The sequence below is a fragment of the Aptenodytes patagonicus genome, chromosome 2 (genome assembly GCF_965638725.1).
Source record: "Aptenodytes patagonicus chromosome 2, bAptPat1.pri.cur, whole genome shotgun sequence".
Taxonomy (NCBI): domain Eukaryota; kingdom Metazoa; phylum Chordata; class Aves; order Sphenisciformes; family Spheniscidae; genus Aptenodytes; species Aptenodytes patagonicus.
Window position 1 is genome coordinate 3,496,709 of NC_134950.1, and position 121,896 is coordinate 3,618,604.

The following is a 121,896-nucleotide window of genomic DNA, read 5'->3' on the forward strand; positions in this document are numbered from 1 at the left end:
AGGGTGTCCCCCTGAGGCTGTGGGTTTGTTGGTACGTCTCAGGCCATGGCGGTTGAAAAGAGAAGAACAATGCTAACAGCTCAGACAGCAATAGTGTAGGACATCCTAGCTCAGACTTCATTCGAAACTCTTAGCCCATCATTTGTACACACAGAAATGCGGTGGGAGGGGGTCCTCCTTCGCTCCCAGAGGACGCAACACCGAAGTCAACCTCATCAGCAGAGGATGACCCCAGCCAAAGACAAGGAAGAGGAAAAGGCACTAGTGGCTTTTGTGAAGAGGCCCAGCTGCTTTCCAAATAATCTTGCTTGCTGACAGTACAGGAGCCAGCAAAGCTTGGCTGTGTTGCATGCAGATCACTACCAAAACAGAGAACATGATGGATGTCTTCAGGAGGACTATCAAGCATGTGAAGGGAAGCTCCAGTAAGAGGAAAGGAGCTACTGTATTTTTTTAAGTGTAAATTATGCCTCTGCTTGTACGTATAAATCAGATCTCCCATGGATTGGAAACTTTGCATTCTCAGGAACGTCCAAGCTGATCTGTATCTCCATAAAAGCCTAGTCTTCATTAAACCAAGCAAATGCTTCATCATTTGAAGGAAGTCTTTGTGCACTCAAGACACAAACTTCTCCGAAATCCCCCCAGCTGGGACAATTTTCTTGGAGAGTTCACCCTTCTGCTGCAGTACAGACAGCCACTATGTTCCAGCTGACATTCTGGTTCTGGGAGAAGGTTCAAGTCTGCCCAAGGTTATAACCAATAAGTGAAATTAGCAGTGGCTTCATCTCAGTTAACCTCAAATTGCCTATGTCTACACAGACGCGCCTTGAAGCAATTGAACTCGAGCTTTCCCTTGGCACTGGATCAAGCACCATGAATTTGCATTTGAGTTTTAGCTCATACTGCACATTAAATTTATCCAAACAACAGGCATATATGAGCATTTATGATCAGTTTCCCTTCCTTCATCCTATCTCCACAGCAAATTGCTGAGGAGTGTTTCTGACAGCCTTTTAAAGCACAAATGGTCAAAATATATAGATACAGTATTTATAGACTACTATGGCTATAGGAATAAAAATAAGAGTCTGCTACTTTGCTGCAAAGCTCAGATTCAGTCTATATTAAATCATGCTGTTTGCAAGCCCCTCCACGCACAGCACAAGACTTTATCTGTGCATAGAGATTGTATTCACGTGACACATGGTCACTATAGGTGAAGAGTTACAATACTTGCAAATTATCCCCTTCACTGTCACCATTCCCAGCATTTTGAGGAACAGAGGTCACTGGGGCTGCGTTCCTGGATCTAGCTTCAGCCACTGAGTCCCATTGCCTTCCCCACTGGGAGAAAGAGGCAGATGGAAAAACCAGTGGTGCTAAGCAGAACCTGGGAGTTTGGCTCATTGCAACCGGGTGCAGGGCAGGAGCTGGCAATGCAGTTTGTTTATACAAACTTTGCTTCTGGGATTGTCCCACATTGCACCATGATGTTGAGGAGAGCCTGATGACCCATGTGGACTGCTATATCAAATCTCAAACACTGAGGTTTTCAAAGACCTTGAGTTTATTGCAGATCAACACAAGCCATTTTAAGATAACTTTTGGTGCTTGAGAGTGTGTTAGGCTCTATGGGGAGCATAGCCATTGTATTAGGAGGTGCAAACCCCACTTTGCGTTGCACAGCCTGACCCGGCAACAGATCCACAGAGACAGCTAAGACTAGCCAAAGCACAGAATAATTCTTGTTCTATGCTGCAAAGGATGGAGGTCTGCTGAAGGTCACCAGATCACTAGAGTTTGCTCTGTGGACCCTGCCCTCATTAAAGCAAAAAGAGGTCTCTTCTAAGTGCCTATTTCCAGTGCTAAAGACCATGAATTAAATCTTTGCCATTGTTGTCACTGTGGCTGTTACCAGTGTGCATTAGGAGCATCCCTTCTCAGGGGAAATGGGGAATGGAGTGAGAACCCATCCAGCAGGTCATCCATCCTTTTACTCATTACTTGACTATGGTGAGGCCTTTTATGTTCCACAGCCCATAAACCATCCTGTTATCATGAGCCATAAAGCAGCCTGATCCAGCACCACAAGCACTGGCCTGACTGTGTTTCTGGCTTTGGTTGCATTGGGGAGGGCAGATCATGCAAAGAAATGAATTAATGGTTAATGTTTGGGGGGAGGGGGTGTAAATAGCAATGTCAACAACTCTTTATCCTTGCAAAACATAGCTATGGGTGTATCATGGCCAAATCTCTTCCACAGTGCCCTAAAACTGGCAGCAATACTTTGCTGAGATGCGCAGATGTGCACACGTAAGAAAACACACAGAGAAAATCACAGAGCCGTAATGCAGCCAGAGACAGACATGTGCCCTGTGCCTTCCCATACCTCCAGGACTTTGCTTTGTCGTTCTACACAACACACTGTGCTTCACCTTATGAAGCTCTGCAGAAGGACAGCCTTGCTATCAGTAGTGATGTGTTACAAAACTTCAAAAAGTGACAAGGCTCCTTGGGATCTGGCTAGAGGAACTCAGAGACAGGCCAAAAGTGGAAGGTTATTTACATGGGGAACAAGTTCTGCTGAGAGATACTAGCCTTCATTCTCTTCTTTTGAGGATAACACCCACTGTGCAAATTTGAGTAGTCCATGAAACTAATACAAACTGAATGAAGGCTGGAGGAGGTGGCAGAAATCTGGCTTGGAGGAGAGCACGGGCTGAGCTGTAGCAGATGCCTGCTCAGACACCAGCCAGACAAAATCCTCTTTTGTCTCTCACTTTACAAAACAGCAGTCAGATCCACCTCAAGATCTTGTGATGTTTGTGAAATACTGTGGGGTCTTGGCAAAAGACACAGTGAGATGCCTGGGATTTGCTTACCTGGTCCAGGCATCTGGTAGTTGAACTGCATTTCTCAGGTCAAAAGGAGAGGCTAGGGGGTTTTTTTCGAGTGCGCGAGGCCCGAAATCCCCATTTCCCTTCATCATTTCTGTTTCTTTAGCACTTTGGAAAAATCTTCCTCTGTGCTCTCATTTCCATCTGAAAGTCTTGACTCTTGGATCCAGGTGCTGTGCTGTGAATCAGGTACTGTCAAGGAATAACAATCTGTCCTGTTAAAATGACAATGGGTCCCTTGCTTTTAAAACAAGACTCTTTGCTATTGATACATTTGACAATAATGATATTACTGCCTGCTGGTCCCAGCCCCCTTTAATCTGTCCCCTTTCCCACTGCCCTTCTGGACACACAGACACTTGCAGTTTGTAATGCGGCTTTCCCATCTTCTGACAAATCCTCCCACAGACAGTTAGTTATCATTGCAAGGTATGTTTTCTGTCGTCTTCTTTTCAAACCGTTATGACCTGGAACAATTTCTACATCCATTGCTACTGCTAAATTTCAGACAATCTTCCTCAGCTGTCTCTAGAGACCGGAGGCTGCCACCAGCCCAGGCCTGTTCCCTTAGCCTGATGTACGGCCCCACAGCCAGTGGCAGTCCTTGTTGTTTCAAAGATGATTTCACAGCAGGGACAAAACAGGAGGATGGAAGAAAAGGATGCACTCATAGAAACTTCCAGAGACTCTTTTCTCTAACCTTCCCAGACCACAGCACTTATGACCAGCATAAGAGTCAGGCAGAGGCATCTGGAAGACATCCACGTCTCCAAGCCCTTCGGAAGCCCTCTGCAACATCTCCACCTGGCCAAGCTCTCCCATCGTACCTTGGCTGGGCTGTTCAGCACAGGGAAAACGCAGGCACAGGGAAATCGCAGGTTTTGTGCCGTTACTCATACAGGCTGGTTGTTTTACCCCTACAAAACCAGTATGATCGAATCAGCTGAAATAATATCTGTAGCGTTTAAACCCCTGGTGCATGGAAACTGGGCCAGACTCTGACATGGTATAAATGGGTATAGCACCACCAAAGTTGTTTAAGCTGCTGTAAATCAGGAAGGATCTGGATCCTTTGCCTCTAGTGCATCCCTGCATGTGTTGTGACTTAGTAAGCAATAACTAAGAACAACATTTAGTCTCCCAGCCTGAGTGTTGTGCAGAATATCAAAATATTTCACCAGGAGTGCAATGACATGACTTTCTCTGCCCTTCACAATCATAAAAATGTCCTCACTTCCCACATCCAGGGAAACAGTGAAGTCACTTATCCTCTAAATTATACTGAAGTCAACAGAAGCGGCAGAGTCCTTGTTTTACCTGACGTTCCACTTGAAAAGGAGCAACGCCCGAGCCTCTGTCATGGCAACTGCTCGTCCCTAGCAGATGAGCTGTCTCCAGGCCTCTCCGATTACATCTTTGCCATTATAATTCACATCCTGCACTTATTAGCGATAAGGTCATTGGGAGCAAATACAATGGGAGCTGCTGAAAACTCTGTTGTTGCACATGCTCCCAATGACACTCACTGTGCTACAGAAACCAAAAATAACTTCCTGGTCTCCCAGAGTGGCATGGAAAATATTTCCCTGTATTTTCTGCATTATGGATAACTTCCCTCCTTTAGGTTTATGGTGGCTATTTCTCCAGGAGAGCCAAACACAAACATCCCTTGGGGGCACGTGTCGTTTTCCTCTGAGCTCTGCAGAAGTGCTCTCACCCTGGAGATGTCTATGCCCTCCTTACAAGGATGGAAAATCACTCTCCCTCACTTTCTCTGACTCCTACTTACGCATACACAGCTTTAACTCAATATTTCTCCCTTTCTTTGTTTTTTCCAACATCCTCAGCCTTATCTTCTTACTTATGGGCTCTTAATACTTGTAGGAGAGTGTGAGCTCTCAGTGCATGCCCATAGCAGAGAGCAGCAACATTGCTTGTGTCCTCTGTGGTTTCTCTAAACGAAATACACACACTCCCTGAAAATCCCGGAGGCTCTTTCCTACTTGCTTTTAGGGCAAGAGAAGGAGAAAGTGCTCCAGGAGCTTCATTTCTTCCCTAAGAACGACCACATCTGCAACTGCTAAACAGCATGACGGCAATGGACCAGGAAAACTACTTCTGCTCAAGCAATCTAGATTGTTTTGCTTCTTCCTACCACTTTTCCCATTTCTTCCCGTGCTGTCTCTCACTGCCTTTGCCTGGCTCTGAGTGGCACATGCAGAGACTGTCTCTCTGCACTGCCAGGGTCTGCTCTGCTTAAAAGCTCATGAATTATCTTTGATGCTCTGTAAAAACAATTTTTTTTGACACACAGTATTAAACTCCAGAACTGCCATGAGTGTCAGAGGAGATAGGAATGGGATGTGAGAATCCAGCCAGGTCAAGAGTGAGCAAGAAGCGTATCCAGGGACCTCTGTGAAGGTCAAGTCCTGCAGATAAGCCACCATATCATAAAAGCCGTTACCACAAGTTGTTTTTCTAGTGAGAACCCCAGCCCCTTTCCCCCCCATGTATTTGAAAATACAATTCACACACACAAGGGGTGAACCAGAACCGCTATTGCAGTGACACCTGGAGACCTCAGAAGCCAGCAAGGCCCCATTGTGCTGTCATATGGAGACACATGGTAAGTCCTTGACCCCGAGTAGGATAAACAGGCAGGGCAGAGAGGGCAGAGCAGGGACAGGCAAAGTGTTCCCCTGTTGGGCAGGGGAAGAAGGGATTCAAAGCCCCTTCACTATAAATTTATTATTGCACTGGCCACAGAGAGGGATTCCTTTGCTGGGACTGATCGGTCTGGCTAACCCCAGACTCCCAAAAAAGCTCATGAACAACTGTGTTTTTAAGTATGCTAAAGGCTTTGACTTTCCCTGATCCAGCTGCAAAAAACACCAGCTTTCTTGACAGCTACAACTGTGGTAATGACTCATTGTCAGAGCAAACATCTGTGTCTCATCTAACATATGGTGCAGCACAAAAAGGGACAAAGTTATTCTGTAAAGAAACCAACAATGACCTGCTGATCAGGCCAAGAGGAGGAAGGCTTCAAGCTGGTTTGCACTGCCCTGCAGTCTCTAGAGTACTATTAAAATGTACAAGGATATGCAAGACCTGGAACGGGGATCACATGCCCTTTTGTGACCTCATATGCTGCATCCAAGTTAGAGATACTGAGCACCACAACTTGTGAGCAGCCAGCTGCTTGGGAAGCAAGCCTGGATTCAGTAGGAAGGATTGAATCCTGCAGGGCAGGAGTAGGATCTCCTCTGAAAGGTTAAGTCCCGACAATCACTGTACCGAGACTGCAAGGAGTCCAGGAAGCTCTACGCCCCTAATTCTGCCAGCAAGAAGGGCTTCTACTTTAAACCAACCAGTAGACATAGCAGCAACACATGTTGGATGTGTGCAGAGTGGTGTGTTTGCTCTCTCAGATGGAGAAAGCAGGACGAGCAGGCAGAGTTACCATAGCCCACTGAGATCCTGCTCCATGTCCTTAGAGCTAAGTGACACCGTGGGTCACACTGGGACACAGTGGCTGTCCTCAAAAAGCCACTGTGGTAGTGGGGACTCCATCTACCCTGGGACATGGTTTGAACAATTGCACCATGGGGTGCAATTCAGAAGGACCTTGTACACAATCCAGCAGTTCCATGCTGGCCATGAACCCCCAGCCTCCAACATGGCTCCAGTCACACCAGCTTTGGGGATGAGCCTGGAAACTGGACTCAGTTATGGCCCAGCTAGCTGCAAAATGCCATGCTGGGGGACAGTTGAGCCACTTTGGAGTCTGGAAGCCTGGATATCATGCTAAACATGGTTAATTAGCCTTTGGGTACCTCTGGTCAGGGCCCTGGCTTTGCAGCAGGCAAGGAGGCCAGCCGGCTTCAGGTCACCAATGTTGCCAGAGTCATTGATGGGCATCTGTTGGGAAGACTGAGCCCAGAAGTATCCTGCTGCATTGTCACCAGCATGTTACCTCCGAGGTCATGTCTAGCCCAACCTCCTACACAAAGCATGGTCTGATATGGGAGTCAGACCAGAGTCTTCAGGGCTTTACACAGCCTGGTCTTGAAAACATCAAAGGACAGAGACCACACAACTTTGCCCTGTCCTGTCCATCCAGGCAAAAAGCTGATCTGGGGGTCACACTGAGCAAACCCCCACCTCCTTCCCCACATCAGCCCAAGTAATGAAGCCGTGGGTAGCCCTACTCTGTTGAACATGGGGCCTACACATCCACTGGATCTGAGCCTGTAACACCTCCAGGACCAAGGAAGGCTGACAGATCCCTGTGTACATGGGGAAAAGCTCTAGAGACATCAAACCATGCACAATGCTAAAAGTTCAGCGTTGAACCTGCTAAAAGAGTCCAGAGTTGTACTTGCTGCCTCTGCTCATTGCCAGCCTGTCCCCTGCCTTTCCAAGACTTCTAATACCCTGCTTGGCTCCCGGCTCTTACTAGCAGAGGGTCTACCTGCTCTTTGAGTCAGCCGGAGCCACAACACTGCAGATGAAATGAGTGCCATCCCAAAGGATGTCATCTCTTGGTGGCTTGGCCTCATGATCCAGGCCTTGAGGGAAGGATAATGCAGGAGCAGAAACTCCTGCTTCAAAAGGTGCCTCCACACTGGCAGCAGAAGGATCTTGGTGGCAGTGAATTGCCACAGCCTTCAAAGGGACCTGGGAGGCTGTCTCAGATACTGCTGCTGGGAAAAGACAGCCTGGACTAAAGGGAAAACCACTTTCTGGTTGCAGTGTTGGAGTCTGTGTGGGGCTGGACACTTCTGCTTTCACACAGGGGTGTCACATGATGGCTTGTGTCCTTCACTTGCAGGTCAACATGGATACACGCAGGCAAAACATAGCCAAGGGTCTCCCTCAGGCAGTTTGATGGACACTGAGGGGAAAGGAACATCTTTCCAGCGAACTGCGTGATGTTCACTTCTCCAGCACTAGCAAGGCCAAATTTATGTGGGGTGCTCCAAGTGAAAAAAGCAGAAAGCTCCCCAGCCTGCTGGAGGTTGGGTTGGGTTTGGTATTGAGACTCGTGGCACCGGGGAACCTAAGAACTTCCAAAAACCCAGCAGAGCATCTCAGCCTCGACACCCAGCTGCTGCTGCTGAAAGCCTTGCTTTGGAGTCTTTAGTCTGGGATGTCCAAACACCTGGCCACATGTACTGAAAGTGTATTCTTAAAGTGGGAAAATTACCCAAACATCTCAGATAACACTGCAAAATCCCTCGTTCAGTTTCAGATCCATTGAGGAGGGGAACAGTTATGAAATCTGGGTGTTCGAATGCTCCCCTGACATCAAAACCAAGGTAAAAGAGCTTGAACAAAAATCAGGGACATGGAGAAATCTCCTGCCCTCCTTCCCTCCCTCCCAGCCAGCCACACAACCACTGCCCAAAGTCTCAGGCAGTCTTCTTGGACCTTGCACCACTGTCTCTCCCAACACACACCCTCTCACCTGCATCACTACAGGCTGACACCCTTTGCCTCCTTAAGTCCAACCCCATCTGCTGTCTGGACCAGACTCATAACAGGGCACACGGTCTGTGGCCACTTCTCACCCCCATGTGTTGCCCACCAATACTGAGATGCAGCTGACTTCACACCAAACTCCTCCTGTGGTCTTGTCCTCCATCCCAAGCCAGATCCCCTCCAAGCCTATGGCATCCTACCTTCTTCTCCTTCCTGCTCACCTCAAACCAAGACCCCAACCCTTAGCCTCTGCTCTCCACCTCCTTGACCCTGTTCTCCCTGATTACCTGTCCTCCTCAAGAGGAGTCTTTCCTACATCCAACCCATAAACCTCACCAGCCTCCTTTTTCTCTTCCATGCCTTCCACATCCTCCATGGCCCAAACCATAGGTGTTTTAGACCCAGCCCACCCCAGTGTAGGGAACCATCTGGTTTACTGCTGCTTTCTTATGGGATCAGATGTGACAGCAATGAACACAACAGAAAAGCTCTCACTAGAGGCAATATACGGAGACTGGACTTCAGATCTAATGACTGGGAACCATTTCAAGTGTTAATCATTCCTCTTTGTTGTTCTTTATCCAAGTTGAAGCTAAATCTTAATCTCCTTAATCCCACTATTTCCATGTGAAAGGTCTCTGGGCAATGTCGGAGATAAACTCATTTATTTCTCTTAGAAGTTATGTCAAGGAGCACCACGGGAAGATCCGCATAGGCAGGAATTTGTAGATACAGTCCCCCAGGGTGCGAGATCCGTGTTCTTTTTTCAAACCTGATTAATTCTGCATCAGTTGGGCACATTACAGACACCATTTTCCTGAAGTCTACAGTGTATTCCCTGGGTCACAGCTGCTGCTTCTGCCACTGCTTGCTATTTGTGGAGTGATTGCGTCTGACAAATAGCAATGGGAGAGATTTCAGGAATGACTCAGAGGCAAAGGCAATTTCACATCCAATTTTACATCCAAGGACAGCTTTTCACTGGTTACAGACATATGAACAAATGAGGCTTATTCCTGCCCCAGCACCCTCTTGGGATCTTGTTTAATGTTACATCTTAAGTCACGGGCAGTCCATCACCCTTCAGCTTTTCTCTGCTCCAGGCACAAGGGACAATGACTATCAAGTCCTCAGCACATTTCTTGGGTTTCTCGCAGGTTGGTGACAGTGTGCTGGGTTTGATGTACCCTTTTTTCCCCTGGAGGAGCTGCCAGTGATGGGTCTCTCCATCCTGTCCTACCTTTGTGAGTCACCAGGATTTACTCACTGGCTTTTGTCTCCCAGCTTGGCTGCCCTGAGACAGTGCACATAGATGTGCTGGGATCTTGCTGATTTGTTCATCCAGGGGCCATTTACACCTGCCATTTGTGCAACCCTTCTGCTGTTTTCCGTCCTGGTGCTTCTACACCAATCTTCATCCATTCTCCATTCTTGCCAGTCTCAACATTTCCATTGTAACTCCCAAAACATGCAAAATCCCTTCTCCTGACAGCATAACACCACCTTCACAATGGGGAAAGACGTTGCCACACAGGAATCTGCACACACAGACCGCAGCTGAACCAACCTGGTCTGAACCTTGTCCCTCGTCCTTTCAGGCCCACAAAGAGCAAAACTGGGACCAACACACACTCTTGTGCCTCGCACCAACCAACTAAAATGTGGGAAAACATAGGAGAATGGCATGGCCCAGAAGCAGTGCTATGCAGCTATCTGGACAGGCAAAGATTTGCTGACTGCTTGACGGTAGCTTAGAAAGGCATGTCCATATATGCTCAGCAGCAAAGTAGATCTGAGACATTTCAAACACAGTCCCAAGCTCCTGTGGGAAATATTGCAGGATCAGCAAATTCAGGCTATTGCTCTTCAAATCCCTTCGCTTGAAACAGCTGTAAATTAGCCACTATGGTGTAATCAGCCAAGCAACATACCCTGAGCCAGGGTTATATGTTCACACCGAGCTGACCCTAGGGGATCATTTCTCTTTGCTGGTAGTGCATTGGTGTGAATTTATCTCAGGGAGGACTAAAACAACAGCAACCCTTCCTCCCTCCCCTCCAGCACCATTCAGCAGAGCACAAGCTCTCTCTGCCCCATCCTGGGGAGGTCTGTAACATGCTGTCTCCTCCTGTCAGCTCTGCAGCCACATGCAGCCCTGGCATGGTACCATCTCTTCCACTCCTCAAAAGCCCAACCAGCCTGTGTTCCCTTTGGAAACAAGTTTCTGTGTTTCATCAACAGAGACAGATGTTGGCCTCCTGTGTGCCACCTTGGAGGAGACAGCATGTCCACCAGTTTCACAGCACGTGGCACCGCTGGTGCAACCTGCCAAGGTCAGCATGTGCAGCAGGGGCATGGTAAGAGCATCCTCAGGCTCTAGTGATGAATTAGCGATAGCAAGCAGCCAACCTGGCAATAATGAGTGCTCAAGCACCATCAGGGTAAGCAGAATTGAGACTGTTCCCCTTCACATCTAGCCCTTCCCACAGCGCTAGCCAAAGCCCATTCAGGAAATAAAGCGGCAAGCGGCAGATGTCAGTAGAGTAGCTTGCAAGCGGCAACGTTGCCGAGTTTCTGATACAATCCCAGAGCTGGCATAATCCCCAAACAAGTACAAATGGATCTTGAGTGCTCAGTTTCCAAAGCACCCAGGATATTAACTACTGGTGACAGAACATCAAGCAGGGTGGTATATAGCCACAGTAGTGACTTCCCTGCACCTGCAGGACCCACCTGCTAATGGAGACCTGGAGAGCCCTTGTCCTCCACTGTGGTGGGTAAAGTTGCCCCTGTTACCACGTCCCTGCTAGCTCTCCACCTCTGTCTCTGCTTCTGCAAAACACCATACTGCATACCATGGGAACACAAAGACCTGGGCCAGACTGTGCCTACCATCTCAGAAAACCATCTGGACAGGAGCTGCTCTTGCTTCCAGGTTTTAGTTTTCAGAATCTGTCCTTGTTGCACATCGCAACAATATTCCAAAAGTTTTTGGGTTTGGGGGTTTTTCCACAGAAGAAAATTACGTGACAGGTGATACAGAGGAGGATGGAAGGGGAATTTCTTTTTTTCTAATTGGGGTTCAGTTTTGATGTGCTAACTTCGTGTTAAAACACCATTATTTCACAAGTTGGAAACAGTCTTCTCAAAAAACAGATTCAAAAAATATCTTTCAGAAATACTAAAACTCAGCTTTTCTCTATCATTAGAAAGTGGGTGAAATCCCCCCTGTTCCAGGAACCCCCCACTCTGCAATGGAGGTGCATTGACCTCCCAGGGGAACATCCTCCAACCTGTACATCTATCGCTGCGTGATCAGGATGATCTGTGGCTATAGGCAGCAATGCACACAAAGCTGTCATCCAAACACAGGCTTGGGAATTCGGGTGGGAAACCTTCAGGGTGAACATGACAAGTGCCACCATTGCAGTTCTGAGCAGCGTCCCTCTGATGTACTGCCAGAAGCCAACCCTTGACCACCACCAGCTCTTCTGGTCTCCAAATATTCCCTATATTCTTCCTATAATTCCCAACCCTGGAAATTACACATTTGTGCATCTCTTCCACTTCTAGAATTTGCCCATTCTGTGATTTTTTTTTTTCTCCTCTCAGGAACAGCCTTGAGCACCTTCACAGACAGATGTGCAGCAGGTCACTTCTACCTCTTTTTCTATGGTCTGACCCAGGCCGAGCCTTTTCTTTGTGGCCTTTTGAAAGGAATGTGTCCCACACTGCCGAATCACTGCCCTTCAATTTCAGAAGGACTAATAGCAGAGATGATAATTAATATGATGGAGGAGTAACAGTAATTACCAGTAGATATTAACACCTATTTTTACTGCCATTGTTATTAATATTAATAATAGTAATTATTGTTATTCCTCTGGCAATTAGAAGAGTAATAGTGTTATTGCTGTTATTATATGCTGTTGTCATTGACCTGTAACCCTGAAGCACCTCAGAGTGCTGGTCATGGATGAGGACACCCCTGTTCCAGGCTTTCTATGAGCTGAGCCAGCCATGGTGGCCTGCACCTCAAAGCACAAGCCAAAAGGCAGCCTGGGGAGATGCTGAAATGGAGATGAAGGAGGTGGGGACATGAGACATTGGTGTCAGCACCCTGGCACAAGCGAATGGGTGCTAGCATGCAGGTCGGGGAGTCAGGAGATCCAGAGGTGTTCCCCGTCTCCACCACAACCTTCCCACATGACCTCCAAGCAGGCATTTGGAAAGCCATCAGGGACAGGAGGCAGCTGCAGGTTACAATGCTTAATTGTAGGTGTCTCCATGGGCGTTAGGTGCCTGATCTCACATTACAGCCACCAAGGAGCTAACCAGCACCGTCAGTGAAGACAGCAATTTAACTGACTGGATGTACAGCTAACCCACTTGCCTAAACAAAAGCACCACACGTTATTTGAGATGCTCGGACGTACCTCTGACTGAAACCCACTGAGTCTCTTCATGGCGCAGTTCCTTATCAGTTTTGTGGAGATGTTATGGCTCACTCCTCTACAACTGCGTGTTTTGACACGCTATCCTGCATGATAAGAGGAGTCCAGAGCTCTGCGCTTGATGGACAGACGTCAATTATATCACTAACAACATAAGAGTTTTGTTTTGTGGTAAAGCCACGATGATTTAACTCACAGTGCTGGGCTTCTATATGAATTTCATGTCTGGATGTAAGATCTCAAGATGAGCCAAACACTACATATATATTTTGCATATATTTGCACACTTCAACCCATCCTGGAAGCCTACGACATCTGTGGATGAGAAGACAGTCCAGCTCCATGTGCTGACCACATCTCTAACAGTAATTCACCACCTACCAGTCAGGAACTTTGCAGAAACCAGTTTTGGTCCTGCAGGCCACCCTCTGCTCTCCAGGAGTGACACATGAGAAAAGGGACTCCTTGTCTTCCCCCCAGGTATGCAGCAGGTTGTACCAGAGACCTCCTAGGGTCCACTCCCACCTGAATTATCCTGCAGTCGTAGGCTCCTGCAACAAAGCATGGATGCCCTCATGTGAACATTGTGCCCAGCGGTGTGGCCTCATGTCAGGAAGGGCACTTTAAGGGGCAGGTTTCCGTCGATTCCAGAATAACTTTATTTGTGCCATCTGTCCTTCGCTCACATCTCCTCTGCGGCAGGAGGCCTCTGCCCTGACAGCAATGCCCAGGTTGGCCTGGGCAGACCTGGCCGTGGAAAGCCTGCCAAGGCAGGGTGGCTGGGGCACACCACCACCTCAGTCCAACTCTGGGCAACAGCACAGCAGGGCCAGAGCGTTATCTTTGGCCCCTCTCCAGCAGGTGACTGACCTTCCCGCTTCTGAACAGGGCTTTTGCCAACAAAACACATGATCAGTATTTATTTGCGAGCCAGGCAGATAATAGCAGTTAACCCGCTGCTATTACCGTCGCCTTTCCTTATGTGCTTTGTGAGGGTGACAACCTTGAGCCCTGGACTATGGCTACACAACCGGACTGGCTCCCCATCCCAGGATGCTTTTTCTTTTTCTGCATCCAGGTCCTCCATTCATTGTATCTCATAGGACAACTTCCCTCTGCCCAGCTGGTCTGCCCACACCACAGACAGACACATCTTTCCACAGGACCATGAGTGGTGCAGGAGAGGTATAAAAACCAAAGCTCCTCCCTGTTAGCCTTGGTGATGCTTGTTACATGGAGTCGATGATTTCCTCCTCTTGGCCCAGGGCCACGGGAAGGACTCTTTGTTACTCAGTGCCCTGTTTAATCATTTATGCCAGGGCAAAGTCAAGGTGGGACAGACACCGTGTTCCCAGGACCTCGGTGTTTGGGGCGGTGTCACATTGCCAGGACCCCCGGCCTGCCCATCCTGCTTCTGCAACCCCACACCACGCTGACCCGGGGGCTCACCCCCTGCTGCGGCAGAGTCTTCCTGAAAGGCTGGGTTATTTGGAGGGGATTTCAAACCGCTGTTAAGGCCCATATCCAGCCACAGATCTCCCAGGTAATGCCACGCCTGTGCTTCACACTATGTGCCTACTTGACCCACACCCAGTTCCTTGCCCTCCCCACCCAAGGAGAAATTAACTCCTTCCTACCCACAGCGAGATTCCCTGTCACAGCCAGGGAGCCCTGGCCGTTACCTGGTGACTCGCTAACAAACACAATCTCCATGCCACGATGCTGACGCTCTCTCTGAGCCCCAAAAGGTGCCAATGGGCATCCTGGTCCCTCCCCTGGGGTCAGGAGCACCTCTGCACTCCCCATCCCCAGTGCCATGCATTGGGAGTATTCACATTTCTGGTGGGTGAACCCCTGGCCTTCTGCTCTTAGGAGAGCTTTGCAGGAGGACAGATAGTATCTGGTATAACAAAGAGTTAGCACGGTGTGCAGAGCAAACACCTGATGTGGCAGAGAGCTGATACAACATTAACCCATCAGTATTTTGTGCAGAAGCAACAACCAGCAGTGGGGCTTGATCTAGGGATCTCTTTGCAACATGTACCATTGACGCACTTCAAGGAGCTCTGTGCATGTCATTCACTGAATCGTCTGCTCACAGCCCCAGAGCCCTGAGCACTGTAAACACTGTGGGAACAAGAGAATTGGTAAGAGATAAACAGGAAGACTAAGAGAAGTTTGTGTGTCACTGATGGGAGGGCCTTGTTTCCAAAGTAACTGGGTGGATCTAACCACTGAGAGCAGGATTGGGAAGGACATGAAGAGGTGACCTCGTCCTTCCCTCTGCCCCAAGGCAAGATCAAGCATGCCTGAACCAGTCCTGAGAGCTTTCAGTTTAACCTGCCCTTGAAAAATCTAGGTCCACAACATTTGTTGCCCCCAACTCTGCCAAGTCCCTGCCTCAGTTTCCCTACCTGTAAAGGAGGAATGACCAGAACAAGTGGATCAATTGCTGGGTTATTGGAGAGGAAAGAAGTGGGAAGGGGAATCTTTGGCTGATGGTTGATGATTTGCAAACGTCTGGTGAAAAGCAAGAAATAAGCACGGAGCATTGTGTACGTATGGGTGTTTACACCTGCTGATACAGGTTTGATACAGCTACAAAGCGCTGTCAGTGTCTTATGCAAGAAGGTCCAGGTGTGCACACATGTGAACATTTGGTTCTTCTTGTGCCTCTCCGAGCATAAGATGGACATTTGCCTTGCAGATGAGTTCCCAGTGCAGGGATTGTGATCAGATTTTCAAAGGATACCAGGTATCTCCTTTTAACTGTAGTTTGTAGCAAACTTTGCTTTTGTATTTTATTGGTCATGGAAAAGGGTGGGAATCACAGGGCTGGACTTCCTGTAAAAGGTCAACATCTGGTAGATTGGGTCAGCATCCTACTTCAGCAAGGAGAGTGGCAAGAAGATTATTATTTGTGTCCAATACTGCATATGTCTGATGCCCGTGTGAGCACACGATTGCAAGTACACTCAAAAGTGTTTTAAAAAGGGCAACATTTTTATGGCATTAATTGTGATACCCTCAAGGTTTGAACTCTACTGCTTTGGAAGACATCCTGAGCCTCCAAAGCTGGTTAATGTGGGTCCAGGTCTCTAGTCAAGACCAAATCAACATTTTGCCTGAATTGATAACTCTCAATCCTGTGTAAAATCATGCCATCAGTGTGGGCTTGAATATTCATATTGCACTAAAGCACGCCTCAGACAGGCTCTGCGTGCAGCAGACATCTCAGAGAGCCTCACAGATGTCTACCAGCCCCTGCTGATCACTGCAGAGAGACATTGCAGGATCTGCCCAGGATCTACAGGTTCTTGGTGTGATTCTCCAGTGCCCCATATCAAAAATATGGCTTATCCCTGTGCAAGCAAGCATTTACCTTGCTTCCCACAGGTATCATCTCCTACCCAGCCATGTGAGAGACAGGGAAATGGACACTGTCTCTCCAGTAGGACCTGTCAGCTTAAGCCAGTGCCTCAATGACTATGTTAGATGTAACTAAAAGCAAGAAGAGAGCCTGTTCGGAGACAGGAGGTGGTGAAGGCTACAACACAGGCTGTGGTTCATAAAGTCCTTTGGGTGCCGGGTCTCATTCAGAGGCAGAAGCCTATTTCAGCTGGCTGAAATCACTATCCGATGGGCTGCACCTCTGCTGGAAAATGTGGGGAGCCACAAACAAAGCGAGGCTGAAAACCAGGCTTTTAAGCCCAGATGCTCTCCTGCACTGTAACAAGCATTCAAACATACGTCCCAGAAACCTCCAGTGACTCCAATTCGCCAAAGGATTGGGGGAAAAAGCAAAGACAAGTAGGATTTTTTTTGCTCCGATTTGGACAATAGTTTTGGTACCTGCCAGAAGACCAGAGCAAACTTAGGTGAAGTTGGTTTGGTGTCCTATACCTTATTATGTTCCTAATTGAGCTCTTAAGTCACTGCTCCAGTCGCTACTTAGAACACTAAACCTGTGTCATTAAATCATCTCACAGCCCTCCAAGGAACAGTTAAGACTCAGGATGGCCTCTCAGCATTACTGTGCAATTTATCTCTTGTTTAATTCCCGTTAGCTGAGAAAGATGATGAAAATGTATCTAGGAGACCAGTGATCAGCAATACAGCTTCTATTCTTGACAGATGCACAAGTCCAACTTTCCATTGATAGTAACTGCTGAAAACTAGGACCTCATGATTTATCCGAGGCTCTTAAGAGCTTGATATCTGCTGTTCTTCCGGCACGGAAATGCAAAGTTTAAATATAAAACCTGCCTTGAAAAGTTCTGTGCAATCCAATCAGCCAGTAAATTTCTTACAGATGATAGCACACTGATCCTGGCATAATCCAATGTTTCAGAAATGTCTTAAAAGATTAAGGCATCATTTTCTGCCCAAATGACAGAGGAGATTCACATCTCTGCAGAGTAAACACTGGCAACAGTCTTGCATAAGAGCCAGCAATATTGCTAAAATTGTCCTCTGCGCTTCCTTACAAGGGCAATTACATAATCAGAAGCCTTCATCTATCAAAAGCAATCCTTTTCATTAAACAAGATGCTCTGGTGTAAGTGCACAAGCACACATCAAATGGGAAGGAAAGGAAGGTAGCTGGATTGCATTGCCTGACAGATCGGGAAAGAGGATTTTTAACCGTTTAGTGACTCATCCCTGCTTGCTATTTTCTTTTGTTAATTTCTAGCTCCAGTTTTAAGAGTATGTTTGAAGGAGTGCACCAAGACCCTTTGACTCATGAATCATGGTCCCCAACATGCAAGGCTCTGTGCTTACAGAGTCACACGTGCCCCATCCTTCTTTGTAAGACAAGGATTGTACCTACAAAGGAGAAGGGCTCAGAGCAAGACTCTGGCTGAAACACCTGTGGGTACAGAACTGCCAAAGAATCCTCACTTGATCCTTGCCAAAACTTTGAAGAACTAAAGACACCGTCCTGCTTAGCCAAGCTCCTTTAGGGACAATAGTTCTGCTGCGCCCTCTGCCAAAGGGTCCCTTAGTTCCTAGTTTATCCTGAGCCCCAATGAGATTTGCAAACTAGGGCAATTACTGCTTGAATCTTAAGGTCAGCGCAGACAGGAGCGGGTGTCTGCACGTGAGCTTGTCATCTAGACTCCGTAGCATCCATGGGGAGACAATGCCTAACAGGAGATGTCCTAGCCATGCCTGTTTCTCTCAAAGGGTGAATCTGCCACAATCTGCAACATTCCTACTATTTCTCTGCATCAACTCTGCAAACAGACACAGCAATGGGCACCATTGACACCACCTCCTGATCAGTAGAGGGCTACGGACAGCAGCTGTCTCGGGACAAAAGGCATCAAAAGCCATATAAGTGTCCCAAAGGACCATGTCCAGTTATAAAACCATCAAATATGCTAACTAACCTGTTACAAAAGATCTCTGCTGTGTCGGTAACAAGAGCTGCTGGGAGAGCCTGGACTCTAACACAGGTTGCTACCTCACAGGAAAGCCATGGGACCTCTTGCCCTCACCGGGGCTTCCTCTTGAGTTGGTGGCTCAGATTAGGATGCAAATATTGTCCTCAAGGAAGATAAGGCCAAATTGTGCAGGGGCCCTGAGGATGCCTATCTGGGTTTGGGATGGGCCTCACATCTCTGTGCTTATTGCCTCTTCATGGTGCATCTGCAAGGGGAAAATAAAGGACTGAAAGGACCGGATTTAACACACGCGATCTCCTCTAAGGCAGCTGAGCGAGGGATGTAATTCAGTGAAGTGCCTTCCCTCAGCAGGAGAGACCTTCCTGACTGCTGCTAATGAAATAGCAGGAAACAGTATTTTCCTGCTCAGACCTAGCAAGCAAACAGCACAGAGGGGGGGATTTTTGGCAGAGTTCCTCTAAAAGAGCAGAAGGTAACACGGTAATCGGATGAAGGCAAATGGGAAGCAAAGAGAAGGAGGTCACGACAGCAAGGTCACTAGGGAGGAGTTCAGAGTCTGTGAGACAGCTTGGGACAGAGTCATGAGCTAGAAAGGGAAGGAAAGCGAGCACAAGGAGGAAGAGATGGAGCAAGGAAGAAATGGGACAGGGACAGAGGGGCAGGAGGTGGGTATCCCCAGAGAGTTTCAACCTGGGGCAGAACTGGAAGAGTCCTGACGTACAACACTGCTATGACCTGCTAATGTTTCTGGGCCTCCTAAAGGGACCATCTCTTCTACAGAGCAAAAACGTGAAACCAGATGGATTTTGTTCAGGTTTTTATTTCTGAAAAGATCCCACCTTATATTCAGGCTGATCCAGTTGTGATCTAAAAGTCCCAAGTTATCTTTCACTGCCGTTTCTTTGGCTTCAATTCAGGCCTCTTAGGTGTCAAGGCTAAAATGATGCAACGTCGTCCCCCCCCCACGACCCACGCAACCTCAATACCTTCCTCCAGCAAATAAAATAAATTCCTGCCTCTGAAGCTGCAGCTCATTCTCATGGTGGCAAAAGGAGTTGATATAACTAGCATAGAAAGGCTGGAGGATACTGCTGTGGTTCTCCCTCCTATCACCAGTATGACCCAGGCCACAAAGCCATCCTCCTGCAATGGCACAGTTTCGGTGCTGTATCAGCTCATCCAATCCAGGACTTACAGGGTGGGGAACTACAAGGCCAAGAAGATATGGGAGAGGACCTAGTAAACTTGAGGACCTAGCAAACCCTTGCAAATCATTCACTGCAATGCACAAGCTGTCCTTGGAGGAGTGGAACAATGAAAGTTGTTTTTTTAGAGATCAGAGGGGGTTTTAGAGAGAGATTTTGGAGATTTTTTTAGAGACTTCTGCTCTGGGGTTATATGTAGTGTACTCATAGCATTGTATTTGCATTAGTGGAGGCACTGAAAGAGACTTTTCCTCTATCCAGCAACCAATATTTGCAAAAATGGTAGGAATTTTGATATTTAAGATCCTTGGCGCTTCACCAGACTTGGCTGAAATGGGTAAAGGGTTCAAAGGTATGGAAGAGTGAAGGGGAAAAAACACATCCAGAGAAAGCAAGGCAATATTAGCTTTTTATCTCTAGTATACCAGAAATCAACATCCTTAGCTATTGACTGTCATATTCATTAGCTATTATTGCAGGATTTGGTCTTGAAAAGCTCTGAAAAGATGTCTCAGCCATTTCAGAGGTTCAAGATGATTTTGCCACTTCCAGTTAGCATTTTCAGGAAAACTGGGCACACGCTGAGAGGAGGAGAGTAAACACAAGGCGATTGTCTAATTTTTGACATACGTTCACGCGGGCGGTTGTGCAGTGAATAAACTCATTCAAAGTGTGTTTCAAAGCCAAGCACGAGATCAGTTGCAGAAAACAAAGTTTTTGTTGGAAAGCATTAGCACTGGAACTAAATACCTGTTGTGCTCTGCCCATGGGAAGGCTGCAGCTTATCTCCCCAGCAGCGAGAAAGCAACCCAACCCCGCCAGCAAAACAGAAGACATCAGCGGGATTAATCAATAGCGCTCAAAGAAGAGAAAGTGCAGGAACAAGCTGTTAATACTGTACTCAGAGGACAGATCTGCCCTAGGAAGCCATTTTCCAATACTCTAGGATGAGACGAAAAAAGGCTTTTAAGATCAATTAGTCTTTGCAAATGATCCCCTGCGATAGAGTTTCCATGGATCCAGGGAAGGTAACACGCAGGTTGTGGTGGGAACTGGGGGCACCTCTCCATCCTTTGGAGTCTCAGCAGGGTAAACATGATACTGGGACAGTAGAAATATCAGAGCCTGCACCAGGCAGAAGAAAAAATACAAGGAAAACTGCTGATGTTGCAGCCAAGGGGATTGAAAAGCTGAACTGACTTAAAGCAGGTCACTTCCACAGAGCTTGCAAACTGCCTTCAAATTATCCGGTCAAATGAGCGTTAGATAAGCAGAGAGTCTTTCTGGGCCTTCAGGGGAATTCAGACAAGAGGGTTATTCAGCAGCTGGGTGATGACTAAAACTTTCTGAGGCAGGTGGGGGATAAATCACTGCTGCAAACTGAAGACTCAGCTGGGGCTGCGGGGCAGGCTGGGAGGGCATCTGAGGAAACCTGGGTGGCTGAGCTGGGGCAGGGGCAAGGTCCGTCCTGCCCAGCTACCACATCCCTGAGCTCTTTGAGGAAGCTGATTTCAAGAAGGTTTTTTTTTGCTTGGGTTTGTTTTTCAGCCAGGTTTCCTAAGTGGCTAGGAAATCCCCTTACGCAATCACTATGCATGTCTGTAACTCTCCCCTTGCCCAACAATTTTTACCCCACCAACCCAGGGCTTTCAGAAGTCCAAAGAAAGGTTTTTCCTACACATGCTGTGAAAATGGGTGGGTGAGGAGAGCAAGGTGTTTGGGATCAAAGGGTTTGAGCAAACCATCATGGGGTCACAGTCCCTCTGTCCCCTCCATAACACCAGGGGAGAGGACCAGTCTCTGTAGAAAAGGTGGAAGATACCCACCCTCAAACACACATCAGACTGTGGAGATGGACAGGAGATGGAGAGCAGTCCCGTCTGCTGGGGACCCTCTCTGCCCGCCTGCAGCCAGGACTGGACCTGCTCTGAGACCCTGGTGAACACACTGAGGCTGTGTGCAGAGGAGGGACCTGGAGAATACCACATCTGTGGTCTAGCAGAGGACTATCATAGGAGATAGCATGGCTGGGGACGAAGAGGGCTGGGAGACAGGAGTCTGGCTTCTGCCAGTGCGTCACTGCAGAGCCGGGCAAGCTGCCCATTCTCTTATGCCTCCAGTTCTGGCAAAAACTAGGATGCAGATCTGTCTCCACATTGGGCTCTGAAATCCTCTGAAGGAGGCAAGGTATGTGTGTTAGCCATCACGAGCTTATCCTTGTGACCCTTGAAAAGGGAAAGCGTATGGTTTCTCCTGCAGCCAGCAGTTAGCAGTGCCATGTAAATCGGCTGCTGATGATTCAAAGTATATCAGTAAGGTTAATGAAGGACACTGAAGTCATCACTTCCCCCTTCTCTTTCCTTTCCTCTCCTTGTCAAAACAAAGATCTTCTCCTTCCTGTGCTATCTGAGAACCACACAACAATTTAGGCCAGAAAGGACCTCTGGGCATCTCCAGTCCAATCTCCTGCTCTAAGAAGAGTTATCTTCAAAGTTTGATCAGGATCTTACCCAGGTGACTTCTGAGTATCTCCAGATGTGGAGATAGCACAGCGTCCCTGTGCACCTGTCCCAGCGCTGACCCATTCTCAGGTGAAAAATGTTTCCTTTGCTGTGCAGGGCACCATAACAGAAATGTTCAGACTGGTGTGAATGGGATGTTTTGTGTGGACGCACCAGAAGGAACAAATGGCAGGGGAAGGGCTACGCAAATGGCACGGGCTGATGGCACCTAGCAGAACAAGTCAGCAAGATGCCAGCACATCTCCGTGCACCATCTCAGGACATCCAAGCTGGGTGACAAAGGCCAGTGAGTAAATCCTGGTGATTCACAGACATGGGACAGGATGGAGAGATTCAACAGATGGCATCCCTTGTCCTCCGTGGCATTGCAGGGAATCCTGGACAGACAACTTGGACACAAGTGGTTTGGTGCCGAACTGGTGGGTGCACACGTCTTGGTGCTTGTGGGCATGAGGGTCTGCACGCAATGAGTGGCAACATTTTTTGTTTCAGTTTTGTTTAAAAATTAAATCACCTTCCCCCCCTACAAGGTCTCACATCAGGCATTACTACATTGTCACAACGTCATTTCCTATAGCCGCAACTTGTGTTTGTTGCCTCATCCTTTCACAGTGCACCTCAGAGAAGAGACTGTCTTCTCTATAGCCTTCTCTTAAGTAGCAGAAGACAACAATTGCATTCCCCTGAGCATCTTCTTTCCCAGGCTGGTCAAAGCCAGCTCCCGCAGCCTTTCCTCATGTGTCTTGCGCTCTTCACTGGACCTGGCCCAGTTTGTTGGTTTCTCCCTTGTACTGGGGGACCCAAAATTGAACACAGTGCTTCAAACAGAGGGGAATCATCACTTCCCTCAACCTGCTGGCTATGCAAGGAACCTGCAAGGCACAAGTATGGGCCTTGCAGGAGGACACCAACTCCCACTAAATTCAGCAATGGGTGAACCAAAGTCATCTCAGAAGAGCCTGATAGTCTTGCTATCCCTCCCTGCACCATGTCTTCGGAAATCTCATCTGAGCATGAGATGACAGATACCTCTTGTTACTTGCCAAATATCTTGCTGTGTGAGCAGCAAGAACAAGCTCTTGCATCTTTGATGGCAAAGCTTTAAGTATTTGCTGATGTGAACTAACATTCCCTGCTCCACTCTGTGTGTCTACTCCGCTCTGCCTGATAAATTGGCTCCCATGTCTTTATGTCTGCTAAGCAAAATCTGATTAGCAGCAAACCTTAGAGAAATGAACAATAGAAGATTCCTGCTGGTTTGGAGATGAAAGGGTGCTTTCAAGTCATTAAGAAAATATGATTTTTTTTTTCTTGTTCCAAAGCAGGAGCCCAGATCAGCTCTTAATTATTTCCTCACCCCTACAGCCTCCATTGGCAAGTTATTCTCCTGGCTGATTGAGCTCGTCGTGGTCCAGAAGCAAGAGTAGGAGGCTGCAAGACAGGATGTCTGGGTTCCCTTCTGAAGTCTGTCCCTGACCTGCTGTGGGAAACACAGCTCGGCCCTGCTCCTGACGGGCCACGTTTGCAGATGTCGAGACCAAGTCTGCCTGAGCGATGGTTTTATGCAGCATGCGTCACTGCAGCTGTGGTTTCCACTGCACTTACCATTATGGCACTGTCTTATGGAAGTGTCAGGAAGATTAGTTGATGTTTGCTCAGCGCTGGACAGATGCGAGGAGAGGGGAAAGGTCCCCTGCCAGCTCTTCCTTCTCAATGAGCAAATGTAATTCTCTCTCATGATGTTTTCAAGCCCCGGCAGGATCCCTGTGCTTGCCTTTGCCTCCTCCCCTCTGGTGGCCCTTGCAGACCAAGGTCCCAGAGCACAGCCTCTCCACCCAGCCCAGCAGGAACCTTCTCATGGGAAAAATCAGAGCTCTTAAAAAGCCCTTCTTTCTCACACCTTGCTTTTGTGTCCCTGAGCTCCACTCTGGACAAGCTGAGAAACATCCTTGTCCATGAAGCTGACTTGGCCATCATCCCTGGGGCATGAAAAGTGCCCCCCACCCCCAAGCTCTTGCTGCCTTCCTCAGACTGCACTTGGGCTAAAGCAAGCAACACAATGTCCCTTTGTCTGAGATGGGGGGGGGAATTGAAAGTGGTGACATACCACCGCAGAGGTGACACACACCACAGTGCCACTGCAACAGGGTGCAGTTCAGCCTGGCTGCCACTCGCTCTCTGCACGCTCTGCAATGAGGCAGCCTTTCTTCTGTGGGTGGCCAGCCAAGAGCTACACTAGTTCAAAAGCACAAAGCCAAGCCAGGACCTGCCTCTGGCAGGGACATCCCATTTGTTTCAGCTATGGTCCCACTGGGTTTTTCATTCTCTACGCTGAGGATTGCCTGCATTCGTTGAGCATCTCCTGATGCCTCGAAGTCCAGTCTGAGCTGCCAGACAGTCTGCAGCTGGGTTGCTGTGTCCCGCAGGTCCCTTCTGCTGTCTGGGCACAGGTCAGGGTACACCACACGCACAGCTTGTAGGAAGCACCGGACAGACCAAGTGTGGCCAAGCTGGTCACTCCTGCAGCTCCATGAGGCTGGCTATGTCAGGAGCTCTGGTTTTGCGGCCATGCCCTATACTATGTGGCCCTTCACTTCTTCCCACCATGTCCTGATCTTCTCCCCAGCTGACACCCCTTCATGTTTCTCTTTGCTCTAGCCCTTTCTCTAGCCACGGCCTAAAGAGAGCACATGCTGCTCTGCTCCACACTGCCTCTCAAGAGAGCTGTGGCCATTTTTCCAAGCCAACATTGCCACAGTGGCAAAAACTGTGGTTTTAATGAGCCCCATGGGCAATAGCCACCGTGAGTGCAGAAAAGCAGCAGCCAAGCAGCATCACGGGTCTGCACAGCTGAACTACTATTTAAGGAATGAAGAAAGAAATCCCATTTTATGTGACCCTGCATTTGCCCTGCTCCACTCCCTTTTCGCTGCCTGGAGTGTAGGCGTTGCAATGGATTCGTCCCCAGGAACGAGAGGCAGGTTAGCTCTGAACTAGTTCTGCTCTCTCACACAGCCTGGTGCCTGCAAAAATCCACATTGCTACCAGCTGAACCAGCTGATGCTGAGTGCTGAGCCCGTCTCTGAGGCTCTTCTGGGTCGCAGACCAGCAGAGCTTTGGGGCAGGGGTGCCCCAAGAGCAGAGGGGGAGCAGGGATACGAAACCAGCAGCATCGCTTCGGGAGAGCAACACACATCTGGCTGCAGCGGGGAAAAGGGGATGAATAAATGCACTCGCTTCCAGCTAAAGGCTGACTTCAGTGAACAGCGTTTGACTCAATGCCAACCCAGAACCAGCAGATGTTGAGGAAAAAAAAATAACCCAACAACAAAGGCCCAAAGTGAAGCATTCCCATAGTCGCAGGGGGAAGTTTCATGAGGCCTTGACCCAAGGGATTTTTTCAAACCTTATCCTTTAACATAATCAAAAAGAGGGCAGCCAGGAGATAGGAATCTCAGCAGTTGAGAGGACCTTCGTCCGGCCAAGCTTTCAAACAGAACTGAAACCTTTCCCACGAGGTACCTGCTAGGCTGCCCCAGCCGTGAACAGCCTCTCTCCATCCTGGAGCCTCTGCTGAGGCAAGGCTCCTGCTGTTGCCAAGCTTCCCAGCTTCGACGGAGGACGGCAGTATGAGGCATCAAGAATTTATGCAGAATGCATCCACCTCTCATGAATAGAGAGCTACCTCTCAGCATCACGGCTCAAGTTCATCCACCAGGCACGGCAGCACAGCCTGGTCGTGCTGCCGAGCCGAGCAGTAAATCAGGCTCCTGCTTTTAAGAGGGAAAGAGCTTCTGCAATGCACCGTGGTGCCTGGCCACAGCTTGCTAGTTAGCATGGGAGTGGTTGTCATGGCACTGCAAAGTAGGAAAATTTCTGGGCTGATTAGGATTAAACATCGGCTTCCCAAAGACCAGGCTCCCCTCACCAAGCACCTCTCTGGCATTTCTGCCGGGCCCTGCTCTGCTTTGCATAGGCACACCCAAGTGCCAAGGGAGCAGCTCGGGAAGGGGTCCAGAAAACACGGGGTTGGCCGAGCGCAGGACCCCTGCAAGATTTTCTTGCAGGGAAACAGGTGTGTTGCAGACAGAGACATTGCACATCTACCGGTCTCCCTCCTTTCAAGCATCTCTTTTGCTCAGTGGTTTGTGGCCAGCTCAAAGTCAAGGCATAAGGATGGTCCCCTCATCTCAGTATCAAATTCTCCCCACATTTATTTGCATGAGAAGCAGAGATTTTGTAAGCAATGCTGCAGAGCACCTCCCTCTCCATGTAATTGACCCACATGGCTTCTCAAATGACTCTGGCTAAGAGGGACTGGTGGTGACCAGCTGCTGTTTCACAAGAGTCACAGAATTTAAGGCACATGGGGTGTACAGTGCTAAGCCATCTGCCCTCTTGCAAAACCCAGCACTGACCACCTCTGCCAAGCCATCAACCTCCTCCTGCGCAATAATTTTGCTGTCTTGATTTAGAGATTTCCAGCAATGGAGAACCTACTGTCCACCAACTACCCCAGGTGGCTGGTCACAGTGGTTCATAGCCTCCACCGGTTAAAAACAGGAGGGCATTTGACTGAGTCTGAACTCAGCTCCAGATCACTGGACGCAGTTCGGTTTTCTCAGTGTGGCTGGAGTGCTGTTCACCCCTTAGCACTTCTTTGCATCGACCTCATCCAGGTCAGCTCCTTTGCTTCTGCACTTGCCCACTGCTTCGGGCACAGCTGTGTCTGGTCATCCCCAGTGGCTAAGAAGAGCCATGCTCTGCTCCCTGCTCTGATCCCCTTGATTTCCCTCAAGGCCATATGTTACACAAGATCTCAGATCTTCAAACAACAGAAGAGCCACCCCAGGGCTGGGAAAGGCCAAATCAGCATCCTGCCTCTGCCAGGCAGGTTTCTCTAAAAGAAATCATACTGGGGGTGCAGGACAGACACACAGGTCCTGTGGATGGTAATATCTGGGTGTATTTTTATTAGAACTTAACATCACGTGCTGTCAGGGTCTCCAGTGACCCCCAGCACACACATTTTCGGTGATCCTGGTAGTGCCAGCAGCCTGGGACCTCAGTTCCAGCCATCCTGCCTTCTTGCTGCCCCATGGGTAGAGGCAGGTAATCTGTCCCCGGAGCATCTCATCCTTCCAGTGAGAGACTGCTTTCAGCCTGGAGACAGACATTTTCATTGCATTCAGGTCCAGCGTGCAGCTTGTTCTCCCCAGGAGCATCAGATCCCTGGGGACACTCTGGGCATCTGCAACTCCCCGTGCCGGAGGTGCGTGGGGGGGGGGAAAGTCTGCATCTGCCTTGTCCTCGAGTCCAAACCCCAGGCAAGCAGGTTGTTTAATCCCTGTGATAACCCCCCACAAGCACAGATAAACCCAAACCCCATTAAGAGCCTTTTGCATGACCTCAGTGACCTACCAGCTGGAGACCTTACCCCCAGTTTCCATCTCGACATCTCCATGGCCATTTCATCTCTGCTCTGGTTATCTCACCAATGCTGTTTTCTGATCTAAGTCAAACCTCCTCCCCAGTGTTCAGTGCCATCAGAGAAGCCACTTTGCCTTTCAGCCGCCAATTTTGTGGACCTTTTTGATATACCAGCTCCTGCCAGGTGGGCCACCGCAGGATCCCTGAGCAATGGAAGAGCCGCAGGGATGATCCACGTAATGCCTGAGCTGCAGCCGGATCTCAAGAGGAGCAAGAGAGGGAAAGCTAGTGTGTGAGATCTGACAGGCTCATAACAAACCCAGCTGGCTGGCACACACACCAAGCCCAAAACACCCCAGGCCACCCCCCTCCCACCCTCCTGATACCATCACACCCCTCCACATTTAATTAAAAAAGGATTAAAGCAGGCTGTAAGGACGTGGGCGACGGCTGAGGTCAGGGGGTGCCTTGCAAACCTATGCCAAGCCCCGCAGCTGGTGCTGGGACAGTGGGCTGTCTGCTGGTGACGCCAGCTTCTCCAAGACTAAGGCAGGTCTAATCTGAGACCCAGGCAACTTACCCAGGCTGCTTGCCTCTCATAGTGCTGCTCTGAAAGGAGAGCTGCAGGGCAAGGATGGGATCAGGGGTATAGGAGCCTACAGGGAAATGCTTATGCTGCTGGTATAACCACTGCCGAGAGCAAGCAATGGTTATGGCATTCCTCTGAGGCCTCCACACTGTCCCACTGGCCCTTCCCGGGGCTTGTGTTTGGCTGTGTCTCCTTCCAGAGCTCACACCCTTATCCCATGCGAGCCACCTGCAACCATCCCAGCCCTGGCAGTGAGGTTTGGCTCGGGCAAGCAGCTCTGTTGCAACAGTGCAGGCCGTTCCAGCCTGCTCCCCGTTTCCCAAAAATATGAATGTTTCACCAAGGCAAAGCTCAGAGGCTTTTTCCAGCCAGACAGATGCCAAGCAGGTAGGTCCTTCCCAGATCCAGCCTCACAGAAAGCCCTGAGAACGTGTCTGTGGATGAGGCACAGAGCCAAGGAGTCCCCCATCTTACCTGGCTGGAGCAGCCATGGCCATAGATGGCTGGAAGTTACCTCCGCACAGGAGTTAACCCTGGGATTAAAGCCTCAGTATCAGTGAGTTTCACCTTTGAGGGGGACACTTATTCACAAGAAGGTGGAGAAAACCCTAGCTGATTCTGAGGCCATTCCTCCCCTGTGCAGAGGTCTCCGGGAGCAGAGTCTATGGCATACGTGGGTAGCTCCAACATGGAGAGGAGCAGAGGGCAAAGCTCCGTAGGAAGGGTAGGGGCAAATGGAGAGACTGTGAAAGCTGGAATTTGCTAGCACAGAAATGAGGACATGGGTCTGGGTCTGAAACCCACCCCTGAGTGATGGGACACACTGTGTGGTGGCAGGAGAAGAGACGTCAGACTGGTGGATGGACCATACTGCACCAGCGTTCCCGTTGGGAGCCCTTGGCCTCTTGGCTTGTATCGCTGCATGGAGAACTGACCTGCAGGATGCATGTTTGGTCCCTCGTCAGCGGCTTGATGGCCCACCCAAGCCTATAACGTGGGGCCAGTCCCTGCAGGGAGGACAGGTGACTCCATGGCATGTAAGTGCTCCCCATTTTACCCAACTCAGTCTCACATCCCCTAAAACATTTCAGTTCAGCCCCAAACCCACCTCTTTCACAGTGGCTTGGCCATAACAAGCCTGAAGAGCTCAAAGAAGTTCCTCGTGGCCTTTTTAGCTCTTTCTGCTATGAATTCATTGCCTTCCCCTTCTTCTCTCACCTCCATAGCCTAAGAGATCCCTGCTTCCCTCAGAGCAGCCTGCTCTGCACAGGATCTGAACTCTCTTTTACGTATTTCTAAATGCTCTGAGTCCCAGCGACCTCAGTAATTGCTGCTGTCCCCTAACCAACCCATTGTCCTGTCACCCAGCCTTGGAAAGTTTTCTCCCTCCTTACCTTGCACTTGCCAGACACCAGCTGATTCATCCACTATCTGCCTCAGGCAACCCACGCAGCCACTGATGATTGAGTTACTTAACAATTAAGCAGAGCCTTAAATCTTTGCAGCACTTAATATATATTGACTAATTAATCCAAGCACCTATCTGAGGTAGGTTAGTTCAGTCTTGCGTGTAGCTTCCAAACATGCCCATGGCTGCCTTGTGGGTCAAAGGCAGAGGCAGTTCCGCAGAGGTGATTGATAGGAGGTCCACCATTCCGATTGCCCACACCTCCAAGGGACCCATGCAGCACTGCCCCTCTGCGTCGTAGGACCCACTGCGACTTCAGTGATCACTGGGCCCAGGGGACCACGTCCCCAGCCCAGGACTCTTGCAAAGCTTGCCCTTGAATGGGCTTTTCTTCTGCATCTTCTCTGGCCCTGCATGGTTGCTTCGTCCCCCAGCTCTCCCCATCTCCCACCACCAGCGGGGCACCCTGCACATCCAACAGCTGAAGCCAACTTGCTCGGACAAGCAACGAGCTGCCTGAGGCTCTGCCAGACCTCGAGCGCAGGTGGAGAAAACCTTTCCCTGGGGTCCCGCTGGCAGCCAGCCACGAGCCCTGCCAATGCAGGAGAACAAACCTGGCCTTCAGGACGGTGACAGGAGAGCACAGCATGCTGCCCTGCTGCATCCTGCTGCAAGTGCCATCCAGAGGGAGCCAGGCTTTCCCCGCAGCCCACCGTATTGAGCCTATTCACACGGGCTGTCTCAGCCACATCAAAACCCACGTCCCAGTCTCGGCTGTCAGCGGGGAACGAGGCCAGGCGTGGGAAGCAGGGAACCCGCTCCCCGTGTGGGTGAGCTGCAAAGCAGCTTTGTGCAGATGCACAGGCTGGGGAGATGCAGGGACGCACCCAAGGTTACGCAGAGAGTCCATGGCAGAAGTCAGTACCTAGGTGACTCCCAGCCCTGGGATTCAGGAGAGGGAAAGGTTTGCCATAGCTAAAGCTATGGGTAGAGACTCGGAGAGCTGAGCTGGGTTCCCAGCCACACAAGCCTTCGAGCCTGATGCTGTGCAAATTATCTAACTTTTTCCTTTTTCCTCCAATGCAATCACTTTTCACCTAACCAAGGGTAAAAGAAAATGCCACATCCTTGTGCCATGCAGGTTCCCAACTGTTAGCTAAGGCCAAGGCAGACATTAAAACTCCTGGCTATGCCATGGTCCTCTTGCACTAAAGAGTACAGGATCTCCCCAGCACAAGGACAGAGACCCCAGAGGTACATGACACTGTTTGACTCGCTGCCACCAGAAGGTTTCAGCCCATCTGAGTCCTCCGAGCAGCTCACGCCCTTTCCCTGCCTCCCTGTCACCCTGGGGCTTCAGCAGAGTGACAACCCCTCTCCCCAACAGGCAGGTGATGAGGCTTGAGGAATGCTTGATGCAAAGGACCTGGCAGCAGAAAGGCACTCTGCTGACCTGCGGAGTTGCGAAGCACCCAGCCGGAAGAGAGCTTAATCTGAACAACCTTGCTCAGAAAAGCCAGGACCAGCAGAGTCAGGATCTGCTCAAGCCATGTGGTGTCTGTAACAGCAAGGTACTGGCTTGAGTCAAAAAGCATCAGCGTGCACATTATAAAGGCATCTCTGCTGCTCGTAACAGTACCCTTCATGTGCCCTCCATCTCATGCTGCTGAGGACGGGGTTCCTGCCTACCCTGTGGATATACCATTTGCTTGCTTTTTAACATGCGTCTAACAACACCAAAGGGAGAAGAGAAACTTCCTCTCCCTGTGGAATTCACCCCAGAAAATCCTGAGGTGTAAAGCAGAGGAACTTGTAGACCAACACTTCACCTCTGGGTCATAAACCATCACATATATTAGGAGTGATTTTTTATTTTTTTTTCCTTGCCTGAATATGTGCTGATCTCATTCATCTTGGGAAAAGCACGGGGTGTTCTCATCCAGGCTATACCTGGCAAGCTGCATACACTGTGACAGAGGGAGCGAACTTCTGAGCAAGCTCTGCAGTGGCTGCTGCCGGGCTTCTTGTGGTTTATTTCTTAAGCGAGAGGCCGGCTTCTTCACCTGGCATTCTTGGGAGAGATGAAGGGTAAGTCAGCAAATCAGCTTCATGCACTGCAAACATCCTCTGCTTTCAGCCATGGCAGAATTAGCTCAGGTCAGGATTTGCTGGTAGCTAGGCGAGAAACGTCTGCAGGTCTTTCTCCCCGCCACCTCCCCTGGAGGGAGAAAGCAAGCAAATGTTTTTAACGTGCTGCATGGAGGCAGGTTGCAGGAGCTGCGGTACCCAGCATGGCTCAGCAAGCACTGCCGGGGAAATCAACAGGGAACGTTCCTGATGCTATTTTAAACATCGGCAGAAAACGCTAGCTAGCAACACTGAATTTGACGGGGTTGCATAAAGCCAAGAGCAGCAACAGAGGCATGAGCTGCCTGCCCGTGTAGCAGGGATCCCACACACCGCAGAGTGAGCTGTTCACACCAATGTGTGGGCTGCTTGGTCAGTCGGTCAGTTTGTTGATGTATTTGCTAACTACGACATTGCTTTGACATGTCAACTGGCAAGCCGGCGTCTGGATGCCTCAGTGTCACGCAGGCACCTCCGTTTCATCCCTGGGGAGAGCAGCTTAGATCCGCTGGCTGGGGTTAAAAATGAATCGCAGCTAAGCTGTTCAAAGGGATCCGCGCTGCCACCAACGTGAGTGCTCCGCGCCCGCCAGTGCAGGTGAAAGTTGCATGCCTGTCTCCAAGGGGGGATGCAGCTCTTGCCGGGTGACTGCCAAAAAACACCCCTGCTCTGCCGGCTCTCTCTGGAGCCTCTTGCCTTGCTTGCCTGGGAGAGGATGGAAAGAGGGCATGTTGCGGGATTGCTGCAGCCTGTGGGTGCTGCTAAAGGCAGTATGTGAGATTAAAGGTGGTATCTGAGAATAAAGATACCACAGCAACCCCTAGCTTAAGAATAATGAATATTGCAGGTCTGGCTACTGCAGGAAAAGTCCCCTTTGTAAATCGTGCTGTTTGGAGCAAGAAGCGCAATTATGTGGATTCTGCTGCAGCTCATTTTGGTCGGGTTAATTTGGGAAGAGCATGTTTGCTGGCAGCTAAAGGAGGCAGCCTGGGAGACTGGTTAAGAAGCAGAATTACCAGATCAGGCTCGTGTTTCAAAATGGTATAATAATCTCAAGGCAGGGGAACATGGTTCGGTATGATTTACCTTCTGAGACAGTCAGGAGGGGAGAGACCTTAGCTTAGAGGGCTCCTCTTGTCTTAATAAAAAAAAAAAAAAAAAGATTTTCAAAGACAGAGCCTGTTTTGCAAAGCCCAGACACCACGATGATGGGCATTGCTGAAACCAGCTGTCTTGCCTGCCATCTGAATGCCAGGCCTTTCCAGAAACCCTGTTTGTGCAAGCAGAACGGCTCTCAGAGAAAACACTCAGTCGCAGGGGAGTTTTTTCACGCCCTGGTTTTGTGCGTGGGTACATGTGTGTGTGTGTGTGTTTGGGGGGAGGAGGCGTGAACTGCTTGTTGTACCCCGAGTATGACTTTGCAGCCATGGTATTACCGTAGCTGTGACAACGGGCATTACACAGGGCTGTGCTTTTAACAGGAAAGCCCCGACTGGATTTAACATGACGATCGTTCGTGGTGCTTTCAGTGCTCCCAGTCTTGGGCATCTCATAGCTAAAACTGGTGCCTGTTTCTCAATAGCTGGTGTCAAATGCCCAGTGCTACCAGGGGACCTCCTGCGTGGATGCAGCAACGACGCGAGGTCTGAGCTGATAGGCAGCTCCAGCTGGGGTGACGTAGCGAAAATTCCGAGGAGGGCGAGTTGGCAGTGTTGATCTGGACAGACTGGAGATCGGAAAGGAGGGCAAATAGCAGCAAATCTTCCCGGAGAGGAGGCGACCGGGGATCAAAAGGGAGAGATGGCGTTTGTGTGTGCTGGGACGGTTCCTGGGGTGTGGAAGGGGCAAGGAGTATGTAAGTACACACACACAGACATGGGCATGTGACAGCAGGGACCGCTCCCCACGCTTACTCATCAGTGTCTGTGCTCGCCAGCGAGCGCACAAAGCCACAAATGAGAGATTTTGTGCCCTTGCAAGGAAAGGGACCTTTGCTCCTTCCCCACTTCTCTATTAAAGTTCGTATTGCAAACTCTGCTTTAGCTCTTCTTCCAGAGGGAAAAGAACAGTCGCTGTGAAGGCTGATTTTTTAAAAGCAGTAGCACAAGGAACCTAAAGCACAACCTTCCTCCTACATAACTTAACTTTGTTCTAAATTCCCAGTGGCTGCTTCAGGACTGATCATAACCGATCTATTCGGCAGCATAAGGGCACTTCCTCCGCAGAAGTAGCAGTCTGCCATGGATTGCTACTTCATTTTCTTTCACTACAGTTTTTGCACTAAATTTATGGTCTGTATTATTTTGTTTAATGCTGTTGAGGACAAAGGGCCCTCTGTACTGAGCAACCATATTAAAACATGCCTATTAAACCTCACCCTGTGAAACCACAGGGGCTGACTGCTGCAGGCTTTGGTGGCAGTCGGGCTGATGTTTCTGGTCTTGAAGATTACAGGAGCCGAGTGTAGAACAACGTCGCTATTGTCAGAAAGGCGGGAGGTTTGGTGGTAGGAGAACAAGAACAGTGCGTGAGAAAAGGCTTGCAGATCTCTGGCTTGCAGGAGACCATCCAGTTGCCTTCACCTAAGGTGGAAAAGGAGACAGAGTGAGGGCTGTCCTTCCATGACTGGTTGATAGTTTGTCAAGCAGGGGTTGGAAGGAGGCTCCAGTGAAGAACTGGGCATTCCTGTCATTTCTTTCCTCCAGCACCTAACGCTGATTCATAATCTGGATCTCCAGGAATCCCTTCATCCATCTATGAAGCATGGTCACTGCTTTGCCTTGCAGGGATCGGAAACCTAGTTACAATCTGCTATAGAAGTGGGTGTAGCATTTTAGCCCTCCCACCTTCCCACCATGGAGGGACTAAGCACCACTAGCAAACTGATCTTGGCTGAGCTTCTCTCCTAGACTGACATCCACAGTGTGCCTCTCTCTGCCATGAAGTCGTGTGTCAGTGCCAGCTGCTCTGAGAAGATAGATCCAGACCCCAAACTAGATGAGGGCAAAGATCTCCAACAACCCAGAGCAAGAGGGATTAGATCACATGCAAAGCAAACACCTTGCCAGCGGCTGCACGCATACGCTGAAGCAACCACATAGCCCACAGCTCCAATACAAAAACACTGAGCTGAACGGCAGCCAGATCGTTTTTTATGAGAATGCACCATTCTTGAGCAATTTTTCCAGCACATCCACGCAAACAGCTTTTCCTTGAACACCGCACGGCAGCATTTACCATCTCATGCCAGCTTTTTTTTTCCAGTTGTAAGGGGTGGGAGGGCTCTCACGTATCACTTAGTGTCTCTGTACTGGTGAGCACAGTGTGAGCGGTGTATCCTCACGGACACAAAATCCAGCGCTAAACCGTTTCATGAGACCAGTTCTGCCGAAGTCAGAAAAGATCCCACTTTTTCGCAGAAGTCTGAGGCCTTCGACTTGGCACATATATACCGGTCTAATAACATGTCCTTCCTCTTCTCATCACCACAACAGCCTTCCCAGGAAGGGCACATTGACTCTTCCCAGTTTGCATGCAGTGGGTTGCACTGCAGAAGCAGCATTGATCCTTCAACACTGGCACTAGCTATTGGTGTCCGTGATACTTTGCTAAATTAGCTAAATTCTTGGTGGAAAAAAAGGGACGTGAGAGAAAATGGATAGTGTCTGCAAAGTCATGGGCATAGCTAACATCCCACACATTTCTGGCCCAACATAGCCTGTGCCCACTCTGACCTGGAGTTTGAGCTACTGTGAGAACAGGGAGGTTTTAAGGCCTTATTTGGCCCAATTCATCAACTTCCACCACACAACAGTACCTCGGGGCTGTATCACCAGATACATTAATTGTACTTCTTGGTTAGTGGTAAGTGATGGACACATGCTATTTGTTCCTAATTAAAAGAAGGAAATGGCTGGAGTCTCTCCGTTCCCACATGGGAGAGCTGGAGGGATGTTTCTAGGGGAGCAGCTCTGCTTCCCGGCAGACAACCCTCTTTGATCCAAGCTTGCAATCTCATCAGGTCCCTCATTTCTGCATGCAGGAGGGACGGGGAAGCGAAAGCAGCGCTGCCTCTCCTGCTAGTCTGCCCCTTCAAACCCTGTACATTGGCCTGATTTGAAGAGCAGCAGAAAAATTGTATTTATCCCAGACAATCTAACAAAAATTTCCCATGCTGCCTCATTCAGTAGAGAACTGATATTCTAGTTCTTCCTTGATCAAATCTGATCACCCTGAAAAGTCCATTAATTTTAACCAGCCAAAAAAGGACTGGAGGATATTAAAATACAGCCCCAAACAAACAAACAAAAATTCAGTAGAAATTGAGTATTTTCCTTTATTTGCAATGCGACACACTAAGTAATACTCGGAAGTGGCAAATGCCTAGGGAAAACTGTTTCATCACACAGTTTTACAATGGAGAGAAGCAGCAAATCCTATAGTCATGCAAAGGTGGACTGAGCCCTGTCCCTGTGCCTCAGTCTGGAGGCAGATTGAGTAACCTGCTGGGTGTCCTGTACTTGTCCCATCAGACCTATTTCAGGGTATTTGACATAATTCTTAGCTAACTGTCAGGCACAGGAGCAGCTTCTGGCTGGGATCACGACTGTGTCATTAGCTGGGACTCCTGTGTTCGACTGCTGTATTCATGAACATCGAGCAAATACCTGTTAGGAGAGAGAGAGGATGAGCCAGGTTCTTCTCAGTTTGTAGTCCACGGGCAACTCATCACTGCCAGAGGATTCACTGTGCTTTGGCAGGGAGAAGAGGGAGTTTCAGATAACAATTCTCACACACACAAGCCAACAGAGAAAACAATGATAAACACACAATGAAAAACACAGCTTAACTTTGCTTTAGCAACCTATGAAAGCCACAGCAGCGGTGCTGCACAAGGGGGGATTTGCACACTTAAGTCCAAAGATTAAGTGGCTACAGGAGTGAAAAAACATTGACAACTGCTAATATATTATGCAGTTCTTGTCTGAACATCCTGAGCATCTGAATTTCCCCCTTAGTGAGATGCATTAGGCTGCAGAGCAGCCTGCTATCAGGAAGCTTTGGCAGTAACGGCGGAGAGGCTGGATGCTCTTGGCATCCATTTTGACAAGTCTATTGTGCAGATGGGTTCGCAGAGCCGCCGCGCTGGGTACCAAGGAGAACAGTGGCCTCTTCTGCGACCGGGCAAGAGCTGTGGCTCTCCACACGTTGTGCAGTATCCGCTTCGGCCTGCAGCACAAAGCCCTGTGAGCAACGGAGCCGGGACCACGTTGCCTCTTTGTATGAAGTCTGGGCAGACACATCCAGGTCACTCGCTCCAGACAGCATTCACGACCTGCGTTTTTGCCATCTTCCAGTTGCCCGGAGGGGAGCTCGGTGACTTGGCAGCAGCCCTGCCTCTGTCCCCAGGGTCCCTGGGCTGCGCTGCCTGCTGGAGCACGGCCGGAGCGTGTGGCAGCTCAGGCACTTGGGAAGAGGCCACCACGTCCTGCTTGGATGTGATGTGCCTCACGCCACGGTGCCTTTTGGGTTCATTTAGGCACACAGCTCATTTTTCACTGCCTGAAAGGAGATCCAAGAACAGGATTTTGCTGTAGCTCACCCTCCCCTTCTTCTCCTCCTTGATCATCTAGGAGGAATAAATGCAAAAGAGAATGACGGTCATCCATGGCCAAGGCAAGTCCATGCTAATCTCTCTCTGGAGTCTTGGTGGAGTCCAGCATTCAAGCTCTGGAAAATATTGGGAAATGGATAATTGAGCAGGAAAGGCCAGATTTTGGTAGCTGTGAAAAGGAGAGGCACACTTTACCCATGCCATAGAGAAAAAGGTGAGGATTTCCCTCTGCTCCCAGGCTTTGGACACTAAGGTACATGGGTTGGCAGACTGGAAGACAAAAGACTGTGCCACACTTCTTGTCAGGCTAACCGGGAGGGACCGCACTGGAGAAAACACAATGGCTCGAGGATGACTTTCACACTCACGGGGCAGCTCACTTCTGTGCTTGCTCCTGCGGCATTTTTAGTAGATGCCCTTGTATACATTTGAGAGGGAAAGAAAATCTGCCTGCTAGCCCATTCTTCTAGCAGATCTTCCCTTTTGTTTCTGAGGCCAGCTGTCCATCTCAAAAAAGACTTTTCTCTGCCATCCCGGAGAGAGAACTGAAAGTGCAGGATCAGCTGAAAAAGATGAACTTGCTGCAAGCAAACCCGACACCCTCTGCAACCTCCAAGAGACTGGAAACTTTGTTTGCTTTGTTTCTACACAACTGATCAATTGAAACCAATCAATGAAACACTGTGGGTTAGCATGGTCCTGCCTCCACCCCGCAGGCTTCTGGTGCTGCCTGATCTGAACAGCAAATCGGAGTTAGCACACATGCTAACACTCACACAAGCACGCTCTCCTCCAGTGAGATCCCAAGTCCTCCTGCAGGCTTGTTTTGGTTCTCAGCGAGGAAAGGCCAGTTCAAAGCACTCATCCCAGGTGACGGGACGTCTCATGGATGTCTAATTATTATCTAAAGCTCAGCCTGACAAAACAGAGTTTTTGACATCCCTTTCCTCCCAAGCCTTCTCCCTAAAATTTCTAAAAATTCAGTGGGCAACACGATGTGTTATCTGCCATGCAGACACGGCTCCTGAATGCCGCCTCACACCTCTCTTTCAAGGTCCATGAATTTAGGCTACAGTTAAACGGCGTGGATTTTTTCAAGCCCAGCTTCTCCAGCCCTGCAGGTAAATCTCTTGCATACCTCCTCCTTCCTCTGTTACTAAAGTACCTTCCATGGGCCCTGTTCATGCTTCACTCTTACCCGTTCAGGATACTACCATGGAGATTTTTCTCCTAACCTCTCCCTTTTGTCTTGCTTCCCAGTCTGTATCCCTCCGCTGGCTCCTCCTTTCCTGTAACATCAAACTCGGGTCTTCACTCTCAAAGCCCTGTGACTCCTCCTGACCATGGTGACTCCAACAACGAGCCCACGATGGCAACCTCTGTGGCCAACCTCCTCGTGCCTTCTACCATGTGTCTTCGGAAGGGCTCCTCAGAAACATCCACAAATCAACCCCATGACGGGCCCCCCAGTCCTTGATAGAAACCCACCTTGGCCCCTAGTACAATGCTCAGGTTGCCACACAACATACTGACAAATATTGCCTTCCTTCCCCTTGTTCCCCTGTTTGGCTGAGCCCACCCATTTTCCTATGTCTCAATCTTGGAATAGCAAACGTAAGGGTTTGTTGCGTAGCACAGCTTAGACCAGCTGCAGCTTCTCGTCCTATGGCAACAGAAACCGGGAATAATAATAGCAAGGTGGTGACTCATTAAAACCAATAACCTCAATAATTAGGCTTACTTAAGATTTTCCAATTGTATAAACAACTGAAAAAAAAAAAGACCGTAAGCTTTTCCAATATTTTTTACTTTTCCAGTTTCTCACACAGAAATTGTTGGTATTGGGCACTTGTCTCAGTCAAATTTCCTCTCTACATAACAGTAAATTCACAGAGTGAGGTGAAATGTTTGCTTTGCCCATATCCTGTTAGTGCTAAAGACTCTCCAGCACCTCTTTGCTTCTGAGCAAGGAGGAGCCCAGCTGCAGCCCTGCGTTGGTGCTGACACTGTTCCAGCTGCCGTTGCTATAGGAAAAAAAGACCAAAGGCAGAACTGTCCAAGTTTTGAGTTCCTGAAAAATCTGTTTAAACCAGCAGGGATAGAGTCTGGATGCAAATTTCTCTCCAGATCTGATGCTCGGTGGGGTCATCTCTGCCATCCACCGCTGCATTCAGCTGCTGCTGGTTGAAGTTGTACCCTGGGTACAGCCTCTTCTCTGCTACCCCTGCTACCTGCCCCTCTCTAAATAACCCTTACCTGCCCATTGCCTCTTGCCAGAGGCAGAGAAGGAGGCATGGACCAAGACAAGAGCTGCCTGTGGGATTAGGAGAGGGTGTTTGTGGGACAAGGAGCCATCAGAAGGAGGAGAGCACTTGGGAGAAGGCACCTGAGGGACAGATGGGCAGGCAGCCTGGGGGCAAGTGGGTCAAAGAGACTGGGACAAGGTGGCTGGTGAGATAAGGAGCAGTCCTGATGGAAGAGGGTGGAACAAAGGAGACAAGGAGCCAGGGAAGAGGATATGAGAGAACTGGGCTGAAAAGGGGACAAAAGGACCAGACTGGGAAGAGAGGTGGGCATCAGATCCCTCAGCAGAGCCTCACGTTCCACTCTCCTTCTCTGTCCTTCCCCCTGCATTTTGGGCACACCAGGACCTTGTGTTCAACTTTGTCTTTTTTTTAATTGCAAAAGATCTCAGTACCCTGCAGCTCCCAGGCAGACTGGCAGCAGGAGTGGCTACTGAACCAGCGCTGCCCTGGAAATGGCTGCTTAGACGCCAGCAGGGCATCTGCCCTGATGCAGCATTGAGGAAGCCTTAGTGTAGACAAGACCTCAAGAACTTGACCTCCAGGCTGTCAAACCTGCCCCATAGCCCTCACCCCCCAAAAAAAACCCCAATGAGTACAATAACATGGTGTTAAAAATGGAAAGTGCTTATGGAGAGAGATCAGCTTGCTTTGTTATGCAGTTTTATGTCCTGGAGTTCCTTTTGATGTAAATGTATGAAATTACACATTTTTTGCAAGATTCAAATGTAGCCATGGCAACATCATTATCAAACAGTTGCATATGGAAGTGTAAATCCATACAGGTTTCTGGCTGGCGAGATTAAACTGCCCAGGGACAGGACTCAATGTATGTCAAGCCCAGGCCCTCCATGTCCAAAAGGAATCAGCTCTGGCTTCTGTGCCAGAGAAAATTCCATTTCTTTGCATCCAAATTGTCTCCATTCAGCTGGGCTCACCACCAAGCAGATGCAGAAGGGCAGCTAAAGAAGCCGGTACCCCCAGCAGAGACGCAGCATCGTGCACCTCCCTGCACACCACTATACGGGGCAACGCTGCCTTCAAGGCTGGTTTAAACAAACTCCTTTGCTCAGCCTTGCAAGGGACAAGGAGAGTTCAGCCAGGAGCTGTGTCTCCGAAGAGCAGGTTTAAGTTACACCTCAAGCAACCGTCAGGCTGTATTCATAGATTTACCATGCAAGAAAACAGGCTGGGCAGCCAATGGCACTGTGCTCAGAGCAGCCAGGGCATTCCCCCACCCACGGTTCTCTCATGTGACAGCGATCTGATGACATCTGAAGAGGGGATGAGCAAAGCTGGCACGCGTACTGGCTGCAAGTAGGAAAAGGCTGTGCCCTTACAGCCTCAAAATCGTGACCTTGCCAGCCATTCCTCGGAAACAGAGCCCATCAATTAATTTTCCACAGCCACCAGTTACAGGCTAAGCCACAGTATCGCAGCCAGGGAAAGTCTGTCACAGCCTTCTGCCGTCTCCCCTGGACATGAGGCAGGCTCCAAAACCTCATGTAGTGGTGTTTGCACGTGGACTGTGCTCAGCTTAGAGTCCTGTTGTCTCCAGACAGGTGGACTGTGAAACAATCGCAAAACTGTTATTAAAAGAAAAAAAAAAAGAGGAACATGCACCCCAGCACGGAAACAGGCCAGTGGGGAGGAAATAAAAGTTTTCAAGAGACATGCAAAGTTTGGCTGAACTTGGCTGTAAATGAAAACAGAGTAGTGGAAGTGCACAAATTCGTCCTTGTTTTGCTTTTTTCCAGAGACTTGAGGTGGCTTTTTCACTGAGAAACACAAAAGTAGGGCACAGTCCTCCAGCAGGCACCCGGGAGGTATTCACAGCCCTGAGGTTTGGGTACCTAAGGCAGGAGCCCTGGCATCCTTCTGTAATCAGCAGAAAAGCAGGTTATCTCCACGACAACGTGGTGAGCAGCTTAGTCGGACACCTAAAACATCTGATGGCAATGCCCCTGAGCTGTCATACAGGGATGGCTTCCTCAGTAGGATGTTACTATAGTTAATTAACCTCTGATCCTTATTTCCAGCAGGAACATCTCTTGTTTCTGTCTCCCGCAAATGGCTCTTGCAGGGCTTTGCCTAATAGATTAGACAGCCTGCTCAAACCTGGCACCTTCTTCTGCCACAGGTATTTCTGGGGACTGATCAAATCCCTTTTAACCTTCCCTCCTGCAAGGCAAACATACCGGAGCTCCACCACGCTCTTGTTTCCAAACCTTCCCAGTATATGAAGTCCCAGACCAACTGTCCTCCTCAGTTTCTCTGCATCATGAGGTTTTATAACAGAACCTCTTTACTTTTTCTTAGAGAGTACTTTAAATAGTACTGTTTTACAGGAAATTTTTGGCTTGAATAAAATATAGGCTCTCATCACTAAAGACAGCCCTTTCTCAGTAAACACGAGGCTTTTGATTTTAAAAGTGGTGAACATTAAGTATTGTTTCCTAATTTAAAAAAAGATTAATTTCCCCAAGCCATTTTAGAAAATTAATAAAAACTATTGCTGTGCTAATTGCTATTACCCAAACAATTTTCACATCAGCTCCTGCCTGTGGCCATGCAGATATGGGTCATTCTGCATACGGACCTGCCATTCCAGGCTGCAGCAGATTAAGTATCTGATTTTTGGTTAACCATGAATTATCTCTAAAATAAAGGCACTACAGCCCTGCCTTTAACACTGCCTGATGCAATGCCCAGACTCCCGCAACGTGGGAGTGCCGGTGTGCTGCCGAACCGTCCAAGCCATGCTGCCACGACATCTGCTCCCCAAACTTGGTCTCTGCTGCTTGACAAAATGGACCAAACCCCTCCAAGAGGGGAGGCGAAGCTGCTCCCTGCATCTCCTCATTCCCCTCGCTGCACTGCCCTTTGTAGTCCTTTGATCTCCATAACTGGAGAATACTAATGGGAGTGCTAGAGTCTGAAGTGGCTTAAAGCCATTTTTGTTATTGCTGGATTAGTGCTGGGAGGATATGAAATCTGCCGGCACTCGGCTCAGATCAAGTCAAGAGCTTTCTGCTGCTCGCAGACATGAGTATGCTAAGCGTACCGGCCTGCCTCGCTACAGCACGGCTAACTGCTTTTATGAATGGAGTTAAAAACAACAGATGCTGTGAAGCTGTTGCTAAGAAGCTTTTTTTTTTCCTGGTGTCCTGACTGCTCCGGCCAACGTAAGCCACAGCGGTCCCGAGCACTGCACAGTCCTGAAATCAAGGAAGTGGGCAGGAAAAGAAAGGCACAGGTTCCCTATCTGTTCTCAGCCTGCGTTTAGTTGAGCAATTATACAATTCCTGATCTGCGATTATTCCTGGCAAGGTTTATTCATCTCATGGGAGACTTCTGGAATAACATGGTGCTTTTGTAGGGAGTGTCAACCACCAGGCGAACGTGCCTTCCAGATCTGATTTTCTTTTTTTTGAAATATGTAAGTAATTGTTTCTTTACAGTTTGGTCTTTGCCTTTTAATGACTCACATTTCTACCTTGTCAGCTTTCAACACAGGCCCTGCCCTCCCTCCCAGTACTACAATCCTCCCAGATCTCACCCACTGTGCCAGGTCACCCAGGGTGAAATCGTGAAAGACGAGAATCCATTTTGTCGGCACCCTGTCCAGATGTTCTGCTTACGGGGGCTGCTTTTAGGGGGCTGCAGAGACTACGGGCATGGCAGTCAGAAGGCATAAAAAACGAGGTGCAAGCCTGCCTCTAATACATTCAAGTAGAAATTTGTCTGTAGTTTATTATTTGGACAAATCCAGATGCATTTTCACGGAGACAGTGACAGACTCTGATCCCCAGCACTGCTTCTGTGCCAAGTGTCTCATTCCTGTTCCAGCCTCCTGCAGTGCAAAAGTCCTCTTCAAAATAAAGAGGGAGAAAGCTTAAACAGTCATAAAACTAATTCTTTAGCCTCAATCTCAGTGAAATATGACTGCACCTTTTTAAGAGGGTTTTTTTTGCGTAACTTTTCCCCTTTCACTCCTCTCCGAAAAATGTATTCAACTTGAGGCAGGGAACAATTATGGAAAATTTCAGGCTGAATGGTTAAAGCATGGCCAACTCGTAAAGTAATTGGAAACAGAAAGGAAAGTGTTTGGCAACATGGGATAAAAGGTGCTATGTAAGTGGAGGATTCTTTTTTATTGCAAGCTCTCCTCTCTCTGATATGTTAATTGTGTTTTGCCTGATCCCTTGACAGTTCATTAATTTTTTGTGCAATTGCAGGCTGTTGAGTGCAGATAAATTTCAGGCTATTATGGGAACACCCTAGAAGTTCGTATAGAAAGGAAACTCTCTGTTTCCTGTATCATCCTTCTGGGGATCTTAAAAGAGTTCACAAAAGCCACTTAAGCAAACTTTCTTTGCTGGATAACGGAAGGAAAGGAAACTGTGAACAAGCAAACAACACTCAATTCCATGAGACAAGAGATACTCACAGGTCATTAGAGAGAAAGTAAAGTCAATGAATGCAACACACACACACACACACACAGAAACTATCTTGTACTCTGAAAATAATGGGAATTTCTGCACCTGCACACTAGTTCTGATCTATAAAAAGGTAAATCATGCAAACCGCCAGTGAGACGGGTGGTGGAATATCCATCCCTGCAATGCGTGAAATCTTTTTGAAGTTTTTTGCGGTTCAAATTATATATCACAGGCTGAGTTGGAAATGGTCATGGATCAGCTGAACAGCTTCACTTTCTTCCTGTCATTAACAGCACGGTTGCCAGAGGTCTGCTACAACCAGCTCTGATTTTTTTGTCACGTACAGATCGAAAGCACAGGTCTGAACAGCTGTAAGTTTTCCTGGGCCTGGCTTCAAGCGCAGAATTCAGACAGAGCTCAGAGGGCTGGGACAAAACACAGCTTCAGGTGTGCAAATGCAGCCTCTGCCTCCAAGCCCTGGAAATACTGGGGACTCCAATTTACAGGCTTGAACCTCTCTGAATTTTACGCCAGTTTTCCAAGGATGTGAGGTTGGTCCAACAGTATGGCCCCTTTCCTGACAACTTTTAAACCTTTTGGCTTCAGCTGCATTTCAGAGGGAGATCAAAATCACAGAGTGGATGAAATGCTGCAAGTTTGTTAAAATAAGAGCTTAGAGGAGGAGATTTGCAAGTGGCTCATCTGGAATATGGATTTTGTGGTATTTGATATGAGTAAATCCACATGGTGGAGAGACCTTGTATCTGCTTAAACCACAGGAAAACCGGTGGAAGTTTGCAGTCAACAGCAAGGCACAGACCTGTAAGAAATGGTTTACGGGAATACTTGGTTAGCAGTAAGCAGAGCAGGGAGGGGAGAAGGGAGTGAAAGAGAAACGGTACAGCAGCATCTCTCATTTCTGGGAAGTGAAGTTCAAAACAAGCCAGAAGGGATGACATAAAGCTGACATCCCCTACAAAATACACTCGCCCCTCTCAGAAGAGGAAGAGTGTGCACAGCAGGGTGATTGAAGATCAATATGAAAGGACCAGGCCATCTGACAGGTCATTTTCAGGACTATTGGGAGAAAACAATCTAAATTTCAGCTCAGTTCAGTGCCCCATAGTCCCTGAATAGTCCTCTGAACTTCTCCAGCCACACTCCAACCACAGCCTCACCCCTCACCAGACCACACTGAGAGGTCACGGGGAACAGTGCTGCTCGTCAGGGGTCGAAAAATAAACCTTTAAAGGCAATGTCATGGGCTTGCTGGGCATCCCAGGATTGAGGAGAAAGACAGAGTGAACTATGGAGCCAGAACCAGCAGGCCTCCACTTCTGGTCTGACAGATGGTAAGAAAAAACGGGAGGTGGCTGGTGTCTGCTCTGTACCTGTTGCATCATTGAAGAGAGGATTTCTGTCTCCAAGGGAGCTGACTGGCAATTTTTGAAAGGTATTTAAGAAAATATCAATTGTGAAAACATTTTTTCTGGCAGATTCTGCAACATATGCTTCTAGTCTGACCAAAACCACTAACGGGAAAAAAACAGAGCGAGGAAAATACATGAAACTTTTGCCAGCTAGAAAAAAATTATTTCATTCAAATTTGGAGCAATCCATTCAGGCCAGTTCTTGTTTAATTGGGACTGGGGAGGGCCTTTTTTTTTGCAGAAATACAACTGATTACTCGACAGGAAAAATCCAAACTCCTCAAAAACATTTCTCCTGGTCTCTTCTCAAAGTTCTCCACAGCAACAGTGCTTCCCTAGGAAGCTTGTTAAACCTCCCAAATAACCTCAATGCTAGGAAATTTCTCTCGTCTCAGTTTTATTAACTTCTTTATCTTGAGCCATGACCTCTTGAGTCTGCTCTCAAGGTTGCAAATAATCTCCATTCAAATAGTCACCTTCTGAGCTTCTGTTGTCTTTCTGGGCTCTGGCCCAGGTGAGTGCTAAGACGTCCTTATGGAGAGCATCTGTCTGCACACAGCATAAATGCATTGCCAGTCCAGAAAAATGGGCTGAGACCCATTCAAGGAGAAAGGATCTTTATTTCTATTCTGACATATTCAGAAAATATTCCCTGTTGCATTTTATTCACTGATAATAGGAGAAAAAAAAACAGTAATACAAAACTTTTGGTCCCACCAAAGCAGCCCTGAGACTTTGAGGTATTTAAGTTAAGAGCTTAGTCGCCAGGCTCCCTTTAAAAATAAGAAAAGAAGCTGCTGAACTGACAGGATTGCCCAAGTAAGAAGAGCAGCAGGAAAGCACGCCTCTATTACCTTCCTGGTTTCTTTGCTATTGGCACAGTGTTCCCACACACAGCTCTACAAAAGAGCAGTGCTACCTCCGGGTCCCCCTCCAGCAGGTTATGTCATAGCCTTGGGAAGATCTAGGAAGCATTTGAGGAAGATGATGAAATTGCTTGAGAAGGAACCAGAAAGTGCAGCTGTTTTTATAGGGGTCAGTGAGAACTGGAGGGTGACTTACTCTTGAGTACTGCGTCCAGCTCTGGAGCCCTCAGCACAGGAAAGACACGGACCTGTTGGAGCGGGTCCAGAGGAGGGCCATGAAAATGATCAGGAGGATGGAACACCTCTCCTATGAAGAAAGGCTGAGAGAGTTGGGGTTGTTCAGCCTGGAGAAGAGAAGGCTTCGGGGAGACCTTATTGCAGCCTGTCAGTACTTCAAGGGGGATTATAAGAAAGATGGGGACAAACTTTTTAGTGGGGCCTGTAGCGATAGGACAAGGGGTAATGGTTTTAAACTAAAAGAGGGTAGATTCAGGCTAGGTATAAGGAAGAAATTTTTTACGCTGAGGGTGGTGAAGCACTGGCACAGGTTGCCCAGAGAGGTGATGGATGCCCCATCCCTGGAAACATTCCAGGTCAGGTTGGACGGGGCTCTGAGCAACCTGATGTAGTTGAAGATGTCCCTGCCCACGGCAGGGGGGTTGGACTAGATGACCTTTAGAGGTCCCTTCCAACCCAAACCATTCTATGATTCTATGATACCCTGGGAGAGACAATATTACGTGAAAGGGCCTGACCATTACCTGCCAGCCTCTGCAAGCTGAAACAAGGTTTAGGACTGTCACATGAGTCAATGTGCGTGGTTTATCCAGAAGAAAACTATTCCTTTTTTTATGTAGGGTTTCCCACCAAATCAACTTGATAAACTGACTCATCCTGAGCATATACAATCAGCGGATGAAAAGGAAAGGAAAAGTTTCTCCTTTTGGGGGAAACTAGCTTTTAAATCATTTTAGCTGTAAAGTGAAACTAGACCCCAAGAACAGCAGTGTGCAGTATCCACACTGTGCTTCAGGTAGAGGGACTTCCCAAATCAAACACTGCATGAAAATTGATGACTAGGGTGATATTCAGTTCTAGGAAAAGGGAAAAATTGTTGAACACAACTGTTTTGAGTTAATTCCAAAAACTGTGAATTTATCAGTTTTCACCCAACTTTTAGGGGGGGAGCGATTAAAAGAACCCTAAAAAACCCTCAGTATTTTGCTGGGGATTTTAATTTCCACTCCAATCAACTTTGGACTTTGGAAATGCATTTTATTTTTTCCTCAAAGTTTAAAATTACTTTCATATGAAACACTTTGGGGTCTGCAGTTGTTTGGCTGTTTTTGGAAATTCAAGCAATTAGAATAAAAACTATTCACCCAATTCATTTCAGTTTCTCAGTCACAACTACAACAACAGTCTGTTCAGGGTTATTCTTGAAACTTGGGTTGCTTAAGTCATTTAAATAGATTTCTATTTCAGAAACAAAATGAGAGCCAACAATTTCACAATTAAAAGCTCGAGGGCTATAAAACTTGGCTTCACCTAAGACTCTTAACATAGTTTTTATTATCTTAATCACTAGGTTCTTTACATACTAATTTTCCATCCCATTGCCAACCAGTGCCAATCCAACTTGCTTTTCCATCACCCAGGTGAGTGTTACTCATGTTTTCAGGGGAACATGAAAAAACCCTGAATATAGTCAGCACAACAGTGTCTATTTTTGCGACTGCTCATGGACCTCTGCTAACACTGAGTCATAGCTGCAGAAGTCACTAGCTTAGGTGTAGCTCCTTCTAAGCTGTTTCCTAGGATTTTCCAAAAATATAGAGAACGCTGCTGGTTTTCCAGATGCAGTTTTGATGACACAGGGCTAAACAATTTGAAATCCTGTCTATGCTGGGACGCAGAATATTGCAAACACCGATTAGGTATGTGACCGATTAGGCAAGGGGAGAGATGAGATAAATCACAACACGTGATTGTAACAGGCCTTAGCAGAGCAAAGAGTAAAGCGAGTCCTCCAGGAAGGCTACAGAGGCTTCAGGTCCCACCTGGGTGATCAAAACAGACGTGCCCAATAACACCTGCATAGTTTGAATCCAGCTGTAGCTAAAAGGCTGCAAAACAAGGCGGCAGTGTGAATAGGGATAAATGCTCAGTTAACTAGAGGTCATGTTTTAGCGTCCAGAGCTATAGACTGAGCATTGTGTTGTGACCAGATAAAATACGATATTTTATTCTGCACTGGACTAGCCCAACTGGCTATCATCTATAAATTAATCCATGAAACGTTGTGTTGTTATGAGAAAGCATTAAGGAACAAAGATCTCTCAGGTGAAATTTCAGTTAAGTTGGCTTTCCGGCACGCTGCCGGAAAGGAGCTTGTGCAGCCAGAAAACTAACTAGTCTTCTTTCTGTATTCACCAGTGTAAACTGGCAGTAATACCAGCCAGCTTTCACCAGGGTAAGGCTAATGTTAATGAAGTCACTTGAAAATCATCTCAGACTTAAACAGCCTCCTGTACTTTAGGCTTTGGTTCAGGATTTTGGCTCTTTGCAAACCCAATACAATGAAAATGTATCCATTTTTCAACTTGGCTTTGAGTAAAAATAGACCAAAGTACAAATATCCCTGTGCAGCAATGGAAACCTCATAAACATCATAGTCATGGTTTAGTATGAGACAGCTCGGAAGGAAAACTGACTAATCTCAGCTCATTGCCCAAGCAGAGAGAAACAGAAAGAGTAAATAGCATTAAAAAAAAAAGAGAGGTTCTGATCTCTCCATTGCAAGGGAAGAAGTGACTGAACTGAACAAGCCCTGCAGTTCTCAAATGCTATCTAGCAGCATTTTAACTGCTCTTTGTGCTTAAGTGAGAACTGAAAGCCACTGTTCTTGAAGGCCTGTCAAGTCATCCCTTGTCAACTATAAACTGCACTGGAGCTTAATTCTTCGCAGTTTTATTGTGAAGATAATTATAGGCCACATAAATTAAAGAGGAAGGATAATTTTGCAGCCGTTAATACCACTTTTTAGCTGTGCAAACCAGGAAAATAATGATAGGGAACTCTTATTCTTCAAGGCATGAACTCATGATGAGACCTCACAAGTGGCAGCAGCAGCAAACGCATCTTACAGCCTGTATTAGCATCTTGCCAACATAACTGCTATCAGCTTGAGTCTCCACCATGAGCCGTTTATTTTCCGTATGGGGATGGTGTGGGAAGGTATAGCTACTGCTTTTACTCCAGGTTTCAGCCCAGGAGAAAGGCAGAGACCCTACACCTGCACCACCCTGTTTGCTTAGGACTGTTGACGTTGCTCTAGGGTGACATGAGCCAACTGGCTCCAGGTGGGTAAACTTTGGGCACAAGACAGGGCAAAGGGCTGGGTCACGCTCTATACCTGCAGGTCCCGTCTGAAGCCATTTGGCTCTCAGAATTCAAAGTCAATTTTGGCTACCACAGGCAACCTAAACTGACCAGCAAATCTGCCTGTCTGGGTCCCAGTCACAAACTTGCACGCAGTATCCTGCTGTCCATGACTTGTCTGCGTCCAGACAAAATGTCTTTGGTTGGCTTGCTGCAAGTCTACGGCCTTCATCTGACAGAAACCAGAAGCATCCCAATGCTTTAGGAGGGAAAAAAAAAAAACATCGAGGGACAAGGGCCATTTTACACAGCCATTAAAGTTCCAGTCTAATGACAGCATATGTTGGGGGAGGGTGGGAAGAAGGATAAACAGCAGTTTCAAGCCCGGAGCACTGGTTTCCCATCAGATATCTCACCCTTTGTGAGAGATACCCTGGGGATAAGTTACAGGCCAAACATGTAAAAGTTGAGACTCATTTTTCATGTGCTGTTTACAAGTGTCCTGGCTGGGAGACCTCACCTGGGCTTCTGGGTGCTCAGATTTGCTTCAAGACTAGCCTCAGGCTTCCCAAACCCATGGCCACTCCCCATTAGGAGACACCTCTAAGAGTTGGCTGTGTCAAATGTCATTAAGTCTGAAAGCAAGTCAAAACAATCCCGTGGGCTTTTGTCCATCCAGATGAAGAATTACCTTTTTTTAAAGTCACAGCTTTCAAGGGTTTAGGAGGAGCAGCAGCAGTCTCCTGAGGTTTGGATAATCTAGGAACCCCGCGTTTCATATAAAGCAATTCACACTAGATCTGAACACTGGCAAACAGTCAGCTAAATCCATTATCGCATGATAATGCTCAAACATTTCATTAATTCCTAACCAGCTGTCCTCTGCTCCCTTACCCCTTTCATCATACAAACATTTCTTTAACTGTCTGAGGGAGGGGAGAGGGAGGATCAGACGCAGCCTTGTAAAATTCCTTCACCCGCTTTGCCTGCGGCAAGTTATTTCTTTTGACACGCATGTAAAATAATATTGGGGGTGTTGTTTGTTTGGTTTGGCTGGATGGTAAATTTTCATAACAATTTTGTAAGCCAAGTACCTGTGAAATGGAGTAGAGAGAACTCACCGCAGCTTGTTGATGATCCTGCCATCTGGTTAATTAACATATCTCATTAAATAGGGAAGACCCCGTGCTCCAATTTCTATGCCAAGACAGAGGGCAAGGCTTTTAGATCAGGATATTGCTCTCCAGTGTTCAGAGGTCCCGTGGATGTATTTTTTTTTAAAGTCCTTGGGTTCTGCATGCTAAACAAACCAGTGAAAACAAGGATAAGTGAGGGATCAGATCCTTGGGGGTTTCTCCAACTACATGACTCACAAAATGGAAACATGCATAATAAGAGTCATAGAGAGATTTTAGGGTGACTTCTGGATGCTTTCTTTAGGGAAAGGTCTCACTGAAGTGCCTCAACTCGCTACACATTGCCTAGGGTCGCACCGAGAAACAGGACTCATGAACACCACCCTGCTGAGCAGGGACCCGCTAAAGGTAGACCCTCACAAATGCTGGGAAGGAGAGCGTATCTCCAACCTCGCTCTCAACCACAGTTTGGGGGCTTTTCTCCCAGTCCCACAAACATCAGTCCCTCTCCCGGGCAAACGTAGCACACGTCTGGACAGCACATCAGTCTCTTGACTGACACTCATTTCTCCCTGCCAAGACTTGAGGATGCATTTATTTATTATGGGTTAAATATTTGGAGTTGAGTAAGAACCTCAGAGGGAAAAGGTGGGTCTGCTTCCTTGGATTTTTTTTTTCCACCCCCTCTCTCTGGTTATAAAAATTGGCTTTTTTAAACTAAAATGTTTATTTTATGGAAAATTACCCTTTATGACTCTAGGTTCAGCTAAGGGCTGACAGTTAACAACTCTTAAGTGAAAATAACATGAGGAAATACAATGGAGAAATATCTGGACACGTCTGGACATGTCTGGACATTGCCGGAACACGTCTAAAATGTAAGGGCGAGGTAAGGACCACACTTCACCATAGCAGCAGGCAACAAAAGGACAAAAAAAAAAGTAATTTTTTTTCAGTTATTTTAAAGCGAGGTGTCAAAACATTGGGTAGCCCAGGCTGCCACAAATCTATGGGTAACAAGAAGCACATCTTAGAAGTTGTAACTCCGCCACATCCTGAGATCCCTTCTCAGTGTTTTCAGTTGTGTTAGGGTCTCATATAATTTCCACTAAAGTCACTGAAGTCTTTTCTCTTACAACGAGTCATTAGACTTTTCTACTACTATAAATATAGGTATATTTTTTTTCTTCTGTGGAATAAACATTGATGTTTTATTAAGCTATACTACATAGATTCAGTCATGATACAATGGATGTTGTTTTACTGTCAAGAGTAGGTGTTACACTGGGCTGTCGTCAGTACGGTAGCTTTATCTTTACCATTTGGCTAATGAAGATAATTATTTTGCCAGGTTTTTTTTTTTTTTCCAAAAAGCTAGCAATGTCGTTGCAATATTTATAAACATCAGTAGTATGTCAAAAAAACCCATCATTCTTTGAATAGACTTTGGGAATCCTCACCAGAGGATGGTTAATTTAGTGAGTCGTGCATGATTGTGGTCACGCACGCTTTTCAGCCCTTGGCCCGAATTAGCCTAAAAATAAATACGTATTGATAATAGCATTATAGAATAAACGATTAATGCCATTTGTTTTTGTTTCTTTAGGGCTTGCAATCACAGTATTTTTGTTAGACTCAAGATTCATATTGCTTTTTAATAGTGCGTAGATTTGTACAGTTCTTCCATTTTGCCTTCTGTGGTTTTCCTTTTTCTTAAGTCTGGTATGCTTCGTGGTTTATTTATTCATGAGCTGCAGAGAAAGAAGTTCACATTAAAAAAAAAAAAATGTTTTGGAATATATAGTTAACGGCGTGTCAAGAAACAGAAAACAATTACACTTGTGCAATGTAACGTGCATTTTTATGTGCCACTCACACACTACTTCATGCATCCTCAGTTTTTGTAAGTAATGAAAATTAAGTATTACGCTACCCTGCCCAATGCAGTCAGCACAATTAAGGCTAGGAGACGTAAGTAATTGGGAATAAAAACCCACACGCCTGCACTAAAAAACCGTGGTCTTTTATGGCAAGTTTGCAGGGGGTGCTTACGATGCAGCAGAACTACGGCTGCAGTCAGGACCGAAGCGTTTTAATTTTCTGGGGGTCGCTGCGCATTGTGTATCGAGCGTTGTAAGTCGTAGACGTGACGAATGCGAACTGCCCCCTCGCACAGAGCCGGCGATGGCTGCCTGGCATGGCACAGCCCATTAAAGCGCTGGGCTGGACGTGTGGAGAGGAGGCTCGCAGCCTCCGGCGGGTGTCGCGCAGCAAGAGGCGAGGCGGGGAGGCAGGATGGCACCTCGCGTGTGGCCACCCCTGAGGAAAAGGTGTTGTTTTTCCTCATGATGAAGGAAAATGTCGACGATTGGGGGCTGACGTGTTTGCGGTATCTCAGGTAGGGAAGGGCGTCCGCTCCAGCACTTTCGAAGTTGTTACATTTGGAGCTGTACTTGGCACAACTTTTTCGGACGGGGGAGAGGCTCCACGCCATGTCGCCACCGAGTTTCTGTGGAAAACGCTCTCTACCTCTGTGGGGGCTGATCAGGTGGCACCCTCCAACAGCCCTCAGGTCGCCGCTCGGCGACTCAACGGGCTCCCTTTCCGGCTCACCCGGGAGAGGTGCCGGCGGGCTCGTCCCTCCCGCCCCCGGCAGCGGGAACGGCCGCTACACCTGACCCGCCCCCGACAGCCGCCCGCTGCCCTCCCTGGCTCCCCTCAGGTAGGAGCGCCACCCGCGCCCCCCACCCCTGGGGGGATGCCTCGGCGCCCCCGTAGCCCGCCCGCCCGTCGCCTTAGCAACGCCCCCCGCCCGCCCGTGGCTGCCCCCGGGCCACGCCCCCTCGCTGCATATTCATGACCCCCGGCGCGGGGAGGGGGCGGGGGCGGGGAGGGGGCGGAAGCGGAAGCGGGAGACGGTTTCCGAGGAGCCCGGTATAAAGCGGCCGCTGGTGCCCGGTGTCGCCCGCCGCGCTCGTGCCGCCGTGAGTGACCTCACCCCTCTCTCCTCCTTCCCCCCCCCACCCTCCCCGCCGGCCGCCGCGGCCACCTCCCGGCACCGCCGCCTCCCCTGCCGCACGGAGCAGGTCCCGGCTGCAGGGGGAGACCCGGGGGCAGGTAAGGGGGTCGGCGGGCGAGGGGCCTCGGGGGGGCGGTTGAGTTGTAAGGGGTGCCTGGAGCGAGGAGGTGGGGTGTTAAGGCAAAGAGCGGTTGGATAGCTGTGGGGTGAGGGCTTGGGGCGAGGGGCTGGTGGAGGTGAGGAAGGGCTTGGGGCGAGGGGCTGGTGGAGGTGAGGAAGGGCTTGGGGCGAGGGGCTGGTGGAGGTGAGGAAGGGCTTGGGGCGAGGGGCTGGTGGAGGTGAGGAAGGGCTTGGGGCGAGGGGCTGGTGGAGGTGAGGAAGGGCTTGGGGCGAGGGGCTGGTGGAGGTGAGGAAGGGCTTGGGAGCTGTGTGAGAGGTATGTGGGGACTGAATGTAAAAAAGGGCTGAGAAGCTTTGGGGTGAAGGAGTTATGGAGTTGGAGAGGTGAGAAAGGGATGAGGAGCTTTGGGGTGAGGGAGATGTGGGACCGTAAAGACGGGAAGGGGATGAGGAGCTTTGGGGTGAGGGAGATGTGGGACCGTAAAGATGGGAAGGGGATGAGGAGCTTTGGGGTGAGGGAGATGTGGGACCGTAAAGATGGGAAGGGGATGAGGAGCTTTGGGGTGAGGGAGATGTGGGACCGTAAAGATGGGAAGGGGATGAGGAGCTTTGGGGTGAGGGAGATGTGGGGCCACAGAGGGGGGAAAGGGATGAGAAATGAAGAGAGAGACTGAGGTGAGGGAGACATGGGGCTGCAGAGGTGGAAATTGGAAAGGGTTGAGCTCTATGGTGAGGGATTGGGCCAAAGGAGATGCGGGGCTACAGAGGTTGGGGAAGGGATGAGGAATGAATGGTAGGATGAGTAAGGTGGGGTTGGAGAGGCTTGGTTGGGGTGTCTGGGATAGGGAGTCCTGATGAGGTGAAGATGGGATGAGAAAGAGGTGGCTGAGTGTCCCTTTGGGATTATGTTGGGTGGTGAGTATGCTGGAAGAGGACTTGATAGAGGGACCAAAGATGGAAATTAGTGAAGTTTAACAGTCTGAAAAGCTACACTAGTCTGCCATCTGAATAATTCCACACTTAATCTGTGACCTGATCTCAATACTTTACCATAAAACAGTTGAGTCTTACCTAGTCTGATATGATGGTGGGAGAGTACTGGGGGAAGAAATTACTTAGCATGTAACTCCTAAATCTTCCATGAAAGCTGCAGTTTTCCTTAAGATCATGTTATCAGTGATTTGCAACTATAAGATGCCTTAATTTAGCACTTTTAGCAGGTGCAGGAACTATGTTTGACCTTGAAAAATACTTTCCTTGTGGGGCAGTTTTCTGTTGTAGTGATTGGCCTCCAGTATTCTCTGTGTATAGAGGAAAAAAGGAGGAGAGGAAAAGATCTAGCCAAGGCTCTGACTTGGCACTGTATGAAGTGAGTGAACCAATGTTCCTAGAGCTTGGCTAATGCTGTGAATTACAAATGGGAAACGATAGGAAAGATATTGCAGGATGTTGAATGTTGGACAGAGGAAGTGATTTCTCCTTCAGGAAAGGAGAGGTGTTACAAGAAGTGGACCTACAGGGATAGGCAGCACTGTAAGTGCAGAGCACAGCACAGATGGGTAACTGCAGCATTATGAGGATTCATGAGAAGAAATTGCACTGTTACAGCATGTATCCTTACTGCTCTGTAAAAACTGCTCCAGTATGATCTGTGTCGTGTTCCACTGCCTTGATCAGACAGTGCTACTAAAATATTTAATGAAATACGGCTTGAGCAGGCACTTGAGCTCAAAGAAAGAGCTGGTGAATACTTTCTGTTTCCCTCTAGAAGTCAGGCTTTTTTGTAAATATCTGGCAGAAGTGGCTGCTGATGTAGTTGCACTGACATAGCTTGCGTATGCCCCCACACCAGCATTGCAAAAGATAAGGTCTTCCTCGCTTGGTTTGTTTAATGATTTTACTGGATTGATGAAGTGTTCAACAGGCCTAATTTTTCCCTTCCTAAATAAGGAAAAGGGCTTCAGATAAGAGACTAAGGTAATTTTCAGTTGACACTCTGCTAATAAATGCTTCCAGAAGTACTTTTTACTGTAAGTTTGAAAAGTTGACACTACCTTAAGCTCCTAAAACTGCATCCAGTAGTCTCTGAGGCATCCAGAAACATCTATGAGTTCCTGTGTCTGCCAAAGGTAGTGGCAGCTGCTGTCTTGGAAGTGAGACCTTCATTCCTGTATTAATGAGATTAAATTGGGTATTTAAGGGAGTTTTCATGACAAAATAACAGTTTCCATGATGTAATGGATGGGATCAGTGGAACAACTTCTATTTTAGTTAGCTATTTGTAATATCAGAGGCCAGTTTACATGGGTTGGCTCATGCCTCTCTGAGCAAGGAAATGATAGCAGTTCTTGCACTCAGTTACGTATGACTGAGGCATCTTCAGTAAAATTGAAAACATATGGCTTTATAGATAACCCTCTTGCATAATGCGTGTTAACTCCTGCGGGAACCTGCTGCTCTCTGGGAGTTTGTCACTGAGAAAGGAATGAGCAGTATCTGCTGATGTGATCTTGTTTGGATGCTGTAGGGACTGCTTGCAATCGAAAGCAGTCCTCTCCCTCAAAGCTGAAATGCCTTAGCAATTCAGTCTGTTTTAAATACACTTGTATGTACTGCCTTACGCTGACAAGAGAGGATGTCTTCTGCTGGAGGTGGCCTTCACTAGTGGTGAGAAGGTGGTTAGAAGACTGATGTAGCTGGTGAGCTTGCTGCTCCTCCTGTGTCATGTTACAACAAAATTCATGAAGTGCAACTTTGTTCTTCTGCCTTTTCAGTGGGGAAACACAAGTGGAATATTTAGGTAGCTTCCAATGAAGCATGGTGTATCTCTGACTGAAACAGTATGCATACTTGTATGTCTAAGTACATGTGACCTAAATTTTTCAAACTGAAGCAAGCGTGTAGCCTATTTGAGGAGCTTTCTGAAGCAACTGCCTTTATTCTGCCATGTGGAAATACAGGCTCTGAGGAGCTTAGAGAAAGCAGGCTGAATTTGGACCCATCTCACAAGGCTGTGACCTCAGAGGTTCATTACCTTTAAACTCACTCCAGTCCTGGATTCACTGACAGCTAGAAAGTTAGGTCTTGGTAATTTAATATTGCTCTGCTTGTGTGCTAAGGCTGGAATGCGTGGACTCTGCCTCCATCCCTGTATAAATTTGTTTTAGATGATCATTCCTAAAAGCTATGAGAATACTAAGATTGCATGGTACCTGCAGAGTATTTCACCAGTGAAACTGCATCTAATGTTTGGAAAAACCTTCTTGAAGTCAAAATGTGTTGCCAACTGAGTAGCTTAGAAAAGATGCTTAAGCTTTGAGAGGCATCTTATAAATGCCTAGGTGGGAAGCTGATGGCTGAAATGACCTACTAGCTGCTAGATAATGCCTGCAGTTATGAATACAGTTGCATGTAACACTGGTATTTTCAGCAGACACTGATTTAAGGAACAAACAGTTCCTTTACACAGTAGCATTTGATCTTGCCTAGCTTAATCTGTAAACTCTGCCTGTGATGTACTGCTGTTGTTCTTAGTTGAACACCTCACGGCTTCAATTCCTAGAGAAGGCAGCCAGTCTTGCCCATAGTATGTGAGCACCTCTACTTGTGTGTTAGGCAAAAGCAGTGAAATCCTTTCATGTCACCCATCACAAGAAGCTGCAGCTGGCAGTTCTTGAGCTTAACTAGCAGTCTGTACCTCTGCTGTTACTCATAACAATAGAAGCCACCCTAAAATACTTGCATCAAATGATTAAGCAGTGTGCATTGAGCAACAGTGCACATGCAGTGGTGTCATGCTTGAGATAAGAAACAAGCTTCACTTGCACTTCAAACTGACTATAATGTGATGGTTAGCGTAAAAGCATGCTGAACAGAGGTAAAGCTACTCAAGTTGAAATGGGGCTTTCCAGCTGATCTTATGGGAGAGCTGCTGTGGAAGTGATGAGGCTGTCATGTGATGGAGGGGGAAGCTTTATCAGCTTGCACAGCAACTGGTAACACAAAGAACTGTTTGTGCTGTGTTCTAGTTTTGCAAGGGTCACTCCCATGACCTTTACCTGTAATACTTGCAAGATCCCAGGCTGTGACCTATTCCAGCTATAGGCATAAGATTCATCAAAACTATACTGACAATGGCATAGCCTTGTGCACAGTTGTTGCCATTAGAGGAGGCTTAACTGGTTTGATAACTATTCTGTTAGAGCTCCTGGTCCTTCAACTTGCAGCATGTTGTCAGCCTTGGTAAACAGCTTCCATTCAACACTGGTTAACTTGGGGAATACAGAGTACAATGATTGTCACTTGGCTTAATACACTAGCGCTAAACTGATATGAGTGTTTGAAACAGTACTTTTCCTGAGCAGAGCATTACTCCTGTCTAGTAACTGTTTTAAGGTATCCAATAAACTTTCTAGCAGAGCTGTGTATTTAAGTCACCATACAGAAGCAGAAAATACAAATGATTGTGGCAAATCCAGTTGCCAGAAAGCAGAATGCCTGCTGTCAGGATAAGTGACACCATGTGTGTAGCTTGACAGATAGCTGGTGTTTCAGTTTGAGAGTCACCTTCCAGATGGGGAATCCTGGACAGCCCAGAAACCAAGCCTGGAAGCAGACGCTGTTAAGCTGTGGAGCTCTGTGCTGTGAACTAAAGACTTTACATGCTTTTGGTAAGCTGCTGCTGGTCAGGTGACTGTTTTACAGTCAGCAGCTTGTTAGTTACCCACACATCTTGCATTTGGGTTACAGCCCTACTTGGAGTAACCACCCAAAACTTCCACTGTTAAAGGATGTTATGTCCTGCAGCTGGGACTGTGAGTGTCAGTGCTTAGCATTCAAGAGAATAGTTATTGCTATCTTGAATAAACTGGTTATTCTGTTATGCTTCTGTATTACAGTTCATGCCTCTGAGTGGAATAAGATACTCTGCATGAAAAAGAGCTGAGTTCATACTATTAAATCTAGACCTCTGATAGAGTTGCTGGAGACTGAATTTGCCTCAAGTTAAAAGCTGAACTCTAGGCATCTCAGCAATGGATTCAGAGCACTGCAGCATCTGAGTCACAGAGTGGTTTCTGTGCTGTGAACTGCCATCTTAGGGAAACTGGCACACAGTAGCTTAACTAAAGCCCCTTAGTGCTGGTATTTCCAACAAGTGCTGTAAAGTCATTTAGACTGCAGCTGGCATACTGCATTATAACAACTTGGGAGAAGCAGCCAGGTTTTCTCATTAAACTTGCTCTTGGTGAGTGACTGGCAAGCATCAGGCTGCAAAGTTTTCATTGGGTAATGATTTGGTTTGGCTTAGGAGCTGCTTCTGACCTTGGTTTGGCTCTTACTGGCATGTAGTCTGCTCGAACATGAATCTCAATATATAGGTGGTGGGAAGTTGGTCTCCACAACGTGGGCAACTAATAAAACTCTTAAAACCCAGCTAGAGCTGGGGAAGACTTGCTTTCCAGGACTCCCATCTATGAAGGATATAGGCTATTAAACTAGTCTCTTTAGCTTTAGGACACCTGGCTGGCTTGACACTTTAGGCTTGACTAGCAGTCTCTTTTGCAGTGTTATAAAGACTGACTCATCTGGGGGCCCAAGGTGCTCTGGGAGTGGACTGAGTCCTACTTTCCTTGCAAGACTGAAATTATCAGTCAATAGCTGCTACTCATGTAGCAAGGCATAAAAGGGTAGGAGGTAAATAAAACTTAGCCAGAAGGAATAGAGTGAAGATGGTTTTAAAAATCTTAGTGTGTGAACAGCAGCAGGAAAGCATTACCCCTGAATTGTTTTGCTGAACTGTACCTGAGGTGGATTTTATCAATGTTCTGGGGAGAGCAAGACTGGTGTTCTTAGCAGAGTGGAGAAAGAACCTAGTTTCCTCATCTTGTTTTAAATGAGAGCTCTAATGTTTTTGTTACTGAAATTGAAACCAGTGTTATGCTGACCCTGCATATTTTCTGTCCTCTGCTGGCTGGCCTGGACTACTTCTGCATGCAGTATAGTTCGTTTATTTTGGAGACTTGAAAACAGGCCGTTATCACCCTTCGGTGCCAGATAAATAAATGATCTAACTGGGGGCTGAACCCAAAGTGCTCTTCTACAAAAGCACAACTGCACATCACACTTATCTTCATTCTGTCCTTGAATATATGATCAGTCTTCCTGGACCACATCCAGAACCAGTGGCTTAACCCAACAAGCGATGACTACAGAACAGGCAGATTTCTGTGCCGCTTAATTTCTTATCATCACTTATATGCAGCAAGTGGTCTTCCAGAATACACTTAATCCAAGCACTGTTTAACATACAACTTGCTTATCAATCATATGGGAGTACAAATAGGAGGAACAGGAAGTAACTATTAAAGTAGTGTTGATGCTGGATCTTTGCTTCCAGGTAACAAGAGCTTCAGGGTTTTGGTTTGTTTTTGTGGGGAGGGAGAAGGCATGCATGCAGGGTAAAAATACTCCTCCCCTTTTACGAGGGGAATATCTGAGCAAGTACACTGGCCTGTGCAGTCTGGCTCTGGGTACTCCCAGAGGAGTGATTTGACAGTCTGAACTATTGCTCCTTGGAGTAGTGTGGCCAGCTAACTCCCCAGAGTTCAGAAATAACCCAAAACAAATGTACAACTTAACACTAACACATCTAGTGCACATGTCCTGTTTGCTGTCGGAAATGTATCTAGGGGAATCAGCTCATGATGTAGGTTTGTTCTTTTTCTTGGCTCTTGTTCTGCTCCTAACTGTGAGAGAGGGAAGAGGCTTACACTTCTCAGTGCAGGAGTTACCTTGATTGTTTCCAACATTGTAGCACTTCTGTGGTGCAGTCTGCCATTCACATTGCTTGTCACAGCCTTAAAGTCAAAACACTTAGCTCCTTCAATGTGCTGAAAAGGGCAGTGATCTGACAGTTATCTGTACCCTTTGGGTTCCTCCAGTTATTGCTGGCCTTACAGTTGGAGCTTTTTCTGCTGCTTTCCTTTCAAATCACCTTTCTAATTTGTTGTCTTCCAGGTGTGGTCTGTTCAAAACTCTCAGTATGCAGCTGCACAGTAGTAGATCTCAGTCTACTGGAGAGATGGCACCGAACCAGATAACATATCCTCTTCCATATGGTCACTCTGGGATAGTTTGTGTGACAGTTCAGGATGCCATTTGAAAATAAGCCTTTTGGCCCTATAGTACTAGTGGTATCGCTAATCTTCTTTGTATGCATATGAGCTGGACTGGAGTGCTAGATAAAAGTATATCTACTGTGGCCTTTCAACTGTGTAGTAGTCCCCAGTTAAGCTGTATATAAAGGGTTTGGGTTCCCATCCAGTGAATCTTGTGCTAGCATCTTCCATAGATGCCTGTTCATCTAGTGGGCTTTATTAAATTGTCAGTAATTCTTCTATGAGTTAGAAACAGTAGAATATACTTGTGGGCAAGTAATAGTCTTCGGTGTGATGACTTAAGATAGAGCCTTACTACTCTGTCTCGGTATTCTTAGCCTGTTCATGGCTAGATCTAATGAATATCACTTTGTCTATGTAAAACCTAATGTGTCTCAGGGATGTTCAGTATAAACTTGATTCTGTACTCTTTGAACAGATTTCTTTGCATCTTCCTACCTCTGTACAAGTCATTTCATGGAAAGCTACACTTACATGAAATAAACAGTGCTCAATAACTGCAAACTACTAAAAATAAATGTTCATCAGACTACAAACTTCCAGCTCATTCCAGCAGCCCAACACTGCACAGTATTTCCCTAAGCTGCACTTAGCAGCTTTCTCTTCCTCATTAACTATGCTCCTAAATTAACAGTCTTTCCAAGAGCTCAGTTCAGTTCTGTGTTAAGGCTGGTTACTGAATAACTGGTTGTAATGAATGCTTAAATTTATCACTGGTACAATAATAGCTACACTGTTCCCTTCAGCCTCTTTCAGAAGCTTCTGGTCAACAGACTCGCTGTCTGGGTGGCTTTGTAAGGAGTCTGTGTAGGTATTTCTGAATATCTCACTTGCAGGATCCTTCAATGAACTTAACAACAAGTTGCCTTGGTTGTGGATCACAAACTCATTCTGCCTACTTGGAATTTAGTAATTGCCATGTCCCTGATGGCATTCACCAATCTTTCAAGTTTTTAGGGGCTTTTCCACTGACAAAGCCACAGGCTGGTAAGTGGCCCATGGTCAAACATTCCTACTAGACAAAGCTTTAAGTCCTACATAGTGATTACTGTATTAAGATGGAATATACACCACAGCTTACAAAAGACAAATTCTTTGAGTAGGGAATAAGAGTTCACATTACATGCAGAAATTGCTGCAGACCAAATGATTTGGAGATCCTGCCTCTAGGAAATGGAGTAAGAAAGCTGCTGCAGTTCTGTGCTTCAAGCATTCTTGGTACAATTGCTTTGTGGTTGAAAAAAATAGTCTGACCTAGAGAAGGTGTTCTAGGAGAAGTGTTGGTAATAGTTTCCCAAGCTTTAATACTAAGGGTATATTGTCTAATAAGGGCAGAGTCTAATGTTAATGTGCTTAAAAACTTCAGTTTATAACATCACCACCATGCACTATACTGTCCACCTTGCACCTAAAATAGTGTGGTCAAGGTGGAAGTACTGTGCAAATGGAAGCAATGTTTTGTTTATCTCCACTAGCAGCATACAGGTAGATGCAGTATTAACGAACTGAAACTTGGAAAATTAGTGGAAGCCTGCCAGTGACAAATACTAAATAAAAATAGGTCCTTTATTTTTGCTTCAATGACTGTCCAGCATACTTTCTAATTCTTACCTGGTGTGGTTATGCTAGTGCCATTATAATGCTTCATTTTCTTGATCACTGTTGATGTAGGGATTAAATAACTTCCTCTTTAATTGTCTGGTTAATAGTGATATCTTTTCAAATAACAATAAGAATACTGGCCAATTCCTGGCTTTCACTGAAGAAATTTTTAAAATATTGGACTAGACTGAGAGCAAACCAGGAAGCCAAGGCTGGAAACTTCTCAGCTCCATTGTATCTGCAAAGCAAGCAAGAGCCCAGAACTTTTCTTCATTAATTTGTTAGCCTCACAGGACAAACTGTAGCTCTAAGTTGTTTGATGTGAGCAGCTAAGACTCAAGCTACACAAGTCTGTCTCTTTTGCATCTGAAAGGGTTTAGGCTTCTAATAATGCTGTCACCCTTCCAGCCTTGCAGGAAAGAATAAAAATATAGAAGGCTTACATGACTGATGAATACATCGCAAATTGTTTATATCTGGGCTTGTAGTTTAATGTTAGATCTGCATTCCCCAGAGTAGAAGGTTAGGCACAGACTTAAACTGCAGATTGTGCAGGGAAAGCCTGAAAGTATGGGTAGCTTTTCTCATCAGTTAGGTGCACAGCTTCGTGCACAGCTTCACTCCCAGCATATGTGGGGAAGATCTATCCAAAGTGATAGACCAGTGTCACTGTTCACAATCTAGCGGGATTCGGAGTATGGCTTTAGTGTATAACTACACCACTTCTGAAATCAGCTTAATCACAGCAAATGGTAGTCACACCTGCTCCTTGTGGTAGGAAGTGTTTAATAGAAAGCATGTGAGAAGGCACATACATGTGTTCAGTTTCTTTTCCATCCAGCAAAGAAATCTGGGATCAGGCCATTCAAGATCCTACCCAGATGGCTGGGTATGTTACCCGATGTGTGTCCTAAAGTAAACTGGAGTCTGTTTTGATTGCACTGTTTTCTTCAGTAGGAATCGACATTTCATACTGAACCTGGGGAAACTTGTGTCTATGCTAATTTCATAGGGCTTTAAACTAGAGATCCTGGGGGAGGGGAATCTCAATCCATCCCACTCCTACCGGTTTGATGCCAGGGCCAGCAATAGATGCCCAGAGCCTGGAGGAGGATCACAGGTCAGCAGGAGAGCGCCTGAAGAGCAGCACAAAGGAACTCCGGCCAGTAAGACAGCTTCATCGGGGGCCCAACTTCAATGCCTCTATGCAAATGCACGTAGCTTGGGGAATAAACAAGAGGAGTTAGAGACATGCACACGCCTGCAGGGCTATGACCTTATTGGCATCACGGAGATGTGGTGGGATGGCTTCTATGATTGGAGTGTTGGGATGGAGGGATACAGGCTCTTTAGGAAGGACAGGCAGGGGAGATGAGGAGGGGGGGTTGCCCTCTATGTCAATGACCAGCTGGAGTGCGTGGAGCTCTGCCTGGGGATGGATGAGGAGCTGACTGAGAGCTTATGGGTCAGAATTAAAGGGAAGGCAGGGACAGATGACATTATGGTGGGGGTCTGCTACAGGCCACCCGACCAGGAAGACCGAGTGGATGAGGCCCTCTATAGACAGACAGGAGCAGCCTTATGCTCACAAGCCCTGGTCTTCATGGGGGACTTCAACCACCCCAACATCTGTTGGAGGGACAGCACAGCAGGTCATAAGCAATCCGGGAGGTTCCTGGAATGCATTGATAACATCCTTCTCCGAGTGATAGAGGAGCCAATGAGGAGAGGTGCTATGCTGGACCTTGTTCTCACCAACAAGGAGGAGCTGGTGGGGAATGTGAAGCTCAAGGGCAGCCTGGGTTGCAGTGACAACAAAATGGTGGAGTTCAAGATCCTTAGGGCACTGAGGAGGGCGCACAGTAAGCTCACTACCCTGGCCTTCAGGGGGTATGTTTTTGGGTTATCTGCAGTCAGTGTGAACTGCAGTGTGTATATGTAGGAAGAACTTTACAGACACCACGTGAATTCTTTTCCTGCAGGATTTATTTTTTCCTAGTAAATCAATAATTTGTTATCCCCTAACTGTCTACCCCAATTAAGTTAACTTAAACTCACTGCAACTTGATTGAAAATCAGAATGCAAGCTAAGGATAGCAATGTGTCACATGTCTGTTTTGATGTGGAATTGCAACTAAGAAATTTAAGTCTCTTTTGACTTAAAAATAAAGGTTTAAAACAAAATGGAAGTGACCTTGAACTATGGCTGGTTTAGTATATGGTGATCTGTACTTCTCCAGAGAAGTTCATGGGTCAAAAGTATGCCCACTTATTTTGCAGAAATATTTTTGTAGAGGAAATAGGTTGAACTTAGAAATTTGCTACTGGAAGAAGAAAAACTTAAAGCTCTTACAGGATAATAAATGCATTTCACTTAAATGAGAGGGATGTGGTGCCCCTGTTTTGTCTATTAAATCTTGACTGCTACACAAAGTAACACTAAGATTTCAAGTCTATTTAGGCTCTTAAAACCTAAAACATTTGAAGTATATGTTATGCTTAACTGCTCATTGTTTTAATCAAATCTTATTCCTCCCAAAAATTTGGCAGGTGATTGTTCAAACAGTAAACATGTTAGTTTATTGCATAAGCTGGTACTGTAACTGGAAAAGTAAAATGACTAAGCAGAGTGTTCTCAGTAAAGCTGCCAAAATAAAATAACAGCCCAGAAGGGTAAGCTACACTTTTCATTAAAAAAACTGCAACAACCATGAAATTTTCACCCTAAGGGCTTCCTCACTCTGAGTGACTAAAATGTAAAATGTCAAATACTTCCATGTGCTGACCAGTAACTTGCATCAACTTTAAGATCTTTTAGTCAAATACTAAGTTTACTTTCTTGTTCACAAGCTACAAGAATTGAATAGTTTTCTTCCTCAGCTTCCTGGTTATCGCTGAAGACGCACAACTACACATGCAGCACATGTGAATGTGCCTTCGTGGAACCTGGTAGCTAGGCAATTGTGCGTGCTCACAACTGAAGACGCAAGAATTGCAAGGAGCTTGTAGAGCTGTGAGAAAGTTATCAGTGAGTGTGGCAAGGAAGGAGTGAACCTGCTTTGTCTTTCTCATGATGGATAATAACACTTCTGTTACTGATAGCATGTAGAGAATATGCTGTAATCGTGGTTACAACTTGGGCCAATTATTACTTCTCTGATGGAGAGATCACTCCATGTTGTCCTTCCAACAGCTTTTACATTTGAAACATACTGTCAAGCCTTTGTTTAAATAAGTAGAATAATCTCATGCCCTTCAGACTTGTAGTCATGTCTTCTGGCTTTTGTCCTTTCTATTATTTCCTCCCCCAGCTTTTTCTAGTTGGCTCAATCTGTTTATGTACAGCATGCTCTGCTTACTGAAGTGTTCGGGTTGAATGTTGCTGTGCTTGATGAGGAATCATTAGTCATATGAGGTGATCCTCACCTCTAAGACAAAAGTAAGAATATCTGCTTTCAACAGGATACTGACTTAGGTTCTGCTTCTGTGCTATAACCCACAGGTCTTCCTGAAAAAATGTAATTCCTTCTCTAGTTAACCTGCTAGCAGGAGCAGTGTTTGAGTAAATATTTGCTGGGTTTGTTTTTATTTCAGACTGTCCTTTGCAATCCTTACAGATCTGTGTTCAGTAAGCCTGCTCTCAGTACATGAGCTGATGATACTTCTGGACCAACACTAGAAAGCTCTTGAAACCCTACTTAGAAATACTATTTTGGAGTCAGCTACTCTTCATAGCAAAAGTTGTGGAAGCTGTTGTAATGTTCTCTGAGTCCATCTGAGTGTCCCACCCACTTCTGTGGTGGCTTCATCTAAGGCTGCCAGAGCCTTAATGTAGGTAGGGATGCATGGCACCTACTACTGCTTATTGATAAGACCTGTGAAATCCTACATAACTGCTAATTTATTAAAACCTTCATGTGTTTCAGAGTAGGATTTTTCCTGGAAGACTTTCTGAGTGACCAAATTCAGGCAATTCCAGTTTTCTAGAATTGATTCCAAAAGTCTCTCACTGAAACCGGAGAAGGCCTATAACAAGCCATCCAATATGCCAAAGTGCTTGCAACAGGCTTTTTTAGAAATCCTAGGCAAAATTAATGTTGCCACAGTCTGACCCAGATAACTGCCAGTTGCTTAAGGCCTCATTCACTCGATATTCTTGGTTTGCCTGCTCTTAACAGCCATATACTTTAAGCAGGTGTAACACTTCAAATGCTTAGGACTAATATGTACATCACTCTATCAAGGTAACAACTTTTTGTCTCTCCTTCAAGGACTTAGCCAAGTACATAGTAAAGTTGTTCCTTGATGTGAATGACAAGTCTGCTACTTCAACAAACTGTTGCCTATAAACACTTTGCAGACAGTGAGGGAACCAGCCCAAAGCAGCGAAATAATTCAGGGGCAAATGTGCTATCCCTTATCAACTCCATGTGTGATAAATGGGATTTAGCTAGTTCTGATGTTAGAGAAAGGAATCCTGTAAGTGTTAACTATCTTCATGGGAACTGGGTTGGAAGCCAAGCCACTATCTTGTACCAGAATAAACTGATAAGAGAAATTATTCAGTTAAAAGTAGAGCAGTTCTTTAAAGAAATAGTCTGAAGACCTAAAACTCTTTTGAAAAGATGAGATTAGGTAATATTATGCAGTATTCATTCAAATACTTGACTGTGGTTTTGCAACTTCAACTCATCCCTTTGTAGGAATTATGACTGTCCTCCTGTTTTCCCCCCACAGATGTAAGCCTGTGATTTCCTCTGCACCACAGCAATAAAACATCCCTTTCTGAAATTTATCTAGTCAAAAACACTTAACAGCTTCAATCAGGTGTATGTGTGCTCACATCATACCTTTTCTGACCTCCGCATGTGATTAGCGATGCTCCTTGCTTGGGTTGCTGCTGTAGGCAGTTGTCGTCATCTCCTGGAAGATGAACACCAAGTCAGTTTTGAAAATGGAGAAATTAGTATATTATAGCAAGTAGAAGCCACCAAAAGTTCATCAAGAGTGACAGATCAGGGAGCTGGAAACGTAACATCTAGAATACTGTAAGGTCAGGCTCAGCTTTCCAGAGGAGCAGTGAGAAGACTCTGCATCCATTATCCTTTCAGGATCAGAGAACAGAAAGCAATGAAAGCTTAAAGCAAAGAGCAGAATGCCCTAGCTTGTAGTATGCCTGTTCTCAACAGCTTCTGCGGAACCACAAAGAAGATTAAATCAGAGCAAAGAGTAGAGGCTAAAAATCTTGTACCAGTATTTCTTCTACCATACAAGCAGAGCAGCAGAGGTGAAGCCAGACTGAAAGCAAGTGGAACAAGATGAGGAAAAGTCAGTGGTGCAACCACAAACTTTAAGAAGCATAATAAAGGTGTGTGGATGACAGAAGATGAATGGAGAGCTATTTAACTATCTTCATGAAGCCCACGCTATTGCTATGTGTTATTACTCAAGAATGGTCTAATAGTTTAGAGAAGGCTCCTGTCAAACTGTTGAGATGCATAAGGAGATAGCTTCAGTGCATTAAAGGCAGCATTCATTGATCAGCTCTCAATTTGGTCAGTTCTTCCTCGGATATGTTCTGTGAATAGCCATACAGCCCCTGAGATAGGAGGTGCCTTAATGTTAGGTGCATGTTAGACTAACCTTGAAGACTTCTCTGAGCAAGACATTACTGTTCTGTTTAGCCTTCAAATCAACGCTCAACAGATTTCACTTGCTACTCTTCAAGCTGTGGTTAGTATGCATTTTAAAAAAATGTAAAGGAGATACTCAAAGTCTTCATCTATATTCACTTGACTAGTTCTAGGGTCCTGAATTTAAGTTGTAGCTGTTACGTACATTGAAAGTATACTCCTATAGATTATGCAGTCATTTTTATTTTCCTTCCTCTGAAGATGGCTTACAATAACTACATGTGTGTATTGGTGTCTCTTTAAACAATAAAGGCACAAAACCAAACCTATTTTGTCAGGTGTTCAGGTTGCTACTTCTTTCCCTGTCTCCCAACTGAATTTCCCACTTGGCTTGAGACTTCAGGATCTATCCAGGGTAATAGAATGAGAAAAATTATTGCTTGGTCTCTGATTCTAGTGAATGCACTTCTGAGTAGAGGATCCAATGCCTTTCTGAGGATATTGGATGTCTAGTAGGATAACCTGCCAACTCAGCTGTTGCACTGAAGTACCATGCTTTTCTATGTACTAAAATTCTGGTATTTCCTTCATTGTTCTGCTCTTCTCATATGCTGCTTTCAGTGTCTGCAAGTATTAAAGCAGCTCTACCTACCTACAGAAATACCTGTGATATTATCTGACCACAAATTCATTCTGCCTCTGAGAATGATCTTGAAATGTACTCTAGCTGCTATGCAATTAGCTGTGCATAAACAAACAATGACTAGATTAGCTTTGTTTTCTAAACAATCATGCTTGTATAGGCTGAACTTCTCACTACCATGTTCTTTAGGCCAGCAAGCCTCCATCTAGAAAATGACTCAAGTGCAATCACTTTGAATCTTACAACTAAATTAATGTTGGCTATGATTTGTTGACTTTAAATACCCCTTTTTATGCAAAGAAACTCTTCTACTAGAAGAAGCCTGCCTAGTCCAGTAGCAACTACTGCAAAAATATTTTGTCCTTATGAACATTCAAGAAAAGATGCTTTAGTGTGTGTAAGATTATTAAGCTGAGGATGTCTTAGGTAATTTAAGGCTGCATATCTGATAGTAACCTCCAACAGAAAATGCTTGTGAGAGACTAGATGCTTTTCAAACAGCATTTGCTGGGTTGTTTTTTCTTTGGGGGGGGGGGGGGGAATAATAGTTTGTTAGGCCAACCAATATTCAAGCTAGTTAAATGTAGGTTAGCATCTCTACTGCCTGCGTGGCCTGCTTGTGGTAGCCCTGGCTGGCTTGTAACAAATAGTTACAGTGCACCTGACAAAACCATTATGCTGATTCTTCTTAACCACTCTGCCCCTGGAAAGTGTCTCTGGGAATTTAAAGGGGCGCAAGATCTATGCTCTAGATCATACAATAATGCTTACAGCTGCATGGATGAGATCTGCCCCCATCTCATGGTGCAGCTTTGTCCCTAAAGGATTCCTTAGGTCATAATGTAAAACTTCCCTTGAAGGATGGCAGTTGGATGCTTTGCAGCAAGCATACAGGAAAAGTTGATGGACTGACAGAGCATGATCAAATTGTCTGAACGTGACAGGACTAAACCTAGACTGTGAGATGTGTTTACTTTCATTTTTACCTGCTGAAGGTGACTGTCAGCTCTAAGAACTGCTGTAGTGATTGCACTGATACGACAGCCTACTATAAAAGTGCTTCAGCTTTGGTACAGAACTGCTGCAAGTCTCATCCCGTAGTGGTCCAGATGTATGCTGTTAGTGGCATGGATGATGGAGCTTGTGCATCCTATAAGAGGAGAGTGGCTGACAGTCTTTCCCAAATTAGGTAAAAATGCCAATTTCTGACAAGCCTTTGCCAAATGTTCTGTAGTTCTACAAAGTCAGAAATGGAAGAGGTCTGCGTCCTCTAAATATTTCCCCGCTAGCAGGTCTTTATGTATTAAGTCCAGCTGCCAAGCACTTGTAGCCTCTTATTATTTTGGTGTGTGTGTCAGTAAGTATCTTATCCTGCCAGTTCTAACAGGGTTACAAGCTTGGCAAAACACATTACTAAAATAGCATTTGTTCATAGTCCAAAATCAAAATATGTCCTGATCAAGCTGCTCTTAAATGTGGCCACCAGCTTTCTACAGGGCTGCTTATAAACCAGCTGTCTAAATCATATTACTTGTGCTAAAATTTTCTAAAACCGATGGTTTGTAAATACACTGTATTTGCCAAAGTGCTGTCTGTTCATTACCTGTATTTCTTTCTCCTAGAAGTTATATATAACTCTTAAGTGGTACGTTTCACCTACTTTGCTTGAAGTACTGTTTGTGGAAGTTCTTACTGCATTGTGTTCCTAAATGCTGTAGATATGGTCTGAATCAGTGTGGTGATGCAACCCTTCTAAGCACTGATTTATCCATATTATTGGCTGAACAGTATTCCTCTGGTATTCTTAAGACTTACTAATTTTATTAATTATTGGTGTTAAGAGGGGATTCTTAATTTTGGTTCTTTATCTTACACCTTACTTAAAATATATGGGCTATGCATCACTGCTAGGTGAGTTCAAATGTTTGTTTAAATAATTCAGAAACTAAATCAAATAGCTATACTTTATGGCAATGAACATAAACCTGTCTGTCATGCTGGTATTTGGGACAGTCTGAAAAACTGGAGCAGGGATCTGCTCAAGTGCTCTAGCTATACTTTTTATGGAGCGTGCTTTCTCAGTGCTTATTTGTAATCACTTGTGCTTCAAAAGGGAGGCACTGAAGATGTTTACCAAAGGTGCTGCACCATAAAACTGCTGCTCTAACTTACAGCTGTTTCCTCTATTAGCACTACCTAATGCATCACAGGCTTGAGGTCATGTGGCTGAGAAGCAGCTATTTTACTGCACCCTTTGCAGCATGGCTGCATTAGAAGGAGGCAGGCCTCCTTGGATGCCAAGGAGGAATTAAGAAAGAAATAAAAATTTATCTCTAAACACCTTTATTCCTCTTGTTCAATACTGTAGTGGTCAGCTCCATTTAACACCTCATCAGGGGATGTTAGAATATTTTACTTGGCCCAGATGGAGGGAAGTTATGCGAAGTTGGGGTGGGGAAGAGGCGGAAGGGAAGGGATCTTTCTCCTTTACACTGACAAAAGACAGTTTCCAGCAATCATGCTGAATCAGCGTGGGCTCAAACTGCAGGTTAGGCTGTGAACGGTTGCTTATTACCAAGCTATCACAGTGATTATGTACCACTTGATCTGCAAGTCTCTTCAGAGAAGGCAAAATGAGAATATTTAGTGCAAGATGATATAACCAGTTATAGATAGTTGTTTACAAACCCTTCAGAGAATCTGAAATGTGAGAAACCCTCTTCTGTGTTGTTTTGGTTTTCCTCTGAGGGAGTAATTATTTCCTCAGAGTTAGTAAAATCTGGCCAAAACTTAACTTCATCTTTGTTGGAGGGTGAACAAAATTCTATGGATGCTTTCAAACACTTTAACAGAGTTTCCTGAGACTGAATGATGGTAATGCGTTTAGGGACTGGTAATTGGAGATAATTCCAATGAATTAGACTTTGCAGATGTTAATGATATGCTAGAGGAAGTCAGTTTATGAAGATCTATGCTGTGCTCTTTGTTGTCTTGATCTATTGAATAGCTTCTGTTAATTGTCTAATACATATTCTGGCAATATTTGGGTTTCTTAAGCATTTACAGCCTGAAGAAACCAGCCTGCAAATTTTCAGAGCAGTGAATATAATTAGTTCAAATGCCAGTACATGGAAATAAAGTATTGCACCCTTCATAGTAGGTACAGTAACATCTGCAAGGAATATCTAACTTTGCATTTACAGACTAAGCAATCGGTCCTGGCTTGACTATTTTTTATGGATGAATATTCACGCAAAACACTAGTCTCAACTATGAGAAAGTATTGCTTATTCTGGAGAGTAATTTGCAAATGGTTGTGCTGGTATACTTATTTCCCACACTGTGCAATCAGGAGGACAGCCTTGGTGAAAGAACTTGCAAAAAAAAAAAATGCTAGTAGCAACGATGTACTGATAGTTAGGATTATTGTTGCATCACCCCCCCACTGGGTTAGACATTGTCCTTCCTTCTGCAGGAAGGTGAGATTGTTCCAGTTAATCCACTTGGTAATGTATTAAGATGTTCCCTGATGATAGCCTTAATTTTGTTTTCCTCTGTTGTCCTATCTCATTGAGGCAGAGGGAACGAACCAATTTAATACCGATGGGAGATAACTCTCGTGTTCATGGTTTAAAAACTTGAGTAGCATGCCCTTCTAGTAGGACATGCTAAGCTGGGCCATACTTAGCTTGTGCCAGACTGAAGTTTGTGCTTACCTGGCCAAATTTAGTGGATTTTCTTAAAGTTATTTGCAGCAGTGTCAAACCATAACAGCATATTTGCACACTGGCCTGAGTGATCTCCATCCCCATGAGTTTGAATTCTCTTTGTGCTTATGTGGTGACTAGGTTGTTGTTTTTTGTTTCTGAAAGTACTTAGCTGTTAGTGCTTACTTATCTTGCCCTTAACCTTTATCTAATTTTGGGGGTAGAATGTGCTACTTGGAGATCCAGCTGTCATGAATAAGGCATGCCTGTGTCTTTGCTGTAGTGTGGAACTGCTTCTTAGTGCCTGTTTTACCAGCAACACTGGTCCCAGCTGTCCAGTTTTCTGCTAGCTGGGAAGGCTTCTCTATTGCTCTTTATGCCCGTACCACCTTAGCTGATTACTTGTTTAATGTATCTGTATTAATAAACATGAGGGTAACAGGAGCATATGTTAAGTTTTTTACCTAGCAGTAAAACAAAAAATAAGTTTAATCAGATAATGCTACCTCCCCCATTTAAGAAAATTAAGTATTTCCTACTAAAAACAGCAGCAGCAGTGATTTAACAATGTAATCTGATCTAATATTAGCAACAGCCTGTGCCTTTAGGTAGCAGTATAATATCCAATCTACTGAATAAAGTCTGTCTCACATTAAATTCTGGATCCCTTTTAAAAAGATGGCTTCCCAGAATTGTTTCAGTAATTTCATAAAGACCCATGGTTTCCTATGTCTTTTTCCCAGTAATATAATCAGGCTGGGGAAACTACATTGGCCTCCAAAATATAAAGAATGAGGAAATAGTGCTGTCTTGCAAAGATGTTCTCCCTGATGTCACGAGGACCTTCATCTCTCCACCTTATGTCTTAAGCTTTCTATTCCTCCACACATGTCTGGGCAGGAAAAAGCCCATCAGGGGAGTTTGTCATGCACAGACTGCCATCTGTGACTGCATGGCCATGTCTTCCAGCATGAGCCAAAACCTTACTCTTGGTCATTTTTCGATTAAGCTGGAAGGGTGTGGAAAGAGGGTCCCAAGAAAGCAGGGGGGCTTCTCGTCAAGGCCATGCTTTATGGAAAGAAGTAGGTGGGACACCCTATGGAAGATTTAATATTGGCAGGGCTGGAATTGGAAGCCTGTTTACGTCAGGTTTTAATAATTTCTGGAATTTTGTATACATACGAAGGAAAGGGTGCAACAAGTCTTCATTAACCCTTTCAAAATAAAGCAGCACACACCCTTGCTCTTATATTTTGGGGGGGATTGTTGTTTGAATATTTTTATGGATTTGTTGGGGGAGTCAAGGATATCAGATGTTCAGCCTTAATAGTAGGAGAGCTGCCAGAATCATTTGCTTCTGAGATGAGTATATTTTTCAAAAGTTATGCCCCGGCTTAAACAGCAAGGCAGAGGTTGTAAAAGCTGTCAACTGGATTAGAGTGTGAAGAGTCCTGAGGGCAGGCAAAAGTTTGCATTGCAAGAAGTGGAAAAAATGCTGCTTCTCCGTGTGAGGTGGATTGCTCCATATCGTCCTCATTAGCAACGTGCTGCAGAATGATTTCCCCCCTCCCAGACCTTGCTTCGGTGGCCTAAATTGTGTGGTAGCCTCAAAAGTAGGTCATGATGCAAAAGCACTGTGCTGGTTCCAGTGGCTTTTTTTTTTAAAAACCAGTCTCAGGTTTCAAGATGAACTTGTTAAAAATCTCATCTAAGCCTTCATTCTGTGTCAGTCATAGGGTTGCTTAGGCGCGGTATGCTTGTAGAACAAGCTGGTGTATGCTGTTGTGTTTCAATGCCTTTGATTACCTGAATGATGGATTAAATGTTAGGACATGTCAAATGTGGTTCTTTATTGCACCCAGTTAGCCTTAACGTTTTTCCTTTGGCAGGCTTTTAGTGATTCAAAACAGGTTAGTCCAGTTTAACGTAAGACTCTTTTAAAATTAGAGGTTGACTTTCCTCTCAAGATCTGGAGTAATGTTGCTCATGTATGGGACTGTTGTTAAGTAATATGAGGTATAATTGCATTTTTTTTAAATTATTCCTGAACGAGTACAGTCTTCCCCCTCTGATAGGGCTAATACAGTTCTGTTTTTAGAAAGCAGTAGCTGAAAATCTGTGTTTGCATTTAACTATGTGAAGTCTTAATGGGAATTTAAACAACTACCTGCCTGTAATTGCTGCCTTTTTGAACCAAAGGCCTAATGACTCACTTACATGATGTACTTCTAAAAAGTCACAGGATGTTTTGAGTCTAAAGTTTTATGAAGGAACAACATAATCTGTCCACGGAAGGATACAGCCCCTTTGCTGAACTTCAGGCAAAGCAGCTGCATGCATTTGTCCACCTGGGCCAAAAACTCCAGGTATGTTTTCTAGATGCTTTTCTTCCTACTGCAGTGGCTGAACACTTCTGTGTCTTGACATGGGCCAAAGCAGCTTCCCCTGTGGCCAGTTCTGTTACTTTAAACAGCTGCTAATAATTAGCAACACAGCTGCAAAAGAACTGGGGAGAAAATAGCTGCCTGTTGGCTAAGCAAGTGGTATTCTGCCTTGCATCTGGCAAGTACTAGGAGGCAGAATACATGGTAGCTCTTGCAGCATGACTGAAGATCCTTCTTCTGCCTTCTGAAAAGGAGGTGTCTTGAGCTGGGCAGGTGAGTCTGCTTTTTGATCTTGTAGCTGCAGGGACCCACTGACAACTTCTTTTCTCTGTGAGCTGCAATTTCACACTGGCTTTGGGAATTGCTACCCAAAGTGATACTTCTAGCTGCCCCTATTCCTCTCTTCCCCCATTATGTTGGTATGGATCCATGCAGCCATGCAATCAGATAAAATCAGTCTGACTTTATAAAGGATTTTTTTAGCTTCTTGGATGTGTTTCTGTCAGCTTAGTTTTCAACCTTGATCAGTTAGTGTCTGGTTCACTACGTAGATGCTTGTGTGGCTGTGCAGGAAGAGGTGGGAGTAAGGAACCCAGGGCAAAGAAAAGGAAGACCAGACTGCTGCTCTTAGAGGAAGTACTTGTTTATGCCAGCTTAAGCTGATTGAGAAGCCTATAGTGTAAATAGTATAATAAACTGGTAGTGTATTTTATGTGATATTCCTATGCAAGCAGCTGACTGTAAAACAAAACTACCCTTGCTAGCAAAAGTATAGTTTGCTGTTACGATTTGAAGCTGCGATCAGGTTTGTACTGCAAAGAGTATCTATCCGGTTTCAGCTGCTACTACCTCTGTAGTGGAAGCTGCTGTCCCCATGGCAGATCTGTAGAATAAAATTAATCGTGGGGGAGTCATCTGTACAAAATCAGTTGGATCGGCATCTTATGGAATCGTTTTTCATGTATTTTGAGAATTGACAAATTTTGTGAGGTGGTGTAGCCACGCTTGCAGAGGGATGAAGGGCAGCCTTGCCTTTAAGAGCTGCTCTTTCACAGCAACATGCTATTGCTCCATTGGTGTGGTGGAGCACCAGAGGATTTGAACTCAAAACATTAGTAATTATCCTTGGCCAAATGCCATTTTACTCTTGAAAAGGCACAAGTCCAAATGATGTATTGTTTTGCAAGCCAGTCAGATGCTGAAGCAGAATCCAGTGTCCATTTTGCATTTAATTGTAGAAGGAATAATAAGTGATGTTTGCCTGCAACATAGGGGTAGAAGTTTTCAGCCAAACATTTCTTTAGTCTGAGGAAAAGCCAGATAAACTCAGAATGCCTTTCTCCCCAGTGCTAATATTAAAGCTGTATTTAAATCAGTCTAGATAACTTTTCAAGAGATGGCCAGATTACTTGAAAACCTTAGCATAAACCAACTTGGCAGAAAAGTTCAGTATTTGACAAATAAATGGAATGACTGGGCAATTATAGGCTTGCCAGCCTAACATGATTCACAGGTGAAACAGTAGGGTTACTAGTGTGTATATCTGTGGGATATACTCATTGAAGAATTGAAGGAGGGTTAAGATGTAAGACTCTGGGAGGAAAAAATCTTGTCCTATTAGACTGGCAGCTTCTGGACTCTTTACGCTTCTTTTTTCCAGTCAAACATTTGAATATTTAATGAAGAAATACACCTACCTTAGTTTTTTGTTGTTTATGGTTTTCTCAATGTGTCATGCAGAATGTCACATTAGGATCTGTTAGTGATCCACTGACAACTGTAACCAGAATCATTAAAGCCTGGTTATGTTCTGGAAGACTTGGTTCTTAGCTATTTTCCCTTATAAAGTTAGCGGTAAACAATGAAAAGACATTTGTATGCAATGATGGCTCAAGGCATCTCCTCATCCTTCCTTTCAGCATCAAGAAGGTAGAATTCCTTTAAACTGTAGAATCTTTGTTTGAGCTAGAGTATTTCCTATACTGCTAGAAAACAATTCCTGTGGAGCAAAACTGAATGCAGCTCTTGACTATGATTTGAGGAGGCTTTGATCAATCTGTATACTTGCATGTAAAAGAAAGTAATGATAATGGAAGAGGCAGACCTTGAAGACATGAGATGGCGAGATAAGTTACTGGAAGTTAATGCAATAAACTTTAAAGACCAGGATGAGAGAAGGGGGTAGTTTGCCTCTGCTCAGTCCCTGCCTTGTTCCCTTAGGTATTCAATAGTGTTTGGACAGAACTGTTTCCATCCTTTTCAGTTTGCTCATTCCAGGTTTTTTAGGCCATGCTTATTTTTCCTTTCAGAATTTAGGATTTTGTAACTAGTGCACACCTACCCTGTTGAAATTAATTGTTTCTTACCCCAATAAATGCCTTAAGGATTGCCTAATGGCTTCAGAGGAAGAAAGCCCTCCTAAAGAGTTGAAATTTTCTCATGGTATCCAGTTGGGCCCATTTAACTGTATCTACTTGCCAAGCTTTATTACTGCTTAATAAAGTACATGTGTGATTACCTGAAACTTACTGCATACTCCATAGCTTAATTAAAGTCACATGTTTTGGCACTGGTTCAGAAAATCTAGTTCCTTGTTGAACATTCCTATTCTTTGTTAGCAAGAGATATCTGGAAACATGCATTAAAAACTAATTAAAAAAATAATTAAATTTAAAAATTAAAAAATTAACAGTTTTAAAAGATTTGGGCAGGATCACTGTTAACCCCATTTATTTTGGTATTGATGGGTGTACTACCAATCTTCTGACCTCCGGATGATGGTATCACAAATACAAAAACACTGCTTGTCAACCTCTAAGTCCTAAACTTACAAAACACGCTGAGAAGTGTGATAGAAGTCATTTGCCTGAGGCATTGTGTTGCACAAAAAGCTCATGCTAGACAATTACGCATCTCTAGCATCTTAGTGCTCGCTAGGGAAAAGAAAACCACTGAATTTTGTGGGCCACAAACCTGACCTATATCACTCTTCCTCTTCTTTGGAAAACCCTAAAGAAAGGCAGTAGTTTTCCTCTGGTTCTTCGATGATTCACGTGCTTTGTCTGTGAACACTACTGATTTGAGGCACAGGAATATTGTGATATAGCCTTGTCCAGCCTGTAACATGTTGGTTTGTGCCTCACATAGTCATGTTATGACTTATGCCTAGATGGAAGATAGATAGTATAACAGATAAGATTACAAGCAATTTGAGCAGCTTTTATAAAAACTTTGCTTACAGATTAGTTTTCAGAATATATTAGTCGCCTGTTTTGTTAAAATATTAACTACCACTTTATAGGTCTTGTCATTGTCGCAATGTGGCCAAAGGTCAAAGTAAAACGTGCAATTAGGTTGAAGAGCTAGTCTAATCAGTCCCCTCCTCCCATATACACTTTGCAAGGTCAGGAATATTTCTGTATCTAAACTTCTCTTCATACCCAGCCTCTGTAATGCCCAACATGAACCCTTTTCCATGGCTGAAAGTCTTCATTCTACTTTCTCATTCTTTGTTAGTTATTAAAATGCCTTTTAAAACTTTATGGAAAGTATAGTAAGAGTGTATGGCAGAATGGGGGACACAGCCTTGGCTTCCTGAGATAAATGCTGTCTCATGTGCCAGTTTACATTTTTTGAAATTACTTTGTTTAGCTGCTACATGGCTGGATAGTCAGAAAGGTACAGGTGAAAGGGAAGCTGTCTTTCTGAAACCTTTTGCCACCATGCCTCTTGACATCTGTTTGAGGAAGGGATGCTAGCTCTCTTAGTACCTGGTCTGCTTGAATGACAGATAAAATGTAAGCCTAATTCATCACTTTTTTTAAATATAACAATAATGCTGACATGTTTCTTAGGTGGACTCCTCACGCCACAAGCCTTTGAACCACATGAGTAAAGGGAATGTATTGGAAATTACCGTGGATATTCAATACTACAATTAAAAAAAATTGTCAATTAAGGTTTGGTTTTACTAGCTAACAAACATGAAAAAATTTGTGCCAGATGCAGGTATTTTAATCTTTGGTATTTTAATCCAACTCCTCTTTAGATGCCATTTACTTTGGAGTTCTTTGCCGCATAAAAGCTTCTGTAATATTAACTTCCAGCAGGTGAATGAATTTGTCTCCCTTTTCGATAAGGAAGAATGCCACTATTCAAACTTGCCAAATTCAAAATGAACTTGGAAAAAGCAACAGCAGAATCTGGATTGGTCTAAAATGAGTATGAACACAACCTAGCAGGACTTATGAAAGAACTGGAAGACCTGTCTGAAAGGCTCTTGTTATTCTCTGGCTCTTGTATTAGACATGCACTTGGAATCAGATGAAAGTGCTGCAGGAAGACTAGCGTTATGCTTACCACAAAATTGGCATAATGGAACAGTAATTCTCTGTTCCTTTAGATAAAACCTGTCCATTGTGCCTCTTGCTATTGCACTTGAATACTGTAACTGCTTTTTCTGGCATGTTTAAAATATACTGTTCTTATCTGTGTCAATTACAGCTTCAAAGTCTACCTCCATCTACCATCCATTACTCCTGTCTCTTAAATTATTTGATCGCCCCCATCATCTTCCACTTCAAGAATAACTTTTTCAGTCATCCCTTAAGAGTCTCGCTCAAATGGGCTAAATCTCAGATATCCTCTTTTGTCCTGCTTCTTTATCCTTTCCAGTGACAAATGCTCCCAGCCTGGTGCCATCCTGCTTGCGTATGCAGGCTGCCCCAGTGCATCATAAAACATTCTGGTGTGATGAACTGCCTTCCTCTCCGTTGCCTCATTCTGCTATCCTGTAACTGCCTGTTAAAGGAGGTGTTTAGGGAAATTGAGTTAAATCCTTCATGGACAGTGACAGGAGGGGAAATTAAGCATAAGAAAATGCTAGGGACTTTAAAGCCATCTTGTACAGGAGTGTTATCCATGCCCCTTAGTCTATAATACAACACATGTTCTGAATGACTTCTGAATAATAACTGATATGTAAACTTTTAAATTCTACTGAATGCAATTTTGCCTGACTCTGCCAGCAATTAAACATTTTGACTAGTCTGTAATTAAAATAATTGCTCCTACTTTGGAACCTGTATTTTGTAGGTTTTACTCACCCAGAACTTGTGTTACAAAAAGTGGATGTGTGTTTTTTTAATACACACAGTACTTAACTTCATATTTATGATAAACTAAGAGCCCTTCAAGGATTGAGTTGAAACCTCAGACACTAAAGCAAGGTTAAGAGAATTGCACCGCTTCCCCTCCTGATGCGAGTTCAACACTGTACCAACTACTGGAAGGAGGCAAATGAACTCTGCCACATGCAGGAGCTTAGCAAATCCAAACCCTGGCTGGTGGAAAGAAAAAGCTTTCTAAAAACAAGGTGCTTATGAAGAACTTGAATAAGTACCTGTCTGTGCCATAATTCAGTAACCCTAGGCAGTGCATCTCAGCTCCTCCTGTTAATTGAGTGGGTGGAGAAATGCTTTCTTGAGTCCTTTTTGTTCTGAGTGATTTAATGCTTATAGATTAAAACTTGGAACTTAAAACTATGCTTATAGCATTTGTGTTCAGTTATTTTAACTTCTCTCATGTGATTTAAAGGTTTGACTAGCTCAGAAGCAAATTCTAGTATTAAGTTGTTATTGAGGTGATCAAATCTGAGAACTCCAGTAATCTTGGGGAGCCTGGGAGGAGAAGCCCAGAGCAAAAAAAAAAAATGCTTTTGAGTGGAAGAACAAAATATATGCAATAAACCCACTGGGGCTACAGCTTGGAGGAGGGTGTCAGCAGGAGGGAGTGCTCAAGGTGATGTTCCTGTGTTGCACTTCTACTAGAACAGTGTCATGCTGAAACGGAGTTGTTGTGATGTGCTTTAAACCCCAAACATGTCATCTTTTTTCTTAAGCCTCATTTTTAGGTTCACTGCTTAATGATCTGGTTTATTCTCTAGCCCACAGAGTTTTTGTTGCCACAACTGAAGGGGCAGTGAACTGCAGCGTGGGGACTTCTTAGGCCAGCTTTGCTGCCAAAGCCAGCATCTTGTGGAACCATACCCCCGAGGGGTTTTGTCCTGGGATACGAGTTCAGTCACACTGTGTGCATGGATGTGAATATGCATCTTTCTAGTACAAACATTATGTAATCTGACTTTTTAGAAGAGGCTTTCTTTTTTTCTCCTAAGTGCTTAAACATATTTTGATTGACATGATACAGTATGTATGCCTGCTTAGACTTTGTGGCACAAAGGACAGGGAAATACAGGAGAAGCTTGTCTTACCTGGTTGGAATATATTTTAGTAATTTTAGTGTATGGTGGAAGATATTGTACCATTCTACTTTCATGGACTTCAGAAGCCTTATAGGATGTGGGAGTATGATGCTCTGGTCTTGTGTGCAGAAAGTGAAGACAGATGCATATGCTGTATATATCTTCATTAGAAGTTTAAATATTTAAATATCAATCCTCAGAGTTATATTCCTAATGGCTTATTTTTGCTCGTGCTTGCCTAAGGAGTATCTTCGTTACAAGATGGTGTGATAGTTACTGCAAAGTAACTGGCAACTTCCAAAAGTCTAAATGGAGATGTCTGTGTGGCCAGTGAGTAAATGGTAATGGATGAATCATCTTCCTGGCATAGTACTGGAATATCCTATGCTGTTTCTGAAATGGAACCTGCATTAAATTTCCCAGAATTTGTTAGTCTTGTGCTCGATGTTCTGAGGATCTCAGACAAATACAGTGATACAGTCTTCTGTGGCTTCGTGTAGGAGCACAAAGTGGAGGAACTTACGAGTACAGTTAACATCATTTAAATATGAGGAGTTACTGCATTTCAATGGAAAGTCCAGGGGTAGGAGGGAATGTGGAATAAAAGACCCTACACCAGGCAAGGACAATGGAAAGCATTAAGCAGGAAATAGGGTATATAGTTAAGGGGGGGCACAATATCCTGAAAAATGCTATTGAAATTTTCAAATGCTTGCTTTTTGTTGCAGATTAATCAGCCACTCGATGGGGATTAACAGTAGAGCACCTCTTTGTGTCGCCTTTCCACCTCTCTGTAGCAAGAATAACAACATCAGCACTTCTTCAATAATAATTATGAAACTGGTATTAACTGAATGGCAATTATGGATTTTTAACTCTAACTCACAGTAAACCAGCAAGCCATATGTTGAAATTCCTACCAAATAGCTTTTCGTTCTTAATGTCTCATATCTATACAAGAAGTTGCAAGATACCTGTTTGTACAAGAGGAATATAAGCATTACTTGCCTGAGGAACAGAAGCTGAAAGAGAAGACACGCTAACTTGTTTGTGGAGTTATGGTAGTATTATTTATATAGCTATAACAAATATATATATTTTTTATGGTAATGAAAATGGCTCCCCAGAATGCTGACTCGGAATCTATGCAAGTTCAAGATCTACCTGTGGCACAGCTTCAGAAACCAGAAAACAAGGAGAATGAAAGTAGGGAGGAGACCATTAGTGAAGGATCCATAGACCGGATACCAATACGCCTGTGGGTGATGCATGGTGCAGTAATGTTTGGCAGGGAATTTTGTTATGCCATGGAGACAGCTTTGGTAACACCCGTATTGTTACAAATTGGTAAGTAATTCTCATTTCTGTTAATCGAAACTTTCTATATCTTTTTGCATTGATTGAAGTCAGAGGAAGAGGGAAGTGGGGTCTGCCAACTAAAAATACAAAGGTAAAACCTTTACAGAGGTAAAAAGGACTTTGGTTTTTTGTTATTGTGGCTGTGTCACAGATTCAGTTGTGTGACCATGTTTAAGCGGGGAGGATTTCTATGTGCATACATCTTCTGTTTAATACTGCTTCCCTCTGTAAAAATTTTAACCTGATTTAAGTTTTGAGTTCCCATATAAAGCTAGCAACCTCAAAAGCTTCTAAAATTCTTTATTAAAAGGTAAGTGCCCTAGAAACTAGAAACAACATTAGAGTATAAAGGATTGCAATGAAGTTTTTTTCATATATGGAGAAATGCTTCAGGTTACAGTACTTTAGAATAAAAAGTTAGATAAATTGTCTTTTCCAACTACTAGTGAAATATTGCATTTATTTCAAACTACTGGTGAGTCTTGTTTTATGTGATTAATCTGTCTAGTTCATAACATGTGAATACATATGAATAAACCATGATACCAATAGCTTTAGATAATGATGGGGGGTAATGGGGTTTAGAATAGGAGTAGACAGTGTTAAATTTTGTGGTGAGTACTGTAACTAGGTTTCCAGTAAACTGCTTACAGTATTAACAGTATCTGGTATTACCTTTATCACATCCAGAAAATCATGTTCTGTATCAGATATCAGAAAACATTACATGAAACTGAACAGAAGTACTGGACTGAGTGTGCTTCCATGAGTGAATAAATCAACCATGTGTGTGCACTGTATAAGTGTATATATAAATGTATGCATATTATATGTTTGCTTTGGCTTATACATGCAGTTGTACCTTACAGCATGCTCAGTTGTGGCCAAACAGAAGCACTCGACCAACTCTCTAAAATAATGTTCATTGAATACTATTTACAATGTTGTTTAAAAATTTCAAGGTTAGCATCTCAAATGAAACATCTGTTTTTATTTGATATGACAAAAGGGCATAAGAGATTGAACTTGTGAGCATGCAATGTACAAATTCTTTTGTGCAGTCTTCCTGCAGTTAAAAGTGTTTTCATAGAAATTACTAGTCGGTTTATTTTGGATCAACAGAGGGGTCAATAATCAGTGCAGTTAGTGCCATGTGAGATGCTGATGAGCTATGCCTCAAGTTTTCACGAAAACTTTTCATTTTCAGAGCTTATCAAATGTCCTTTTTGGATCTATTGGTGGCATAGTTAAAATAGATTGTAAGTGTTCCTCAAGAGGTTTCTGATCAACCCGACCTGCTGAACAAAACACATGCAACTTCATCTAGGAATGTTTATAATGTCTGTAACTTGGTTTGAGGTTTTGTCTTCTGGGTAAGTTGGGATTTAGACTTAAGTAATTTGTACTAGCAGTGTTGGTTCAATTACTCTCTACCATGAATGCAAAAACTTGCATCCTGCTTTGCATGGAGAAGACCCCCAGTTTTGTAAGTGACCTGTACTCTTCTGTTCGCTTTTGGGTTTGGGCTGGCACTTGGCTGTTTAAAATGTATAGCTGGCCAAGCTTATTTTACCTTACCATAGAGTAAGGTCAGACAGTATAAATAAGCCATCCTCTTAATTACTGACCAGTCTACTAGTTTACATTTCTTTTGTGAGCTCTTCTAGCAGATCTGTTTCCTCCAGATAATTGAGAAATATCTCTTCCCTTCCTTCCCTAACCCCAGTGACCAAAATAGCACTGGGATTTGAGGGGAAGGGAAGAAAAGAGCTCTCACTTCTAGAAAAGCTGGCAAATTGACAAAGCAGTGCAAAAGACTGTGGGGATGCAATGGTGATGATCCATGCTGTATAGATAAGAAATGGAGGTGTAGTTGGTTACAAATGTTAGTGCTTTGGGAACTAATTTGAAATCTTTCGTGCTCTGGCTCATGTTCCCTCAGCAGGAGAATAAACAATGTTGGATTCACTGAAGGGTTAAGTTATTCACGGGTGACTTATCTAGCCTGTTTGGTAATTACTTCTTACGTTGTTCTGCTTACCTTTATCAACCTCAACATCTGTCTGCCTCAACATGAGCTATATTTATTCCTCACTGGAAGGGGTTGCATATAGCTGTCAAACTGCTGTAATATTGCTGTAATATTCCCTTTGCTTCTTGTTTTGGTAAAAGCAACATTCAGTTGTCTTCTGTGAGATTAAATTGGCTTGAGAAACTATTTTTGAGAAGTGGTACCTGGGGAAGTGTGGTGACTTAACCAACTAACTTTGCTTATAATAAATTGAAGAACCAGAAGCCTTTTGGGTATGCAGAAAAGACCATTCCTTAGATGCATGTTGAGTATTAACAATCAAGCTTTATGGTGTGTGCTTGTGTTCTATATCTCAGAGAAAACTTTAGTCACTAAAATAATCTGAGATTCTTATCTGATACAACCATTAAAACCTTAGGCACGTTAGTATGATGTTACATACTTTCTGCTTGCAGGTATCTGACTTTCCTAGCTGTTTGTGTACCCTGGATCAGAGGTGTAGTTATGATTTGGCAGATCAATGACCTGTCCTACTTGTTCTGTAAGCCACGAGATTTCACCAACTGCAAGAGATAGTCCTTTGGATAGTCCCTTTCCAATTCAACAGTGGTTGAATTCTTGATGTGTTTAAATTTCCTGAAGTTTTGAATTCTTAACAAAAGAACTAAAGGCAGCAGTGAGAGCTGCTTGCATCAATGGATACTGTGAATTGGAAAGGTCTGGAAGCATCCGAGTTGCTGTACCCCTACTGAAATAAGTTCTGATTTGTGACTTTAATCTTTGTCTTTATTGCTCTGCTTAGATTGATGTTACATTGCCTTGTCAGAAATGCAGCTACAAATCTATAACAGCCTTGTAGTCATAACTGGGCTTTAGTAGCTTAGCAACAAGAACAAGCCAAATATATATTACATGGGGTTTTTTATTCTGACTTGCTCTTTGATTTCTTGCTATCTGCAGCTTAAGAATTCAAAATGAAGGAGCTAACTTGTTCAGAAGAATTTGGAGGATATAAAAATATGCCAAATATGAGATGTGGCAGACTGACTCCAGATGAAATTATATTAGCTGGCACTTTCACAAGTTTTGATCTCTAGAAATCTTCATTAACCTTTTTTAGAGACCCGTTCAATCAGCAGTTCCTCCCAGCCAGTGTTAAAACTTTACTAGAAAATAAACTGTCAGCGCCTTCAGCACTCTAGGTTTACTTATTCATCAGTCCGAGATTTTTGAGAAACGGAGTGATTTCTCGTTACTATTGAGTATGTTCTGTGCATTAACGCTACTGTTTGCTTCCCCTGTCACATTTCAGCCACATACTATAAACTCCATAGGAGCAGGATGAGGCCTTTGTCTTCTGAAACATCTGGTACTTAATGCTGCTTATCTGTGAGAGGGAATTACAATCCCTGCTATTGTTTATAAATGACAGTGTGTTTTCTTCCATCGTTAAACTTGGCTTCTAAGGATTAAATCTCTAAATCTACTTCCAGTTCATAACAGTTCATGGAAAATTTGGATACATTTTAGAAATTATTTTGCAAGGGATTTTGAGTGAATAAAACTGAGGGGAAACTAATGACTGGTATGGTGTAAACTTAGAGAAACTGTTAGCTTTTTGAAGAAACTTGTTAAGTGAAATCACAATACATGGCTTCTGTTAACAACAATTTAAACCATTAATAAATAACATAATTGGGTAATTTCAGATTATTTCAGTTGTAATTCAAGCACAATTTGGGTGGTAATGCAACCAGTAAATCCATTTCAGTTCTTCTGAAAAGTGGGATCCATGTACCTGTTTCATTAGGACTACAGAAGAAAAAAAAAAATCTGTATTCCGTGACTTGAGGTGGCTGCTGCTTTCAGCATGAAAAACTTGCTGAAACTCTGACTAATGAGTAGTGGTAGCTGTAAACATGAAGTTTCACATTTTATATTTAATATGATAAAAGCTTTGCCAAGCTTTTACTGTTGCTTCAAAGGCTCTTTCCAATGCTATTGAGTTTTATGAATAGTTAATAGGCACAGAAGTGACTGTCAGCACCAGAACTGTTCCTCATTCCTCTGCATAAATTAAATGTATTACAGTAGTGCTTTTAAAAAGAAACTATGTACACTTACATAAGGAAAAACATGAACAGTTTACATGTGCTGCTTACCTTTATAATGTCACTTAAATTTAGGGTTGTTTCTCTGGTATGGTACAGGAATAGCCTTGATTTTTATGCATTTCATATCTGAGTGCCTATCTGTGGCATTACTTTGTTTTGCTGTGAGAGTTAATGGGCTCTTGTAGTAAACATTAGCTAGTCTAGCATTAAATATTGAAGTTGGTCGTTTTACGCTTAACCCTGAGCATGGTGTTCTTTTTAGGCAATAACACTAAGGAATAGCATTTCTGGAAACTGCGTATTTCAGTGCTGATTAATGGATTTTAATAAAGAGAAAGGCTGAGCTAAGCAGAACAGAATACCATAGGTTATTTTTGTTTGGAAAAGAAATTATTTCTCATTAAATGCTTTTGAATCAGCAAAATACTGTAGTCGCTCATGTCTCATACATGTAGAAAAGCTGTTTGGGGGTTTGGGCTGTCATTTCTCAGTTAAAGCATTTAGACATAATATCTCAGAAAAAAATTACCTAACATTCAAAATTCTTCCAGACTAAAGTTTAGCAGACCATGCTTAAAGGGTCTTGAAATCTAGTTCATGTGAAATTGGCAGTATGGAAAAAGTGTGTTAAGTGATAACTCGCACCGATTCTGAGAAATCTCAAAGTGGTAGCTGAGAAGTCGTCATGCTGAAGAGATTTAATATTACGGGGTGAACTTTTAGTATGAAGTAGTGCATCTCCCCTTTGAAATTTAGTGTTGATACCTGTCTGAGAAGAATGCATGTAGGTAAAGAGGAGATTATGGAGATGTACTTCGAAACCAAGCATGAAATGTTACAGGTAAGTTAGCTTTTTAGGTATGTTTCTCCAAAGGAGTTAAGGTATCAATTGCTGACTCAATTCAGTGTGGAAAGGGATAGTCTTCCTAAGGCTAAGCCTGAGATCAAAGGAAATCTAAAAACCTTAAAGATCTGGTGGGGGAGAAGGGAACAAAGGGATTGGATGAGCTTTTAGAGGCTGCCTATAATTCAAGTGAAAAAAGGCTGACTGGCTGGAAAAAGTCTCGCAGATGGAGGAAGCTCTTCAACATAAAGCAGCACTGACACTTTATTTCATCTCAGCTCAAGTAGTCAAGTTTATTCCTCATCTCTACCAGAGGTTAGATTTATGTTAAGGTTATATGTATTTATAACTGTCTTTCTACAAAGCTGCATCTTACCATTTGAGCTGTGCCTTACCTTACCTTGTCCTACCAGGAAGAAACTGTTTGAGTTGCTATAACCTGCTCTTTGACTCTCAAAGTTAAATTCCTGTACAATCCAGCTGCATCTGGGCTCCCAGGCATAGCTGCATTTGATGCTGAGAGTGAATTGCAGGATCTGAATTCCTCCTTGGAAGAATCGATGGCTTGAGAGCTGACCTGTCCCAAGAGGGGACTGTAACACGGCTAACCTAAGGACAAGAATTGAATTTACAGTGGATCCAGAAAACCTAGAATAATGAACACAATTAAATACATTTTTCAGCCTTGTTAGCTTTGAAGTTAGTCTTTAAGGTCATGTAAAGTTTGTATTCAGATATCAAGTGGTGGAATGTATAAAACTGCAAATATTGTGCCTGAGGCACATGTTAATTGCCCTATAAAACCTCCCCACCCATCATTTTTTACTTATTGACTAATTTTATGCCCACTTAGGGGTTGTGCAAGACTAATTTTACTGTACTTCTTTTTAACCAACAAGCAAGTCAATAAGGCTTTCATATCATGTATGGCTGTGCTCTTACATAAAATATCTTTAGACCTCAAATCAATAGCAGCACAGTTTTTTGAACACATGTAGTCCTTAGTGGAAGGTTTGGTTAAGGATATGTTTAAGGTGCCTTTAAAAGAAAGGTGCTATGCAAGTATTAAGATTTTTAATCCTGGGGGCAGTAGGAGCACATGCTTTATTTTCGTATCAAGGCAAATGCCATGTGGTCTGGCAGTTGTGCAATAACTGTTACTTATGGTGCTTTTTTATATCAGTGTTCTGTTTTTCTTTAACACTGAATCTGGCCTTCAGAGGCACAACTGATAACACTTGGCAGATTTTCAGCTGGGGTAACATGAGGATTCATGCTGGCTTTAGGATTGTCCAGGCTGTGTGACTTAGGATGAATAGCCTTACTAGGAAAGGGAAGTTGAGTGCGAAGGAATTCAGAGGCTTCTCCCATAACATGAAACATGTTGCCTATTACTTAGCAGTAGGTAACTCTTTGTTCCCTTTTTTTTTTTTGTTGAATAAGGTCTGCCAAAGAAGCTGCTTCTAAAATAAGTCTCAAACTTGCTCTGGTGCTGTTTTCTCCCATTCCAAATCTTTAACAAAAATCTGTGATCTTTTAATTGTGTACTGTGGGAATGTTAATACTTTTTTCCCCCCTAGCATAAAGAGTGTTCGCAGCAAAAATTGTGTGTGAGAACACTTCTTTGAATCCTCAGAAGTTTTCCTTTTGAGAGCTTGTGTGATCTGAGGTTAGTGTGAGTGACCATATGTGACACGCAAGAGACGCTAATAGGTCTGTGAGCTGTGGACCAATAGAAAAAGCATGCTGCAAGACAAAGCAAACTATATAAAAATGCAGACTGTCAGCTCTTATATAAGGATGGAGGTTTAAAAGCAATTTTTAATTTTGTTGTCATCTGTTTTTCAAATCCTTTTTTTTTCCTGCAGCAATAGACATCTTAGTCTGTGATTTGTGGAAAGAGCTTGAGGCCTCCAAAAATAATCACTCCCTAAGAAGGAAATGGACATCTCTACCCTTATGTAGATGCTTCTTTCTACCAGTAAATCTTTCCTGTCCAGCATGCTGCCTCCTTTTTATCTTGAGTAGCCAAGGTTTAACAGAGACTAAACTTTTTGGAATGACTTAGGAGTACTTTGGCATCTGTTCCCCTTCTTTCCCAAATCTCATGTTCTCTCCTGCCCCAAGGTGAGCTAGTAAAGCAGCAGAAATAAGGACCAGTTAATAACAATGCTACAGGCTAATAGTGCTGAACTGGTTTTGGGACTATATTAACTTATAAGCACATTTTTGTGTTTTTAATTTGCATATCAGCCAATAGTTTTAAAATTTTCTTTCAGTCTATTGTAAATGTGCTTTTTACTACTTTTACATTGGGTTACTGAATTGTCTTGCAATTCTTCCCTCACACATATTGGACCCGCCTTGTTGCTATAGCCATGAGAAGCCTATAGGTTTTCTTCTGCTTTTAAGGGCAGCCCTGGAGTAGAAAGGGACGTGTATAGAACTCAAGGAACTGCAGGATCCCTGTATTTTTAGTGCTCCCTTACGATGATTTCCTGTGGGTAGTGGGGAAAGGATGGGAGAAGTAGGGGTCAGACTTTGGCCTTCTGAAAGTGTGCTAAAATTTAGTGGTCTTAAACATGCAGCTTTACACAACCTCTTAATCTGCTTTCCATGCACATATGCTCTCAGCCAAATTTACAAAGCCCACACCTTTATATAATTCTGTCTGAACACCCTCTAGGAGAGCAAGATGTCAGGTGAACCTGTGAATGTATGTGCACACATAATGGCTGTCTGAGTTTCAGTTTTCAGTTCAGAATTTGAGTTTGACCCTCACCTCTGACCGAGATGTAACTTTGCCATAGCGATAACAGATGAAACTTGATAGTGCTTCCATGTTCTTTATTACAAAGTAATTGCCACCAGGGCAATTTTCCAGCAGGCAATTGCCTGTTCTTTACTGTAAAAAGAAACCTTTCAGCTCTTTGGATGGGGTTCTGGTGGCGGAGACTTGCAGATGCAGAACTGAGATTCAGGCACCCAGCTTTTGAAACTTGCAAGGCAAAGACTCAAATCAATGGTTTTCTATTGAATGTGGATTGTGAAACAGGTTATGAAAAGGGAATGGCTGAGAACTCCTTAATGTATAGGAGTCTTACTTTTCAAGGAAATAAAATTAAGGCCACTTTTGAAATGAAAAGAATGTCAGCAGGCTGTTGCCAAATCATGTAATGTTTTAATAAAGCTTGCTTCAAGAGCATTGTCAAAGCTGCAGCCCCTTAAGCTCTATTCTCCTCTGAGTCTCCTGTGTGCTTGTTGCAACAGTATTTCTGTGATGCACCCTCTGGGACTCGATTTTAATCATCCTCTTTTAACCAAACAGTTGAGAAGGTTTCAGATATGCTTCCTGCAGGCTATTTTGCAAGAAATTATTGGAAAAGTTTTGAGCTGCTGATTCAGTTTGACGATAAAATTTAATACAAGTCCATTTAACTAAACAGGGAAAAACCAGGTCATAGATTTTATTTGTGTTGGTTTGGGTAAATCCCCAATAGCTCATGTCACTCCATAAATATATTCCTCTCTCTGAAGTCTTGAGTAACAGTGGGTACAAAGCAGCACAGATGCAGATTTTTCCATAAATAGATAAACACAGCAATATACTGTATTAACATTTGGTGATCTTCAGTTGGAGTCTCATGGTGGATTTTTTGCAGTGTAATAGATGCAGAGCATGTAAACTGAATATGACCTGTTTTTCTACAGAAATAAACTGGATTTAAAAGTGTTTCATCAGACAAGCAAGCATAACTTGCCCACAATCAGAATGACCTGAAAGCCTAAACTCTGCAAAGAAGAATAGGATGAGTAGGTAGTGAAGGAGAAGGAAAGACTTTTAGCTGGGGGCAGTGATGGGCAGGTAGTGGCTGGCAAGAGCACTAAAGTACTTAGTGCTGCTAGACCTGGTAGGTAATTTCACTTGTGCTTTGAAACTGAGAACAGATTCAAGTCCTTTATTTATTGTCACTCCTCGTTTCGGGGAAAAACATGTAATCCCTGTTTGCACTGCTGGGGAGGATGTCTAGCAAACAACGTTTCCCCCTTCCAGTAGCAGTCTTTGGAAACTGTTCCACTTTGTGTAAAATAGCATAAAAATTCGTGAAAGCAGGTCTTCTAAATAACTGTGCTGTCACTGTAGCATCTCTCAGCTGTCCCTATTTATATTGAATCCCTTTGTAAAGTGGGTGCTTTTTGAAGTTTTTTTCAACCTTGAAATGCCCTGTGTCCATGTGGCTTTCTGAAGAGTAAAGATTTGGATGCAAAAACTTTCTTGGGAAGGTAAACAGAAGGATTTGAGTCTGAGTTTCTATTATATATAGGGAATGGTGACTGCTGCATTACATGGCTCTACAGCAAAGCTAGATGCCATCTCACTGGGCTGTGAGGAGTGCTCTGTGTGAGGACAGAGCTGATGTTTTGCATAGGCACAGGTACTGGGCAGCTGAAACCACTCAGACACTCCTCTGTGTGATCCCACCAACATTTTGCATAGCAGCTGGAGGGAGACTTTCTCCAAAGTCAGATGAGCTTAAACTTTGGAGGTAGAGTAGTTAAATGCTGAAATCACAACTTCATCATCTACCTCCAGATTACTTCACTAAGTAAAAACCATTTTAGGGAAGTAAATTTTCTGCAAATAGATACTGAATTACCTGGAATCCAGAACTGCAGCCATAAGGTAATGTCAAAACACAAATGATACTGTGACAAGCAATCTTCAAAAGCAGCTTCCACACTCAGCCCAAGAAGCCTTAACACACTTCCAGAGCAAGACTACTTTCCCACACAGAAGTCTTGATATGGAGAACAGTGGATAGAAAGGATCAGTCCCTACAATGGCCTGGTCCTGGCCTCAGTATCAGTTTTGTCTTTAGCAAGTGTCCCACCATGAGGCAGTGCAATCTCTTATGTCAATAAATTTTTGTATAGCTTTCTGTTCAGGTCATCTTAACCTTGAATTTCTGTCTTCCTCTGGATCCCAATTTATGTTCTCTCTGACTCAAGTGATAGACTGAGATGGATTGTTTCTATGTTGTCTTATGTATAGACTGTTTAAAAACATGAATTTCCTCCTTTTATCAGTTGTGCTGCTCTGTAAACAATGGTCTTTCAATAATTCAGTCTATCAGAATTGGGGGCCCCAGGCTAATTTGCAAATTCCTTCTGGCTTTAAATGAGCTCTTGATCTGGAGGTGTTTAATGTTATGTACAAATGTTATATCTGGACACTTCTGGAAATTAAAGCATTTCTTTGGAGAATGGAGATCAAGTTCACACACTTCAGAATTCATGTAGGTGGCAGGAAAATTAATATTAAACTACATATTCTAAAATTAGTATTAAACATTGACACTCTAGGAGAAATCTTCACAAATCTAAACCCAACAAAATGCCTCGGGTGTCCAGATAAATGATTGTTCACCAGGGTAGATTAGTTGTAGTGGATAAGGTTGCAGCAGTCACTGTGTTTTCCTTGCCTGATTTGGAAAGTCAGGCATACTGTCTTACCAAGCCAGACATTTTCTGGCAAGGAAGAGTCATTACAGGCATACCTGCTGTTTTACGTGTACTACATCAGGTGACTTAAAAATGATTGTTTATCATACTCCGGTGCGAATTAGACAATTTATGTAGCAATGGGATGCCGCTGCAGCCTCAGAAACATCTGATCTGGTGTTCTGTTCTGAGCTACAATAGAAATGAAGAACAGATGCACTGTGCTCTGCTCCTTCTTTCTCCCCTTGAGTCATTATTCCGTAAAACTTTACAAAAATAGGTTTCTGGTTGCCAGACTTCGGTGTCAGTTTATCACCTCTGTAGTCGTTCTGCACTATGTCTGCCTTTTTAGAAGAACTGCTTATTCGAAGGGTTTGGTTTTTTTCACTAAGGGATAGATTACTAATATTAATGCCTTTGCAACATAAATTGAATGATGCTGACTTTATACTGACTTCAAATGAGAGCAGAAAGAATCACAGAATCATAGAATCATTAAGGTTGGAAAAGACCTCTAAGATCGAGTCCAACCGTCAACCCAACACCACCATGCCCACTAAACCATGTCCCTAAGCGCCTCATCTACTCGTCTTTTAAATACTTCCAGGGATGGGGACTCCACCACTTCCCTGGGCAGCCTGTTCCAATGTTTCACCACTCTTTCAGTAAAGAAATTTTTCCTTACATCCAATCTAAACCTCCCCTGGCGCAACTTGAGGCCATTTCCTCTCGTCCTATCACTTGTTACTTGGGAGAAGAGACCGACACCCACCTCGCTACAACCTCCTTTCAGGTAGTTGCAGAGAGCGATGAGGTTTCCCCTGAGCCTCCTTTTCTCCAGGCTAAACAACCCCAGTTCCCTCAGCCGCTCCTTAGAAGACTTGTTCTCCAGACCCCTCACCAGCCTCATTGCCCTTCTCTGGACACGCTCCAGCACCTCAATGTCCTTCTTGTAGTGAGGGGCCCAAAACTGAACACAGTATTCGAGGTGCGGCCTCACCAGGGCCGAGTACAGGGGCACGATCACTTCCCTACTCCTGCTGGCCACGCTGTTTCTGATACAGGCCAGGATGCCATTGGCCTTCTTGGCCACCTGGGCACACTGCCGGCTCATGTTCAGCCGGCTGTCGACCAGCACCCCCAGGTCCTTCTCTGCTGGGCAGCTTTCCAGCCACTCTTCCCCAAGCCTGTAGCGCTGCATGGGGTTGTTGTGGCCGAAGTGCAGGACCCGGCACTTGGCCTTGTTGAACCTCATACAGTTGGCCTGGGCCCACCGATCCAGCCTGTCCAGGTCCCTCTGCAGAGCCTTCCTACCCTCGAGCAGATCAATGCTCCCGCCCAACTTGGTGTCGTCTGCAAACTTACTGAGGGTGCACTCAATCCCCTCATCCAGATCATCGATAAAGATATTAAACAAGACCGGCCCCAAAACTGAGCCCTGGGGAACACCGCTCGTGACCGGCCGCCAACTGGATTGAACTCCATTCACCACAACTCTCTGGGCCCGGCCGTCCAGCCAGTTTTTGACCCAGTGCAGAGTACACCTGTCTAAGCCGTGAGCCGCCAGCTTCTCTAAGAGAATGCTGTGGGAGACAGTGTCAAAGGCTTTACTGAAGTCCAGGTAGACCACATCCACAGCCTTTCCCTCATCCACTAGGCGGGTCACCTGGTCATAGAAGGAGATCAGGTTGGTCAGGCAGGACCTGCCTCTCATGAATCCGTGCTGGCTAGGCCGGATCCGCTGGTTGTCCCGCTCATGCCTTGTGAGCGCCCTCAAGATGAACCGCTCCATCATCTTCCCCGGCACCGAGGGCAGGCTGACAGGCCTGTAGTTCCCCGGATCCTCCTTCCGGCCCTTCTTGTAGATGGGCGTCACATTGGCAAGCCTCCAGTCGTCCGGGACCTCTCCCGTTAACCAGGACTGCTGATAAATGATGGAGAGTGGCTTGGCGAGCACCTCCGCCAGCTCCCTCAGCACTCTCGGGTGGATCCCATCCGGCCCCATAGACTTGTGAGCGTCCAGGTGGCGTAGCAGGTCATTGACTGCTTCCTCTTGGATTACAGGGGGTTCATCCTGCTCGCCATCCCTGTCTTCCAGCTCGGGGGGCCAAGTACCCTGAGGATAACTGGTCTGCCTGTTAAAGACTGAGGCAAAGAAGGCATTGAGTACCTCAGCCTTTTCCTCATTCTCGGTGACAGTGTTCCCCTCTGCATCCAATAAAGGATGGAGATTCTCCCTGGCTCTCTTCTTGTCATTAATATATTTGTAAAAACTTTTTTGTTGTCTTTAACGACAGCGGCCAGATTGCGTTCTAGCTGGGCTTTTGCCTTTCTCATTTCTTCTCTGCACGACCTAACGAGATCCCTGTACTCTTCTTGAGTCGCCTGCCCCTTCTTCCACAAGTGGTAAACTCTCCTTTTTTTCCTGAGTCCCAGCAAGAGCTCCCCGTTCAGCCAGGCTGGTCGTCTTCCCCGCCCATTCTTCTTACGGCGTACAGGGACAGCCTGCTCCTGCGCCTACGTTGGCGCCTTACAGTTGGCCTGGGCCCATCGATCCAGCCTGTCCAGGTCCCTCTGCAGAGCCTTCCTACCCTAGAAAAAGAAACTTTGTCACCTGTCTGAAATGAAAATTGAGTTTAAATTTTTTTCTTTCCTTTTCGGTTCAACAAACAGCAGTATGCAAGAAACACGGTTTACAGACCTGAACTGGCTAGCATCCCAGAGGTCATCGCTAGCAACCTGCGGTGAGCAGCAGTGTTGACACCCCTTCCCTAGTGACTTGCTGGGTCCCCCCTAGATGCAGACACGCTGTGTAACGGTAGAGAAGCTGAAGAAATGCATGGGGGAGCTTTCAGGATATTTGGGGATGGAATGAGAAAGTAAGATGATGTAATCGGTTAAAAAGCTGAGGGTGGCTCTTTCTCTGTAATTTAATTAAGGAGTAGTCTTAACAAGTGCTCCTCCCTTCTCTGAGGTAGTCAAAGTCATGGGTCATAAATCTGGTGCCAGGGACTCTATCGGTTCGGATAGCAGTCAGCGTGTGTGAGAGGTTATGGAGATAAATGAAGGGGAAGGTTATTTTTCTGCACTATGGATTCCTGTCCCATTGACGTGGCAAATGTGTTTAAAATTTCAAATGTTTTTAAGCTGTAACCTGCAGGGGAGGGGTTTGGTCCAACTTTCTCTCCGTCAGATATGAAAGGATTGCAAAATTCAATCCTGAAAATTATTTAGGTTTCAATCTTAAAATTTATTTAGGTTTCCTTTGTTGGATGACTGAATAATGCTGTGTTGCTGACTACACCTGTAACTCATATATATAACTCGTTCCATTCTTTTATAAGTTCAAATGACAAGAAAAAGGTTACAAGCAGAGTGATGTAAAGTAGAACTGCTTTTTACAATATGATAAAAATACTTGTCTGGTTGTTTGGAAAAGAGTTCTGTTCTAGTTTCTCCCCATTAGGGCCTAATTCTCATAATTTGCACATTTGGAAAGGAAATGTTTGCTGGTTTATTTGCTGGTGTGCTCTGCTTGTTTAACTTCAGATTTTAATGGTAAATTTATTCTTCCATGCATAGCCTCACTGATTGTGAAACATAACACATGCAAGTAAAGATTGTATATAAAAGAGTCTGCAGTAGGAAGTCTTTTTCATCTGGTGTGATTTCATTTTATTCCAAACTATCAATTCCAGTTATTTGGTGCAAAGTGACTCCATGGATCTCATTATCCTTCATGTAGAAATGGAAGTAGTATAATTTTTAAACAGCTCAGTAAGGGTGGGGGAGCCACTCCTCTGGGACACAGTAAGCTTGTTATTTGGAGTGCTGGCTGAGACTTGGGGGTTAAGTTCTGCTCTGGTTACCAAAATTTCCCGTGTATGCAACTTTGTACTATGACCCTGCAAGCTCAAAATACTAAGATCAATATTTTTATATAGCTAGAGTTTAGAAGACTTCAATATGAAAGCAGCTCTGCTCTCAAATCTCTCTGGTATGCGTGTAGAACGTGTTTCATGTAAGTTAATGTTCAAGCCAAAACATACAAGTTTATAGAAGAACGTGTGTAGGAAAGTTTGAAAGTTTGAGGCAGGCTACATAAACACTAACACCATCTTTTTAATCACCCCCATAATTTCATCTCAGAGGATGGTTTTCTATAATGCTTTACCCACAAGGCAGGCAGTTGCTGGCATGAATAGCTATAGAGGAAGACCACCGTTTTTTTTGGTGGGGGGGGAACCCTCGGTTAAAATTATCTGTGTGGTAGTCCTCTTACCATTCGTGTGTCTAGAGATTGTTAAAACAACTGGTGAACTGCAGTGTTTTTCCTGGAGCAATGATCTATGTGGAAAACCATGCCTGCAAACTACAACCTGCAGTTAATTTGTCAAAGCAAATAGGAAAAGCACTAAGAGGATTTATGTTTTGCTTGATATAGCCACATGAGGAATTAACCTCAATAAAGGCAACTGCGTAGAGAAACGCAGTTTCTCTTTAGGAGCTTAGTATGGGTTATTTTCAAAAGTCCTGTTTTTTTAAAGAAAACAGTGAATAATGAGTTAGAAGAATCAGTGTGTTTATGTATAATTCAGCAACATTTTTAAAATAGCAAATAATTTAAAAGTGAATGCAGTGTTACTGTTCTTTGCTGACTTTTAGCTGGTAGGGCTTCCCAGTAGCACAGTTGTGACAAAAATGACTGCAGGCAGGGTGTTTATTCCAATCCTAAACAAACCTATAGTCCCAAAGACTTTAGAAAGGCCAGGAGGTTGATTTTTGCAGTGTAGTAACAATTAACAATACACTTTTTGAAAGTCTGTTATGGGAATGGTGGCTTTTTGGGAGGCTTTGCATATTGAAAAGAAGGGGAGTAAAGCACTTTGAGACGTCATGAATGGCCTAAAGACTGTAGGTAGAATCAATTCAGCTTTCTTCCCCTCTGAATAGTTTGGGCATTTCTAGCTGGAAAAATGGCTTTTAGAATATGGAGTTTATATGAGGTACCTATAATGTTTATTAGCTATTATATTCGTTTTGCTTTAAGTCAGCTAGGGTAATTATAGAAGGAGCTGCCTGTACCGTTTACTGACCCTTAAAAGCACTATGCAAATGTGATGCCAGCTGAAATTTAGAGATCAACTGTCTGGTCAGTAATCCCCAAGAAGATGAAGGTTCTCAGATGGTACCTGCAGGGGGACGTGGGCCAAAAACCACCTTGAGTCACCACTTTCACGTGGCTTCCAAGCGTGCAGTCAAGCCTAAAAACTGGGGGAGAAGAGGCTGATTTCTATCAATGTGCAAAGACGAGCTCCTTGTGTTTAACTCTGCTGTACACTTACTATATTTTCTAATAAATGCAACTTGAGGCTGGAAATGAACTGTTTTCTTTGCTGCTTGCAATTCAAGGGCATGAATGTGCTGACCATACTCTGCCTGGCTGACTGCTCAACAAAAAATACTTTTTTGGCTACCTTCAAGTCTGTTTGCCTCCCTTTTTCAAGTTCTGTTCCTGGATACGCTGACCAGATGCCACCCTGGGCTAACTATCTGCCAGCCATTTGTTTGGCAGTGTGAACCAGATCCTGTATGGTTTCCTAGGGCTTGGGGGTTGGTGGGTAGAACGGACACATCAGGAGTAAACTTCTGCTGCAGTGAATGGGAGTTTAATATCTAGGTGATGCCTTCCAGCCCAGTGTTTCCTTTGCTAGAATAGTATTTTAAAAGTCTTAACTCTGAGTGAGTCTCATAAATTTGGGATGCCCTAGCCATGCTCTTCATCTTGCCCTTGCTTAGTTATGTTAATCATGCTTCTACTTTCCCTTGAGGTCTGGTTAGAGCAGTGCAGAAGGGTAGTCGAAGCTTCCCTTAGACACAAAATCCTTGCACTGCAGAGCAGCACAGGACCAGAGCACCCAAGCAAGGGCTCAGGCTGCACCTACTGCTGCCTTGTGATGCTGCTGGGCAGCTCCCTCCCAGCTACGAGCAGCCCCATATTGAATAGGCCCCCATTAAGCAAGTATGATTTTAATTGAAAACTTGTTCTTAAGCAGAACAGAAAAGTTGTTTAACCAGATTTTTTGAGGGGGTGGGAGAGGGTCAGTTCAGTCTGGGTCGAACACGGATTTCAGAGTTAACAGTTCAGGTTTGGCTCTACTTGGAGGAAAAAATTGGTGTTAACACCAGTTTTTGGTTAGGATTTGGTTCAGCTGTGTAAGTAGACGGTCATATTCCAGGGTATTAATGTGTTAATCGCTGCAACAAAAGCTCCACTGTTGATTAACAGAACAGGCTTGCAAGTTGGTGCTGAAAGATTTTCTATTGTATATGTAAGAGTCTCTTGAGTTTGGGAATTTTAAAGTGCGTTTGAGCCAATGTGCCTTTGTTTATAAATTTGCCAATATTCTAGAAGTGGTGACGAAAAACCCTATTGAGCTTTGGATAAACTGGGATGCTGCATATCTTCAGGCAACACATGTCACTGTAATTGATGTCTGATCTTGCAGTGAGACAGAGCAGTGAAGTGCTGCAGTGTTACGTAATGCGCGTGGAGTCAAAGTGGGGCATCATGTACAGCTGATGCATTTTAATTACAGTCCCGTAAAGGCGAGGGAAGGATTAGTGTGGCAAAACAATTTATTGATTGCTGCATTCATATACATGTCTGCATACATTTAGACGCTTGTGAGCGATGGGAAATGGATGCTAGCAAAGTTGTGTGTGACCATTGAGTCTTTCTGTATCTGCAGGTTGCTTAATTGGCCAGCAACAGGAGACGGCGTTTGCAGCCTGGGAATAAATACACTGACATTGTGAAGTTAGCCTCGGGTGGTTATACCAATATATATGTATGGTTGAATACAACTTACGCTTTTCTGGGACCGTGAAGAAAGTTCTCAGCTTTTTTATTTGAAGTAAACACCTTTGTTATGTCCTTAAAACTGCTCTTCAGTGGAGGTTAAAAGGATTTTTTTTTTATTACTGCTGGTTCAGCACACTGGAAGTTGCATCAGATTTAATCTATATTCAATTTCAGCTTGTTAAACACTGTGATGCAAATTTCTTATTAGTGTCAAAATGATATATTTCTAAATATTGGTTAATAAGGAGAGAGGAAGAAGAGTTAAAAACAAGTTTCCCAAGAGCCAAAAAGAACAGCACAGATAATCTAGCAAACTCCAGTGAATCAGTTTCAGCAGTCGATAGGAGCTCTTGGCAACGTTGCATTTCCTTGCCCTCTCTGGAGCTTAATTACCTGCTGCAGCATGAAGAAAGCTTGTTTGGCACTGGCAATGTTCGAGTATAAAAGGTTCCGCTTCTGGCTTAAGTAAACCTGGCACTTTTCACTGGTCTGAACATACCCTGGCAAGAATAAATACCATCATTTTGGTAAAGATGTCATTCTGCAGAACATATAGGAATTGCTAAGCATTTTTACTATAATAAAAAAATCTACAACAGCAATTGATTCTTTGGTCTTTCCCTGAGCAAGGCATGTCATATGTGTTGCCTCTGATTCCTCCTCTTCAGCAGCAGCAGGAGTAGCTAATACTGGCATATATGTCTATTAGCAATTGTTTGATATATTGGATGAGGAAGTAGAAAGCTGGGTTGCTATAAGGGCAGTAAGCTCGAAATAATCTTCAACCTGAATTACTACAGGTTACTCCTGTGGAAGTAGGTTAGTAGGAGGGTTAGAAACTTAAAAATAAATAATTAAATCTTTAAAAGCATTACATGACAGCATTTGTGATCACGCTAAAAGGAAAGCTATTTCCCTGTCTGCAGATCAGTGTGTGTGTTCTTTCTCCAACGCCTCAGACCTCAGCTGTTCTCAGGCTTTTGCTTCCCCTTTCCCCCTTCCACACATACCTTTGGCTCACTTCTCTTAACATATGCTTCTCCTTCCTGACACAGCACCATAAAACTGGGTTATAAACTAGAAATTGTCAGGGAAGCCACATAAACCTTTCTACAACTTTGGCAGAGTGGCAGTGTAGCAGCAGAGCTTAATGAAACACTGATGACTCCCACGGTTGCCAAATATGAGAAGGGGAGGACAGTTGTAGGAGGTTGAGAAGCAATAATTGAGCTGAGACAGAAAATGGGAAAACTGGATGATGAAATCCTTTAAGAGGCCTGTCACTTATTTCCTTAATTCCATTTTTTCACAAGTGTTATTTAACCCAACATGGTTGCTGCTGGCATGCTATTGCATGGGTAATTTCAAAAGCTATTGCTGTACCGAAAGGCAGAATAGCTTTGCCAGAAGGGGATATTACTCTTCTACAGCTTAAAAACATCTCCAGGACTCTGTATGTGAAACACCGCACTAGTAGTTCTGTACTGAAGTGTTGGAGAGCAAGAGCATTGTATTATTACCGGTTTAGTTGTTGTTCTTTCAAAATGGGTGGCTCTAGTCTAGTTGTAGGCATGGCATGTAATAGTTGTAATAGTTTCCAAATTTTTAGAATTTGTTTCTGCTGTAAAAGTGTGACTTGTTTGCATCCAACTACTAAAGAAATTTAAAATTTGACATGCAAGTTTTAAGGAAATGTTGGACAGTTTTTCCAGCATCTCTAACCTAATTTCATCCTTTTAATATTCCTATTAATTGTTCATATATCTCAAATCTAGATCCAGCTTTCATCTATAATCTTGTCCTTATGACTGGGAGTGACTAAAGCAGAAATGTAGGTGCATTTTAAAGGCATGAATCTGCTGTGAAAGTTTTGGGTGTCACAGCAATGCAGGTAGCGGATCCCCGTCCTGGAGGAGGAAGACAGACAGTGCTCCAGCCCTCTCCCCTGCAAAGTGTCTCTTCGGTCCCGTGGATTTTTCCCGATGCGTTCAGGGTGGGCTGCAGCTGACTTTTGCTGGTAGCTTTGGAAAGAATTTTCTGCATTTTGCCCTTGGATATAGGTCCTTGGAAGTACCGTGCTTTTTATGTCCTTGTAATGTTCCTATTAAATATTTGTTCTCTTGATTATCACTCCCTTCAGTGCTAATAACCCCATCCAAATGGGGGAATCGTGCTTTATCCCTCCACTTTCGTGTCCCACAACTGATTCCTCATTCGCACTGAAGAGGCAGCCCTATCCTCGCTTCATATCATCCAGAGCAATAACAGACCAGCTGAGTGAGGCCGAGAGCCCAGCACTCCCAGCCATTGTGCAGACAGACATCCCTGCTGACAAGGGGAAGGAGAGGACAGACTTCTTGCAACTGGGTGATAGTTTGTGTTCCAGAAAAGTATGTTCAGATTGCAGAGTGCACGTACTCCTGCCTATAAGATGCATAAAATGTGCTGACAGCTCGTGAATGTTGCAGGCCAAGCAGAAGAGCTCTTACTTGACAGGCACAAGAAGAGTTTCAGGATGTGAATTTTACCAGTGTGAAGATTTAAGCCACAGTGTTGATATTGCTCCTATTTTATGTGGTGTTTATTGCAATAGGTCATTTCTGAGACACTGAACAAATAAAGATGCCTGACAACTTGATAGGCTATCATTTTTATGTAGAAAGCTAGCAGCAATTGAAAACCTCATAGTACTGATTTTGTTCTGAGTTGTTCTACCTGCGTGCTTGCAACCAAAATGGTCACACATACTGGTCAGTATAATTTTCCTCCAGTATTGTTGTGCAATTTGCAGCTTGTTAAGAGTGGCTTCTGAACAAGCACTTGGCTTGAGCAAGTGTCATCTTATCATAGAGGCTGGGCAGGCGTAATTTGATGAAGAGCAAAATTTTCACATAAAAATGAAGTCCAGTATTGGGCTTCATTTCTTCTCACACCAGCAGCCGTAAGATGTAGCATTAGGGGTGCAAATTAGAGGTGCTCTCATCTCATATGATATCAGACTCTGATTTCAAGTAGTACTTAAAATTATTTCCTTCTTAAAAGCTTGCACTCCCACATTTGGAAGCTGCTCAAATCATGGTAATGGGCACCAGGAGGAATTACTGTGCTTTTTCATACCCCTTCCCTGTTGGTCAGACTTCCTATTTCAATCCAGAAGTTAGAAGGTGGTTTCTCATGGGTGTAATAAACTCAATGTACAAGTGCTGGCTGTACTGCAATAGTGCTCAGACCACCAGTCAAGCCTATTCCAGTGCATTGGTTCAATGTATATTGGCTCAGATATGGTTTTTTTGGCAGCTCAGTCTCCCACACGAGCTCTAAGCTATTGGAAGCCCTAAAATCTGAAGGGAGAGAGCAAGAAGCAAAAGGATTTGTGGTTGAAGTTTCATGGTGATATAGTTGTCAAAATAGGCATGCAGCTTGTTTGCAGTTTCTTTGGGGGACCCAAAAGTGTGGCATCTCTGTATTTTTATTTTAAATATAAGGGAGTGGATATCGGGGTGCATTTATGAAATTATTGCAGCTGCATTCTGAAATCCCTGTTCCTCATATAGACGCTCCAAAGCTAAAATGCTTGAGTTTGCGGTGGTTTCTACGATTCTGTTGTAACAAGATGTAGAGCAGGTACTGGGGTTCTAACTTTTTCACAGCTTTTTGACAAGCATTGGTTTTGCTTGCTACTCTCTTTAAAAATATAGTCTAAACAAAGCAGCTTGTATAAGCAATGCATTTTAAACAGATCAATGTAAAATATTTTTAGCAGCACACAGTATTTTATACAGGGATGAAATTGCAGAATACAAAATATTTGCAGGGCATGACAGCTGCTTATGTTCAGGAATTTGTATGGTGTTTACTTTAAGAGTATAAACAAGTCTCTAGGTGATGATTTCTGACAAATGAAAATAGGAGCCTAGCATCCTATTCCCATATCAGATCTTATTGTTAAGCTTATAAAGAACTATTTTTCCCCCAATAGAACTTATCAAAAAGAGGTTTTGAATAGAAACTGCTGCATGTGACTTAATCTTTCTTCCATGTAACTCGTGACCTCACGCAGCCCTTAGACTGATGGTGACACAGTGAGCATTTCCTGTGAACCGTGAGCAGTGCTGGTCCCACTATTGTTGGGCACTTTTTTTGTCTGGGAAAAAACAAACCCTTATTTACTAGAAGCCAGTGTCCTGTTTGTTTGTAGCTGGCTGGGAAATGCCATATTACAAGGGTCTCAGTGGCAGTCGTCACTGCTAACAGAAGCTGTTGTTGTGTTTTGCTCTTTTTCTCACTGATTTGTATGAGACTTCGGAGTCTGCCTTGTGACCTGCTCCAGATTCAGTTCACGGCACAAATACTAACCTTGTTTATCCAATATGGTTTTTTCCTCCTCGGTGTTTCCTCAGATTAGCTGTCAGTAAAAGGCTAAATAATAATCCTCCAGTTATTATCCTCCAGAGGCCACCAGGTTACTTTTCCAAGTTGGATGGCGGTTCGCTGTTAGAGCTGCTATCTGGCAAGGCAAGCATGGCGGTGGAAAATTACAGACAAAATAAAGGAATAGCATTAAACTGGTAATGGGATGCAGCTGCTTTGGCCTTCGAGTTCGCATGTGAGTCTCGGCAGCCTCTGGTAAAGTATTTGCTGCGTGATACTTCTCTTGGCCACACAAAATCGGTCCCAGCCTAGTTATAGCCTGTTCCAGGTGGGTATAGGAGCTCTCAGCGGTTGGGACATTTTACATTTGGCTGTAAGAGGTTGTGGCGAGGTAGTCATATGGATGACAAGCTTGCTGTGTGGTATTGCCTGGAAATCTAGTCAAAGCTAGCATCCGTACATCTGTTCTGCACGTGAGAGGCTGGATGCTGCAGGGCTGCTGGCTGGGCACATCACCGTAACCAAGTTTATTTAAAATACATGCTGCATCTGAGTCCTTGCCACTAGATGGGGGTATCAGAAGGAACTTCTTGGCATCAAAATATTCCCTTCATCTTTTCGTTTCTGCTCGTTGTCATCTTGTCCTGGCTTGGATGCCTTCTTAACTGTCTTCCCATTTTAAAATATGGTCAAGTTGTGTAGATATAGCACCATATATATACAGAGAAAGGAACCATTAGGCTATGTAATTATCTTCCTTGACTGTTTGGTGCCCTTCACAGACATAGTATCTATAAAGTTTTATTATTGGAGCTCATTCTTGTTGTGAGGCAGCAAACATTTGGAAAACTTGTATTTTTTTAAATATATATATACACATACATATACACACTCTCTCTTAAGTATTTCAATTTTCACTTGTCTTATTTATTTTGCTTCTACTGCCAAATCATGCACGCCAACCTAAATACGCATATCACGTATGCAGACATTCAAGATACTAAAACCAGAACAGCTTCTTTTAAGGGAAAGAAGTATTTTGGGGTTGGAGTTCTCCTTGTCTGTCTGGAAGTTTCTCATTTATATGAAAATGTCTAGCGCTAAAGCAAACCTACTGTTGAAATTATGATGAAGGTCCTGTAGGCTCTGCCAGAATGAAGCATGAATTTTAAGAACATCACCTACAAGGTGTATTTTGAAGCCTTGCTTCATGGGACTGTGGAGATAGTGCTCAGTGCGTCGGAAAGCTCTTTCCTGGAAGACCCATGGTAGAACATGGCTTTGAGCTTTACAAGAGTCTGACTTTTCCAGCAACAGTGCTGAGTGCAGACATCGGAGGTGACAACTAAATCTATACAGAGAGAGAAGGCTCTTCCAGGCACCAGAACTGTTGTCTTGCTGAGTTTTGGTTCACTGGGTAGACTACGGCTTATCAATAACACATCTCAACTTTAAGATACAGAAAGCAAATTCAAAAGGAAGCTTTGAGTAACTAACTGTACTACCCATTGCTAAAATGATTGCTCTGTTTGCCTGCCCGTACATCGTTCAGGTGAGGAGTCTGCTGTCCGTCAGACAGGTTCAGGAGGGAATTCTCCCATCAGAAAATTAATTTTTCCTGTGCTGTTTCGTTTTAGCTTGCACGTGCACCAGCTTCCCACCAGGAATCTTCTCTAACCCCACTCAGTAGTTTTCCACTTGAGTAACCAACTAAATTCTAATGTGACGATATCATTGTTTACATACTTATGATAAAGAAAAGTTATACAATTCACTTAATAAATGATAACTATTTTGAATTCTGCATGACTGTATATAAAACACATATGATGATTTTATAAACTGCTAGCTTACACTTGGAATGCAATTTATAAGAGCCCTGCCACTTAGGTTATGGAAGCAGTCCTATAGCATGACTTCTCCAGCCAGAGAAGAAGCAGGTTGTGTTGAAGTTGATGGTTCCTACCATTATACAATCTGTGGGAATTGCTCGTGTTTCACTTGAAAGTTATCCCTTTCCTGTTTACTTGGAGGAGCACTGAAAGCTTTTTAGAAATTCTTCCATTTTTCTTGGCATGGGGCTATTAATTCTTGTATAGATTTTTATCATGGCCTCTTTTTCTAAAGATAGGTATTTTGGCTGCTAAAGAGTAGTTCAATTAAAAAAAAAAAATCTTAAGTGGTTTGTCTAAAGAAGGATCTCCAAACATAATTTTCTTGGGTTTTTAAGTGTCCTTTTTACCCTTCCATAAAAGCTACATCCCTAGCTCCGTTCTGAAATCATTGAGGTTCATGTCTTTTGCAAAGTAAGCTATTTTCAATGTAAATATTTGGATTTAGGCTTTTATTTATAATGCTTAGATGGTAGGAAGATCACCCTTTTCAATCAGTGGGAAAAAAAAAAAGCACCTTCTCAAGAAAGCATTTCAGTCTCTCTCCTCTGACTCATACATGGAAAGATAAGACTCCCTAATTGTAGGCATGTGACAGAGGTTGGGTAAAAACCCTTTTTTCCTTTCTTTAACTGGCCTGTAAAATCAAACCAGAATGGAGGCCTTAGTCTGATTTTGAGTTATTACATGCAAAGTTGACCTTGAAAGTACTGAAGTCAAAGTAATGCTGGCAGTAAAATCACTGTGTTTATTAAAAATCTTAGGACATTTTTATGACAGTTGGTTAACTGTGGCTATAAAGCATAAAAAAATCCCTATCTTTCCAATTTGGAAATGTGCAGTTTTTACAGTTGAAGGAAAAATATTTGTAAACAGGTTTTAATTCTCTGCAGAAGTCATCATTTCGAATGGATTAAGTGTTTCCAGAACTTTTTTTACTGAAATTTGTATACACCACAGAGAAGTACCGTTGTAGACTGGAGACAGACAAAGTGGTGGCCCCAAGGACAGAGGGACAGTGATCTGTGCAAGCCCCCCGGTGTCCCTGGATATACACTCCTATTGCTTGTCCCTGCTGTACTAGCATTTCCTTGTTGTTTCTGCTCATAGTCTCCATTAAAATGAGTTGGTTGTCTCAATGGATGTTGGAATATTAAGAGAGTCTCTTAATTGTACCCATTTTCTTTATATCTATTTACTTAAGGTTGTTTATTTGTATAAGACAGGATAATGCTTGTAACTCTAGTAACGGAGCTCTTGCTAGCCTTCATCCCCTGTGTTTATTTAAAGCAACTGTACGATTTACTGCAAAACCTTCCCTGCGTCTCTCAAGTGTTTACTGATGGATGAGCTCGATTGAGATGTCCCAGCTTATAATTCACAAGTCACAACATAATTCAGAAAAGAAACTTCTGTTCTCAACATACAGCCCTCGTGCAGTGATATGACATCAAATTATTTCAGATGTTGATGATCGCTACAATAAAGATCAGTGACGTTGGTTAAGCTATAGCTTCTAACTGTTTAAAACAGACTCACTGCAGTGAGTTGGCATCACACAATAGCAACCTCTGCATAACTGCTGCTCAGCAGGATGGCTCTGTGGAGGCAAATGGGGATGGGTATTTACACGTTGCCATTTCTTCCGTGTCCTGCAGAAAAATCATTCACCTTAAATGAATCATAACCTGCCTACCATTTAGTTTTGCTTGCCTTGAACTAAATGTTTCCTCTTTCCCATCGTTAGTTTTTTTTGAAGCAGACCCCCCCCCATCTATATGCCAGCTCAGGCATTGATAAGCATTAGCATCCTGGAGCAGGTGAGGTGCCAGTTAAACACACAATGCCTGAACCTGCTTGCTTGGGAAGGCTGTTGAACTCGGTGAAGTTAAAAAGGCTGTTAAAACCACAGGTAGATGGAGGTTTTCTCTGCACTTTTACTTGGATTACTAGCTTGCTGACTTGCACCTATGACGAGGGTAGCGCTCATTAAGAGAAACTGGGTGGTGCAACTGCAGATTGGGATCTAGAGGAACAGTGATTTCCTGAACAAGACCTCTAAACATAATATGCCCCCCAAATCCTAGCATTCCCTACTAAGTATGTCTCAGCTACAACTTCTGTGTCAGCCAAGACATCACCAAACAGTTGGAAAAGCTAAGCAAGAGGTAGTGGTTTGAACCATGATGTGAACAAGGTGCCATCTGTACAAACGCAGCCCTGTTGTAGAGGTCTAAAACCTGCTGCAAAAGGAGTCAATAGTTGTATGGTAAATGCCTGTGTGGAGTATTGGCTGCAGGTACAGGCCTGTAGCAAGGAAAGATGGCTAAACCACGATGCTTTCCCCATTCCCTGTGGGCAGAGTACTCATGGGCACGTTTGGGCCGAAAGTGCAGGTCGTGCGGGTTCAGAAGAAGCAAGGCTCTTCCAGTAACTCTGTGCTCATGAAGGCAGCGGTCACCGTTAGCTTGTTCATTAGCCAAAGTTGAGTCAAATCACATAGACCTTGGCCTCAGACCTGGATTTTGAATTCTGATGGTGAATTTGATTATTTATGGTAAGTTGTGGGCAAAAAATGTCTTATTTTCCTGTAATATTTCTGCATCACTGCAGAGCGCACCAGTCTCGGAAAAATGTGATTTATGCCATGGAAGAAGTCAGCATCACTAGTCAAGATTTGATGGCACTTTAAACAGCAGGAGATTAGACTTCCAAATTTGCAGCATAGGCTATTTTGGGCAGGGATCAGTATAATCCAGCTTCGTAACGGATGCCTCAGCGTACTGCACAGGGAACATAAGGTACAGGTTGATCTCACCAGCAAAGGTCGAATACTACTCACACACACAGCATGGGGTTTTGAATAATAAATGGTTTTCCTTCCTAGGGTAAAGACACTGAGTTTTTCAGTCTTGGCATCAGTTGGACTGCAAGAAATTTATTGTTTTCAATGCTTTGCTAAGCAACTTGTCAAAGTGGTTACCTGACCTGTGCTGATAAGCTGAGAGGGAGACCGATCTCCAAGGACCCGCGTGTTGCTGCTCTTCTGGGCCAGTCTGCCACCTGCAGGCCGTTGCTCCTCCATGCCGGAGAGGTGTAAAGCAGGGCTTTGGGGGTTTCTTTCCTTCTCCAGAAATTACTATTTGTAACAAGTTTTTTTCCCTAGGTAAATATTACATAATAAATCCAATTTGTTTCCATTTGATCCTGTGAATAGTCACCTCAGTTCTGAAAAAAAAGCAAGGATGGTAGAGATAAGAAAGCCTCTTTAGCTGCTCTCTAAAGGTTAAAGAATAATTGCTTTTTCTTTTATTGTCCGTTGTTCAATTTTATAGCTAAACATTTTTGTGCGTAGAAATGGGACATTTCATATGACAGTCAATTCTGTCCATCGTTCTCAGTCCATTAAATTTTTAGTAGCTCTTTATGGTGGTGGTCTTAGATGAACAGTGCCACTATAATGTTGAACTCCTGTTGAATGTTAAAAGTTTTGCTGAGAAGGGGATATGTGTATACGATAACCAGGTTGCTTTCCAAGCGTCCCAAAGATCTTTGTTTTTATAGTCCACAAATGGATAGAGGATGCAACAAAGCTATTGGGCTTCTACACAGCAGACCTTGCCTGCTACTTCTTCATAGAGGCCGTCCCTACGAACACCCCCATCAAAAAAAATTCGGCACACACAGCAAAATTCAGCAAAAGTGTGATTTTTTTTTTTTTTTTTTTTTTTTTTTTTTTTGACAGTAGTAACTAATCTAGATGTATTGGGTTTGCATGGCAAGGTTTTGGTAGTGCAGGGGCTACAGGGGTGGATTCTGTGAGAAGCTGCTAGAAGCTTCCCTTGTGTCTCATAGAGCCAAGGCCAGCCGGCTCCAAGACGGACCTGCCGCGGGCCAAGGCTGAGCCAGTCAGCGATGGTGGTAGCACCTCTGGGATAACATATTTAAGAAGGGGGAAAAAAACCTGCGCAACAGCAATTGCAGCTGGAGAGAGGAGTGAGAATATGTGAGAGAAACAACTCTGCAGACACCAAGGTTAGTGAAGAAGGAGGGGGAGGAGGTGCTCCAGGCGCCAGAGCAGAGATTCCCCCGCAGCCCATGGTGAAGACCATGGTGAGGCAGGCTGTCCCCCTGCAGCCCATAGAGGTCCATGGTGGAGCAGATATCCACCTGCAGCCCATGGAGGACCCCACGCCAGAGCAGGTGGATGCCCAAAGGAGGCTGTGACCCTGTGGGAAGCCTGCGCTGGAGCAGGCTCCTGGCAGGACCTGTGGACCCATGGAGAGAGGAGCCCACGCTGGAGCAGGTTTGCTGGCAGGACTTGTGACCCTGTGGGGGACCCACGCTGGAGCAGTCTGTTCCTGAAGGACTGCACCCCGTGGAAGGGACCCGCGCTGGAGCAGTTAGTGAAGACCTGCAGCCCTTGGCAAGGACCCACGTTGGAGAATTTCGTGGAGGACTGTCTCCCGTGGGAGGGACCCCACGCTGGAGCAGGGGAAGAGTGTGAGGAGTCCTCCCCTGAGGAAGAAGGAGCGGCAGAGACAAATTGTGATGAACTGCCCACAACCCCCATTCCCCGTCCCCCTGCGCCGTTGGAGGGGAGGAGGCAGAGAATTCGGGAGTGAAGTTGAGCCTGGGAAGAAGGGAGGGGTGGGGGGAAGGTGTTTTAAGATTTAGTTTTTCTTTCTCATTGCCCTACTCTGATTTGATTGGCAATAAATTAAATTAATTTTCCCCAAGTCGAGCCTGTTTTGCCCATGACGGTAATTGGTGAGTGATCTCTCCCTGTCCTTATCTCGACCCGCGAGCCTTTCGTTATATTTTCTCTCCCCTGTCCAGCTGAGGAGGGGGAGTGATAGAGCGGCTTTGGTGGGCACCTGGCATCCAGCCAGGGTCAACCCACCACACTAGACTAGTGATTCCACTGTTAGAGATATCTTTTTTTTTTTTAACTTTTATTTCAGTAGCTGAAATATACCTATTGTTACCTTCTTATTGCCCAGGTATTTGAAAGATATATGATCTGTGCTTTCCTTAGCTGTTTTTTTTAACCATTGATAAGAAACCTTAACTGAGTTGTTCATTTGGGAGAGAATTTACTGTAGGTAAATTACTGATCAATTTACAGTTTTCAAAGGTATAACAAAATTTCATGTATAAAGTGAAATGCTTGGTGTGTACCACATAACCTTTAAATCATTTTTGTCTTTGTTTTAGGTCTTCCTGAACAATACTACAGCCTCACTTGGTTCCTTAGCCCTATCCTGGGCTTGATCTTCACTCCACTTATAGGTTCGGCTAGTGACCGCTGCACACTGAGCTGGGGCCGCCGGCGGCCTTTCATTCTTGCTCTCTGCATTGGTGTCCTCTTTGGAGTTGCACTTTTCCTTAATGGCTCTGTTATAGGTAAATAATGAGGAAATCACCTACGTATATCTCCTGCTAACATATCTGCTTTAAGATTTTTATGTAGGAAGATAATGATATGCGGTTGATTTAACTGATGTTTAGTGTTAAAATCATTAGAAATCTCTGCAACACTGCATTTGAGTTATCCATCTTGCATGGTTTTATTCAAAAGTTACGGCGCTATACTAAGCATTGTGCAATCATAGCTGTAACTGTTAGTACAGTGTTATTAATACAATGGTTGCCAGCATAATGTTTGCAGTCGCTGAGACGAATTTGGTCGATCCTTGACATGGGAAAATTGTAGCAACCTGTTCACAGGGAAATGTTTCCTGTTGTGATCCATTTTCCCTTTAATGCATATCTGGCAACACATCCTGTTTCCAGCATTATTTCAAAAATTATCTTTTCACTTTTTCTTGTGCTTTTCTTAGACCTGGTATTGAAAAAGTCCAGAACACAGTTAATATTTGTTTATCAAAAACTATGTGGGAAAATAATTTTTCCTGAGCCCCCATCAAAGCTGGTAAAAATAGTTTCCCTTGAACATAGTTTACTACCGAACTTAATCTACAATCTACAATCTCTTTGTAAATTTAGTGTAGGAGAGGTGACAGCAAGTACATTTGGGGAAATGTTTACATCATGGTTGGACTGATGCAAATGAAAGGAACTTAGCACCTAATAATATCCTCTTGGCTCTCTTTTTTTGGGTTAGATGCAGCTCTATTGTGAAAAAGTTTTACTAATTGAGGGAAATGAGTGGAACATTACCTTGGCTCAGCATGTTAGCTTTTTAAAGCCAGATTAGGGTGCCATGTGATGGGTTTCAATTTTCTGCAAACCGCAATGGACAAACTGTTCAGATGAATGACGTTTAGCTTATGATTTTTTAATTTACCCAAGCAATAAATATTAATTATTTGAATTGCTATCACATGGTACCAATTGTACTTTGTAGTTGTGTCTCCAAGACTTACTCCTCCTCGTCCAGATGCATGCAAGATGTTAGACTGCAGCCCTCTTACAGGATTTCAGTTGATAGGAAGCTCTTACACAGTGGTTTAGGTCAGTAGCCATTGATACTGGCAAGCAAAGCTCATACGCAGTTTATAGGTTTATTTTGAAGTATCTCACCCTCTGATAAATCAGCAGAAAATATCGTCTTTGATTTTTCTCTAATTCTTTGATACACAGTAATACAGTCTATTGCATAGCTTTCTAGAAAACCTGTGCTTTCCGGATATTCCAGTGGTACTTTTGTGCAATGAAACTTCTTTAAAACGCAGAGGTTGTTGCAATGCACCGCAAAAGTGAGCTGTGTGCTTTATGCATCCATTCCTGGGACGTGGCTGTGGTAGATTTTGAATGAAAACCCTCTTCTGAAAAGCACTTTAAACACTGCTGTGCCTCTCCCTTGGGAGCCTGGAATGAACTGAACTGAAGTGAGGGCCATTCCATAGTCTTCTCTTAGACCTGTTCCATACTAGAAGATATTCGCCACTAACATTCAATTTACATCAGCATAAGATAACACTTGACATCAGCATAAGACAGCACTTGATCTACTATTTAGAGCAGGTGCACAATATGATAAAGCAATATTAGTCTCTCTTTAACTGAAGTTTTTGAAATGGTGGCTTGTGTCACTTTTCAGAGAGAAAAGGCACTGCTTACTAGTCTCTTGCAAAAGGGGGTGTCTAGCGGTTTGCTGGAAAAGGCCTCATTTGTAACCAGATTTCCTTCTAGATGGACCCTGTATGCTTTCATTGTCTGTCTTCTTCCCATTTTATGTTCACACTTTCCTATCCTTAGTCTCCAGTTACTTGCACTCCTAATTTCGATTTGGGGCTACAGGAGATGCTGCAAAAACTGAGGTGGTCATTGTATTGTACCCTTTTTCATAACCTGGCCTCCGGCAATAGGAGTCGTCAGGAGGGGAACAAGGAGCACAAGAGCATCCTAAAAAAGAGGTTCTCCAATCCTAATAATACGACCGTGTCCCAAGAGAACAGCTGTGTATAGATCTTATTCAACTTTTGTTCTTGCCACTGTATGCACTGTTCAGGTTTCCAACAAATCTAAAGCACTGACACCATTGGTGGGTGTTTTCTGCTGTAAGATTCAGCTGAGCGTGGAACACGTATAAACAACTTCAGCATTCAGAGGACTTGGTATAAATGAGGATTGAATATGCAGGAATCATAGCACTTGAGATTTGGATGATGTTTGGTGGCTTAGCCAGTTCATCTCTTTCCACAGTCATTTTCATCAGTTACACTAATGGTTTTATCAGTCTTGCATGTGTAACGTTTAAATCTCTCTGATTCAAGTAATTCATACTTTTGTCAGTGGTTCATTTAATGAAAAATTCTCCAGCTATATACTAATGCTGCCTTTCTACTCTGTAGACAAAAAGCATTTCATCCCATGCTATCAACAGAAGCTGACTGATGCTTTTTGCAACGCAAAATACCTTCATGTTGCTTCATCCTTAAAAGTTTTGCTTATAAAAGTGATCTAGAAAATATGAATGTTTAAGAAAAGCAAAGAGAGAGGTGGGGGGGTTAAATTTCACTTTATCCTGTTGTGCTGTGACCATTACATGTTAGGCACCGTGTCAGGAATGCTGTCGGCAGTGCAGTTACCTGTGTTTGTAACTGATAGATGAGGTATGACAGTTTGTTTTTGGATGCTCTCCTCTCTCACCATGGCTGTCTTTTATAAAAACAGCCTTCAGCATTTGAAGGAAAATGCATGTGAGGAACATGAAGTAGTATCTAATGCTCTCAAAGGTTTAAGAGATACTTTTAAAAAAATAACATTTTGAAAAATAAATGTCAGTCCTAAAAATGTCAAAACATAAATCTTCTGTCCCAGACCTTCCACGAAGCTGTGCCAAAGAGCTGAAATTGCCATTTTACTCTGTAAAGGAATGTTTCCAATGAGAGTGTTGGCCGCCTTTCTCTTAAGGAGTTAAGCTTGCTCTTAGTAGTTTCCCCTTTTCGAATGACATGCTCAGATTCCTCTTCCGTTTTTCCTCAGGTCTGGCTATTGGTGACGTCCCGGACAAGCAGCCCATTGGTATAGTTCTCACGGTGCTTGGTGTTGTGGTGTTGGACTTTTGCGCTGATGCAACAGAAGGGCCAATTCGGGCCTATTTGCTGGATGTGGTGGACAGTGAAGAACAAGACATGGCCCTTAACATTCATGCATTTTCAGCTGGTATGGAGTTAGTCGATATGTTTTTGGCAGCTGTCAAGTCTTCCTGATGACCAAGTTGTGACTGAATTGATTTTTACTGAACTCACTTCTTGTATTTTCTCTTCCGCAGGTCTGGGAGGAGCAATCGGTTATATGTTAGGAGGGCTGGACTGGACACAGACCTTTTTGGGTGGTATTTTTAAATCTCAAGAGCAAGTCCTTTTCTTCTTTGCAGCCATTATTTTCTCTGTCTCCGTTGCTCTCCACCTTTTTAGCATTGAAGAAGAGCAATATAACCCTCAGCAGGACAGGATTGATGATGAAGGGGACACACTTTCCAGTGTCAAATTCAGTGGTAGTCTCCCCCCTCTGAATCGACTGAATGTAATTAGTGAGGAAGAGCCGTATGGAGCCTCTATGTTCCACGATGAGGTTCAGTCAGAGCATGATCTCAATATGGAGTTCCTTGAGGTGAACATTGTAAGAAGCAAGAGCGACTCAGTTCTGCACATGCCCGATGCTACATTGGAAATTGAATCTGAGCTGCTTTTTCTGCATGACATCGAACCCTCCATTTTTCAGGATGCTTCATATCCAAACACTCCCCACAACACAAGCCAAGAGATCATGAAGTCCAAACTCAACCACCTGTCTGCTTTCCTCAGGGACAATGAGAAAGAGGAGGAAATGCTGCTTGATAATTGCTTAAACGAAGATAAAGTCCCAAACGCGAATGGCTCCCTACCAAAAGAGTTCCTCAATGGACACGCTAGAATAGGCATGAAGCAATCTAGTACTTCAAACTCCATGCGAAGGCGGAGGCACATGTTCTACCGTCAGCCATCTTACACCTTCTCGTACTATGGCAAAATAGGCTCTCACCGCTATCGCTTTCGTCGGGCCAATGCCATCGTCTTGATAAAGTCCTCACGCAGCATGAATGATATCTACGACATGCAGAAGCGGCAGCGACAGAGGTACAGACACAGGAATCAGAGTGGCACGACAAATTCAAGTGGAGACACAGAGAGCGAAGAGGGGGAAACTGAAACCACTGTCAGACTCTTGTGGTTGTCGATGCTAAAGATGCCGAAGGAGCTGTTGAGACTGTGCGTCTGTCACCTCTTAACTTGGTTTTCGATCATTGCTGAAGCTGTGTTCTATACAGATTTCATGGGCCAGGTCATCTTTCAGGGCGATCCAAAGGTAAGAGAACAGTTATCATTGGCCAACCTGCTTATAGTTACTGATTTCTGAGATGTGCTCGTTACAAGAAAATGGCTTTGTGTTTGTTTGTTGCAGGCCCCTTCTAACTCAACTGAGTTACATGCCTATAATGCTGGAGTTCAGATGGGATGCTGGGGACTGGTAATTTATGCTGCTACTGCTGCCGTTTGTTCAGGTAAGAGACACTGCACAATCAGACAGTGGAATGCACCTCATATATGTATTTGCAAGGTAAAAATAGTTTTGCTTCAGTTAGCATCCACCTCCTTGTTTGGGGTGAAGGGTATTTTGGAAAAGCATTTCACGTGGTCATAAGGGGAGAGGCTTCTTTAAGAGTCAATGTTAAAAAATTCCTCCAAATGTAGAGGTGGAAATATGGACAGGTCTGGTAAGTGGCATAAAGCACAAAATGATATCAAAGGATATTGAATGGCATTTAGCTAGTCATCAGGAAACTAAATTATGCTTGTTAGAAGATTAAAGCATATGTAGGAGGGTTTTTGCAAAGACTGTTTTTAAAATCAAAATTAGAAATACATGTTTCTGAAAGTCTCGTTCTTGCTCTCTAATAACAGAGAAACCAAGTACAGACAATTTAGGCTTGGAATACAGACTGAAATTGAAAGCTTTTGCCAAACTTAAATTCTGCCTTTTGCAGCGCGTGTGCAGGCACATCTGCACAGATCAGTATCATGGGGACTGCCTCTTTGTTGAGACATGTCAAATTGAAGTTCAGGTGGGCAGCTTGTTTCTGAACGCAAACTGAAATGTGGCTAGAAACATCAATTATCTGATCACTTTGTTTAGTGAATGTGCTTGCATTAGAAACAGAATCTCCTCTGTGCTCAGAGTGTACCTGCATCGATAAAGTTAATAAATAGGTAAAATTAATGAATGGACTGAGTGAACCATGATATGATACCTTTGAGTCTCAAGCATTTTGTTCTGCCTCAGACTTGCAGCATGGTTTAGGCAAGTCTCTGAGCTCATTTGTTCCCCGGTTTCTGAAGTAGCGATACATCCTTTTCCCAGTGAGGGCTGAGCTATGCTGCTAAGACAAGCCAAATACGCAGTGAGCATCCAAGTCCCAAACAGCATATTGAGCTGCCACGGCTACGTCAATACCATAAAACCTCACTGAGTAAGCTGGTATTTATGTTTTATTCTTGATCTCTGCAGCCTTGTTGCAGAAATACTTGGACAACTATGACCTTAGTATAAAAGTGATCTACATCCTGGGCACGCTGGGTTTTTCTCTTGGCACTGCAGTGATGGCTATGTTCCCCAACGTGTACGTCACCATGATAATGATCAGCACCATGGGAATAGTCTCTATGAGTATCTCCTACTGCCCCTATGCGCTTTTGGGACAATACCATGATATTAAACAGGTACGTGGAATATTCTGAATATTTTAACCAAGGCGTTTCTCTGAAGATCCCAGTGGCAAAATGGATTTGTTAAATCCCATTATTTGAGATACCTGCTTTGTTGGGATGTGTGCCAAAGCACAGATTCATCCTTGATAGTAAATAGCAAGAGCTGCTACTTAAATCAGATGGTTATTAGCATAATAACAATTAGCATAATAGCAATTAGCATCAAGTTGGCTCAGGGGGTCATGATTGCTTTACCCTGTGCTGAGGTATAAAAGGATTTGGTCCATATGGTAGATGAAGAGAGATGAAGTAATTATTGGAGTATTTATTATATACCTAGTTGTTACTACTGTTTTCTGATGTGTTATGTTAGCATTACTCAGGTTCTTCGCGGTCTTAGATACTGAGGTGCATCTGGAAATGCAGCTGTAAGTTTGGGGAGACACAAGACAAACTGATTCTGCTGGAAACAAGGGCAGATTTACTTTCCACTTTTTAGCACTGTTCCATTTGTATTACAAATTACAGGAGGATCATTTATTTTAACATGTTTCTGCATTGGGATTGGGAGGGAGATTCCTGTTTATAATCATAAAAATAATTTCCACCAACTGTTTCATGTAATTTTTTTTTTTTTTAACAAAACCTAATCTTGGAGCCAAGTCACGCTAGGAGTGCCCCAGTAAATATCCGCCTCTTGGTGTAAGATGAGGAGGCCATTGATATGTAGATAAGGAGGCTGTTGCTTTGGACTTGTATAGCCTGCATGATGCACAAGGGTGGTATAAAGTTGACCACGTAGCTGAGAAATTTGAGGAAGGTACTAGTAGTGTTTAAATACTTGATTTCGTCCATTGTTTTACCTCCTAATGCTTTTCTTGTCTTTTTCCAGTACATTCACCATAGCCCCGGGAACTCAAAGCGAGGATTTGGCATAGACTGCGCCATTCTGTCATGTCAGGTTTACATCTCCCAGATCCTCGTGGCCTCTGCGCTTGGTGGTGTGGTGGATGCGGTTGGCACAGTCAGAGTCATTCCCATGGTGGCTTCAGTGGGATCCTTCCTGGGTTTTTTGACAGCTACCTTCTTGGTGATTTACCCCGAAGTCAACGAAGAGCCAAAGGAAGAACAGAAAGGACTAGGTCCTCCAGAGACAACCGAGGGCAACACCACGAGCGCAGAGAAGCCGACTGTGCTGAAGCTCACGCGCAAAGGAGCTGCCGCATCGGAGCTGGAGAGCGAGTCAGCCGTGTGAGGCCATTACTTGTTCACCCACATTCCAGGGAGGCAGGTGCAGGATCAAGAACTATTCCCCCCCCCCCCTCCCCCCCCCCCCCCCCGGAAAACAAATTAGGATCTTCACTACTTGTAGCTAAAATTGCAGAAGAAAAGGCAGTTTCATGCAAAAGTGTAAATGAAATTCTGTAGTCCTTAATATAGGCTTGAACAGGTAGCTATGATGCTAATTGCTTTCTCTACAACTTAGAAATGTCATTTCTGAACACTTTTTTATTAAGAATACATTTAGATTTCGAATAAGTTTTATTAATCTGCATGAGACTCACAGTGTATACAATTAGCAGTTAGAAAAATTAAGTTTTCGGCTGTTTTTAAACTAACTGAAAATGGAAGCTATCTTGACTTATAGTCTCTTGCTCTTTTTTTGTCTGAACATTTCAGATTCCACTAGTGTAATAGCTGAATCAAACGCTTAGATATCTTGATCAGTTTTTTTCATAAGCATGATATTATTGGTCTGACAGCTACAGTTCTTTAACGTTAATTTTAGACTTCACGTTTTTTGTTAGTGCAATTACTACAGAATAGTTTTATTTGCAATTATTTTCAAGAAAAACAAAAGCAATTACTGCGGTTTCTAAGAAACTGCTGTGAATCCTTTTAGTCATACTGTTCAACAACTACTCCCAAGTCTGCTGCTTGTCGGGAGAGGGTGACATTGGGTGCGTGATGTGAACTGTAGATGGAAGGAGCAGCAACTGGGAGAGGTGACCAGCACTGACAGGTTTTTATCACAAGTGCTGAATTTTCTGAATGTCGTTGGAATACGCTGTGACAATTTTTAGCTCGGAGTTTTGCGCGCTAGTGAACTCGGGGGTTTTCTTGGCATTTAAACCTGATCATCTCTGGATGAAGCTGCCATGGAGAAGGGGTGTCTCTGGGGTCAGCTTTGTGGGAGGGGGTGTGCGGATTCTCTCTCATGGGAAAAGGAAGTCGTTGATTAATTGCACTTTTTATGATCCTTTAACCTCCTGGCTAGGAACGCAGCAGCCAGGGTAAAGGCACAGTGTCAGTACAACAAGGTAAACCGAAGGCCTACCTCCGTCACTTTATGGCATAGTCTGGGTGTGTAAAAATCTGTCAAACAGTTTTTAGGCCTTAAAATTCAATCCACTAGCATGTGTTGCTGTTCCAGTCCCTGTGTTGGAGGAATTGTAGGCTGGAGCTCTTCCGAGCTGCTGTACCAATGTCATCAGCGCAACCTCCATGCCCCCTTCCTTGATTCAGGACATAGCTGCAGTGCAAAGACATTTTTCTGTGAAGAGCTTGAAAGAGTTGTGCTAATCTGATTTAAAATAGTATTTGGATCGCTAGCAGTCTGCCCCAATCCACGGGCAGCCAAAGCTCAGAGATCCAGCGGCCATTTAAAGAAACTTTAGAAACCGAACTTCCGTTTGCTGTCTTGTAAGAAGTGTTTGTGATGCTATTTACTCATTTTCGCATGGACCTCCGGGCTGCACTCAATCCTGTGCTAAACAGACAAATCACAGCTCGTTGTAAGATTTCTGCTGCCTCAAACTTCTCATACTACAGTACTTTAAAATGCATGTGTAAATCATGCTGCAACATAGTCATTCAAAAGAAGAATATATATTTCAAAATGAAAAGCAGTTTTTAATAAATTATTTGAATTGTCAATGTATTTAAGAAATGTACGTTTTGGTATATTTGAAGTTAACGCGCAGTTTTGGCCAGCGTCATTGACGAATTCCTGGTGGCATACGTGGGTGTATGAAGCTGAAGGCTTTCAGTCGGTGCCGATGTCCTGTGCTATCGAGGGTGACAATGTTGGGTTTAGGCTGGTGAAATCGCCGAGCACTAAAGTACACGTAATCGCACAGGACTTAGGTGGTTTTTTTTTGTTTTAAGTGTCTTGAGAAAGTCTTTTTTTCTTTAAGGTGAATATTTTTTTATTTAGAACACATACTGTGAACTGTGTTCAGACAGGGGAATAATACTACTGAAGAATATGAGACCTTATTGAAGAAATCAGTTGTGAGAAATATTTTAACTGAACTTCTGCCATGAATTTTATCATCTCAATTACATTTAATATATTCTGGTGATGTTCATATATAACAGAGATGAGTTGTATTTCACCCTATAACTGGCATTCATGTAAAATACACAGACATTTTAAAGTGGCTTTAATATTTTATTTTTAAAGTTCCTTGAAGATTCTGCTTTTGGTTAAACGAACACTGTCAAGTACTCCTTATTTTAATCTCTATTTCTGGAAAGGTTCTTCTAGTTTAAAAATCTGCATCTTCTGGCCGGTGCCAGCCTTACCCTTTTTCCCATGAGCTTCATGGATCAGTGTGGTTTCAAATAGCCATTACTCCACATAGCACCTTCATAAGCCAAGATTTCTTTCACAGCACCATCAAGCTGACGAAGGTCTAGCAGCAAAGAGGGAGGAGAAGTTGAAGCTCCCTCTCGCTTCACACCCAGCAGAGGGAATGCGAAACCGTTTTGGGGGGTGAGCTCACACACATTTATTCAGCTTTCTCAGTCAGGGGAAGGGTGAGGAGGCAGGAAGGATGTTTCGAACCCGGAGGGTTTCAATCAAAGGCAGGGCAGGTCCAGTTTTGTTCCAGCCAACATTTGGCGTAGCCTCATTTCTAAGAATTGGATGTTAAAATCCATATTTGGAGTTGTTTATGGGGCTGTTCAATTACCGTTCGTAACGCATGAATATGCACGCTGCCTTGTAGCAGGAAGCTCTATTTCACTCCCCTGTAAAGCAGAAGGAAATAATTATCCATTGTAAACGTGCTGAAGTATTTGTAGTATTGCTAGAAGAATTAACTTGGGGGAGCCCCTGCCAAAGTATCTCCTCCTGTACCTTGGCCAGCCTGTGAAACCACCGCGCTGGCTTCCTCTGTGCTGCCGGTGAGGGCTCCCGAGATCTTTCATAGTAATGTTTTTTCTTGGGTTTGAGAGAGTTTTCTTTCTAGCCCTGGCACTTCTCCGGGTAGAGTGGCAATGTTTTATTTCGTCATGTGTCCCTTACCTTATCTTTTGATACAGAAATGATCATATTTTTTGTCACGATTAAGAGGTAAAGTAGTACGATTTTATGTGTTTATTGCAGAAGTTGTGGGAAGAGAGATTTGAAGGGGTGTTTTTTTTTTTTATTCCTGGTGACA

At 44.4% G+C, this 121,896-nt stretch overlaps 1 protein-coding gene across 4 annotated transcripts; it reads left to right on the top strand.

Moving 5' to 3' along the window:
- Nucleotides 1–31,864: 31,864 nt before the first annotated feature.
- On the top strand, nt 31,865–118,754 carry SLC45A4 (solute carrier family 45 member 4). 4 transcript variants are annotated; one of them, XM_076329023.1, is made up of 8 exons: nt 31,865–32,124; nt 81,979–82,597; nt 111,447–111,635; nt 114,684–114,863; nt 114,973–116,048; nt 116,145–116,244; nt 117,249–117,460; nt 118,341–118,754. In XM_076329023.1, exons 2-8 carry the CDS (start codon nt 82,354–82,356, stop codon nt 118,701–118,703), a joined length of 2,364 nt encoding a protein of 787 aa, XP_076185138.1. In that variant the 5' UTR covers nt 31,865–32,124; nt 81,979–82,353; the 3' UTR covers nt 118,704–118,754. The 4 variants fall into 4 exon arrangements, with proteins under 4 accessions (XP_076185138.1, XP_076185139.1, XP_076185140.1 ...); XM_076329024.1 differs by having other exon boundaries at nt 32,066–32,097; XM_076329025.1 differs by lacking the exon at nt 31,865–32,124 and adding an exon at nt 53,638–53,686.
- Nucleotides 118,755–121,896: the final 3,142 nt, after the last annotated feature.

What these genes read in the sequence shown, in the direction of transcription:
- SLC45A4 (XM_076329023.1), top strand. Translation starts at nt 82,354, where the DNA reads ATGGTAATGAAAATGGCTCCCCAGAATGCTGACTCGGAATCTATGCAA. An exon ending in TCTTTCAGGGCGATCCAAAG is followed by an intron (nt 116,049 to 116,144) that starts GTAAGAGAACAG and finishes TGTTTGTTGCAG; the next exon opens with GCCCCTTCTAACTCAACTGA. An exon ending in AATACCATGATATTAAACAG is followed by an intron (nt 117,461 to 118,340) that starts GTACGTGGAATA and finishes GTCTTTTTCCAG; the next exon opens with TACATTCACCATAGCCCCGG.